Source organism: Macaca nemestrina, chromosome 2, assembly GCF_043159975.1.
Source record: "Macaca nemestrina isolate mMacNem1 chromosome 2, mMacNem.hap1, whole genome shotgun sequence".
NCBI classification, from domain to species: Eukaryota; Metazoa; Chordata; class Mammalia; order Primates; family Cercopithecidae; genus Macaca; species Macaca nemestrina.
In genome coordinates, this window is record NC_092126.1 from 157547813 (window position 1) to 157660073 (window position 112261).

Consider the following 112261-nt stretch of genomic DNA (forward strand, 5'->3'; position numbering starts at 1 on the left):
CCATACCAAGGCATGCCAGGGAGCAAGCTACTTCCCTGGGCCCCTGCATGCCAACCTGCTGTCGGCTGCTGCAGTGGGAAGTGACAGCTGACTCCCACGGGGCTCACAGCGGAATTGGGGTAGCTGGCCACAGCTGCAGTCGCCATGGATGGAACAGTGTGGCTTCTGATGTGCCTAGTACCATCTTCTTTTTCAGAAGGCAAGGATGTATAGTCCAGTTAGAAATGTTTTCATCAAAATGATTAAAAGAGAAACCAATTGGCCATGATGAGTATAGGGTTCAGTTGCCTTAACAGTTGGTGGTGAGAAAGGCTCAGGCCCTGTAGTGCAGCATTAGGGTCCTCTCCCTGGGCAGCCCCTGCTCCCTGCAAACCCAGGGTCCCTGGGAACTGTATGCTTTCCTTGCTGGCAAGCCCAGGTCAGGGAGGGAGGGCCCGGCTGAGTGGTGCACTCTCCCGTTCCAGTTTTCCCAGAGTAGACAACCACACAGGGGCCTGTGGGCCGGACTTGACCTGCAGTTATGTTTTATTTTTATATTTTTTAGAAACTGGGTCTTGCTCTGTCACTGGAGCAAGGCTGGAGTGCAGTGGTGTAATCATGGCTCACTGTAGCCTTGAACTCCTGGGCTGAAGTGATCCTCCTGCCTCAGCCTCCCAAGTAGCTGGGACCACAGGAGCACAGCACCACACTCAGACTGCAGTTGTGTTTTGTTTGGTCTGTCCTGTTTTTAAAAAACTTGACTTTGTCACCAATGTTTACAAATTGGGAGAAATCCAAAGCTTATTTTTTGAAAATCAAGATATAAGGTGACACCATGCTCTCACTACCTCTGTGGCAGCGATCTGCTGGGGGCCCCTCTGGGCTGGCCTAGCTCTCTACACTTGGCCACAGTCCCTTCCAATCCCTACAGACCCCACGGTGAGGCAGAGTGTGCGTGCTGTTTGTCCCTTGGCATGAGCTTCTATGTTTCCGGTGCCCATCTGTCTCCCACATTTGTGTGACTTCTATGACCTCTGCTGGGATTTGAACTTGTGACCTTTGACAAAGAGATGATCTTTTGCTCCCCGTGAACCCCATCCCCACTCCCATCAAAATTTGGGAATCGTGGACACTTCTGTTAGCAATCTCAAGATCCACGTGATGCCTTTTAGCCCAAAAGAGGTGCTGGACATCCAGCGATACCTGGGTTGGTGGGATTTCTCCCCAGACACAAATAAATCTGAATGTGCATGCGTGTGTCATCTGTGTCCCTTCCCTTGGCTTCTCCAAATTCCTTTCCACACAGCCTGGAGAGTGCAGGTCTGAGTGGCCAAGGCGCAAGCTCTGTGGTCCTTGTAATTTGGGGGACTCCTTTGAGACTACCAAGTTCAAGTCTCTGCCTGAGTCCCACTGAATGACAACATTGAGCTGACTCGAGCCCTCCTGGTGAAGTGGTGCGTCTGACCCTCGCCAGGAGTCCTGTTGCTACTTTCAGGGTGTCTCAGCAGAGGGCATTAGAAACAACCGAGTATCAGATTTGAGCTTTGGTTGGGTGGGGGAGTCTTAGGAAGCGGGGATTTGCCTGGATTGGCTCTTACCAGAAATCGAGTCAACACCACGACTAGGTTTCTGACTAAATCCTATATATAGAGAGGGGGGCACACAGACAGACAGGCTGTCAGGGGTACAAAAGCGGCAGTCGCTCACGTTAGCTGAGAGAGGGGGTGCTGGGTGTCTTGTAAATGGCACAGCAAGTGACCTCGCTTTACCTGGGTGGAGACACATCATGACGTGGCCTTGCTTTGTCTCATGTCATTGTGTCTCAGTGACCTTGGCCTAGGTTGGTTTTCTGCGTGATGGTTCAAGTCTTACAGAACTGAGTGGCCCAGCTTTAGCCCCCGACCAGTTTCTGGATGGCAGGGGCTGCCCTTTTTCTTTCTCAGTCCTCTTCATTTTACAGATGAGGAAACTGAGGCACAGAGTTGTGATAGTTTAAAGATGGCTGCAAATTATTTCCAGTACCTCCCATTGAGAGGTGGAGTACAAATTCCCCTTGCCTGGGTCTGCAATGTCTTATGACTTACTTTGATCACGAGAATGTGGCATCATCAATGCTGTGCAACTTCTGGGTCTGGGTCCTAAGAGAGGGCTGCTGGAGTTCTAGCAACATACCCTCTGAGAGGCCAGTGGCCATGCTGGGGCACCTGGTGAGCTGTGTGAAAGACCAGGACAGCAGCAGCCTCCAGACCCTGCCTTACAGCAGTGACAGACCTAGTGGCGGCCTGCACTGTCCAGTGTGGTAACTGCAGGCTGTACACAGTGTGTTCAGTATTTGACATAGTATCTGACACAGAGAGGAACTGAACTCTAAAATTTGATTTTTTAATCTATGTAAATCAAATTTGATTATATTTAATATAAATGTACAGTAAGGAATCTCTTAATGAGCACTTAATGAATACTTTCTGAGAAATGCATTAATAGATAATTCCATCATCGTATGCATGTCATAGAGTATCCTTTCACAAACCTAGATGGCACAGCCTACCACACACCTAGGCTATGTGGGATAGCCTACTGCTCCTAGGCTATACACCTGCACAGCATGGTACCATGCTAAATATGCCAGGTAACTGTAACACAACAGTAAGTGTTGTGTCTCTAAACATAGATAAATATAGAAAAGGTACAGTAAAAATAAGCTATTTACATAAAATATAAAGAAATGGTACACCCGTATAGGGCACTTTACCATGAAAGGAGCTTGCAGGACTGGGAAGTGCTCTGAGTGAGTCACTGAGTGAGTGGTGAGCGAATGTGAAGGCCTCGGGCATGACCGCACTACCGTAGACTTTATAGACACCGGACACTTAGGCTACACTACATTTATTTTAAAATATTTCTTTTTCTTCAAGTTGGGCATGATGGCATATGCCTGTAGTCCAGTTAATTGGGAGGCTGACCTGGAAGGACTGCTTGAGGCCAATTGGAGGCTGAGTTATGACTGCACCTGTGAAGAGCCACCACACTTCAGCCTCAGCAACATAGGGATGGACTTGCTGGCTCATGTGGAGATTATGTTTAGCTTTCTGCAGAACTGCCAAACTGTTTTCCACACCGCACCATTATACATTCCCACCAGCAATATGTGAGGGTTCCAATTTTTCTATATCCTGTTTTTTTTTTTTTTTTTTTTTTTGAGACGGAGTCTCGCTCTGTCGCCCAGGCTGGAGTGCAGTGGCCAGATCTCAGCTCACTGCAAGCTCCGCCTCCCGGGTTCACGCCATTCTCCTGCCTCAGCCTCCCGAGTAGCTGGGACTACAGGCGCCCGCCACTTCGCCCGGCTAAGTTTTTGTATTTTTTAGTAGAGACGGGGTTTCACTGGGTTAGCCAGGATGGTCTCGATCTCCTGACCTCGTAATCCGCCCGTCTCGGCCTCCCAAAGTGCTGGGATTACAGGCTTGAGCCACCACGCCCGGCCCTATATCCTGTTTTTTAAAAAATTACCGCTATTTTAGTAGGTGTGAAGTTGTATCTTACTGTGTTTTGATTTGCATTTCCCTAATGATTCATGATGTTGAGCCTCTTTTTATTTGCTTATTGGCTGTTTGTATTATCTTCTTTGGAGAAATGTGTCTATTCAAACCTTTGCCTTTTAAAAAAGTGGACTATTTGTCTTCTTGTTGAGTTAAAAGAGTTCTTTATATATTCCAGATAGTAGATCCTTATCAGATACACGATTTGCACACTCTTCTCCCATTCTGAGTTGTCTTTTCACTGTTTTATTGGTGTCCTTTTACCTGAGTAAGTTTTTAATTTTGATGAAGTCCAAGTTATCTATTTTTCTTTCTTATGCTTTCAATATTATATCTAAGAAACTATTCCCTAATACAGGGTCACATAGATTTACACCTATTTTTCTTCAAATAGTTTTATGCTTTACATGTAGGCTTTTGCTCTATTTTGAGTTAATTTTTGCCTCTGATGAGAGATACAGGTCCAAATTGGTTCTTTTGCATGTGGAGATCCAGTTGTCCCAGTGCCGCCATTGTTGAAATGACTATTCTTTCCTCCACTGAATGGTCTAGGAACAATATGCTTTTGGCATAAACTGATATATTTAATGGATGTATCCTATTCTTTTTAATATTATAATTTGTGTTGCTTCTAAAAAATACTCTTAATAATAAAGCATTCATGTATTTAATAAATATGCATCAACAGTCTTCCTGGGCACACACCGTGAATAGGACACAGTTCCTGGGCTCCAGCAGACTACATTCCAGAGGGGGAGAGGCAGTGAAGGAGCAGGGAAGGAACACACAAAACAGCGGGTGATGAGAGCTCTAAGAGCAAACAGATCAGACAGAGGTGGGAATACGGGACTGGGTAAGCATGTGCTTTGGATCAGAAGGGCCGCAGAGTCCTCCCGGAGGAATCAGAATCAGCTGCGCCAAGTCTCTGAGGCTGGAACCAGCTTGGCCTGCTGGATGAACTGGGAAAAAGAGGTGGGGTACGGGGGAAGGGTGGGGGGCAGCAGGAGAGTGGCGGGAAGTGAGGGAAACAGGTCGGGGAGGGTAGACTAGCAAGGCCATAGGCGCCTTCGGGAGTAAGGTGGGGGTGAGCATAATTTGATGTGCAATTTTTAGATCATAAAACCGTGCCCCATGGACGGGAGCGAGTGGAGCGGAGGGAGACCGATGACCAGCTAGTAGTTATTTTTCAAGTACCCAGGAATAAAGTGCGGGTTTGGATCTGAGTGGTGGTGAGGTTGAAGTGGAGGAGTCCAGATTGAATGTGGAGGTGCACGGTGAGGTGGGAGAGGGCAAGGAACGGAAACAGTAAGTAATTCAGCTGTTGCAGAGTGAGGTTGTGTCAAGTTTAGTAGGAAATACAGTTGGAAATACAGACAGGGGTCCTACCTATCAGGGAGGCCCCGTGTGCCCAGCAAGGACCTGGGCCAAAGCAAACGAGGTCTGTGCGCCAGCGGCGGCGGGCGGGCTTGCACTTAAGTGAGCTGGGGGTAGGCATCCAGCTTGTTGGACAGGTTCGAATCCTGAATCTGCCGGCTGCCAACTGTGTGTGTGACTCAAGCTCTCCGTACCTGTTTCCTCACCCCTGGGTGACCGCGCACGCTTAATCAGCTCAGACAGGCACAGCCCCTGGGACGCGGTCAGTGCTTACGAGAGGCTGCTTGTGAAGTGTCTGAAATACTAATATGACTCGAAGTCAGACAAGCTTCGACTCCCATGCCAGCGGGAACAAGACGGAAGCGCTCACTCAGCTTTCGGAGCCTCACCCAGTCCCCAGCTGTCCCGCCCCCCGCCCTCCGCCCTCCGCCCTCCGGCCTTTACGGGGCCGGCGCTCCGCCCCCCGACCCCGCGCCCCGCCCTAGTCGGTCCCGGCGCCCCGCCCCCGCCTCTGGCGCCCCCGCAGCCCCGCCCCACGTCACGTCGGCCCAGCAGGCCTCGCGCATCGCCCGGCGGCGTCCGCGCACGCGCGGTTCCGAGCCGGACTCTACGACGGGTCTTGGCGCGGATCGCGTCCCGGGGCAGTGCACGCACACTTGGGCGGGGCGCGGGCCGCGCTGCGTCCGAAGCGGCTCCGACGCCGTCGCTGGGCCCAAGATGGACCTCCCGGCGCTGCTCCCCGCCCCGACCGCGCGCGGAGGGCAACATGGCGGCGGCCCCGGCCCGCTCCGCCGAGCCCCAGCGCCGCCCGGCCCGAGCCCCGCGCGCCGCCGCCTGCTATTGGTGCGGGGCCCCGAAGATGGCGGGCCCGGGGCGCGGCCCGGGGAGGCCTCCGGGCCGAGTCCGCCGCCCGCCGAGGACGACAGCGACGGCGACTCGTTCTTGGTGCTGCTGGAAGTGCCGCACGGCGGCGCCGCCGCCGAGGCTGCCGGATCACAGGAGGCCGAGCCTGGCTCCCGTGCCAACCCGGCGAGCCGCCCGGAGCAGGGCCCCAGCGGCCCGGCCGTCGCCCCCGGCCCTGGTGTAGCCCCGGCGGGCGCCGTCACCATCAGCAGCCAGGATCTGCTGGTGCGCCTCGACCGCGGCGTCCTCGCGCTGTCTGCGCCGCCCGGCCCCGCAAGCGCGGGCACCGCCGCGCCCCGTCGCGCGCCCCAGGCCTCCGGCCCCAGCACGCCCAGCTACCGCTGCCCCGAGCCGCAGTGCGCGCTGGCCTTCGCCAAGAAGCACCAGCTCAAGGTGCACCTGCTCACGCACGGCGGCGGTCAAGGCCGGCGGCCCTTCAAGTGCCCGCTGGAGGGCTGCGGCTGGGCCTTCACAACGTCCTACAAGCTTAAGCGGCACCTGCAGTCGCACGACAAGCTGCGGCCCTTCGGCTGTCCGGTGGGCGGCTGTGGCAAGAAGTTCACTACGGTCTATAACCTCAAGGCGCACATGAAGGGCCACGAGCAGGAGAGCCTGTTCAAGTGCGAGGTGTGCGCCGAGCGCTTCCCCACGCACGCCAAGCTCAGCTCCCACCAGCGCAGCCACTTCGAGCCCGAGCGCCCTTACAAGTGTGACTTTCCCGGTAACCGCGCGCTCGGGGGCGGGCGGGCTGCGCGGTGTTGCAGGCAGGCCCCGGGTGCCACGTCCGTCCCACAGAGGGGCCTGCCAGACCTTAGCAAGCCGGGGACGCAGGCTCTTCGGGATTTGTGTTCTAGCTCCTTCCATGTCATTCGATTTGAGATCTTGGCCCTGCCTTGCCGCAGGGATTTCGATGGCAGGTAGCGCAGATCACCACAGCTGCGCTTCCCAAAGGCGGCGGCAACAGATACCCTTAACCTGCTTGCGCTTGATGAAAGCGGCAGCGCATCTTCACAGAGTGGCACGGAGCTGTGTGTCAGGTCTTTATTTTCCTCAGTCTCTCATTTATTTATGGGGTGCACACTCCGTGCTGGAGGAGCAGAGATGAATGTGGCCAGATTCAGGACCTTAACACGCTGGGAGGATAGCCACAGGTGTGCGCACATCCTGGCTTTTTTGCCTTTTATACTTTTATTTCCGTTGAACCTCACAGTTTTGTGAAGTTTTAAAAATTAGCCGCCTGTGAAGGTTAAAAACTGTCCTCATTTTACTCATGAAGAAACAAGAGGCCGAGCCTCGTGGATAAAGTCCACTGCTGGTGGCCGGGCGCTGTAGCTCACGCCTGTAATCCCAGCACTTTGGGAGGCCGAGGCGGATGGATCACAAGGTCAGGAGATCGAGACCATTCTGGCTAACACGGTGAAACCCCGTCTCTATTAAAAGCACAAAAAATTAGCCGGGCGTGGTGGCAGGCGCCTGTAGTCCCAGCTACTCGGGAGGCTGAGGCAGGAGAATGGCATGAACCCCAGAGAGGGAGCTTGCAGTGAGCCTAGATCTCGCCACTGCACTCCAGCCTGGGCGACAGAGCCAGACTCTGTCTCAAAAACAAAAACAAAAAAAGTCCACTGCTGGTTATTTCTCCGCTGTCTCCACTGTGTGGACCTGCAGTTGTAGGGAATGTAGGACTCCAACACAGTTAATTCTTCACCAGGATGGGCAGCTTTCCCTGCTTTCACAGGGACGGGGTTCCTCCAGAAGGGCAAGAGAGGATTCCTGCCTGGAAAGGCAGAAGAATGGGGTCGGCTGGATGGCAGAGCCCAGGTGGGGATTGTGGGCTGTGGTGAGGGCCCAGGAAGAAGGACCAGTCATTCAAACCAAACTGGAATGTGTGCCTAGCATGCCCTTAACCTGTATATGCACACGGCTCTCCTTATAATGTTTTCAAACAAGAATTTTGAAAGGATGAGATGATAATTATGAACGGGTTTTATTATTTTTTCTCTCACATATGCCCGTGGACTGTCTTGTGCATTCCTCTTCAGAGAGAATGTGGCTTGAGGCCACTAGCTCAAAGCCTTTTTTAGTCATACATTCTTGGGAATCTGATGGTGGCTGTAGACCCTCTCCCTGCTAAAAAAGTTTCATTCTGTGTATGATGCTAGGAAGGTTAGGGATCCTGCCTGCTTCCAGGCATGAGGTCCCTTGAGGGTTTTGTGTTGGCTGATCCATGAGGCTTCTTGTGTTGAGATGAGATTAGATGGTTAAAAGCAGGAGCAGTACCAGTGAAGCATCATCAAAGGGCCCAGACCTCAATTTCCTGAGGGCCTGAGCCAGGGAGTGGGAATGATGAGGGTCTCTAGCAGGTGAGATTGCAGAGGGAGAACCAAAGGGTGTAATTATCTATGGGGTTGTGGGGGGTTCTTGGGAGTATTTTGGCACCAGATCGAGGCCAAAGATCAGCATTTCCTGGTTAGATGTTGCTGGGGAAAGTAGGATTCCTTGGGTTGATACTTTTGGGCAGTGCTATGCCATGTGCATCTGTGTGGCAGTTCACAGGCATGATGGTATCTTGTTAAAGTCTCCAAGAAGACCTGCGGCAAAGACCCGTGTTAAACATCCTGCAGCCTCCTATTTTCCACCCTGTTGGAGCCCTGAATGTTTCTGTTGGAGGAGAAGCATTGCTGTGGAATTGTTAAGGCTTGGCTACTTTGGCCGGGGGTTAGGATGGAGGTGAAGATTACAAAGCAGAGAACCTAAGGAAATGGCAAAAGGAAAAAGAAGCCAAATAGCAAGGGACAGGGCTGGCAGTTAGAGGGTGTCAGGGAGGAAATTTGGGTGTGTAGAGGATGCAGCATCACCCCCAAGGGGTGAAAATCCTGGCCAGTAGGATGATTTGTAACCTTTCAAAGATCAACCCTGCCAGACAAAATCTTGTTCCTTAGTATTTGATTTCTCTCATGGGGTTCTTGGGTCTCAGCCTGTGTTCAGGATCAGTACTCTGGAACTGGCCAGTAGATGGCTTTGAACAGAGGACTTTCTCTTTATCAGTTGTTCCATCTCCAAGTCGTGTTGCAGCAGGTGGCCAGCGTGTGCCTATTGGCTGCCATTAGCTGCCTTCTTGTGGTGATCACAAAGCCAACAAGCATTAATGGTCATCCCTTTTTAGAGAGTGCTTGTGAGTCATGTTTTTCCTTGTCTGCTTCAGGGTGAACAGTGTCCGGTGGGTGTGACTAGCATTAGCTATGTTGTATAATTTTTGCCACACTTTGAGCAGGGTTTGTGTTTTCCTTGTTCAGGCTGTGAGAAGACATTTATCACAGTGAGTGCCCTGTTTTCCCATAACCGAGCCCACTTCAGGGAACAAGAGCTCTTTTCCTGCTCCTTTCCTGGGTGCAGCAAGCAGTATGATAAAGCCTGTCGGCTGAAAATTCACCTGCGGAGCCATACAGGTAATGAGCTAGGGAACGCAAAGCATTTGGACCCAAGAGTTGTCTTCATCGTAGCTGTTGTAGTTGTAAATTTTATGCTGTGTACTTTTTTTCTTTTACAAGGTGAAAGACCATTTATTTGTGACTCTGACAGTTGTGGCTGGACCTTCACCAGCATGTCCAAACTTCTAAGGCACAGAAGGTAATCCTTACATTTTGGTTTGCATTATCAGCTTTGAAAATGAGTGATTTGTCAGCAGCAGAAACTAACGAATGAAATATCTGTAGACGTTTTTTAAGTTGTAAAAATAGCTCAGTGTTGATAATTTGGAAAATTCAGAAAACTGTAAAAAAAAATTGCTGAGAATCTCATCACCTGAAAATACTTTTTTCTGTGTGTACTTTTTTTTTTTTTTCCTGAGACGGAGTCTCGCTCTGTCACCCAGGCTGGAGTGCAGTGGCGCGATCTCGGCTCACTGCAAGCTCCGCCTCCCGGGTTCACGCCATTCTCCTGCCTCAGCCTCCCAAGTAGCTGGGACTACAGGCGCCTGCCACCACGCCTGGCCAATTTTTTTTTGTATTTTTAGTAGAGACGGGGTTTCACCGTGTTAGTCAGGTTGGTCTCGATCTCCTGACCTTGTGATCCCACCTCAGCCCCCCAAAGTGCTGGGATTACAGGCGTGAGCCACCACACCCGGCCCTGTATATTATTTTTTAAAAAAAAACTTAATTGGTATACTCTGTTCTTTAAAAAAAAAAATTCCAGTTTTGTTTAACTTAACATTGTAGAATAAGCTTTCTTCATGTAATTACAAGTTTTCGTGGTGGTAATGACAACCCTGGAGACTGTCTAGGTGATGCTCAGCACTTTACATGTGTGTCTTCTATCTTCACAACAACCTCAAAGCTAATGTTCTTATTCTCCCTGTTTTACAGTGAGACTCGGAGAGATTCAATGGTTTTTCTGTGCTTGCACAACTGGGCTCTGAGGATTTAATATAAAAATGTCACTTAGGAAAAGACACAGTCTTTACAAGTTGGCTTAAGAGAGTCTTTTAGCATTGCAGCTGATGCTCTGTGCACATTTCTCATGGCCCTCTGTCGCTCGGAAAGCTTGTTGATCATGAGGGTTTCTAAACAATAGAAACACCTTCATCAATACATTTGGGACTCCACCGTTCTTAAATTGAAATAGCATTAATTGTTCAATGTGTGACTCTGGGGTCTGCTTAGTCATTAAGGTAGAATTTTTAACTATGGGGTAGCTAAATTGCAAATCTTCTCACATGGATTAAAGACAGAGTAAAGATTTTCTGAAATGTACTACTGATTTTTGTAAATGTAAAGTTTGTATTTTGGTATATTTTGTAGAATTTTAAACAAAGAATCACGGTGAGTTGTATGAGGAATCACAGCTCCTTTATTTTTCTATCTGGCAGGAAACATGATGATGACCGGAGGTTTACCTGCCCTGTCGAAGGCTGTGGGAAATCGTTCACGAGAGCAGAGCATCTGAAAGGCCACAGCATAACCCACCTAGGCACAAAGCCATTCGAGTGTCCTGTGGAAGGTAGATTTTAAAACATTGCTTTGAGCAGTAAACTAAGTACCAGGCCAACATTTATCTTGTTAAGTTTCCATTGTTTGAAGGTAAATGTTAGCTGCTTAAAGACTGACTCAATATAAGTTGTGGCGTTATGTTTAGTTACCTCATTGAGTTAATTGTACTATTTTGGGAGTAGTGACTTGAGAATCAGACATGGTTTGACTCATGGCCCTGATCCTCACTAGATCTGTGGCTCTAGTTAAGTTACCTGTTTAATTTGGTGGTCATGAGGATTAGGTGAAACGTGGAAAATGCCTGTTTATCCATCTGGCGTGGAGCTCGGACTCAGTAAATTGTAGGTACTTTTGAGATCACGTTTGAATGGTCGCTCCAATCATTTTGTAATTGCATAGCAATAAAGTTAGACTGACTTTTTTTTGTTTGTTTTAATTTTTGAGACAGAGTCTTGCTTTGTCGCCTAGGCTATAGTGCAATGGCGCAATCTTGGCTCATTGCAACCTCTGCTTCCCAGGTTTAAGTGATTCTTATGCCTCAGCCTCCTGAGTAGCTAGGACTACAGGCGTGCGCCACCACGCTTGGCTGATTTTTATGTTTTTAGTAGAGACGGTTTCACCATGTTGGCCAGGCTGGTCTCAAACTCCTGACCTCAAGTGATCCACCCACTTTGGCCTCCCAAAGTGCTGGGATTACAGGTGTGAGCCACTGCACCCAACCTGACTTTTTAAAAGGGATAGTAGAGAGGTTTCTTCCTTTAAAACACTGAAGCCTTAGTTCATTTGCCAGAAATTGGCTGCGTGACCTATGCGTGCTGGCCCTACTCTAGTTCTGCAGGTGCACTGGGAGGCAGTGAGCCAGGGCATGTTGGGTGGTCATGGATTCAAAGTCTGGCTCTACTGCTCCCTAAAGTGGTGACCTCAGGCAAGCTGCTTCTTTGGGCCTTGGTTTCCTTATCTGAAAGAGAGAATATTAAAGACCCATTTAAAGCTGAGACTAGCTCTTAGAACATAGTGAACATATATACAAGCGAACGTATATACAGTTCCTTCTTCCGTCAGGGTTTCAGCTGGAGGTGCAGACAGGGGAACAGGTAACATGTAGGGTGCTGCAGGGACACAGAGGGTTTCCCCAGACTGCTCTTCGGGATGAGAATGGCCTCACAGTCAGCTGAAGAAGGGGAAAGAGCACCAGACATGTGCGTGTGGGTGTTGGGGGTGGAATGGCCTGGGAGAGCCTCTCAGGGCCACGAGTGGCAGGCTTGAGTGTTTGGGTGAGCGTATGATGTGATCATGTTTGAGTTGTGGCTCAGTCTGACTTCAGGAAGGAAAGCAGCCAAGGGTGTGGGGAGGTGGGATGGCCTGGATGGGGGCGTTAATGGTGGGAAAAGAGAAAGTGGCATCGATGGCAGAGGTGGGAGTTAGAAGTCACAATATACGGTGATGGATTTGGATTTTAGTTGAGGTCAGTGTCTCAGCTGAGTGGATTTGGAGGAAACAGAGTTTGGTTTGGACATGTTGTGTTTTTGGTACCTTTGTGCATCTAATGCACAAAGGGCAGGGGATGTGCCACTGGCGCTGAGGAGAGTAGACCAGGCAGGGAGCGAAGCAGACAGCACCCAAGTTGTCATTTAAGCCACAAAAGTGGATGAAATTCTCAAGGAAGAGTATAAATGGAGGAGAGGCAGGGTAGTGTAGTTGATCAAAAACCTGAATTCTGGAGTCACACTGCCTGGATTCGAGTCCCAAGTCTGCCTCGTAAGTAGCTCTGGGACCTTGGACAAACACTTGAAGCTCTCTGTGCCTCTTCCTCGTCTGTAAAGTGAATAAAACCTCCCAGGGTTGTTGGCGAAGGCTGGATTGGTTAGTAAGTTTAGAGCATATGGAAAACATCAGTACATATGTCAGTTTACTGTTGTTATGATTGCTGTTAGATTTTCTTAAAAAGGACCTAGGACAGAGCCCTGGGGCTGCCCCCGATTCCAGTGGAGTGGCTGGGACGGGTACTGGCAGGACCAGCAAGAGCACAGAGGGGGTGGTGCTGAGGTGAGAGGGGATGTGTGGAAGTGGGGGTCACCTTGAGTGCTAGGGCGAGCCAGGACCAGGGAAGACATGCCTCAGTGCCACCTGCGGGGTTGTCTTGGTGTGTTGATGGATGAGGTTCCGCGGGGTCACTCAGGCAGAGTCCTGCTCTGATGCCCTGAGAGGTGGCCTGAGTGGGAGACGGGGATGGTTTGTGCTGACACTTCCACCAGAGGTGACTGGGGAAAGGGGAAAGGTGGGAGTTGGCTGTGGAGGATGGGGCATTTATTTCTGTAGAGCTCTGTTTCTTCCAGCAAGTCTAGGTGTTCTGCTGGGAGAGAAAGGGGGCACTCCCCACGTGGTGTGGGCAGCATGTGGAGATGGAGTTGGAGCTAGTGGGAGGAGCCCAGGACCTCTTCTCAGCTGGACTGAGAGTTGATCATTCTTGGGGTTGGGCAATAGTTGGGACTGATGATACCATTTTTTCCACTTTGGTAGATGTTTGAACTGTTGTATAATAAAAAGTAAAAGGCAAAACTACCTTTTTTATAGTAACAGGAGGAGGAGGAAAGGACAGGACCACAGACCAGAAGTCTGTCTGAGGGCAGGCACTGGGTGGCATCATGACAGCCTCGGGGCTCTGTGTTGCTGGGGCCTGTGTCTCGTGTGTTGCTGAGCCTCGTGCTTGCCTGGCCATCCACATGAGCGCCTCACTGTCCTCTGAATGCAGCTTGCAGACAGGTCTATCAGTAATGGCTGCTTCTGCCTCTCCCTGGTTGCAGCTTGGATTTGTAAAGAATGGACACAGATCTCAATATATGGGCAGAATTTGGAAAAGCCAGCAGTTAGTACACATGGAGAAATGATTACATTCCTGGTTGTCACAGGAAATACAAACCAAAATGAAATATATTTTTGCCTATGGAATTAGCAAATACTTTAAAAAATGGAAACCCAGTGCTGGCAAGAGTGTGCAAGGGTCCTGTTGTAGTGTGGCCCTGCCATTGGGAAGGCATTTTACAGAAGATGTGCTTAGAGCCTCTGCTCTGTGACCTGTCTCTAGAAATCCGTGCTCAGGACCCCCAGCTGGGAAAGGGGGTTCCAGGGTACCCTGTGTACCATGGTGAGCAGGGCATGCGGAGGAAACTGTGCATTTGCAGGGCAAGCCTGGGCCGTCGGACCATCTCCTGTGTTTCCCAGATGGTCTTTGATGAGCCTGACCTGGAAATGAGTTTGCAGCTGTATTAGAAAATGAAAAATGTAGTTGAAAACTACATTCACAGGCAGCCAAGGCCCTTACTCATCTGGCCGTATCCTATCTTCATAGCCTCTTTCCTTAAAATATCCCTCCTCCAGGTGCTGGGCTCCAGCAGTACCGCCCCACCGTCCTGAGAAGGTGCTGCGAGTGCGTCGTTGCTCGCTCCACTTGCTTAGGTCCGTGCAGAGGCTCTGTAGACAGGTATGGCTTTATTGGGCCCTCAGCACCCCTGAGAAGCAGGTGTCATTCCCATTTCACAGAACAGAAAAAGGAGACCCGCAAAGGATAAATAATTTGTCTAAGGCCACACTGCTGGTAAGAGGTTGAACTGGAACCCAGGCTGGGGTGCCTGCACAGCTGCCCTTCATGCCCCCATACCTTGGCTGGGCAGCTTTTGCGGCAGGAGCACCATCTGCTTTGCTGCACAGTGGCCCAGTCACCTCAAATGCTGTATACTCCTGAGACCACTTTTCTGCCTTCTTGGGAGGTGTGCGGTTTCCTCTGCCGCTCGCATGCTTCAGTGTTGGCACTGACTTACTGCCCTTTATTGAAGCAGCTGGCTATTCTACTTGCCCCTGCCGGGTGCAGGTCTCTGGCCACCAAGAGCTCCACGTCTTCTCCCTGCACCCGTATGGGGCAGAGCGCCAGCGTAGTGGAAAGCCAGGGCACGGAGGGGAGGTGACTATAACTTTGAATGTGTCTTGTTTTTCCTCTGATGCCTGTGTGCAGATCAGAGTCATAAGTGGATTGGGAGTGTAAGCAAGGAGATGCCAGCTCTGGGCTCCAGGACACCCGCTCAGTCTCCCTGGGCATCCAGTGTCTCAGTGGGAAAGTGAAAGGACTGGCTTTGGTGATCTGTCGAGATAGTTTCCAGCTCTAAATATCATCCTAGGATTACATTTTTTATGGTAATAGCTTAATCGAGATGACTAGAATAAATTGTTTGCAACTGATTGTTTAAGCAGTTAATACTTAATTTGACTTAATCTTCCCAACATCTCCATGTAGTGGGTGAAGAAACAGGCACAGAGGTTGCTTAGACATAGCTGAGGTAGGACTTCAAATCTCCCTACGGGTTTCACTGTATCTCTTGCTTTTTAAAAAGTTTGCTTTTGACTTGAATTGCTTGTGATGCTACTCCTAGAGATATTTGGTTTCTGTCCTTGCCAGTAGCCAGGGTGCAAAATGCAGGTCTGGTGGTTCTGATCTGATGAGGAAGTGTCACTTGTTCCTGGTTCCTTGGTGATCCTCAGGTTTCACACTCATTACTCTTTTTGTTCCAGGATGTTGCGCAAGGTTCTCCGCTCGTAGCAGTCTGTACATTCACTCTAAGAAACATGTGCAGGATGTGGGTGCTCCGAAAAGCCGTTGCCCAGTCTCTACCTGCAACAGACTCTTCACCTCCAAGCACAGCATGAAGGCGCACATGGTCAGACAGCACAGCCGGCGCCAAGGTCTGCACTTTCCACGGCCCCCGTGGGAGCTGCTTCCCTGCAAGAAACAGGAATAGTGCCAGTGCCGTCTGTTCCTTCTTCACCTCTTGGAAGTCGTCGGGCAGTGGGGTTGTGGCCATGGTTGCCAAGCCAAGTGGCCTCTTTTGCACTTTCTCTGCCACTTTCTTGCTTTTGACCCTCTAATCCCTCCCATGTCTTTTGTTTTTTGAGACAGGGTCCCTCTGTCACCCAGGCTGGAGTGCAGTGGTGTGATCATGGCTCACTGGAACCTCAGGGTCCTGCTCAAGTGATCCTCCCACCTCAGTCTCCACAGTAGTTGAGCCCACAGGCATGCACCACCATGCCTAGCTAATTTTTGCATTTTTTATAGAGACAGGGTTTTACTATGTTGCTCAGGCTGGTTTTGAACTACTGGGCTCAAGCAGTCTGCCCACCTCAGCCTCCCAAAGTGCTGGAATTACAGGCATGAACCACCATGCCTGGCCCCTCCCGTGTCTTTGAAATGCTTTCCTGGAAGAATGTTTCACTTTGTTGACTTTCCCTAGCATATGTCCCCTAAGCCTGTGTCTCTCACTGGGACTTTTGTCCTGAATTCTGGACCTGCCCCTCCTGCATTTCCGTCTGCCTCAGCTATTCTCTCTCCAAGTAACAAAGGCCAGAGCAGAATTGTGTTTCAGGAGTGGACTGGGAGCAGTGAGGGCTGGAGAGGGCAGGGTTAGAGGGGAAAGTGACGGTGGCTGGGTGACCTGTAAGGGGAATGCTGAGTATGTGAGTGCCTGGTCATTGGGCAGCTTTGCAGCATGGGACTAGGAAACCTATCCCACTAGGCCTTCTCCACAGTGCAGGATGCAGAAGTGCCTGGCAGCTGTGGTGGCGGCCCCTCTGAGGAGCACGCACATGTGCCCTGCTCTCTAGGGCCTGGTGCGGTTATCGCTCCTCACTGGGCCTAGTTGATGGCATCCTAGCTAGCCCTAGAGTTACTTCTGCTGCTCAGTCCGTGGAAGCTGTGTGTGTCACCAACTGGGTCCTCCTGTGGACTGTGTGACCAGCAGCACCACAGGAGAGCACTGGCCTTGAGGCGCAGCTGTGTCACAGCTGCCGCATTGGCAGGGGACAGGCCTCCATGCCTCGCACAGAGTTTGATGAGGGGTTGGGCTCAGGGCAGGTCTGTGGCCTTTGCTTTCTTGTGATCCTATTTGGAAGTGGTCATGAAGCCCCTCCTTGGGATCTTGGACACTGATCTTTCACAGTTTACAGCAGTTGCCATTCAGCTTTATATTTAAATAAATTGCCCTTCTTGCTTCAGTAGTGTCTTGAGGACAGGGAATGTGTGTGCCACCTGATTCATGTTGGAGGGTGTCATCTTTGCTCACAGAGGCCCACGTGACCAGGCCCCCTTTCTCTGATAGCTCTATGAGACTACATCACTCAGGCCTCTCCCCTGTTCCGCCGTTCCCTCTCATGGCACACTTCCCCTTTCCTGACCTGGCCAATTCAGAAGTCAGCAGAAGCCCAGTGTTATACCAGATGCACTTTCCTTAAACTCTAGTGGGATGTGAGACCCTCTTCTGTAGCAGCTTGTGTATCCCAGGCTTGAATTTCTTGTGCAACAATGACTTATTTGTGTGTCATCCCCCTTCCAGCTGTCGGGTAGAAGACCAGGTGTCACCATTTCTCCTAGTGAAAAACAGGCACTAGAACACCTGGTTACTGTGGGATTATGTCATGCCCTCAGTGGGTTGTTTCAGTCCCCCTAACGGTGGTCCTGGGAGTGGGGTCCTCACTGGTGAAACCAAGATAGAAAGTACTTGCCAGGGTCACACCCGCAAGAAGGGCTGGGGCTGGGCTTTGAACTGTGGTGATCGTGACTGTTTTGCCAGATGCTCTGCTAACTAATGTTTATTTAGTGATTGTGTTAATATCTGGCCCTTGTACATGTGTGGTCTCTCTAGTAGTAAATGTTTATAGAATTAGTAAAGTGCTAAATAAGGAAATTTATTAATAAATGGGTATCATTTGCACTGAGATTATTCATGGTCTCTTCACAGGGAGCTGAATCCTCAAGAGAGTCAAGGGAGTTTTTAGAAAGTTTTGAAAAACTGACATAGTTTTCCATTTTTAATTTCGCCAAAGGATCACTACCATTTTCTTTCAAAATGCTTCATTGGTACTAAGGGATATTTATTGAAGAAGTGATGCTATATTGATGCTTTTTTTTAAGCTTTGAAGTAATATGACAACTAAAGATGATACATTCTGAATTTGATTTGCTTTTTGTCTAGAATAGATTTTTGTAGATTTGCATTATTAAAAATATAAAATATAATAGACACTCTGGCCAGGTGTTCACAGCCTGCAGGTATGAGTTTGGGGTCAGTAACAGCTGGCGTGGGAGAAATAGGATCAGAGAACTGAGAGCAGGTTTTCCTCTGGGCCAGGCGCTGGCACAGTCAGGAAGCTGCTGGGGACAGTCCTCAGGAAAGGGTGACATCAAGTCCTTATTTGGCTCTTTTGCCCAAATTAATTATTCTCCCATTTTACCATTTGTTTGATGCTTGAAGCATCCTGTGATTTGGTATAACTGGCATGTACTTGTATACAAACCCAAAACTTGCCTATGCATTGAAATTTTTTGGAAGTCATTATTCTCCCAAAGGTATGCTGATTATTTAAATTTCATAGTCATAGAATAACAAATAATCAAATATTTAAAGAGTATTATGACCAAAAATTAAGACTCCAGCTGAAGAAGGGCCTGTTAGAATCATTACATGCTGCATCAGGGCTGGGCACTGTGCTGGGAGCTGAGGGGACAGTGGTGGTCAGACAGCTCTCCACCCTCAGGAGGCTTGCAGTCCCGGTGGGGAAATGTGAGGCTGGAAATGCAGTGGTAGGGGAGGCTCTGGGAGGGAAAGCCCATCAGGAACAGCTCTGTCTAGGGGGCCCCCAGCATGCCTAGAGGTCCTGTGCATCTGCCTAGAGCTGAAGCTTCGGGTCTGTCCTGGCTTTGCCAGGCAGCCAGTTTCATTTCCTTTGTTTACCCCATATGGCTCCAGTCGGTTTTGGGGTGGCAGCTAGTTGTGGAGTGGAGCACAGAGTTTGGCAAACATGAGCTGACAAGCTGATTTTGAAAATATCCTCAGAGCACAGGCCAGCTAGCAACTGGCAGCTGAGGATGATGTGCCGTGGAAAGGTTCAGTCCTCTCGGGCAGCTCCCGTGGCACCAGGAGGGGAGAGGGCGCAGGCTTTGAAGCCAGAAAGACATGGATGCAAGTCTTACTTTGCTTCTTGCTGTTACCAGTTGGCCTGACCTTAGGAAATATTATTTAATCTCTCTCCAATTGTTCCTACTGGAGAAAGCCCTGTCAGCCTGAGGATCCAAGATGCATACATAAAGTGTCTGATGTCAGCCGGCATCGCTTCCTGTCCCTTCCTGGGGTGTGTGTCAGGTGCCCCGAGAGACTGGCCGTGGGACTCTGTCATGATAACCAAGCTTCAGGGTCTGGGAAGAGGACAGTCAGTGCTTCCTTGGGGCATCACTTGGTAACATCATGGGCATAAACAAAAGTACTCAGTCTTCAAGGTCATAAAGTAACCGGAGTGTATTCCTTTTTTTTTCAGATCTCTTACCTCAGCTAGAAGCTCCGAGTTCTCTTACTCCTAGCAGTGAACTCAGCAGCCCAGGCCAAAGCGAGCTCACGAACATGGATCTTGCTGCGCTCTTCTCTGACACACCTGCCAATGCTAGTGGTTCTGCAGGTGGGTCGGACGAGGCTCTGAACTCCGGAATCCTGACTATTGACGTCACTTCTGTGAGCTCCTCTCTGGGAGGGAACCTCCCTGCTAGTAATAGCTCCCTAGGGCCAATGGAACCCCTGGTCCTGGTGGCCCACAGTGATATTCCCCCGAGCCTGGACAGCCCTCTGGTTCTCGGGACAGCAGCCACGGTTCTGCAGCAGAGTAGCTTCAGTGTGGATGACGTGCAGACTGTGAGTGCAGGAGCATTAGGCTGTCTGGTGGCTCTGCCCATGAAGAACTTGAGTGACGACCCACTGGCTTTGACCTCCAATAGTAACTTAGCAGCACACATCACCACACCGACCTCTTCAAGCACCCCCCAAGAAAATGCCAGTGTCCCGGAACTGCTGGCTCCAATCAAGGTGGAGCCGGACTCGCCTTCTCGCCCAGGAGCAGTTGGGCAGCAGGAAGGAAGCCATGGGCTGCCCCAGTCCACGTTGTCCAGCCCAGCAGAGCATCACGGTGCCCAGGACACAGAGCTCAGTGCAGGCACCGGCAACTTCTATTTGGTATGAAGCAATCTATTCAGTCACCACCATATAGGTCACTTCTCTCATACTCAGTCTTGAGGATATTCTGGATTAATCCTTTCTATGCAGACATTTCTGGTTTACAAAAGGACGCAGCCCTGGACTACAAGTCTGGAACTGACAAGTTCTTATGACCTTGACAAATCACCTTAACCTATCTGAGCCTTAAATTCTCATTTATTTCCTACATAAGGAGATTTGGCTAAATGCTTTCTGAGGTCCTTTGGAGTCCTGTGGCTCCATGGTAATGTGCTCCTTTCCTTGAAAATTGGGGGTTTTGTAATGTTGAGATACTTTGCCTCTATGCTTCTCAGCTCATGACCAGCCATAGAAGAGGAGTCAAGACATAAGCCACCTTCAGAGGTTCAATGGAAACTTTAAAACCATACCAAACTCTTTTTTAGAACTAGAATTAACAAGAAAAGAAAAGAAAAAAAGGGAGGGGGTTTATGAGCCTTAGTTCTTGGAGGATTATAAGAGTACTCCAATTTTGAGGCTGAACAGTTAATATACTTTATATCAATTATACATTTAATATAATTTAATTTAAAATAATTTAAAGATTATTGGGAGATAGTCTGACTTTCCTGACTCAGATGGGAATGATCAGATAGGGTTTTTGGTTTTTTTTGTGGCACAGGCTAAATTTGATGGTGACATTTATATTGTTCAGAGTGTTACATCTTATTTTACAACTTTTAAAAAATGTTAAATCTTTTGAAGTAGGATCAGTTGTGAGGCACATAGTAACTGAGGCTCCATGGAGCCAGCTTTCATTTCTTTCAGTGGGAGAGGACGGTCTCTGTCTCTGCATTTCTGGTGTCTTGCTTGTTGGTGGCAGAGCTATGCTTGCCAGCCTTTGCTTAGGCAGCTATAGCAGTTGCTAAGTGTACAGGTGACTGGGCAGGGATGGGAGGTGGCCACAGTTAGAGACAAGTGTGCAGTCAGTCCCTGGTGCAAGGACTGTGTGCCTCGGTGCCTTGGGAAATGGAAGCTTCCTGGTGCAGCTGTAGCTGTGGGTGGAGGTGGAGAAGCCAGCAAGACCTCGGTCCTAACCCGTGTTCGTTTTCTTGCTAGCTGTGTGGCGTTGGGCTACCTCGCTTCTCTGAGTACAAATGGTGTGTGGTGAATGGGTCCCAGGTATGCTACGAGCTTTGAGGGCTGCTCTTTTTCTCTTCGTAGTGATAAGTGTTAAACTGTCTTTCTTTGGAAATGTTCGCAGACTTCCAACAGCTGAAGTCCTCTGAGTACTGTCTGGCACCCTCAGGAAAGTTCCTGAATTCAGTACCATCATTATTGTTTTTGCGTAAGACTTTGAGTGTAGCCCCTGCCACCAGAGCGGCCTCTGCTGTGGGTCTCTAAGGTGGGACCTGTCCCGGGCCTGCCGTACACGTGTGTGGCACAGTGTGAAAAGTGTCGCGGAGTGCCATGGTAAGGTGACCCTGGGTCACCCAGGCAAGGCTCAGTGTTTGTTTCAGAAAGCAGAGAAGTATGTAATTGATTTAAAAAGTTTCTGTGTAAAATATTTTACTATGTTTTAGACTTTGGAGGAATACACTTTGCTTCTCTGGATAAGAAAGTCACATACATTGTTCGAGCTCCAAGTTTGTTCGGCCCTCGCCGCAAGTGGACGTAGCATTTGGCCCTTTGTGTGCCTTGCTGGCGACTCTGGTTATGGGAGCTCGGATATGTCCCAGAAGCAGGCTTATGGCACTTCTCTAGCTCCCTTGCTACCCTTCCTTTGTGTCTAGATAAGTGACTGATACGCTTTTCTTTGGTCTCAGGAAAGTGGGGGCTCAGCAAGAACTGATTACCGAGCCATTCAACTAGCCAAGGAAAAAAAGCAGAGAGGAGCGGGGAGCAATGCAGGTGAGGCCGTGTGTGCTGCAGCCCTGATGAGCGAGGGCCTGAGGGTTCTCTGTCACTATTACTGGCAGAAGAAACACACAGCAGGTGTTTCTGTGCTCTTGGTTTTACTTTTCTGTTCAGAATACCCTTTTTATCAACTCCTTAGTTTTATTTGAACTTAAGGGAAAAAATTAGTAACAAAATTCCCAGCATCAGTATGAACCTATTTTATTTGCCTAAACAAGCTTTGTGAAAGTTAAGGGTTCAAACACCAGTGTCAGTTACCTGGAAGGCTACTAAGGTAAATAAGCAAAGCAGGCCAGGTGTCAGGAAAGCAGAGATTGTGCCTGGTGCTGAATGGCCTTGGGGCCTGATCTTGGCATGGCAGAGACCTGGGGACTGCCACTGTCCCCAGGTACATGTACATGGAACCAAACTGTGTGTCCTGTGGCATTGTCAGAGTTTTGTTGAAATCTTATTTGAAAATGTTAGCAACTTATTTGTATTTTTAAAGACCAAACAAGAGCTGGTAACCTATGTGGCCTCAAGCATCTGTCCTTCCTGAAAGTGGAATAGTGGGATGTAGTGCTTAATGGAAACTGCTAAATCTTTTTCTAAAAAGTAACAGTGGATTTTTAAAATGTATTGTTTTTTGTGTATTTCATTTGTCCTTTGTATTTATCTAAAAGGGTTGATACGATTTTATATCTTGCTCTCTATTCCTAATAGTATCATGACTGACTTCTTATTTAAAATAAATAACAATTGCCGATTTTCTGTTAATCAGTTTTCTTCAAGCCAGTGTTTCCCTGTAATGTTGTATGCATCAGTGTGGATTGTGACTTAGGAAGAAACACCTCCACGGTTCACCAAGTACCAGAATGGAACTTGCAGAGATAATAGAAGGAAGTGTGGTGGTGAAATTTGTAGAAAGAGTTGACCATAGACCAAGTAAAGTTCATGAAGGAAAGCGGATGCCTTTATTGAACCCGATAGATAATATTGAAGGAAAAAGAGACAAACATTCAAGTATATACCACGTGTCCTATTTCTTATATTGCTTTGGAGTACTATCTATAAAGGAGATTTGATGTTTTCATTACTGTTTTTGTAAATATTTCAGCGTTATCTTTAAAAAGTTAAGGACATTGGCCAGGTGCGGTGGCTCATACCTGTAATCCCAGCACTTTGGGAGGCTGAGGCGGTGGATCACCTGAGGTCAGGAGTTCGAGACCAGCCTGGCCAACATGGTGAAACACTGTCTCTACTAAAAACACAAAAAAATTAGCCAGGAGTGGTGGCGCATGTCTGTAATCCTAGCTACTTGGGAGGCTGAGGCAGGAGAATCGCTCAAACCTGGGAGGTGGAGGTGGCAGTGAGCCGAGATTGTACCACTGCACTCCAGCCTGGGTGACAGAAAACAAGACTTCATTTCCAAAAAAAAAAAAAAAAGTAAGGACATTAAAAAAAATTATAGTCACCTACTGTTGCCAATTCTTTAAAAATTAACAGTATTTTCTTAATGTCAGTATCTAGCAAATGTTCAAATTTTCAGTTGTCCCAGATGCCTCAAATGTTTTGTGTAACTGTTTGTTGGAATTAGAATCCAGTGGGGTTCATATGTCACTACTGGTTGATACATCATCTCTTGACTCTGTTTGACAGCTGTAGGGTTCTCTGCTATCTCTTGTCTGGTTTTTGTTGAAGGAACTGATTGTTCTTTCGAGTGTGGCAGTCTGGACCTTAATGATCACATCACTGTTTTAACACGTTCCTTCCTTTTTTTTCTTTTTCTGTGAATTAGTAGTTATGTCTAGTGGTTAGATCTGGTTGGTTGATAAAACTCTGCTGCAGGTGGGGGTGGGTTCTCGCTGGAGGCCCCCAGCCTTTGGCGGGCTGTCTGTCTGTACTGCTGGCAACCATTGTGACCAGTTACTGGATCCACTTATTCCTTAGGGGTTACTCTAAACGGTGGCACTCTAAATCTGTCATTTCTTTCTTTCTTATAGCTGGGACATGTCTATAAAGAGCAGCTTCTCATTTTTTTACCCTGAGGTGCAGTTAATGATGTTTGAATCTGTTTGAGTTTCTTAGCGTTCTACAGTGATGGTCAGAGTATTTTAATGCACTCATTGGTTTAAATACTTCATAGACTTCTAAGGGAAATTGAAACCTGGTACCTGCTAGGTCTCCTTGTGTGAGTGCAGCAGGAGAATGTCGTCGTGAGGGTGAGGCTGCTGCCACTGCCACCCACATCCTTGAAAAGCCCCTCCGGGTGCCTCAGCCAGTGGAGGAAGGCCACTGTCTCTTTTCCAAAACCTGCAGGGCACCGTTGTCTTCCTGCGCCCGTGTGTCTGCTGTGGTTTTAGACCCCTGCCCCCCCTCAGCATGGGGGGATGCCCGCCTCCCCTCAAAACAGCATCCTGCATACTCATGCTGCATTTATCACAGCTGAGAGTCCTCTGTGGCCGCAGTCCTGGGAGCTGAACGGCAGACTTGATGTGGATATGACCAGGCTCCCCCAGTGCCCTTCCCTGTTCCAGGCCGCATGTGCATTTAATTGTCACCCCTCCCCATCTCCTCTGGTCTGGGTGAGGGCCTTGGCCCTCCCTTGTCATGGTGCTTTCAAAGAGGGTGGGCCTATCACTTTGGACTGTCCTCCCTGTGGGCCTGCCTGATATCTTCTGGAGATGAGACCTGGGCTGGGGTTGCTAGAGACGGGGGCGAGGTGCCCTCCCCCACACATCCTCCCTGGGCTATGCTGTCTACATGTCAGGTATGTAAACCTGGATCCCTGGTTAGGGTGGTAGCTGCTAGGTTTCTTCACCATCAACTTCCTGGTTTTCCTTTTGTAATTAACTATCTTGCAGTGGATGCTTTGAGACTGTGTGTGGAGCTTGGGGCTCCCTAAGACCATCTTCACTTCTGATACCAACTGCAAGCTTGGGGGTCCTCAAGACCACCCTTAGGTAATTGTCTAGAAGGACTCATGGAGCTGACTGATAGCTGTTGTACTCACAGCTAACGCTTATTGCAGCAAAAGGACACAAATTAAAGCCAGCTGAGGGAAAAGGGGCCCAGGCAGGGCTCATGAGAGTTCCTAGTGTGACACTTCAAGTGTCCTCCCATGGAGGTGTGAACAGTGCCAACTTCTCCCAGCAAGTGACAGCACACACAGGTACTATTGCCCCCCAAGGAAGCCCACCTGAGACTCGCAACAAATCTGGAGTTTTGTTGAGTCTCAGTTGTGTGGACTTGCTGGCCTTACTCTCCAGCCCTCCAGAGGCTGAGCTGGCGCTATGTGCCTGAGGCCTCCACCATGGGTTAGCACAGACTGTGGAAGTGGCCCAGTGCGCCCAGTTAGACAGACATTCTTACCAGACAGGGCATTCCAAGGGCCTAGAGATCTCCCAGGAGCCGGGGCCAGAGGCCAGGCCTCTCTGGGCAGGGTTAACCCTTTGCCTTGCAGTGCAAGTGCCCTGTTTCTCTTTAAGCTTTCCTCTCACGTAACACTCAGCGGGGGCTTTTGCCTGTGGGGTTCTAATGGTGATTTTCCATTTCCCTTATTTTTGTATACTTATTTATTAGAATTTTGTAAGGAAGAGCTGTCTCTTCTCCCTCATTTACTTATTCAGTTATGCAGTATGGATTCAATGATACTGATTGGCGATCTCCGCTCACTGCAAGCTCTGCCTCCCGGGTTTACACCATTCTGCCTCAGACTCCCGAGTAGCTGGGACTACAGACGCACATTGCCACGCCTGGCTAATTTTGTTTTTGTATTTTTAGTAGAGACGGAGTTTCATCGTATTAGCCAGGACGGTCTCGATCTCCTGACCTTGTGATCCGCCCGCCTTGGCCTCCCAAAGTGCTGGGATTACAGGCGTGAGCCACCGTGCCCGGCCTCAACGGTATTGATTCTTTAGGCTGTAGTCAATATTGGATTATGATTAATATTATCACCATTTATTTTGTTGCTCCAGTTGTTCCAGCTGTGGACAATCCTTCAGTTGGATTCTTGTGCCTCATCAGCATTCTCCATCCTAGCTTTTTGTTTTGAGCACTTCCTTCCTTCCTAGCACCAGCAGGCTCTTGTATTATCCCTGTCCCTGCCCTGGAGTCAACTCCTCCTCCAGAGAGCCCTGGTTTCTTTTGTTAGAGGGTGGTATTTAGAATGCAGACACTAGGTGTACTTACTGTTACTGGGGTGTTGTTACACTAGGGTTTCAGTGGTCAGTGCTGGTGTTTATGTTAACCCACGCTGTGCTTTGGATTCAGGCTATTTCAAATTTTAGATGATATGGTACATATATTATGTATTCATACCACTAGTTACTACATTGGTACTTTTCAGCAAAATATATCTAAGTGGAATCAAATAAGACTGTAAATTGCTTTACATCAGTTCAGGTCAGTTATGTTGCTAAATTACTTTTGGCATTAAGTTCAGGGGAAAAAAATGGGGTTGGGACTTTTTGGGTTTCAGGATTTGTGATTGAGAGACTGTGGACCTGTAATAAGTTCAAGAATGAGCAGTTTCTGTGTAATAGGACTGTTAATGGAATCAGGTCATTTAGAAACAGTCAAGACTCTGCTGTTGTGAATGTGGTTAGGAGCCAGTGCACACCTCAGTTCTTAGGAAATGTGCAGTCTGAGCAATAGCATCTGAAATTCAAGACTGTTCCCATTGTGTTGCTGTTGAGTGTAGAAAATAAAATATGCCAATTTCTTTATCTCGAGTATTGAGATTCTCCCCTTAGAATAAAACAATAATTTTTCTCTCAGTGTAAAACTGTCAAGTTTTATTCTTGAAACGAATAGCAAAGTTAAGCTTAAAAAAAAGCGTAAACAGCTTCAGAACTATAAATGGGTATGTATACCTCTCTGCTGTCTAAGGGGCAGAGAAGGGAAAGAAGATGTGGTGCTTGTCAGAGACAGCAGCAAGACACATGGTGACAGAAAACCAAGGGTATCCTGTGTCACAGTGAAATGTAATGAGGGCAGCTCTCCTGCCAAGAGACAAAGATTGAATACATCGGAAGCACACTCTCCGCTGTGTGTTGTCTAGGAGAGTTGCACCCTGTATGGAAATATTTGGGAAGGTTAAGATTAAGACAGGGTAAAATAAAACAAAGGCAAATCACAAAGCAAGGGCTAATGTTAATATGAAAAGTGTAGAATTCGAGGAGAAAGCATGGGGACAAAGAAGATTTTTCCTCTTTTTGGTTGCTATTCATGTGTAGCCTACAACAGAACTGTAAGACCCACAGACATTTATATGAATATTTATTGGAAAACATATACTATCAAACAATATAATGTAAAAGCCGATAGAAATCTAGGATAATTGAATGTATAGAAACTAGCAGTTTGAAAGTGATTAGTTCATTATCTGCTGATCAAGCAGAAAAAAATAAGCATATGAAAGATGTTTATAATGGGATTAATAAAGTTGATTTAATGGATCCTACTCCATGACTGTGGAATATTTGTAGAAATTAAACGGAACAAATTAGGGCATCAGGAAAACTATACAAGTCTTTACAAAAAAAAGTATATATAGTACTGCCTATATATACACATAATATATAGTACTGCCTATATATGCCTATATATATGTATATATGCGTGTATATATGTATATGTGTATATGTATATATGTGTATACACATACATATACGTATACAGATGCATACACATGCATATGTATATGTATACACGTATGTATATGCATACACATGTACATATATGCACATACATACACATATGCACATGTACATATGTGTATATGTGAGTGTGCATGTATACATATATACATGTTTGCATATGTACATATATGTATGTGCATGTGTATGTGTGCATATATGTATATATGTGCATGTGTGTGCATATGTGTATTACAGATGTGTATATGTGTAGGAATGTATATATGTGTATGTGTACATATATGTATATGTGTACATATGTACATGTATAGGCAGTACTATGTTTTCTGATCATAATATGTTAAATTAGTAAAAATTACTTGGAAAACAAAAGAAAACCTCTAGACAATTGGGTGAAAGAAGAAATAAAAGCGAGGCTGGGCGTGGTGGCTCATGCCTGTAATCCCAGCTCCGCTACTCAGGAGGCTGAGGCAGAATAATCACTTGAACCCGGGAGGCAGAGGTTGCAGTCAGCCAAGATCGCACCGTTGCACTCCAGCCTGGGCAACGAGAGTGAAAGTCCGTCGCCAAATAAATAAATAAATAAAAGTTAATTACAAATACAGGAAAATGGATAGGCCATGTGTTTATAAGTTTGAACTCTTGAGCCAGCGACTTCTCTGCACATTCAGCTTTCTCCTTTGTGAAATGGTAATAGAAGCATGCTGCACTTAGGATTCTTGTGGATTACACGTGAGGGTCTTAGAAACACTTGACGTTGAAGCCAACTATTATGTATTACTGTATATGGAATACAAGGGATGTGGCCAAAACTAGATTCAAGTTTGTGCCTCAGATGTCTTCCTGTCAGAACAGAGTCAAATCCAGATTTTGATGCTTAAATGTGACAGCTTATTCAGATTTAGAAAAACTTTGGTATGGGCCAAAGAAAACATATCCCTAAGGGCATACAGCCCCTAGGCCATCATTTTCCATTTCTGTCTGAGCAATTAAAAAAAAAAAAAGCGTCAAGTAAATTCCACAAATTCTTTGGAATACATAGAGGTAAATAGATATCATGTTAACTGTATGATAATAAGTTAGAATACTTGCAACAAAATGCAGAGTTTTCTAGAAAAACAAGTAATCATTCAGAAATAAGAATATGAATAGTTCATTAACAGTTATTCCCCTTTGTGGAATTTGTACAGTAAATGCTGCTCCAAAGCTCTGTGGAAAACAGAAGCTTCCCATGAAAAATCTGACAAGGATATCTCTCAGAAAGAGAGCTGTAATCCCAGCACTGTGGGAGGCTGAGGTGGTAGTATTGCTTGAGGCCGGGAGTTCAAGACCAGCCTGGGCAACGTAGTAAGACCCCCATCTCTAAAATAATAATAATAATAATTAGCCAAGTGTGGTGGTGCAAACCTGTGGTCCCAATTACTGGGGAGGCTGAGGGGGGAGAATCACTTGAGCCCAGGAGATGGAGGTTGTAGTGAGCTAGGGTCTACCACTGCACTCCAGCCTGGGTGACAGTAAGACCTTGTCTCAAAAAAAAAAAAAAGAAAAGCTATAGATTGGTGACTCCTACAAAGATAGATGGAAATGTTCTAAATAAAACACACTTAGGATCTGGCAATATGTATATTTAATGTACTATTCTAACCAAATAGAGCTTAATCAGATAGCTTGAGAATGATTTAATGTTAGGAAGTCTGTTAATTGCATTATCTCAATAATCGGTGAAGAACTTTATTATTTTCTCAACAAATCCTGTATTTGATTTACAAAATTGATATTCATTACTATACTGGTGGGACTAGGAATGTAATAAAAGATTATGTGCCCAAACCAACAGCCAACATCATGCTTAATGGTGGGTTATCAGAGGCGTTCTGTCCACACACCTAGGAGTTAGACAGGAATTGCGTGTATTCCCGTTGTTACCCTTGGTGTTGGATGTTGTTTGAAGGTTCTTGCCATTGAAATAAACCAAGAAAAAGTAATAAGATAGAACTGCAGGAAGGAGACAAATAACAGCTTACTGATGATTTGACTACTTATTGGAAAACTCAACTATCAGAAAAATTAGTAAAACAGAACATATTTAAGTGCCAGTTAGAAAATAAATGTCTACTATCCAGAGCTTCCTGCATAGCCAAGTAGCCAGCTAGGAAATGCAGTGGGAGAAGAGATCTCATTCACACAGCAACAGAAATCATAACAGCCAGGAGGAGATGTCACCAGTGGACAGGAGGTGAAGGGAGGGATGACAAGATCAACTGCTCTCAGCTAGGGTGATCCCTTGCCTTGGATGAGTCAGGCACACGGTGGTGAACAGCACAGACACCCTGCTAGAAGTCTGGTAGCAGGACTGGGTGAAAAGCACCTCATAATCAGGAAACCAAATGATAAATGTCATGAAGAAAGACAACCAGGAGGAGTCTGTGGAACTTTGTAGTTTTAAATAGTGGGGATAGGGAGGGTCTCCAAGGAGGCAACACCCAGCAGGGGCAAGAAAGGAGCCATGGAATGTGTCTGGGGAAACACTTTTCTGGGCCAAGGGAGCCAACAGTCCTGACCATGACCCGTCAGAGGCAAAGCCAGGAGGCCGTTATGGAGGCGGACCTCGCCGAGGGAGCATTTTAGAAGGGCCAGAGCTTGCTGAAGGCGCCTGGGTCCTTGTCAGACTCCAGCTTTCCCTCAGTCAGATGGGGAAGCAGAGGATGTGATTAGGAAAATGTCGTGATAGTTTGAAGAGGGCCGTTTCTGCTGCCATTTTGAAAATAAACTTACTTGGGGGAATGGGAGGTTTCAGGGAGAGCAGTTGGAAGCCTGAGTGCTCACCTAGCAGGAACGAGAGTGGCGATGGCAGTGGGGAGGAGTGCTCGGGCTCCTGCACCTATCCTGATGGCAGAGCCCATAGGCTTAGCTGACAGACGTGGGATGAAGGAAAGGGAAGCCTCTTTTGCTCTTCCCACAGCATTGCAGTGCAATTTCATGCAGAAGTCCAAGCAGGTTTCAGGACAGTTGTGTAAGAAGCTATGGACAAGAATGTCTAAGAAAATGGAAAATGGCATAGAGGATTTGCACTGTAGCTAAGACTTCATGCAAGGCCATGGCAGCTGAAAGCATGTTCTGGGGCTGGGGCTGCATGGCAGAGCCAGGAGCCCAGGATCCAGCACACCGGGCACTGACCTGGTACCTGGTCATCTTTGCATGTGGAAAGGTGGCATTTCCAGTTATTGACGGGTGAATGCTGGCCTTTTAGGGAAAAAATATATTAGAATTCCATACAGAATAGAGAATGAAGATGAGAGGTTAAAGGTTTTTCTAAGGCATGAAGAGCCGTGGGGGCAGCCTGCACTTGTTCTGTTTGTCCTATGTCCTTCACATGCAGTAACTGTTCACACCTCACAAAAACCCTATGAGGTGGAGACCTGCCATCAACCCTTCCTGCACGGGTGCCACCGAGGCCCTGAGGTTAAATCATTTCCCAGAGTGTGTCAGCAGAGGCACAGCCGCAGAGACGTGTCTGCACAGAGAGCTTTCCACATCACCAGCAACAGCGTGAGATCATTGTGCAGAAGGTCATAAGGAGTTGGGCAATGAGCAAGATGCAGCCGGTTGGTGCTCACAAGGACACTGGTAGATCTAACTGAGGGCCAGGTCGGCTGGGCCTTCCTGGGTGACAGGAGCCCAGTGCTGGCCTTGGTGCACACAGCGTGTCCTTGTGCTTTCTCAGGAGAGCTTCAGTGGGGACACACTGTGATGTTTCTGGAGGGTCATTTGGTGGTGTGTTCAGGAGCCAAAAAATATGCCTAATATTCAGTCTTACAATTACATTTTATGAATTTATCTCAAGGAAATCCCAGGGATCTGTGTGAAGCTGCACATGCTGCTGCTGCTCAGGGCGGGACTGTTTAAATATTTGTAACTCAAATGTCCAGAAGAACTGCACACTCTGTGCATGTTTTTAGTACGTTCGTATTTGTAAGAAAAAGTGGGTGTGCTGAGAGACAAATTTGTGTGTACATTTACCTGGAAACAAGCAGTAGTACACATATGCGTGCATGAAGTGGTGTTTTCCTGAGTGTTAAGTTGTGAATGTTTTGTTATGATCATTTCTACTTTTTGTATTGGAAAATACTTTGTGTAATTAAAACGTGAAGATGGAGCTGCCATCAAAATGGTGAGCAATAGAGCACTGTTCCTCCTGGGGTGGCCTGGTGGGCCTGAGGAACTCATGGGGTGATGAGAAGTGGCCTCGAGTCCTTTCTTTCCAGGGAACTGTGGGGACGAGAGCTAGAGGGAGGAGGCAGGTTAAGTATGTGCCCGCCTCTCTGTGACTGGCGCACTGTTGTGGCCACCCCGGGACCCCCTGAACCTGGTGCAGTGCTGGCTTGCTGGCCCCAGCCTAGGGAGTGGGCCCCTGCGGGCGGAGGGTGAGGTGGCTGTGCTGGCACTGCAGCTCAGGCATGCACATGCTAGAGTATTCCAATGGGTGATCAGGTTGGATGGAGCCTTGAAATTAAGTCAGTGATCAAATTTTTATAATCTTTTTGTTTCGCTTTAAAACAAAAATCTTCGCACACCTAGTCCAAGTTTTCTTCCCTTTCTTCCCGTTGCTACCATGATGAAAGCAGAAGGGACCACCCTGCAGGGAGAGCAGCAGGAAGGGAGGTGCGGGCAGGGGCCCTGGGTCAGCAGGAGCAGTCAGCCTGGAGGTGCACCCCCATTTATTCCTCATTCTGGAAGAGATTTCTAGTCACATGCGTGTGGCTGCTGTGCCATGTGTATCATGAGGTGCCCAGGTGGGTTTGGATTTGGATGAGGGCATCTTTGAGGATGCAGGGGCTTTGTCATACCTTGTGGGCCCCATGTACACCCCTGGGGCAGATGTGGCCTATAACAGGGGAGGGTGCATGGGTCTCTCAGTTGGAGAGGAAAGCAGATTACAGACTTGTCAAAGTGGGAGCTGTCTGCTCTTGTGTTTTCTTTAGGGGCAGGAGGATTTTGCCCAGCAGTCCATCATAGCTCCCTCTACACCACTGACCCTTACGTGTCCAAGGTCGGAGCCGTGGCAGGTCAAGGGTGAGCGAGGTGCAGTTGCCTGTGAGCAGCTGTGGAGGGGCCTTTCCTGTTTACACTTCCTGTGAGGGTCTCAGACCCCTTGCAGGCTCTGGACATCGCTTCCTAGAGGGGCCTGGGCTCCTTTTGTCCTGTGAGTAAAGCTTCAGTTTTGATGGCTGTCGCAGGGAGAGCTAGAAAGGTGCTTGGTGGCAGTTAACTTCCTGCCACAGAACTGGGTGTGACCCCACTGCTGGAGAATGGGCTGCAAGCCAGGTTTCCCACACTTGCATGAGTGAGCGCCATGGCCCTTCTCCACAGAGCGTCCTGCTGTCACTTTGGTTTCTGTTAACTTTTACGCCTTTCTTGTTTCTTACTCTACTTTCCTGCCTGGAGCACACAGCCCTGGCTCCCTTTCCATCTGCATGGCAGACACCTGGCCTCTGTAGGTCCAGCTCATTCCGTGTCCCCTTTCGGTTGTCCCTATGTCGCTGTCAGCTGACTGAGGGTGAAGGTCGGCCTTGGCAGCCCAGTGGGAAGTCCCTTGACTCCTGTCCCTCAGTGGCAGGTGTCCAGCCTTTGGGAAGAGGAAGCTTCTATTTAACAAATAAATGGAATCGACTTTGCCACACACAGCCAGAACAATGATTGTAGAGCCAGCCTGCTGAGAGAGTCAAAGCGTCAGTCGTAGGGTCAGGACCGCCAGGTGAGGTGTGGCTCCACCTGCAGTAGCCTGGGGCAGGTTGCCTGGCCTCTGGCTTTAGCATCCCCTTCTGCGAAATGGGGAAAGTGATGGGACCTGGCTTTGTAGGGTGCTTGTGAGGACCTACGGGGGTTCTGGCAAAATACTTGGCCCAGGGCTGACTAAAAGATTCAGAGATGCTGGGCGTGGTGGCACACACCTGTGCTCAAGAGGCCAAGGTGGGAGGATCACTTGAGCCCAGGAATTCAGGTCCAGCCTGGACAACATAGTGAGACCTTATCTCTTAATAAAAAAAGTAAAAGCTTTGGTAATAGTTTTAAACATATATTTTGTTCATTACATCTCCTTCTGTACATTCAACATTTTGTCGGAACAAAGTAAAGCAAAGAGTGGCAGGGCTTTGTATGTATGTGGTTTCAGAGCTGCTGACCTCTAGGATGGGATCCCACTACATTTACTCTTCTGAGGCCTCTGGAGCTGGCTTTGGCTGCCCTGTGCCACGCCCTGCGTTATGTGCAGTGCCTGTGGACCTGCCCTGCTTGCATGCTGCCCCGTCCCACCCCCCGCCCGGGCAGTTCCTGCTCCTCCTGCCATGTGGATGCTGGCCGTTGCTGTCTGACTCACATCCTTGGAGATGCTGACCCAGGCTCCTCTCAGCACTTCCAGCTAGGTTTGGCAGTGGGAACATTAGGGGGATACTAGAGGGTGTGTGGCAGGAGGCAGGGCATCACTTGCTCTGCTTCCGTGGGAGTTTCATGGCGATGGCTGTCTGCCCCCATGGCTGTGGCCCCAGTTCTTTCTGGGTGGCCCCTGCTGTAGTTCTGCTATGCGCTGTCCCTATTCTGGACTCTGGTGACACCACCCCTTCCCTAGTCCCTCCGGCCCTAGGGGTGGCAGCCCCACGACGTGCTGGTCTCTGGTGCTTGCTTCTTAGTGCATGGCTGTGCCATGCCCTGATGCCTGCCCTGGATGCCTGTGTGGAATGCCCAGAGTGTTCTCGGCAGGGTCCCCGCTGTGATCAGCTCCTCAAGGGTGGTACCTGTGTCACAGACACTTTGGGGTCCTGTCAGTGGCCTCTCGAGGCTCCCAGGGTACCCTGCACTTTCTCATCCCTCGTTGCTCATCCATTGTGGGTTTGTCTGTGTGCTGCAAAATGCACAGCTGTATTGAGTGCACCAGCCAGCAGCTGAGAGCTCCATGTGCAGGGCCACCATTGTGGCCGAGCACCTGCCGCGCAGTGGAGGGGCAGTACACACTTGTTGAGTGGATGATGAAACTTGGGCAGACCTCAAGTAAAAGCTATTAAATTCAATGTATAAAGCTAACATACCCTGGTTCTAAAACGTGACAAAGGTGTGATAACTAATGAACGCATACGGTATGCCCTGCACAGTTCTAAGCCTAGCACGTCTACATCTGTTACCCCATTAGTCCTTGCAACAATCCTATGAGGTGTAGGTCCTTGTGTCCCCACTTTTCTGAATGAGGAAGCTGAGGCAGGGAGAGTTTAGCCAGGGCTGCATAGCTGGTGAGGGCAGGGGTAGGGGCAGGATGGAACCCAAGGCCGGCTGCCCTCAGAGCCGTTACTCAGCCTGTTGGCCACGTGGTATGCAGGAACACTGTGTCTCACTTCCAGCAGGTGAAGCAGGCATGGGAATCCCAAGTGAAGTGCCAGCACATGGACAGCGGGCGAGGGTGATGTAAGGTGAGGCAGCCCGTCAGCATGATTTGCCACAGCAAATGCTACAGGAGATGTGCAGGGTCCCCAGAGGCGGAACAGGGCAGTTGATGACATTCATCACCTGCTGCTGATTTGAAAACATCATAAATACGAATCAACTAGGAACCCAGAAGATTTCCCTAATACTAGAGAGCAGCCAGCTGTCAGTGGCATTTTCAGTGGAGAGATGCTGGCTGCATTCCCCACAAAGCTGGAGGAATAGTAAACCAAACCAGCTGCGCAATCTATTTGACACTTTTATGGAAGTCTTTATTTTTAAAGAAATAGATAATCAAATAGAAAGGAGAGAATGATGATTACTTAATGACAAAGTCATTGTCAGGCTTAGAAAACCCAGGGGAATCAACTCAAGCAATTAGAAATAAGAAGGATCAATAGATAGCTAATTGCACAGTACACATTTGTATATATAAAATGAATAGCTTTTCAAATAAGAGTAATTGTGAAAAACTGACCTCATTCGTAATGACAGTAAAAGTAATAAAATATGCCAGGCTCACTCATGACAAGTGTGCTCCGAATGGGTAAGGTCCTATGTAGGGTCTGCCAGCTGGAGATGCCCAATTCTTGTTCACTTACACACTTTATTCATTTCCTTTAAAATCCTGAGTAACTTAAACACCTGTCCACTTTAAGTTCATCTGGGAAGGTAGCTTGGCAAGAATACCCATGAAGGCTGTGAGAGAGGAGGAGGCAGTCGGCGACTCAGGGCCTGCCAGATGCCCTGGAGGAGAGAGTGCCCCTGCGGAACAAGGGACCTGTTGTGTGAGCAGCACATCCCTAAGCAAAGGGTGAGCGCTCAGCACAAGCAGGGCTGGTCATGTGGGTTTACTCTGGAAAAGATCAGTGTGGGTTCCTTACGTTTTCTCGCCTGTAGCTTCACCACCCAAGAAAAACTACTTGCAGTGTTTCAGTGTTAAACATTTCCCTACACAAATGACTTGTTTTTGAAAAAATGATAAACATTTTTATCTGCTTTTTGTTCTTAATCTGAATATATTTCCTTGTGGATAAGTATATTAACATATTATCTCTTTCTAAGAGCTATGCTGAACTAACCCTGTCAGGGACTGAGTGACTTAAGCCCCAGTGCCCTCTGATCTCCCACCCTTGGGAGAATTGGGAAAATAGTCACTTACTTCCTGTTCTAGTGAGGATCTCAGTAGAGGAAGCTTACATGACCCTCTGTGGTTATCAGAGGGGGAGGACCTGAGCTTCGTCTGTGCAGATCCTTTTTCTGGGCACTTGGCTGGCTCTGAACTCTGTCCTGTGGCGGCCACTGCGGTGCTCCTGGTGTGGGGATGGCATGCTGTTTGAGCCAGGCCCAGTGCTGTTGACCTCACCTAATTCTCGTCATGGCACGGCAAGGTGAAAGCAGTGTGGCAATCTCCATTCACCGCAGATCCATGGAAGCTGAGTCACATGGCTGGATCGTCCAGCTCCCAAGCCCGGGCCCTTGACTGCTTTGTGTTTACCTTCATACCCAGATAGGACTCTTCCCTAGAGTCTCCTTCCTTGCTTCCCAGGAGGTTGCTTGGTATTGGGTTTATACTGTTCCTCTCCCCACTCCTACAAGTTCTCTAGCACAAAAAAGCATTTTGGATAACGATTGAAAATATTGAAGCAAAATTTAGTTCAGTGTTGTTACCTTGTTCTATAAGGGTTTGCGGTTGTCCATAGTGAGAAAGGAATTTGATTTTTCTTGTGATTGTTTATTAATTAAATTGGTCATGTTGCATTTGATGCCATGGCGCCCTTTACTAGTGAGGACGCAGAGCTGCATGGACATTCTGAGGACGTGGTGTGGACCCCATTTGTTTGCTCTGGCATGTCTTTAAGCATCCCTAGATAAACATACTTGCTTAGTTAACCCAGGAAGTTTATGATTAACTTTCAGCCATCTTAAATGTTCACGACATAATACCAGGCTTCGGGGTGTACCGTCAGGGGTTCTGACCCTACCCAGGCCTGGGGGACAGCTCAGCGACTGGGGCTTGGCCCCTCCTCCCCTGGCTGCCCTGTTATCTCGCAGCCGTTGGCCTGGACCCCTGCATCCTTTCCAGGCTCGTCTTCCAGGTGCAGTCCTTGCTGGAACGGACTCCCTGAGAAGGGGTGTCCAAGCTCATCTGCGGCAGGTTCTCCCCCTCACCCACAGCTGCCCTTCTGCTTGCCAAAAAACGGGGAGGCTGTAACTCTCCACCAGACTTCTACCGCAGTGTGTTGCCTTGGAGTGCACACAAAACAGGATATCCTTCCAGAGCACCAAACCCAGGGGCAGGTCCAAATACTGGTTTCAGAGAAGCATCCTGTAGAGTAATACTGACATCAGAACTTTGATGAGCTGGGCTCGCCAGCTTACCCTTCCTGTGCAGAGATGTGTCTAGGGGTGGATGCTGAGCTGTTCTGCTTGAGGTACATCAGAGAGGGGCCATGGGGCATGGATGGACATCTCTCGTAGAAAGTCCTCACCTTTGCCAGCCCTCTGCTGTTGTCAAAGAATGCATTACTTTTAAGGAAAGAGCCCTATGTATGTATAAGCATGAGCAGTTCTTTTCAACTGTTGACTTTTTATCCCTAGACGAGTTGTTAGCTGGGAAGAAAAACACCTTCTGATGCTAAAACAGTACGAATTAGTGGTGGTGTTTCTTCTCAGTGTAAGACTACCTGAGACACCAAATTAAATGTGTGGATCGAAAAGAGAAATTCCTGTGATTTTTTTTCATGTTGTATGCTAATACAGAAGTTAAAACCAATTTAGCTTGTCATGAGATATTCTAGTTATAGCCTATCTTTTTCCCTGTTGTAAAAGTAATACAAGTAAATTATGTTAATAAAGATAGAAAAATTTTAGTTACTAACTGGTTTAAGTTAGTACACTGGGAAAGTGTAACCATGTCTAGCGACATTAGTGGAATTATTTCTGATTTTGCACATAATTCTGAATTTTCCCATGATTCGAATGGCACATACATGCTTGCACACATTTTGCAAAGGAATATTAGGATTTGGTCACATCTCTTGCTTTATAGGTAACTTAGTGGCCTACATATATGGCATTGAATCATGATAAATGGCTCAGTTTTATCTTGTTTGGGTTATAAAACTTGATAATAAATATTTGATATATATCATTTAAATCTTGCCTGCTTTTAAAAGTAATCTGGAGAGATACACTATTCACTGCCTTCCTTAATTTATTCTACAGTGGTTTTCATAATATTTCTTTTTTTTTTTTTTTTGAGATGGAGTCTCGCTGTGTTGCCCAGGCTGGAGTGCAGTGGCACGATCTCAGCTCACTGCAAGCTCCGTCTCCTGGGTTCTTGCCATTCTCCTGCTTCAGCCTCCCGAGTAGCTGGGACTACAGGCGCCCGCCACCACGCCTGGCTAATTTTTTGTATTTTTAGTAGAGACGGGGTTTCACCGTGTTAGCCAGGATGGTCTCGATCTTCTGACTTCGTAATCTGCCTGCCTCGGTCTCCCAAAGTGCTGGGATTACAGGCGTGAGCCACCGTACCTGGCCTAGACTAACAACTCTTAACATGCTTAGACATGATACTGACCACACCAACTATGCTAGCAGTACTTAGCATTGACACTACCTGTATTAACTATGCTAAAATATTAAGAAACCATACTGACTGTACTAACTACACTGAAAGGTTAAGCAACCATACTCACCATGCTAACTATGTTAAAATACTAAGCAATGATACTGACTGTACATTTATGCTAAGATGCTAAGCAACACTACTGTTGCTTGTGTCTGATTACCATACCATCTGGCAAAAAAATGTATGAGGTTTTTACATTTTTAAAATCAAAATCCTGGTGTTTTTTTTGTTTGTATGGTTGGTTGTTTCAACCTCTTAACTCTTGGTTTTTTCTGTTGAGTGATTTTACGTCTCTTGGCTGTGCAGAATGACGATTAATGGAAAGGCTGTCTTCCCCGTAGACCTCGGTGAGGGCGGACCTGACTTGTAGATTGTAGATTGGGTGTGCTCGTTTTTATATTTCATTTTAGGCGCCTCACAGTCTACTCAGAGAAAAATAAAAGAAGGCAAAATGAGTCCTCCCCATTTCCACGCAAGCCAGAGCAGTTGGTTGTGTGGGAGCCTTGTGGTGCCCAGCGGAGGACGGCCAGGACCAGCTCCACCTGCTGGGGTGCAGTGCGGGGCGCAGGGCGTCCAGGTCCAGCTGGTGCAGGTGAGAGCTGGCGAGTCACACAGGCCAGCTGTAGGTGGGGTGGGAGGGTCACACAGGTCTGAGAAGTGTGCAGCATGCCGCAACCCCTGCCCGTCGCAGCACCACCTGCCTGTCGCTTGCCCATCCTCCCCTGTAGACTGCCCCAAGTCCTGTCTCCTCACAGCCCAGCTCCTCCCTTTTTCCCAGCCTGTCCTGCTGCATCTGCTTAAGCTCTGGGTGTTGCTGGGACCGTGCTTCCACTTCCTGACCCTGTCTGTGCACGGCCCTGCGTCTAGCCCCAGTGCAGCCTGCCTCCCTGCCCGAGGCCCCCAGGGCTGTTTTGCAGCAGGGTGAGATCTGTTTGAGGCCACCCTGCCCTTCTTCTGCAGGGCTGGGGCAAAGGGGCTCTGCAGGCCGCCTCAGCCACCCCATTTCTAGGGCGGCCTGCTTGTGGTGGACTAGCAGCCTTTCTATGCTGAAGGTGGTGGGGGTCTTTTCAGTGTTGTTCTATTTTCTTTCCTATGAAACGGAGCCCCTCCAGGGCAGGCCCAGGCCCCTCCCAGCCTGTCTGGGCCACAGTACCTGCAGCTGTGGCCAGTTTCCAGGGTTTTGAGGACACCCGCTCCAGCAGCCCTGAGCACACCTGCATCTTCAGTCTCAGTTTGAGGGGCTGGAATGGGGAGGGAAGATGATTTGGAAGGATTTGGGGAGAGAAGAGATATACAAGCCAGGGCTGTCTGGGTTTGGCCCAGGTGTGTGCCCCCTTCACCACTCCACTCTGTAGATTCCCTGTGGCAGAGCATGCGATTGCAGGCCCCACGGAAGTGCGGAGGGTGGAGCTGACGCTGGCTCTGAGTTGGGAAACAGGCACGCTGTGGGTTCATAGTCCTGGGAGAGGCTTAGCAAGGAAACAGGACCAGGCCTGGGGCTCAGAGAGGCAAGAGGAGGGATGGCCTGGGCAGAGGTGGGCTGGGAAGGGGGCAGGGAGGAGGCTGCAGGCAGCTGGGGGTGGCCCTGTGCTGATTGGAAGCTAGCAGTGAGCATCAGGTGGGGGCTGAAGCTTGTCTTAGGGATGGGCAAGAAGAGCACTGGTCCTTTCTTTCCAGCTTCTGAAGAGATAAGAACTCTCCAGGAGCAGGAGCAGTGGAGGGGGAGAACCGTCCAAGGAAACAGTGCCTCAACTGGCAGGGCAGAGGTACAGAGGCAGGACCAGAGGCTTGGCAATAGGAGACGGTAGGGAAGCTGGCGCCGCTGGCAGAAGAGGAGCAAGTAGGGGGTATACTTTTAAGAGATGCCTGATTAAACCTGGGTTTGAGTTCTTTTTCTGTCCCTTACTAGCTAGTGTAGTTCTGGTTACTTAAGCACTCCAGGCCTCAGTTTTGTCATCTCTGAAATGGGAACAGTAGTGCAGTCCTTGACACACAGGAGCTTCTCAAGCAGAAGGAATGAGAGGTACAGGGCAGCAGCACCAGGAGCTCTGCTTCGGGATGTGAATGGCCATGGGTGGACATGCAGGTGCAGGACAGGTGAAGTGTGGGACAGATGAAGTTTCTAGCCTGGACTGTGAGGGGCCTGACAGCCTCCCCTCCCAGGAGCCCCTCCACCTGCCCTGGTCCTTCCAGCTGGCCTGTAGGCAAGCTGGGGCATGCAGGGAAGCCCCTCTCTGGGGCCCGAGGATTTGCTGGAGAGCACTGTGGGTACTCGAGGTTGGTGGGGGTGCAGGGGTTGCCCGGGCACCCACAAGGAGTTGAGGAGCGTGCCTTAGGAGGGAAATCGGTATTTGGGCTGACTGAGGGGAGGAGCTGGACAGCAGAAGGTTCCAGGCCCAGCAAAAGCTGCTGGGATCAAGGTGAGAGAATAAGCACCAGGTGGGAACAGGTAGTACCCAGACCCCATAAACAATTCCTGCTGGGTCCTCAGGCCTCCCTTGGAATACAGAGGGTGGGCTGGTTCTGCCACGCATTGCAGTTGGAGGAGACTTCTCGGGTGAGGCGAGGACTGTTGCTGCACTCACAGACATGTGACAGGCCTTTCTGTGTTGCCTCCCCAGGATGACCCCTCCGGCGAAGGTGTCCTGCCCTCAACCCGCGGCCCAGCCGCCTTCCTCCCCTTCCTCACTGTGGACCTGCCCGTCTACGTCCTCCAGGTCTGGATGGCTTACTGCCCTTTGTTTTTCTTATTGAGACTCACAGAGCCTTCTACTTCTGGAAGGCTGGCTTCACAGCTGCAGGCTGGTCACTGAGGCCGCGTGGCTTGGGAGGCTCAGCGGGTTGGTTGCCAGGATGTCTTGCTGCCTTCTGGAGAAGGTGGGTGAGTGGAGCTCAGATCTGCAGGACACTGCAGCTCCTGCTGGTAAACAAAGCAGGAGAAGTTAATACGCTCTTGAAAGTGCTGTGCCTAGGAATTCCAGTTACTGCTCTGGGAAGAGGGCTGGCCAGGGCCCAGCCTGTGGGAGAATAGACTCAGATGAATTCAGTATAGTTTGCTTACATGGTTAAGCTAAGGATGGGTGGCAGTGAATGATTCAGAGTTTGATATGAAATACCGAAAGTGTATAGCTTACCACATTTCTAACAATTTGCCTTACATGTTTATATATTTACAATAAGCCATGCAAATTGTGTTTTAGTTTTTTTTTGCAAATTGGGCTACTCAGCATTTTCCTCTCAATGAGAACCAAACTTGGACAGAAGCACTGGTGGGAGCAGAGGGCCGGGCAGCACCCGGGCTGCAGAGGGGTGAACTGGAGGGCGGTTTGGCAGCATGGATCAGAGAACTTCAGAAGTGTCTGCTCCATGTGCCTGGCAGCCCCCTCCTGGGACTGCTCCTGAAAAAAAAAAGTAGTGGAATAATCACCGTAGCCCGGAGTCGAATGGTGCAGCAGCAGAAACACTTCTAACACGAGGAGACAGGCTAGATGGGGCCTCCATAGCCCTGGGCCACAACTGGTCAGCTGTGAGGGCGCAGGCAGACACCTAATACCTGGGAGAGTGCCTTAGGAGGGACCGCATGAGAAGTGGGGAGAAAGGGTTGCAGAAGTAAAGATGATTTTGTTTCTGTAAAAAGGCATGCGGGTGTGTGAACATGTGAGGTATACGTCAGTGTGCAGACAGAACAATCTTGAAAAATCTACAGTACAGTATTGAGTTCATTTTTCCATCAAAGAACGTGTGTTTAGAATAAGGGGAGCCTGTAGTTTTGATTAAGAGAAGTCAGGTATCTCACCACAAGCCCGGTCAGTTGCCTGCTGTGTGGAGCCACAGGATCCCTCTGCTTCCCCTCTCTCCTCCCTCCTCATGACAATGCTTGGTTTTGCAGGAGGTGCTCCCCTCATCTGGAGGCCCTTCTGGACCGGAGGCCACCCAGTTCCCAGGAAGCACTATCAACCTGCAGGACCTGCAGTGATGGCAGCCTCGGCCTGGGCAGGCCCAAGGCCACGGTCTAGGACTCACCTTCCCTGAGAGTCAGATGACATGAGCCTGGGGAGACCTCATTTGGTTTCCATTCAGAAGACCAGCATAGCCCTTTTGAGACTTTTGGGTACATTTATCAAAATGTTTTCCTTTTGTTTTACCAGGAACGAGTTCGGGCTGTACTCTTTGAAACTGCCTTTGTGAGCAAAGTGCTTTGGCAAGACAAGGGTCTCCTTCAGCAGGGCTGGGTGCACAACAGCCCCTTTCCCCGTGTCCCATTGATCTGAGCTGTGTAGCACTTGTTGCATTACAAGGAAAAAGACTTCTGCAGGAAATAGGGTAGAGAAGAGGCTCTCTAGTCAGATGCAACTTGATCTGTGGCAAAACCAAGTGGGGTCTTTCAGCTTCAGTGTGTGAGCATCCCAGCACCTGGGATGGGGTTTGTGGGAAAGTTGGTTTTGCCACACTGTAGGACCCAGGAGGTCCCATTGCCACAGTGAAGCCAAATTCTAGCCCAAGTCTGGTAGAGCAGTTGGGCAGCTAGTTTTTTGGGGAGAATGATGTGGTGGGACAGAGGACCTCAGTGGCCTATTACAGTGCCCTCTTTCCCAGACTAAATTCATAGCTGAGAGCTTGGGGGTATAGTAGAGTTAAAATTTTAAGTAATTTTCTAAATTCTGTATTTGGGTATTAATGTCTAAATGGTAATTTGATAATAGTTTATAAAGTGATGTTTTGAATACCATAAATTACGTGTAGGACTGTGATGGTGCATTTATGTTTTATTATTGAGGTTGATGTGCACATAATACGTCAATGTATATTTTTATAGAGTGAGGTCTGTCTTGCAAAAGGAGACAACATGATCACCTTGCCTTTGTTTATTTGTAAGTCTGTTAACTTAGCAATAACACAGGGTCACTCCTAAACGATTTTTTTTTTTTTTTTTTGCCTTGTGCCTTTTGAACTGTGTGTTCATTCAGAGGCTGTTTTGGTTCCCAGACTGAATCATTCAAACTGCCATGTTTGTTTCTTGAATTTGGGGGTGACACCAAGTTTGAGTGAGTCCTCCCTTTGTCTTGTCCCACTCCGAGGTGCTGTCCCCAGGTGCTGTTCCACATGGAAGAATCCACACCCATCAGCAAGTGGGTCTTCTCCACAGACCACTGCTCTGTCACCAGCTAAAGCCAAGGAGAGAACTTGCCCACCTGGGAGACTCTTCAGCCCCAAGGTGGCCCAGAGTCCTCCTCCTCCATGGGAGGCTTTTGGCCACTATGGGGGGTGGAGCCGCACCCACCCCATCTCTATCGGGGAGCAGGGTCTGCCCCCAGGAATGCCCTCTTGGCCTCTACTTTTCTCCCATGTGCCTCTCTGGGAACGCCACCATGAAGTGGCTGGGACTGGCACCCAGCATTCTGGACCCTGAGGTTCCCTGCCGGTGACGGGCCCAACTCCTAGTGCAAATGAATGAAAGTTTGCCTCTAGTCATGCACTGAAGGTTTTTCACCTTGGCTTAATTCGAGTAGCTGCATATATGGCGTTCAGCCCGTTGTTTCTCCTTTAGTTGGTAGCGATGGCCCTGCCATATACCCAGCTGCCTGCTTGCATTTCTTTGGTCTTTGCACAGAGGCTGATCTCACACTACACTCAGCGTGAAATTAGCTTTTGTCTCATAGAGCAGCTATTTTAGATGAGAACCAAGGTGTCATGCTCTTGCCCTCAAGCATCTGCTTAGGGTTAGATGATGAACCAGGGGGATGCTGAGATTTGGCAATGGTGGCTGCGTCCTTAAACAGGCCTTCAAGACTCCAAAAAGACATGAATTTATTCAGGTGAGGAAGGGAGCACACAGGAGGCAGAGAAGACTCAGTTGGGCCATTCAAGACCCAGCCCAGACTCTGCCAACATCTTTGCTAAGCCTTCAGCTAGAACAGCTATGGTCTGCGAAGATTACGTAAAGAAAAATAGCAGCTCCTCCTTCTCCTTGTCCATCAGTGTGTGCTCAGACTCTTGTTTGATCCTGTGGACTGGGGGTTGTGAGCGGCATACCAATGTCCTGCCTCTCTGTAGGGGAAACAAGCCCAGTAAGCCGTATGCCCATGTACCCCTGCCCCTGGTGCAGGGAGAGGCCCAGCAGCTCCAGTCAGCTCCAGCCCACTCTGGGCAGCCCTGCAGGCTGAGGACTGGAGTTAACTCTGAAATAACTGGGGATGTGAGTCTGCCTGGCATTTATCAAGTCTGGTCCCTGGATCACCACCTCTTAAATGTGGGAGCAGGGGGACCCGCTTCCTGTTGCCAGGGTCAGAAGGCAGGAAAGGCGGAGGCCTTGGGACACAGCAGTAGGGGGACCCCAGTGACAGGCAGTGAGCAGGGCTTGGGGTCTGGCCGGAGTGTGGGTAGGGTGGTGGGACCCTGTTCCTGAGCAGAGTGTACCTGGCTGGGGTGGGTGGGCATGGCTGAACCAGTCTCAGCCTGGCATGGGCCATGAGCTGGCAGCCTGGGGAAGAGCCCCCTGCAGGAAGCAGGTCCTGGGAGAGCCTTGCTCTGAAGGCAGGCTGTCTCCCTCAGAGCCTCAGTGAATGCCTTCAGAGTGGGGGCATTGGGGGCTTGGGCTGCAGGACCTCAGCTGCCATGCTGTCTTGGGACCCCCTCCAGCAGAGACCCCCGGGGCGACCCTGCCTACCTTCTTCTTGATCTCAGCCTGGGCACGCACCCGGGCCCGCTGCAGACGCTCCTCCTGTAGGATCTTTTGCATCTGGAGCTTCTCTTCTCGAAGTCTGGGCAGCAAGAAATGACGTTGAAAACTGGGGGGACCTGGGAGTTGTTGTGTAATCTCCACACGGAGTCCCCAGGCCAGGCCGTGTCCTCCCTCAAGAAAACTCCCAGCTCCTCTTCACCTCTTTTGCCAGGTCAAGGCCTCAATACCTATCCACAGCCAAAGCACCACTGCTTCTGGCCAAGGTGGGCTAGGCGCACAGGAGGACAGCCAGGGCCCTGCTATTCCAAGGCTCTGGCTCTGGCCTCCTGCAAGGGCTGATCTAAGGTTCATCCAGCAGACCTCTCCCAGAGGCACATTTCCCTGAATCTACACCCATGGCCTGATCTGTGCACCTGTGGCCTCCCTTGCCACCGTGAAGGTCCAGCATCCCCCTGGAGCAAGAGTCCTGTCTCCGTCTTGTGTATACTCTCAGTCATCAAAGCCTTGTCTGGTACCCACTCCAAGCAGGGCACCAGGGACCCAGAGGAGAAGCCCCTGTGCTTGTGGGGGATGGATGGATGTTTGCAGATTGTGCTGTCTCAGGGCCCTGCACGGGGTGGATGAACCAGGCTGCCCACAGGCCAGGGAAGCCATGACCTCCATCTACCTTGGGTCCAGGCTGGTGTCCCGACAGATGACAAGCTGCCGCCCATCTGCCCCCCTGCACTCCCCTCCGAGCTGAAACTCCCAAGGCTCTCTGAGCCTCTGCACTTCGTCTTCCACTCCAGCAACACTGCTGTAGCCATGCCTTCCCTCTCGGGTGCTGGCAGCTGCCCTTGCCCTCAGCCTCCAGCCCCTCCAGTCCAGCCCCAGAGGGAAGAATCTAACCACGCCCTACCTGGCCATGTTTGCCCCACTGCTTAAAGCCCTCCACTGCTATTCCATGTCTTTGAGGCTGGCCATGATAGCCACACTCTAACTGAGCTCCACCTCTTCTGTCTTCTAGACGTTGTCCCTCCCTGAGCCTCCTGGCCACATCGAGTCACTGTCCTTTGCTCTAGGGAGCTTTCCCTAACCACCCCCTAGTTGAGTGTGATACCCCTCTAGATCCCCCCAAGACCTGGGCTTTTGTCTCATAGCATGGAGCATGAGGGGCCTGTCTCCTGGGAGCGCTTTGAGGGCAGGGCCTATACATGCCCTCTGCCCTCAGGGCCAGTCTGGACACAGCAGCTGGCAGGGAGGGCCTAGAGCTCACCTGATGCGCCGCTCCTTCTCCTTTGCCCTCTCGGCCTGCTCGATCTTGACCTGGGGCACGCGCTCCAGGTTTTCTAGCAGCTCATCCAGCTGGTGCTCAATGATGGTCAGCATCTGCACGGTGCCCAGGTTGGCCTCCTGCTGGGTGCCGACGCAGTTCCGATACACGTCCAGCACCTTCCAGTTCAGGCTCTCTAGCAGCTTATCCTGTGGAGTCAGCAGCTTCCAGCAAAGTGCTGGCAGGCCGAAACCCACCCCCATGCTAGTGCCTTCAGCGGTGGCCTACTGACCTCCCAGGGTGGGGGCCTCCCACTGCTTGGCACACACTGGTAGCTCTGAGAACATAGGCTGAAACAGAACTTGGGAATCTGGCTTGTCTTGGCCAGAGCAGCCTATCCCCTGGGCCCCCTGGAGTCAGCCAGATCCCTGGTTCCAGCCCCTCCCCTAGTTGCCTTTGGTACACCAACAGGGCCCAGTCCCCTCCTCCAGGGAGCCCTGTACCCCGAGCACCCCACAGGGCCATGTCTTCTCTGAGACTGTTCTGACACTTAGAAAACAGGTAACAGTGCCTCCACGTGGGCTGTATGAGGAGAGAGAAGCAGCAGGCAGGCAGCTCAGCCCAGCCTGGGCACAGCTAGTGCCCATGGACTCTGGCTGTATCAGAGGAGTGCTTTCTTGCTCATGGCTGCGTCCCACACCCTTGGCCCAGTGCCTGGCACACAGCAGGCACTTGACAGTAGGAAGCCGCCCCATGCCCAGGGTGGCCCCAGGTGTGCTGTCAGGTTGGGAGCGGGCTGAGCCCTTGGCTGGGTCCTGGCTTCTGCTCAGAACACCACTGGCTTTCTCTTGTCTCCGAATTCTCTCACCCTTTCAGACTGGCTTGGGGACACGCCTCTTCCCCGCCTTCAGGATCACCTTGCCAGGCACAATTTATGTGTTTAAGAAGCAGACACATTTGTTGAATAAAAGAATGAAGCAATGAATGAGGCATGGGGGCAACCAAGCTGGCTGGCACAGGCATCGATACATGTGGTGGCTCCTGGAGGCAGGCAGGGCAAGGGCAGCTGCAGGGCACTTACCCAGGCCTTGCCCTCCATCTTCCCAAGGCCTGTCAGGGCTCCTCCAGTGGGTGCCCAAGGGTCCCTCCTTCCCCTGGGCCTCTGGCCACCTTGATCCCCAGCCTACCTGCTGATCACCCTTGTACTCGCCGAAGTGGAAGACTCGGGCTTTGAGCTCCAGCTCAGCTGCTGTGTCCTCCTCCTTGGTGATGGACATCATCATCGTGCTGACCCACTGCTTCAGCTGGTTGACCTCCCTGTCCCTGGAGGAGGGAGAAACCGGCAGGGCATCAGTCACTCAGCGTAGCCCTGGGCACATCGCTTCTCTGAGCCTGACCGTCTGTACAGTGCTTTGCCCCTACCAGCTGTCCTGAGGGCTGAAGGATCATGGGTGCCAAGTCTCTGCATGCCCAGGGGGTCAGAAATGCTGGCAGAATGTAGGGGAAAACTTAAAATATTTAACAGTCAACATTAAAGAAAATAAACAGCTTCTTTGAGGCATAATTCACAGACAATAAAATTAGCATAACCATAATAAAGTATACAAGTCAGTAGTTTTTTTGTATATTCAAGGAGTTTACACAACCATCACCATAATCTAATTTTAGAACATTTTCATCACCCCATGCCCATTAACAGTCACTCCTCATTGTCTCCTCTATCCTTTGGTCTTTTTTTTTTTTTTTTTTTTTTTTTTTTTTTTTTTTTTTGAGACGGAGTCTCTCTCTGTCGCCCAGGCTGGAGTGCAGTGGCTGGATCTCAGCTCACTGCAAGCTCCGCCTCCCGGGTTCACGCCATTCTCCTGCCTCAGCCTCCCGAGTAGCCGGGACTACAGGCGCCGGCCACCACGCCCGGCTAGTTTTTTTGTATTTTTTAGTAGAGACGGGGTTTCACCGTGTTAGCCAGGATGGTCTTGATCTCCTGACCTCGTGATCCGCCCGTCTCGGCCTCCCAAAGTGCTGGGATTACAGGCTTGAGCCACTGCGCCCGGCCTATCCTTTGGTCTTAAGCCACCATTAATCTAACTTTGTGTCTACCCTGAACACTTCATAAAAATGGAGTCACACAACATGCTTTCTTTTGTGACTGGCTGCTTTCACCCAGTATATTTTCAAGGTCCATCCATGTTGCAGCATGTGTCAGCACTTCATTTCTTTTTGTGACTGAGTAATCTTCCATTGCATACGTAGGCCACACTTTGTTGATCCATTCATCCATTGATGGGCATTTGGGTTGTTTCCACCTTTTGGCTCTTGGGAATATTGCTGCTATGAACATTCACGTACAGGTTTTTGTGAGGACATGTTCTCAGTTCTCTCGAATATGTATCTAGGAGTAGAATTTCAACATTCACCTTTCAAGTGAAATAAGAAACAGATGCACAAGGGACATGCTGCTCAGAGTTGGGCCTCAGACCAACTTGGGCATCACCTGAAATGCAGAGTCTTAGACCTTGACCCACACCTATTGAATCAGAAACTTCATTTTAAGATCCCTGGGGGATTCAAGTGCACATAAAGTCTAAGAAGCACTTCACTATAGGGAACGTGATCTGGTTTCTTCAACAAATGGATGGCAAGGGGGAAAACAGAAAGGAAACCTATAGATTGATTTTATAGATAGAAGAATTTAATGATACAACCAGAGGAATAGCATCAGCAAGATGGTGGAGTAGGGGGTCCTCAGCTCTTGTCCCCCCACAGAAACACTAATTTGACAACCATCCATGGATGAAAATGTCTTTGTCAGAGCTCCAGAATTCAAGGGAGAGGTTATAGCACCCAGTTTATGCACCCAGTGGTGCATAAAAACAGAGAAAAGCCATAGAGAGTGAGAGAACAATTTCACTCTGCCTATGTCACCTCTCTCCCAGGCCATGGCAGTGCTGAAAGACATCTCACTGGCCTGCAGTTTCTCATGTTGGGGGAAGGAGAAAGCAAGGTGGAACCCCAGGTTTCCATGCATTTTGGGGTACTTCCCAAGAGGCCCGTTTCTGTCTCATCTCTGCCAGAGCCCTGGTGTAACTGTCATGGATGGGTCACCTAGGGGGGCAGCTAGGAACAAATAAAAGGCACAGGGCCTGATAGCACCCAATGTGCAGACCTCACCTGTCTGTAGACCCACCACAGCACGCCCCACCCACCTTGGACCCTGGCAGTAGGCCCTGCCCACAGACCCCACCAGCCAGCACATGGAGAATCTCTGGCTGAGCTGTCTGGCTTTCTCCTTTGGCTTTCCCTGCTGAAGCCAGTCCTTAATGACTGAAAGAAGCAACTCCTTCAAATGTGCAGATAGCAATGCAAGGCCACAAGAATCATGAAAAATCAGGGAAACATGACACCACAAAAGGAACCTGATAAGTCTCCAGTTATTGACCCTCAAGAAATAAAGATCTACAATCTGCCTGAAAAAGAATTCAAAACAATTGTCTTATAGACTCCCAGTGAACTGTAAGACAACATAGATAGGCAACTAAACAAAATCAGAAAAACTGTAAGTTCAACAAAGAAATAGAAACCATAAAAAAAACCCAGAAATTATTGAGCTAAGAATGCAATGACTGAACTAAAAATTTCAATAGAGAGCTGTAACAGCAGACTAGATCAAGCGTAAGAAAGAATCAGGGAACTCAGAGATAAGTCATATGAAATTAGCGAGTTAGAGGAGCAAAAGGGCAAAAAAATGAAAAAGAGAAAAAAGCTTATGGGACTTACAGATATCATCAACTGAAACAGTATATGCATTATAAGAGTTCAAGGAGAAGGAGAGAGAGAAAGGGCAAAGTATTTTTTAATTTTATTTTTATTGATACATAATAGATGTATATATTTTTGGAGTACCTGTGGTAATACATTCATATAATTTGTAAAGATCAAATCCGTGTAATTGAGATATCCATCACTTTAAATATTTGTCTTTCTACTAAAAACATTCGAATTATTCTAGCTATTTTGAAGTATACAATAGATTACTTTAGACTACAGTCATGCTACTAATGTATCAAACACTAAATCTTATTTCTTCTATCCAACTTTATATTTGTACCCAATAATCAAGAGAACTTAAATAATGGCTGAAATGTTCCCATGTCTGGAGAGGGAAATGGATATCCAGATTCATGAAGCCTAAAGATTCCCAAGTAAGTAGAACCTAAGAGATCTACTTTGGGGACATATTATAATTAAATTATCAAGAGTCAAAGATAAAAAGATTTTGATAGCAAGAGAAAAGTGACTTGTCATCTACAACAGAACTGCTATAAGATTATCAGTATATTTCGCAGCAGAAGTCTTGCAGGTCAGGAGAAAATGGGTGGATATATTTAAAGTACTGAAAGAAAAAAATGGCTAAAAGGTATACTATATGCAGCAAAACTATCCTTTAAAAATAAAGAAGAGATAAAGACTTTCCCAAACAAAACCTGAATGAGGTGGTCACCCACGGTACTTACCTTAGAGAAGTGCTAAAGAGAGTTCTACAAGTTGAAACAAAAAGTTACTAAATAGCAACACAAAAGCATGCAGAAGTATACATCTCACTGGTAAAGGTAACATCACAAAAAATGGTTACATTCAGAGGTTTTTGTATGCAATTGAAGTAAATTTGTTATCAGCTTGAAACAGACTATTATAAGATGCTCAGTGTAAGTCTCATGAAAGTAACTACAAAAAAAACCTATAGTAGATACATAAGAAGATAAAAAGAATCAAAGCAGATCACTGAAAAAAAAAAAAAAAAAAAACCCAAAAGAAAGACAGCAGAAGAGGAGGAACAAGAGAGCTATGAAACAGACAGAAAAAATGAACAAAATGGCAACAGTAATATCAGACAAAATAGACTTTAAGTCAAAAACTGTCACAAGAGGCAGAGAAAAGAAGATTCACATAAAGTCAGAAATTAAAGAAGAGACATTACAGTTGATGCACAGAAAGAAAAAGGAACATAAGGAACTATTAGACAATCCAGAAAAAAAAAAAAAAAAACAGATAAATTCCTAGAAACGTACAACCTACCAAGACTGAATCAAGAAGAAATAGTCTTAACAGATCAATAACAAATAGGGAGATTGACGTAGTAATCAAAACACTCCTAACAAATAAAAGCACAGGACCTCATGGTGTCATGGGTGACTTCTACCAAACATTTAAGGAATTAACAGTAATCCTTTCCTTTTTTTTTTTTTTTTTTTTTTTTGAGGCGGAGTCTCACTCTGTCGCCCAGGCTGGAGTGCAGTGGCCAGATCTCGGCTCACTGCAAGCTCCGCCTCCCGGGTTCACGCCATTCTCCTGCCTCAGCCTCCCGTGTAGCTGGGACTACAGGCGCCCGCCACCACACCCGGCTAAGTTTTTGTATTTTTAGTAGAGATGGGGTTTCACCGTGTTAGCCAGGATGGTCTCAATCTCCTGACCTTGTGATCCGCCCGCCTTGTCCTCCCAAAGTGTTGGGATTATAGGCGTGAGCCACCATGCCCGGCCTTTGGTTTGTTGTTGTTGTTGTTGTTGTTGTTGTTGTTGTTTTTGACAGAGACTCACTCTGTCACCCAGGCTGGAGTGCAGTGGCACAATCTTGGCTCACTGCAGCCTCCGCCTCCCGGATTCAAGCAATTCTCCTGCTTTAGTCTCCCAAGTAGCTGGGACAACAGGCACGCACAATCACACCTGGCTCATTTTTTGTGTGTTTAGTAAAGACGGTTTCACCATGTTGGCCAGGCTGGTCTCGAACTCCTGACCTCAGATGATCCACCCACCTCGACCTCCCAAAGTGCTGGGATTACAGGTGTGAGCCACTGCACCCAGCCAGCAATCCTTTCTAAACTCTTCCCAGAAATGGAAGAGGAGGGAACATTTCCAAGCTCATTCTATGAAGCCAGCATCACCTTGATAACAAAGCCAGACAAAGACACCACCAGAAAAGAAAACTTAGGCCAATATCCCCTATGAACATAGATACAAAAATCCTCCCAAAACTATCAGGCAGAATTCAACAGTGCATTAAAAGGATCAAACACACGTCACCCTCACACATGCATAGCCTCTCCCACTATCAACATCCCCCTCCAGAGTGGCACATTTGATACAATCGATGAACCTACCTGGACACATTATTATCACCCACAGTCCGGACTTTACATGGAGGTTCCCTCTTGGTACTGTATATTCTATGGGTTTGGACAAATGTATTATATAATGATACATATCCACCACTATAGCATCATACACAGTATTTTCATTGCCCTGCAAATGCCTTGTGCTTTCCCTCTCTTCATCCCTCTCTCCCCCTAAGACCCTGGTAACCACTGATTCTTTTAGTTTCTCCACAGTTATGCCTTCTCCAGAATGTCATAAAGTTGGAATCATACAGTATATAGCCTTTCCAGGCTGAGTTCTTTCACTTAGTAATATGCATTTAAGGTTCTTCCATGTCTTGTCATGACCTGATAGCTCATTTCCTTTTAGCACTGAAAAATATTCCATTTTCTGGATGTACCACAGTTTAATGATTAATACTGTCTGGATCTGTGTCCCTGCCCAAACCTCATGTTCAAATGTAATCCCCAGTGCTGGAGGTGGGGCCTGATGGGAGGTGATTGGATTATGGAGCAGTTTCTCGTGAATGGTTTAGCACCATCCCTTTGGTACTGTTCTGATAGGAGTGACTTCTCATGAGATCTGGCTGTTTAGAAGTGTGTGGCACCTCCCCACTCTCACTCTCTTACTGCTGCTCCAGCCATGTAATATGGGCCTTCACCTTCTGCTATGACTGTAAGTTCCCTGAGGCCTCTCCAGAAGCTGAGCAGCTGCCAGCATCATGCTTCCTGTACATCATCATATAGCCAGGAGTCACAAATTAAAACAAAATACCACTACACATCTATTGGAATGGCCAGATCCAAAACACTAACAACACCTAATGCTGGCAAGGATTTGAAGCAAGAGGAAGTCTCATTCATTGCTAGTGGGAATGCAAAGTGGTACAGACACCTTGGAAGACAGTTTGTCAATTTCTTACAAAACTAAACATACTTGTACTATATGATCCAGAAATTGTGCTTCCCGGTATTTACCCAAATGAGTTGAAAACCTGCATCCACACACACACAAACATCTGCACATGGATGAGCCATACAGACATGGCGCTGAGGGAAAGAGACCAGACACCAATGAAAACCTACTATACTATTATTATCTTGACGTTCTAGAACCAGCTACTTTGGTTATCCGTTGCTCCACAATAGGTTACACATAACATGCATTTATTACCTCAGAGTGTACAGTACTTACGTGGGTTAATTGCTAGGCCCTCTATTCTATTCCAATGATCTATTTCACTATTCTTTCACCAGTACACACACCATTTTCATTACTGTAGTTTTAGTAAGTCTTGAGGTTGGGTAGTGTCAGTCACCCAGTTTTCTTGTTCATCTTCAGCGCTGTGTTGGCTATTCTGGGTATTTTGACTCTTCATATAAACTCCAGAATCAGTTTGTCAGTAACTACAAAGTAACTTCTTGGATTTTCACTGAGATTGCATTGAAGCAAAAGATCAAGTGGGAAGAATGACATCTTGACAATATTGAGCCTTCCTATCCCTGAACATGGAATATCTCTCTATTTATTCTCCTTTGATTCATCAGAGTTTTACGGCTTTCCTCATATAGATCTTGTATGTTTTGTTAGATTTATATTTAAGTACTTCATTTCAGAGGGTGCTAATGTAAATGGTATTATGTGTTTAATTTCGAAGTCCACTTGCGCATTACTGGTATATGAGAAAGCCACTGACTTTTGTTTGTTAATCTTATATCCTGCAACCTTGCTTCTTGCTGTAACAGCTTATTAGTTCCAAGAGCTTTTTGTTTTTATTATTCATTTATTTATTTATTGAGATGGAGTCTTCCTCTGTTGCCAGGAGGCTGCAGTGCAGTGGTGCGATCTCAGCTCACTGCAACCTCCGCCTCCTGGGTTCAAGTGATTCTCCTGCCTCAGCCTCCCAAGTAGCTGGGATTACAGGCACACGCCACCACTCCCAGTTAATTTTTTGTATTTTAGTAGAGACGGGTTTTCACCGTGTTGGCCAAGATGGTCTCGATCTCCTGACCTCGTGGTCTGCCTGCCTCGGCCTCCCAAAGTGCTGGGATTACAGGCATGAGCCATGACACGCAGCCTTTTTTTTTTTTTTTTTTTTTAAGACAGGGTCTCAGTGTGTCACCCAGGCTGGAGTACAGTGGCATGATCATGGCTCACTGCACTCCTGGGCTCAAGTGATCCTTGCACCTCAGCCTCCCAAGTAGCTAGGACTTCAGGTGTGTGCCACCATGCCTAGCTAAGTTTTTAATTTTTTCTAGCAATATGGTCTCACTATGTTGCCCAGTCTGGTCTCGATCTCCTGGCCTCAAGTGATCCTCCTGCCTTGGCCTGCCAAAGTGCTGAAATTATAGGCATGAGCCACTGCGCTTGGCCATCAGGAGCTTTTTGTTGATTGCTTTGAATTTTCTACATAGACATTCATGTCACCTGTGAACAAGGACAGTTTTATTTCTTCCTCCCAATCTATATACATTTTTTTTTGTCTTATTACATTAACTAAGACTTCCAGTACAATGCTGAAAAGCAGTAGTGAGAGAAGACATCTCTGCCTTATTTCTCATCTCATGAGAAAGCTTTTAGTGTTTTTTTTTTTTCATTAGGTAACATATTAGCTGTAGGATTTTTGTGTTCTTTATCAAATTGAGGAAATTCCCTTCTATTCCACATTTTCTGAAAGCTTTTATTATGAATGGGTATTGGATTGTGTTCAGTGCTATTTATATCATGTGACTTTTCTTATTTAACATGTGGATATGACAGATTACGTTAATTTTTGAATGTTGAACCAGCCCTGCATACCTAGGATAAATCCCATTTGGTTGTGGTGTATACTTCTTTTCATATACTGTTGGATTCAATTTGCTAATATTTTGTTGAGGATTTTTGCATCTATGTTGAGGATATTGGTGGCTGCTTTTCCTTTCTTGTAATGCCTTTGTCTAGTTTTGGTATTAGGGTGATACTGGCTTCATAGAATGGATGAGGAAGTACTCCCTCTGCTCTTATCTTCTGAAAAGTGATTGTAGAGAATTGGTGTAATTTATTCCTTAGATGAAATTCTTCCTTTGTAGAATTCACTAGCAAACCCATCTGGGCCTGGGGCTTTCCCTTTTGGAAAGCTATTAATTATTGATTTAATTTATTTAATGGATATAGGCCTATTATGATTGTCTATTTGTTTTATATATTTTTAAGACTGTATTTTGATTTTTTTCTGAGAAAAGATTGCTGAGTTCATGGAAGTTAAATACACACGGGCTGCGACTCCCCTGGAAACAAAGTGTGGGTGCTCTCAGGGATGGCTTGGCTGGCTGAAGACCAGTTTTGGGATGTTACATCCAGCATTCTGCTATGAGGTTTACGTTTGCATGTGCGTGTTGGAGGAGGAACCTGTCTTCTTGCCCAATTAAGCTGGGAGCCTGCCCACCTCTCCCTAGCTCGTCTTCCTCTGTGTCTGTCACCTCCCAGCATTCCAGGATACATAGTCTTGCCTGAGGCTGAGGGTTTCACATCATTCTGGGGACTCTTTGCCACACCTCACCAATGGGACATGGGTGCTCAGGAGCATGGTTCCCCTATGGGACACTTAAGCCTCAATGGGCCCCCACCTCAGCGCCTTTGCACCCACTGTTCCTGCTGCCTGGGACCCTCTTTGCCCAGCCTCTGTGTGGATGGCTTTCCTCCCACTCCTCAGGAAGTTTTCTGACAACTCCTAGAAGCCTTCCCTGCCCCTCCCATCTGCTGTCACCCTCCATTTTAGCCCTCTTTCTCAAGTTGCTTTATTTTCCTCCTAGAACACATCAGTATTCACAAGTCACATCTGTGGACCTGTTTGTTGTATCTGCTGCCATTAAGGTCAGCTGCATGAGGGCAGGGCCTTGCTTTATCCTTGCAGAGCTTAGACCCAGGCCTGACCCAGAATGGATGCACAGGCAGTATGTGGGGAGTGAGCAGAGGATTCCCTGCTCTGGACATGCCTCACCAGTGCCTCAAGCTGACCCTGCCCTGCCCAGTTCTTCTGGAGGCAGGTGTCCTGCAGTAGACTGAGTGGCCACACCCAGCAGGAGGGACCATAATAACCTCAGGTGGGCTTCAGGTGAGAGCTGGGCAGCCACCTGACTTCTTCTGCTGCCTCTCTGGTTGGAACTGGGAGGCCAGGATTTTCCCAAGGCCCTAGCCACTTTGCCATGCTGGACAAGCTGTGTTTTCGGCCTGTCCCCAGAAGCCCAGTCCTGGGTGACCAGATGGCCCTCACCCATCCCTGCCCATCTCAGCCCCACTTGGCCCCAGCTTGCAGGATGGCATGACTCACCACGCCCATGTCCTCCTGCTCAGGGCTGCACCCACTCCCGTCCCCGTTACGCTGCTGAACAACAGTGGGGGACACACTTCACAGCAGCCCACAGGTGGCTTGGCCTTCCCCAGTTCTATGCCGTGAACACCTACTCTGGTCTACGAAATATGAAGCAGCAGCAGCTTCCAGGCCCTTCTGAGCAAATGACTGCTTTGGGCGCCTGTGTGAAGTATGTTAGTGCTGCCAGGAACTGGGGGGTCAGGGTCGCTGTGGACCTCCAGCCACTCCAAGGGCCCCCCAGGAGCTTGGCGGCAGCAGAAGGAGCCTAGGGTGGAAGCTCCTTGGAAAGGCCTGGCTCTAGCCATGGGCTGCTTCAGGGTGGGCACAGGTGCCTGGGCCCTGCCCACCCCCAGCTCCAGCACCCTCTCTCCAGGATCCGGCCCACAAACGGAGCTTCACATGGAGCTTTTCAGACAATCTGGACCAGGCCAGGGCCGTGGACAGGGGTGGGGGCTGTTCTGCCAACTCGGCTCCCAGTGCAGAGGGATCCCAGGATGAGAGTGGCAGGGACCCCCCGCCGGCCACCGCGCGGCACCTACATGCGGATCTGCGTGTGTTTCAGGGTGCGGCTCAGCTCCTCCAGGGTCTCCTCCATCTCCTGCCTGTTCTGGATCAGCGACAGGTTCTGCTCCTCCAGCTCTCGGAAGACATCCAGGAGCTGCTGGGGCTCCGTGAAGTACAGCTGTGGTTCCTGCAACCCACAGGTTTTGGCAGGGACTGGCCAGGGACAGAGCCAGAGGGGCAGGGATAGGGGCACGGCAAGGGAGGGGCGACTTCTGAATTCTAGTACAGCACTGGGCCATTCACCTCCCCATCGCTGTCGGTGTCCTCCTGCGTGAGGGGGATGGGAGAGTTCGACCTGCAAAGAGATGGCAGGGTCGGGACTCTGGGACCAGCCTGAGCAGACAGGAGCCCGGGGAGGGGCACAGAGGTCTTGAAGGCATTGTCAGCATCCCCATCCCTCCTCTCCCAGCTGCCCACAAGTTGCCCAGAGGGCAGCACCAGCTTCCTCACAGTCCCCAGCTGCCACACTGCAGCCAGGGGATAGTTTCAATCCACTCATTTTCCCAAGGCCCTAGCCACTTTGACATGCAGGACAAGCCATGTTCCAGACCTGTCCCCCGAGGCCCCAGTCCTGGGTGGCCAAATGGCCCTCACCCTTCCCAGCCCCACTGCACTTAGAAGAAAACCCTCTCTCCTCCTGGGGACTGCCAGGCGGCCCTCCCAGCACTCACCTTGCCTCCCCTGCCCCAGCCCCTCTGCCCGCCCGGTCAGGTCCCCTCTCTCCGGGTGCTGCCCTACCCCAGGCCTCTGCACCTGCAGCTCCGCTGGCTGCTGGGGCTGTCCCTCCTCCCCCACCATTGTTTACTGAGCGCCACCTTTGAGGCCTTTCCTGCCCTGCCTCTCCCATCTAGGGTCAGTCTTGGCCCCTGTCCTTGGGGTCCCACTCACAGCAATAGAGGGACTCTCAGGGCTGCCTTCAGGTGATCCTGAGTGCCCAGGGGCAAGGTCTTTCTGGACCAGTGGAGAGGAGTTGGGCACAAGCTGTGTGAGCTTTAAACGCTCAATGTGGGCCCCAGAAGGCCCCACTGGATGGGGACCCACCTCCACCGACTTCCAAACCTGCCCTCCCAGCCTGCTCCAGCCTGGGCCTCACCTAGGATCTGCAGGTCCTGCTGGCTGAGGTGGGGGGGCTGCGTTGGCTCGCCCCAGGCACCTCAGGGACCTGAGCTTGGGCTTGGAGATGCCACCCCCTAGCCCCCAGAAACAGGCATCAGGGCAAGGTCCTGTGGAACTCTGAAGGCAGATCCAGGAGGGCTTCCCAAGAGAGGCTGTGATACCAACTACAGCACTTGCCAGACCCACGCCTCACACTGCACACCGATGCCCATTTTACAGATGAGGGAGCTGGCTGCCTGCAGGGCACTGCTGGCCCATACGATGCCTTTCTGAGACTCCACCCTCCAGATGGATGTAGCCTGGATCAGGGAGCCTGACCTGGCAGTTGGTGGGGGTGGGCTGGACTTCAGCTCCCACGTGCCCTCTTGGCTGAGTGAGTGCCTTGTATAGTTCACAACCTGCCCAGCTGTACTCAGTGGCCCTGGTCACCTGGCTAATAGACGGAGGGGCTAGGAGATTGAAACCCAGTATAGTGTGGTCCCTGACTCTGTTCTCAAGTCTCCCAAGTCAGGGCCTGTCTGGTAGGGGTCAGTCCATGGCTGAGGGGGGCCCTAGGCGGAGCAGGCTGCACTGCATACATTAGAACCTCTGCTCCTCAACACAGAACTGGAAATGCAGGGTGTCATGGCAGGCAGTATTAACACCAGCCTGTGCATGGCCCAGCAGCACGCCCCAGTGGTGGCTGGTCTTCCCCACAAGGCATGGCTGCGCTGGGCAGAGAAGAAAGCCAGCTTGGGTCCTCTTCCAGCTGGAGAAGCATCAGTTTGGGCCATGGGAGGCTGATGTTGGGGCCACCCATCTGGGTGTGGAGTTCAGGAACAGGCAGTCGTGGAGAGGGGAAGACAGAGGGTGGAGGGCAGAAGGGCTGAGCAGCAGATAAAGACCCTGTGGAGGAGAGTGGGTCGCCACAGACACAGGGCCAGGGCAGGGGTGTAGGGAGCAGCCCCGAGCCCTACAGTGCCCACTTTTCTCCATCCCCGCTTCTGCCACCCTTATCCAAGCCAATAAAAATCATCAGCTTCCAGAAGAAAACACAGGAGAATATTTTAGTGACTATGATGTTGGCAAATATTTCTTAAGCAGGGCCCCAAATTCACCAATCATAAAATTACAGATTGGTAAATTTGACTTCACTAAAATTAAGAATTCCTGTTCTTCAAAATACAGTATTAAACAGAAATAAGGTGACTGGGCGCAGTGGCTCACACCTGTAATCCCAGCACTTTGGGAGGCTGAGGCGGGAGAGTCACCTGAGGTCAGGAGTTTGAGACCAGCCTTCCCAACAGGGCGAAACCCTGTCTCTACTAAAAATACAAAAAATTAGCCGGGCGTGGTGACACATGCCTGTAATGCCAGCCACTCAGGAGGCTGAGGCAGGAGAATCGCTTGAACCCGGGGAGTGGAGGTTGTGGTGAGCCGAGATCACGCCACTGCACTCCAGCCTGAGCAACAAGAGCGAAACTCCATCTCTAAATAAATAAATAAATAAATAAGAAATAAGGCAAGACACAAACTGGAAGAAGATATGTGTACCACACTTACCACACCAGGCTGGTCCCCAGAATACATAGAGAACCAATAGGTAACCATAAGAACGAGGCCAATAATCCAACAAAAATGTACAGAAATCGGATACTTCACAAAAAAATGACATCTGAACAGCCAGTAAGTATGAAATGTATCCAGATGTGTCATCAGGAAAATGTCCTGAAAATCGTATGGTCCTGAAGACCACTTCACCCATGTAGTGACCATGACTTTGATGTTCTGTGTTTTGTTGCTTTTGACACCTGTGGCCTTGCCAAGCCTGGAGGGACCACCTCTCTCAGGGCTGACCAGTCCACGGAGACAGGAAATGACTCACCCTGGCCTCCGAGCTTGCCCTCAGCTCACCTTTCAAATGCAAACCACCCAATCCACTGTCTACACCCCAGCCAGACCCTCTATCGGACTTTCACACTCAGGACCTATCCCCCCAGGGCCAGGACCAGACAACCAGGGGCAGGCCTTTGTCCAAGAGCCCCGAAATTATTCCAGAACAAATCAGCCCTACACCTGCTCACCACCTCAACCTGAATTCCCATGGGAACCACAATGGAAACTCCTGCCCTAGGGCCCTACTCCCTCTGCCTCCTGGCCGAGCTGGGACTTCCCAGTGTGGCCCTTCGTGGAGTAGGGACTGTGAGTAACATACTTTCTTTTCTGTGGCACTCAGACCTGACTACACGTGGGTGCCACAAGGGAGGGCTCCCTGCTAGGCCCCAGCCCCACCCACCCACCGGAGTCCACTCACCCTCTGGAGTTGCCACCGCTAGACTCGCTGGGCTGGCTGCCTTGCTGGGGGCTGCTCAGATAAGACAGGCTCCGCCCCAGCCGCAGAAACCTCCAGGGCTTCTTTGTGCCCTGACCCTCTGGAGAAAGCAGAGGAATGGTTTCTGAACCCTGTGCAGGGCGGAGCCGGGCTCCTCAGGCTGGGGGCGGCAGCTCACCTTTGGCCCACACAGAGCTCGCCTTGCCCTTGATCCCTGGTCCTGCAGGAAGCAAAGGGGGGGTCCCGATGGCCTCAGCTGCAGCCAAGCTTCAGTGATGCCACGTGGCCCAGATGCCTGCAGGTAACCTGCCAGCTGGGCTCAGGGTCTCAGTGGGCCACTGGCAGAGCCCACATGGGAACCCACATTCTCTTTTCTGCTACCTTTGTCCCCTGGTGTGGAGTTAACACTGCCATCTTTGGAAGCCTCGGAGATCTCCTTGGCGTTTTTGAGAAACAAGTGTTTCTTTTCCTGTTCTTCAAGCCACTCCTTGGGCGACAGCTTGTATAGGAAATCCTTGTAGACCTTGTAATGCTGCAGAGTGTCTTCAAATCTGGAGATCTCACTACATCGGGGTGGGGTGGGGTGGGGGGTGGGAAAGAGGAGGTCAGCCTCTGCCACAGTGAGGTCCCCATGCCGGGGTCACACCTCCATCCTGGCCAAGTCTGTGTGGGCTCCTTGTTTTCCTTGAGAAAAGGTGCAGGAATGCCACATGCTGGAAGATGGGCACCTACCCTGCAACAAGCAGAGTCACAGCCTTTTGTGACTTGCAAGTTCCTCTCCACCCTGGAGACCGCACCTCTCTCAGGCTGTAGCTGGGCAAGCCTTTGAGCCAAACTGCCTGCCTCCAAGTGGAAGCTTTGGGAGTCACTGAATCTCTCTTGGTCTCACTCCCCCTTGTCTATAAATGGGCAACCGCCTTATGGAAGCACTGAGTCCCTGGGAGGTAAAGCCATGAGGTTCACATGGCGCTAGGCTCCCTTTGGCCAGGCAAAATGACTGAGGGACCAGGAGGTGGGCCAGTCAATGGCCAGCATGCCCTCTGACCTCACCTTTTGATATTAACAATCTGGGTGGTGAGGTCCCGGATTTCAAGGATCTTCTCTATCTTGGCTTTGGTCTCCTTCTCAGCCCTAGGAGTTGGGCGTGGGGGAGGAGGGATGGGGGCAGGGGGCCAGTGGCAGCCTATTAAAGAGGGGTGAGCCCACCACCCACAGGCCCCAGGGTTGTGCCCGGCTCTGGACAGGGCTGGAGAGCCACAGAGTTAATCCTTTTGCCTGTAGTATCCCCTGCCCTTGGCTCCCGACCAGCCCTGGTGCTTCCAGAAGTGTTGTAGGGGCTGGGGGCAGAGGCTGGGTGAGGGGATGGATGAGTGGGTGTGCACAGGCTCAGGGACAATGGGGGTTCGGCATTGCCCAGCCAGCCCCTCGGGCCTGCAGGCTCACGCTTTCATGGCCTGCACGGAGCTGCAGTCGTTCTCCCTGAGGAACTCGTCGAACAAGGCGGCATCCTTCGCCAGGGACTTCTCGGCCTGCTGCAGCCTGGCCTCCTCTTTGGTCGCCAGTGTCTCCAGCCGCTGGATCTCTCTCCGTTTGCAATCCAGGGTATACTGAGGGCCAGTAGAGTGGGGTCATGGTGCCTGGCCCAGGCCAGGCCCTGCTGGCATCCCTCGAGCTGGGGGCTGCGGGACCTACCTGGAGGAGGAACATTTGCCGCTTCTGCTTAAGGTAGCCACTCATGTTCTCAGGCTCCACATTCTTTTCTGCTGGAAGAAGAGGGAGATGAGCAGGAGCGGGAAGCCCAGGCTGAGGAGGGGCCTGGCAGGTCTGCAGAGAAGCCTTCCGCTGGCTGCTGGGCACTGCTTTGCGTCCACGCCCAGGTGATTACCGGGACCATGGAAGGGAGTGTTCTTGTCCTGTCTCCACAAAGAGAGAAGGCTCTGCCTGAAATGTTACATTCTCCATGGCCAGAGTCTGGCCAGGTGGGAAGTCCTTACTGTGTCTGACTTGCGCCTCTCTTAAGTTTTTCCCACACATAGCTACCTGTGATGGAGTTATATTAGATCTATGAATTAGGCACAGTCAGAAATAATAACGACTCATAAAAATAGAACAATTATAACAATATGCTGTAATAAAAGTTAGGCAAGTTGTCTCTTTCGCAAAATATCTTACTGTATTGTACTCACCTACTTTCAGCTCCGGCAACTGATGCCAAGGAAAGAGAAACCAAGGATAAGGTGGGGAACTATCCTATTAGGATTGAAAAGCTTTTAGGCTTGCAGTCCTGGAATAGAGCTTTGGGACCCCCCTGGAGGGGCCAAACACAGAAAAGGCGGGCCTTTCCAAAGCACTTCCCATCTGTGCAAGACAAGTGGCACCGAGGTTCCAAGCGCCCCATGCGCTGCGGATGTGGGGCGCCACTGGCCCAGGTTCCCCCGCGCCGGAGGGGACGCACCTTTGGTCAAGGTGAGCTTCCATGTATTGTAGTCGCGGAAGGCGCGCAGATGGTCTGCCTCGGTGCGCGCCTCCAGGTCCTCCTGCTTATCCTCCAGCTGCAGCTGCCGTCGCAAGCTGGTGTGCTTAGCCAACACTTTGGAGGAGTAGGTCATCTTCTCGTGCACTCGCATCGTCTTCTGCTGCTGCCGCTCCTGGGGGCGTCGGGCCAAGTCGGGCGGGGCCCAGGCTCCCCACCCGCGTCCACTTCTAGGGGCGCGCGGGCCTGAGGCCCGGGACGCGGGTTTGCGCGCGAGCGCGGGAGGATGCCCGTGGAGCTACGCAGCGCGGGGACACGGGGGCCTGAACACAGCAGCCCCGGGCTGACAGCCAAGCAGGCAGGGCAACTGCTGGGGAGGCCAATTGCCCCTGAGAAGGGCGCCAGTCAGGGTCCCCTGGTCAAACACAGGCTGCCCGGTCGAATGAGTACTCCAGACCCACAGAGGGGACACGCTCACCCGAAAAGATGATGTCTCATTTTATCCGAAATCCACATTTAAGTGAGAGTCGTATATTTTGATGACCAGCCCAGGGCAGGGAACCTAGAGGCTCTGGGGTTCCCGAAAACTATGGCTGTGTAGTGGGTGTAGCCTAGCTGGAAGGTCACCGTTGGTGGCCATCTCCACCTGCTCTCCACCCCACTCCAGCTCCTGTGTGGCCTGGGGGTGGCTTCGAGCCAGCCCTCCCTTGGGAAAAAACCCTCGGAGGAGGGGGAAGGCTGGACTCACCTCCCCACATCCCCACCCTGCCCTGTGTCCCTTTTGCCATCCGGTTCTCACGGTAGGGATATCCCCTGCCAGCTCCACACCCTCTCCCACTTTTTTGCACCGGCCCGGGAGTCTCTTCATATGGACTTTCTAGGGTCACTTCTGTTTCCTGCTGGGACCTACCAGGTAAACAAATGGCATCTAAGAACCCAGGCAAATGGGTCCAGCCTGAGGCCCCTGGAGTGCACGTCCCCATCACTGCAGTCAGGAAAATGTCACCTACTAGATCCTCAGGGTACAAGGTGGCCTTTAGAAGACATTGGGCAGCTGACTGAGGGCAGGGCCAGACTGAGGGGGACCCTGTCGGGAGTGGGAGGTGGTGGCGGTGAGTGTCAGACCCTGCTGGGTGGGGAAGGGTATAAGTGGGAGAACCTGCTGGGTAGGGGAGGTTGTGAGTGGGGTACCCTGCTGGATGGGGGAGGGTATGGTTTGGTGACCCTGTTGGGTCGGTGAGGTTGCGGTTCGTTGACCCTATTGCGTGGGTGAATATGGCGTTTGGTGACCCTGTTTGGTGTGGAGGAGAGAGTGTGTTGGATGAGACTCTTAGTGGAAGGCGGGGGAGGTCCTGAGCTAGGGCTGGGCTTGAGTGTAGAGGAAAACCGAGTGCCTCATTGGAGAAGATACAGTAGGGTAGCCAAGGCGTGGGTCAGAGAATCTCTGGGTCTCAGTCAGTCTAGGAATCACAGCCCACAGGCTCAGCCCTGGTTTCTGATGTGGAGGCCTGGGCAGGCTGAAGCCTGTGCATCTCCACCCATGCCCTGCAGATGCCAGTGTAGCTGTTGCTGCCTTGGGAACCACGGCTGTGAGGAATCCCTGAGACGCTGAGCCCTGAGTCAGGGGGAGGTGGATGGAGGCTGTGGGGCAGCCCAGGTGCGACCCTGGGAAGGCTGCCATGCCTGGCACGTGGGGCAGGGCTAGGTGCCCAAGGCAGTAAGAGTGGGCTGTCCCCACTCCAGGCTCATAGCTCTCAGGGCTGGGAAAGCAAGAGGACAGGCTGGGGTGAAGATGGGGCAAGAGTGGGGTCGGTGCTGGTCCAGGGACCCTAGGCACCTGGGGGAGCATGTGTATGCGTGCCATGGGTGACTCTGTGTGCGGATCTGACCTGCAGGAGTCCAGCCAGAGGAAGGGCACAAGGCCTGAGCATAGGGGGTGCCTGTGGGATGGGAGAGGGCCTGTGAGGGCTGAGCTGGGCCTTGGAGGACCCAGAGAGTATCAGGAGGGGATGGTGTTTCATGTAGGTGGCATTGGAAGTGGAGGTGAGGTGGCTGAGGCTGTTGCCACGGCAGCCCAAGAAGTCTATCTGACTGAGACCCAAGAAAAGTGGTGACAGACAGGGGAAGACGGGTGGGACACTGTGAGTCCTGAGAGCCAAGGAGAGTTTCCAGCTGATTTTGTAGGAAGTGGTGAGCCATTGACTATTCTGGAATGAGAAGGACCTGAGGAAAGTGCTCCTCCGAGAAGGGCAATGTGGCCACTCCAGGAAGCAGTGGGAGCAGGGAAGCTCCTGGCGGTGCTGGCGTCTGTCCTGGATACTCACGGAGAGAGCCTTATTCCGCTCCTGATCTCTGAGCAAGAAGAAATCCACATCCCCAGACAAGTGGAAAGGATTCGCTGAAGGGTCAGGACCATGCTCTGGAAAGGGAGACACCTCGCTGGAAAGGCGAGCCAGCTCTTCCAGGCGGTGGTCTGTGTCTCCGGGACCCCACTGCCCACCCAGCCCAGCATGGAAAAGCATGAGTGAGTGGGAAGGTTCTCCTGGATCCAGCTGTGCTTAAAGTCCAACCCTGGACCTTCCAGCTCCATAAAGGCACCTCTGTAGTTTAACCTGGTTTAAGTTGGGCTTCTGTCCCTGGCGCCTGAAAGAGAGCTGGTGAGCACAGCCTTGTCTCACACATCTGCCTTCAGTCAGCCCTCACTGCAGGCCTCTGGAGTCTCCCTTATGGAGGAGGGAGGCTGAGCCTGCTGTTTGTCAGTGATGGGCCTGGTGACCAGGGTCTGCTGACACTGAACTCACAGCCCTTGCTGTGGGCCTCCAGGTGAACTTGCATCTGTCTTTTCAGGCCTCTCTGTCCTCCCAGAGAAGGCCAAGAACAAAGTACTTCAGACCTGGGGAGGGACCAGAGGCCCAGAGAGGGGCTTGTGAAGGTTTGCTTTGCAGGGTGGACTCTCGTCCCGCTCATAATTCTACACACTGACTGCAATTCGGAGATGGAGCTGATTCCAGCGGCCTCCCTGTGAGCCTCAGGCAGCCAAGAAGTCAGGTGGAGAGGGTAAACTGAGCACCTGGGCTGCCTTCCCCGCCAGCCCAACACCAACCCCCCAGAAACGTTAGAAAACAAATGTAAAACTCCAGTACGGCTCTGGAAGGCAGGGAGGGTGGCTCTGGTGTCACAGAAGTTGTTAGGAAGCTCTGGGAGAGGGCAGGCAGATGGGATGGGGTGAGGAGGTGCAGCCTGGCACAGCTGCCGGGACAAGGGCATGGAGAACAGTGTGAGGCTCCAAGGCTCTGGGTGGCAGACACTGGGACACAGGCAGCTGGTGGAGGAACTGCCAGGCACTTGCTTCACCTTCCCAATCTGCACTTGCTCTTGCTCCCTGCTCCTGTCCAGCAACTCAACCAGGGCAGAGGTGTTTGCCCTCAATTAGGAATCGTGGGACCTGGTGCTTGATCACAGGGGCAGAGAAGTAAAATTCTTTATGCTCCCAAACTGGCGATGAGCACATATGGGTGGCCCATCCCATGTCCCCATCACAAAAGCAAATGATAGCTAGGAAGCACCCAGCACTTGCCATGGGCCAGACTGGGGACTTTCCATGATTTAATGTTCCTGACCGCCCAAGGAGGTGGAAATTGTGGTTACTCCCATTTTACTTCTGAGGAACTGAGGCTTGGAGCAGTCAGATACTCTGCCAAGGTCCCATAACTGTAAGTAGCTATGGGGAGACTGGCTTAAGAAGTCAGGCACTGCACCTGCAGTCTGGTGACTTGGGAGTGGTCAGAATTCATGTGAAGATGATTGACGTGTTTAGGTGAAGATGAGCCCGCCCCAAAAATAGCAGTCATTTGAGGCGAATCATTCCAAAAATGCAGAGTTGGTTGAATGTTTTTAAGCCAATCAATGTAATACCTTCCATTAACAGAATAAAACAGGAAATGATACAATCATTTCAAGAGATGGAGTAAAATTATTTGATAAAATTCAAAGCTTATTTTTGAATAAAACTCTTAGCAACTAGGAATAGAAGGGAACCCCCAAATCTGATAAAGGGTATTATGCTTTTGCTGAGTAACAGCCCCCAAAGATGCCCGTGTCCTAATCCCCAAACCTGTGATAGTGTCACCTTCTGTGGCGAAAGGGCCTTTGCAGATGTGATTGAGCTAAGGATCCTGAGGTGTCCTGGCGTGTCCGGGTGGGCCCAGTGTAACCACGGGGGTCCTTGTAATTGGGAGGCAGGAGGGTTGGGGCAGAACGAGGAGTGCAGGAAGAGAAGCCAAGGTGGAGTAATGTGATAGAAACACACGGAAATAAATAATCTGCTCTTGAATGACATCTGGGTTAACAAGGAAATCAAAATGGAAATTTAAAAATTCTTTGAATTGAATGATAATAATGAGATAAGTTATCAAAACCTCCGGGACACAGAAAAACAGTCCCAAGAGGAAAGTTCATAGTGTTAAATGCCTGCGTCAGAAAGTCTGAGAGAGCACAAATTGACAACCTCATGTCACACCTCAAGGAACTAGAGAAACAAGAACAAACTAAATCCAAACCCAGCAGAAAAGAAATAGCAAATATCAGACCAGAACTAAATGAAATGGAAACAAAGGAAATACAAAGGATAAATGAAACAAAAACCTGGTTCTTTGAAGAAAATGAAATTGGTTTAGACCACTTGCCAGATTAACCAAGAGAAGAAGAGAGAAGATCCAAATAAACTCAATTAGAAATGAAACTGGAGATATTCATCCACCACCACAGAAATACAAAAGATCATTCGAGATTACTACGAACGTGTACGTGCACAAACAGAAAACCTAGAGGAAACTGGTAAATTCCTGGAAACATACAACTCTCCTAGATTAAATCAGGAAGAAATAGAAACCGTGAACAGACCAGTAACTAGTAGTGAGATTGAATCCGTAATTTAAAAATTGCCAACAAAAAAAAAGCCCAAAAGCAGACGGATTCACAGCTGAATTCTACCAGACATTCAAAGAAAGATTGGTACCAATCCTACTAAAACTATTCCAAAATATTGAGAAAGAAGAGATGCTCATAGAATCAAACCAGTATCACCCTGATACCAAAACCAGGAAAGGACAACAAAACAAAACAAAACAAAAAACTACAGATCAATTTCCCTGACGAACATAGATGCAAAAAATCCTCAACAAAACATTAGCTAACTGAATCCAACAGCACATCAGAAATATAATTCATCATGATCAAGTGGGTTCCATCCCAGGGATGTGGACGTGGTTCAGCATACACAAGTCAATATATGTGATACATCACATAAACAGAATTAAAAACAAAAACTACATGATCATATCAAAAGATGCAGAAAAAGCATTAGACAATATTCAGCATCCCTTTATGATAAAAACTCTCAACAAACTGTGCTGCTACCTTTGAAGACAGAGTGAGAGGCTTGAGCCAAGCGATGCGGGCGGCCACGCCTAGAGGTTGGAAAAGGCAGGAAGATGGGTTTTTCTCCCAGCCTCCAGGAGGAAGGCAGCCCTGCCAATGCTTTGGTTTAGTCCTACAGGACTTCTGACTTCCAGAACTGTAAGATGAGCTATTTGTGCTGTTCTAAGCCTTTGAGTTTGTGGTGATTTGTCACAGCAGCAATAAGAAATAAATACAGATATCTACAAGAAACCTTCAGATGAGATACTGAATGTCCCTCCACCCATGTAGGATCAGACCAGGAGCAAGGCAAGGATGCCTGGTCTTGACATTGCTATTCTGCATTAAAATGAGGGTCCTCACTGGGGGAGTGATTCAAGAAAAAGGAATAAAAAGGTTGGACATGGTGGCTCATGCCTGGAATGCCAGCACTTTGGGAGGCTGAGTGGGAGGATCACTTGAACCCAGGAGGTTGAGGCTGCAGTGAGCCGAGATGGCACCACTGCACTCCAGCCTGGGTGGCAGAGTGAGACCCTGTTTCAAAAAGAAAAAAAGAAAGGCAGAGAAGGTATAAGGATCACAAAGGAAGAGAAAATAATGCCATTCAAGGTGGCATGATTGTTTAGTAGAAAACCCAAAGGAATCTACAAATGAAATGGTTACAATTAGGTCAATTAAGATGTGGTTTGTAGGTCTTATTGTGAAAGTAAAACAAAAAGTTGTAGAAGACACAATCAGAGGATATCATGACCTTGGGGGTCACTAAAGAGTTTTAAAATAAGACACTAAAAGCCATAACGAAGAAACGATTGAGCTACATGAAACTGAACTACACTAAAATTAGGAACTTTTTTTTTTTTTGAGATGGCGTCTTGTTCTTTTGCCCAGGCTGGAGTGCAGTAGCATGATCTTGGCCCACTGCAACCTCCGTCTCCTGAGTTCAAGCAATTCTCCTGTCTCAGCCTCCTGAGTAGCTGGGACTACAGGTGCCCACCACCACACCCAGCTAATTTTTATAGTTTTAGTAGAGATGAGGTTTCATCGTATTGTTCAGGCTGATCTCAAACTCCTGATCCTAGGTAATCCACCTGCTTCAGCCTCCCAAAGTTCTGGGATTACAGGGGTGAGCCACTGTGCCCAGCCAGGAACTTTTTATTGGTGCCTTTTAGCACTGCACAGAGAGTAAAAGGCAGTTCCAGGAGTGGGAGAATATATCTGTCATCCTTAGAACTAGCAAGTGACTTCTACCCAGTAAAGAGCTCCGATAAGTCATTAAAATAAACAGGCAGTGCAACAGACAAGTGGGCAGAAGATGGAAACAGGTACGTCCCAACACAGAATCATCAAATGACCCAGAACCATGTGAAAAGGGAATGGCCCTCCCGGGTTACCAGGAAATATGAGATACTAACATATACCCAGAGGACAAAGTCATATTAAAAGGATCAACAGTGTCCCAAGTTGGAGAGGACACAGAGCAACTGGAAGTCGTATGCCTGTTGGTGGGACTGGGAATTGGTACAGTCCCTCTGGAAAACTTCATTTATCCACTAAAGTTAAACACACAACCAGCAATTCCACTCTTGGATGTGTACCCAGGAGATGCAAGTGCTTATGTCCCCAAAGTGACATGTACAAGACTTCATAGCAGCATTATTTGTAAAAACTGGAAACAACCCAAATGTTCACCAGCAATAGAAAGAATAAATGCTTGGCATATGCACAGAAGGGACTCTGGCTAGGTGCAGCAATGTGGATGCCTCTCACAGACCGGATATTGAGCGAAAGCTGAAACTGAAAGGCTAGAGAGTGTGTGATTCCATTTACAGGAGGCTGGAGAGGAGAGCCAGTGGTTTGGTGGGGATAGCTGAAGAGTGGCTGTCTCTCCGGGAAGGATAATTTCTGGGGAGATGGAAATGGTCTAGATCTTCATAGGGTGGAGGAAACACATTGTACACATTTGTCAAAACTCACAAACTGGGCCAGGTGCTGTAGCTCATGCCTATAATCCTAGCACTTTGGGAGGCCGAGGCCAAAGCACTAATTGAGCCCAGGAGTTTGAGACCAGCCAAAGCAATATGGTGAAACCCTGTCTACAAAAAATACATAAATGAGCCAGGTGTGGTGGTGCGCACCTGTTGTCCCAGCTACCCGGCAGGCTGAAGCAGGAGGATCGCTTGAACCCAGGAGGTTGAGGCTGCAGTGAGCTGTGATCGAACCACTGCACCACAGCCTGGGTGACAGTGAGACCGTGTCTCAAAAAAAAAACCAAAGGGATAGATGGGTGACTGGGTGAATGGCTGCCGTGATAGTTTGTGCGGAGGGTCAGGTGCTCACCCCCAGGGCTCTCTCCCTCCCGTGCCTCTGCATCCACAGCAGATGCAGGTGCTCCCTCTGCCCATGAGAAGAGCCCGGTGACCAAGGGGAGCCAGGATCTAGTCAAGCACCTGGGGCTAATGTCCAAGGGCAGGAAGGATGGGCACAGAGAAGCAGTCCCAGTGCCAGCATCAGGAAGCAGACACACAAATGCAGAATGGGGACACTGGGCCCTGCTGCAGGAGAGGCGACACCACTGCTCAACAAGTCAAAGGCCCGAGAGTGATGGGATGGGCCAGGGAATGGGCTGCTAGATTCACAGAGACTGAAGGAGCTCAGGTCTCCTTTGAATCCTGATTAGAATGAATCTTCTACAGAAGATGTTTCTGAGATAACTGGGTCAGTCTGACCGTGGGTTGGGCTGGTTCACTTTGTCAGGTGTGGTGATGGTGCTTGGGTTTGTGCGGAACACCCCTATTGTTGAGAAGTGCACACTGAGGTGGATGAAATGACATGTCTGGATTTTACTTTAAAATATCCTGGCAAAGAAAAAGAGGGAAAGGACAGAGGAAGCAAATGGGCACATTTGAGTCAGTGGCAGAACCTGGTGGTGGGCCTGTGAGGCTCGCTGGCTCCAATCTCTACATCTGGACATGTTTGAATTTTCATTTTATAATTCCATAATAATAAAAGAGAGGAAATGTGGTGGGGAGAGGGGTGGGAGCCTGGGCCATGGAGCACAGGCTGGGAGAAACGCTCACATCTGCAGACCTCAGCGGAAGGACCAGACTGGTCTGTTAGCCCAGGGGCAGAGTGGGAGACAGCAGGGAGTCCAGGCAAGGGAGGTCGGAGCCACAGTGCAGGAGGTGGCGATGCCCTGTGCAGGGCTACCAGGGTGAGGTACATGCAGCTAGCTAGCTGCCTGCCCTCCTTCCTCCTAACGGTGGCAGCAGTGTGCCCTCCTTGTAGATCCTGATGGCCACATGGCAAATTTAGCTGCTGGAATGTGGGAAGACATTGCTGCTTGGGACTTTGGGGAAGAATCCTTTCCCCTAGAAGGCTAAGTTGGCTGGAGGGTAGTTTTGCCCTTCCCTTTGTTCCTTTCTCTGCCTGGAATCAGATGTGCTGAGGCTGGAGCTGCAGCAGCCATTTTGTGAGCATGAGACAATCTTGTGGTTGAAAGCCCTAATTCCTTTCTGGTGGAGCAGAGAGACTTGGGGACTTGGTCACCTGAAAGGTTTTATGGAACGGCTGTTTATGGAGCCTCAGGAAAGCCTGCACTCCCTCCCACATTTCTCATTAATAGAGGGAGCAATAAGTCTTACTTTGTTTACGTGCCTGTTATTTCAAGTCTCTGTAATCCAATTCCTAATGGAAAGAGAAGCATTTCCTTCTGCCCTTAGCTCTCAAGACCTGGTCTGAGGGGGTCTGGGGGCAGAGGGAGAGGAGTTGCCTCCTGCCAACTTGGACTTTAGCCTCCCAGCTTGAAGGTTACCTTTGGGTTTTTTTGCCTGTTTCTTTGGGTTCTCTTCAGCGCTTGAGGAAGAGCTGATGTTCATGGATTCCAGGCTGTTCTCTGAGGAGACACAAAAGTGAGGGCCGCAGCAGTGACTCCCCTGGCCCATGAGAACTGTGAACACAGCCTGAGGTGGGGAATGTCTCAGACACACAAGGGTTCAGCGTCAGCTCCCTCCCCTGTGAGACTGAGGGCTTTAGGTCCCAGATGATCACACTGACTTTGCTGGGAAGTTGTGAGAATTGTGCAAGAAAATAGCCTGGGAATTCCCTAGCACCTGTGCCTGGTGCACAGATGTTTTGTGCCTCCCCTTTCCCATCCTTCAGTGTGTGCCTTAAGAGTAGCAGTGCAAGGCTGTTTTACAGATGGACATACTGGGACCCAGGGAGGACAATGACCCCAAGCCTCTGACCCTGGCTTGGCCAGTGCCTTGCCTCCCAGGGGCTTCCTGCAGGACTTGGATGGAGGACCCTAAGACCCCACCTCCTCAGGGAGCTCCCACCCCTATCCCACTGTGAGGAGTGGCCCTTCTGACCAAGCTAGGAAACTGGAGTTGTGCTGCCTGGAAGCTACAGCCGATTTTCTCCCCAAGGCCAGCAAGTCTCCTCCCCGTCCGGGGTGGGCTCCCCAGCACCCTGCTTCTTCAGGTGACTACTCAGGTGTTACTGCTGGGTCCCCAATGCCTTGCAGTTCTCTTCAACCAATACCCATAGGGAAGGAGGCATGTGGCCTGACACCTCCTCCATTACCACCCAGGAATCCTCTGTAGCTTGGAGATCCTGGTCATTGCCTGAGGGACAGGGACTGCCAGAACATGGTCTCTGGTGGGCTGCTCAGGGTGCCAGTCCTCCTGGGGTGGGATGGGGGAGGGGCTGTGTGGTCCCCGAGTGAAACAGTGAGCAGGAAGACAGGGTTTCTCTTGAGGTGGGGCTCTGATACCAAGGCCCAGGCCCTGAGCAGATGGTCATGGGGTGAGGGAAGAGTGAGGAAGATGGCGGGAGTCTTGTGGGACAGGTGGGAAGGCCAGGCCTAGGCTGAAACTCAGAGGGCTTCAGGGCCACGCAGAATCCATAATGTATAGTCGGGGAGGCAGAGGCGGTTGGGAGGCGTGAGGCTGGGGAGAACTCAGGGGCTCGGCTGCTGAACCATGATTGTCCTCTAACTCTCTTAGTAGGCATGTGGTTAGATTTCCAGGTAGAATTTAATTAACCATATCATATACATCAGAAGATACCACTGTTATTTAAATAGACCAAAACCCAAACCACACAAACCAAAAGGCTATTAGAAATGAAAAAGCAACAGATCTAGATGAGGTCCCAGTTACTAGGGAGGCTGAGGGGGAGGATCCCTTGAGCCCAGGAGGTTGAGGCTGCAGTGAACCATGATCATGCCACTGCACTCCAGCCTAGGTGACAGGGTGAGACCCTGTCTCTAAAACAAGAAAGAATGAAAGAGCAATGCACATATATAGCACATATTTCAAACAACACAGGTTTGATGTATTGATATGATGAAATAGCCTCACCTGAAGCTTTTGATACCTATATATTTTATTTTATTTTATTTTATTTTATTTTATTTTATTTTATTTTATTTTTGAGATGGCGCCTTGCTCTGTTGTCCAGACTGGAGTGCAGTAGCACGATCTCAGCTCACTGCAACCTCCACCTCCCAGGTTCAAGCGATTCTTCTGCCTCAGCCTCCCAAGTAGCTGGGACTACAGGTGTGCACCACCACGCCCAGCTTATTTTTGTATTTTTTGTAGATACGGGGTTTCACTATGTTGGCCAGGTTGGTCTCAAACTCCTGACCTCAGGTGATCCACCTGCCTTGGCCTCCCAAAGTTCTGGGATTATAGGTGTGAGCCACTGTGCCCGGCCAAGATTTTTGCAGATCTGACTAGAAGTATTTTATGCACTGTTTTTTTACCTGTTTCTTTGACAAAAGAACATACACTTATATGCCCTTGCTTTTTCACTAAAAAACTCACCTGCTTACACACAAAAACGGAAATGAACCTTATGGACATTACACTTAGTGAAACAAGCCAGCCCCAAAGGACAAATGCTGTATGCTGCCACTCACAGGAGGTCCCTAGAGCATTCAGAGACTAAGTAGAACAGTGGTCACCAGGGCTAGGGGAGGGGGAATGGGGAGCTAGTGTTCAGTGGGGATGGAGGTTCAGTCTGGCCATGAGAAGAGTTCTGAGATGGAGGGTGGTGATGGTCGCACAGCAATGTGAATGTGCTCAATGCCACTGAACCATACATTTAAATATAGTTAAGATGGTCAATGTTATGTGTATTTTATCACAATTTTAAGACTTGAAAGAAAGATCATCTGTGGCTGGGTGCAGTGGCTCATGCCTGTAATCCCAGTGGGAAGGCTGAGGTGGGTGGATCATAAGGTCAGGAGATTGAGACCATCCTGGCCAATATAGTGAAACCATGTCTCTATTAAAAATACAAAAATTAGCCGGGCATGGTGGTGTGCGCCTGTAGTTCCAGCTACTTGGGCTGAGGCAGGAGAATTGCTTGAACCCAGGAGGTGGAGGTTGCAGTGAGCCGAGATCGTGCCACTGCACTCCAGCCTGGGTGACACAGCAAGACTCTGTTTCAAAAAAAAAAAAAAAAAAAGCTGGGCATGGTGGCTCATGCCTGTAACCCCAGCACTTTGGGAGGCCAAGGCGGGTGGATCACAAGGTCAGGAATTTGAGACCAGCCTGACCAACATGGTGAAACCCCGTCTCTACTAAAAATACAAAAATAAGCCAGGCATGGTGGTGCATGCCTATAATCCCAAATACTCGGGAAGCTGAGGCAGGAGAATCACTTGAACCCGGGAGGTGGAGGTTGCAGTGAGTCGAGATCGCGCCACTGCACTCCAGCCTGGGTGACAGTGAGAGACTCTGTCCCCCCCCAAAAAAAAAAAGAAAAAAAGAAAATTCATCTGTTCACACACAAGTCTCATCCATACTTAGCCAAGTCCCTCGGAGGACCCTGGGGTTTTTTTTTCTAACATCTTTTGCAATTTCCGAATTTTTGTAATGGTTACTCTTATAAAATAAAATTTCAGAATGCTCTAAATTTATTAGGCCAAGGAGGAAGTTAAGCCCTGGCACCTGACGTACATAACCTGTTTGCAGTTCTGCTTCTTAGGGAGTAACCCTCCTCCGGAGGTTGCAGTGAGTCGAGATTGCACCACTGCACTCCAGCCTGGGCGACAGAGCGAGACCATCTCAGAAACAAAACCTCATTGTTCCTGCTCTGTGAATGACCGGGAGACCGGACACCAGAACTCCCGCTTCCAATCACTAGACTTTGTTACAGATTAACTGCCTCTTTATTGTCCCATACCTAATTCAGAGCAGATGGCACCCAGGACCCCATGACAGTTGCATCTGCAGTGTGGAATGATAAATATACCTGTCCAGAGAGAAAAGGATCCCTTAGCAAGTCAGATCCTTGTAATGTGCATGCAGCCTTCCATAGAAGGATGCTGAAATTCTGCTAAACTTCCCAAAGCTTTGTCTAGATAAACAATCTTAAACTTCTATACTTTGGAACATGGGCTTTCATTCTCTGGATCTCTGATTACTGGTGACCTGTCCTCAACTTTGTGCTTGGAGAAACTCTAAACCTGATTCTGACTCTTTTGGTTATTTTAGCTTGATACTTTCCCATCACCAACTTTAGTGGGACTGCTTTCCCTACACCGGAAACTGTCACTCTAACAGGTCACAAAGGGCATCTCAGCTTTCATTTGCCTTTCTTAATTCGGAAGAAACTGTGTGTCTTTTCGGATGTTAATTATCCATCTTCTTGCCTCATTCTGTGAGTATCCTTTGCCCATTTCTCTACTGAAGTGTTCTAGTTTCTAGATGATTCTTGAAAACCTTCATCTATTATATTGATGGACACTGGCTCATTTGTCAGATATGCTGAAAATAATTCTCCTTCAGGCAATTTGACTTTATCATTCATTTTCCTTGTATGAAAATTAAACTTTCACTTAAAGAAATGCTTTGGGGTTTAGTGTCTTGTTTAGAAAGGCATTCTGCCACTGAAGTTTAAATATTTTTTAGAAAATTATTGTGTTTTCTTCTAGTATTTTAACATGATTTAATTTTTTAACTTAAAAAGTCTCTATTAAGGTATAAGTCTACTTTTATAATAATTCAGGAGAAATAGGAAAAGAATGAACTGGTTGTGAAACTTTCTCATAAAAAAGGATAAAATAGGCCAGGTGCGGTGGTTCACGCCTGTAATCCCAGCACCTTGGGAGGCCGAGGCAGGCAGATTACTTGAGGCCAGGAGTCCAACAACAGCCTGGCCAATACAGCAAAACCCCATCTGTACTAAAAATACAATAATTAGCCAGGCATGATGGTGCACCTGTAATCCCAGCTACACTGGAGGCTGAGGCAGGAAGATCACTTGAACCGGTGAGGTGGAGATTGCAGTGAGCCGAGATTGCACCACTGCACTCCTGCCTGGGTGACAGAGTGAGACCCTGTCTCAGAAGAAAAAAAAAAAGATAAAATACACTTGACTGGGCACTCCATTCATGTGACATGAGTTCTGAACATCGGAAGGTCCCTGTATCGTCTATCCATCAGAGTCTTTTGGGCTGTGTCCTGGGCCATTCTCTCTCCTTTCCTCCTAGACGCCTCACCAGTGCCCATGGCTTCAGTTCCGGCCCCAGCGGATTTGCTGATGCCCTCATGTTTCCACCCACTCTCCTGACCTCTGGGCCTCCATCCACAGTAGCCTCTTCAGAGTCTCGGCTGGGAGTTTCCCACCGGACACTGACACCCACACATCGCCAACTGAGCTCCTGGCCTTCCCCCTCCTGCGGAACCTGCTCCACCCCTGGCCTTGGCCATCTCAGCAAACAGCACTGTGATGCACAGGTGTCACTGAGGAGACAAGGCATCCCCAACGCCCTCTTCTCCCTCATTCCATACCTTATCTCAGTCAGTCTCCAGATCCCACAGACTCTTTCCTGAGGAGCACTGGACCCAGCCACCCCTGCCACCTGCACCCTATTTGCTGGTTCTCTGTGATTGCCCTTACCTGGACTCCCACAGCAAGTCTGGACTGCACCCCCCACCCCCGACCCCCTAGGCAGTAAACTCCTGGAGGGCAGGCATATTAACCATGCCTTTTACCTTCTCAGTTAGATGCTTTGACCTCTGGGGCCTTCCTGAGCTTAGAGGACCTTCCCTTCCCTCCCCTCGCCCTAGGATTAGCCAATCCCTGGAGATAGAAAATGACTTGCCCAGAGCACACCTTTCAAATGCAAACCACCCAATCCAGAGCCCACATTCCCAGCCAAAGCCTCTATCAGTCTTTCACTCTCAAGACCACTGATCCCTGCCCTCTCCCCCCAGAGCCAGCACCAGACAACCAGGGGCAGCCCTGTGCCCTAGAACCCCAAAACTATTCTTGCAAATCAGTCCTATACCTGCTCCCTCACCTGCTTCCTTCCTGTGATTCCATAGTGGAGGCTCCTGACCACATCCCCCTCTCCCTCAGCTTCCTGCCTGACCCTGCAGCTTCCCCCACACAGCCCTGCGTGGTGCACCCTCTCTGTCCTAGGGATCTATGAGTAAGCAGCCATTTATCCAGTGGCAGTCATCTCCTGCTCTTTTGGCCTCACCACACTGAGCAATAATAAAACCTGTGTTTTAAACCAGCAGGAGCCATGTCTGTCCCATCCCTCACCACTCTCAGGACTGGGTTAGTGATGGTGCCAGACAGTGGCCAGGTCTCCTCGGAGTGCCCACCAGGGGCTGCAGAGCAGCGCTTGGGCACAGTGATGGAAGAACTCTGGCCGTCTCTGGGCTGGGACACAGGGTGATGCGTGCTCACTCAGCATCCGCCCAGCCACAGCTGTGGGCACTTTCTCAGGGTCAGGTGTGGCTGGGGATGCCGCCCTGAAGGAGGTGCCATGCCTGCCTTCCTGGAGTCCACCTTCTGGACAGGCAACAAGCAAACAAAATAAAGAGAAGTGAGAGATATTCCAGTGGCTGTGGCAACCAGGTAGCCCACGGAGGACGCACCATCAGAGCAGAGCCCCAAGGGGAGTGTGGTGACATCGTGGGGTCATGGAGGCAAAGGCTGCAGGCAGACCTGAAGAGGAGCCACTGGGGCCAGCATGGCTGGTGGGGTGTGACACTGGGGAGCACAGGGATGAGGCCATTGGGAGCCACAGAAGGACCAGGGTTTGGCAGGGATGCTCTCCACAGAATTGGGCCACATCTCATCCCCATTCACAGGTCAGTGTCCTCCCCTGCAGCTGGGCACAGCCACACCTCCCTCCATCCCCTCCTCCTCCCACCTGCTGCTCCCTCTCCCGGGACACTCTCTCCATCATTCCCCATCTCTGCTGAAATGTCACCTCCTCCAGGAAGCCTTCCTGATCCCCCTGTCTAAATGCTCCCCACCACAATCACTGAATCAGCCTCCTATTTCAGCACTGCTGGGAACCATCCTATTTAGGTGTTTACTTCACTTATTTAATACATTTTAAGAACATATTTTTTGATTGCAGTAACATACATACTATATATATAATATATATGTATGATTTGCCATTTTATGACATTAAAACCTTTTTAGTATGGTAACATATATATAATATAAAATTTGCTATTTTAATTGGTTTTAGGTGTACAACTCAATAGAATTAATTACATTCACAATGTTGTACAACCACAACCAATACCTATTTCAAAAACTTTTCATCACCCCAAACTGAAACTCTGTGTGCATTAAACAACTCCCCATCCTCCCCTCCCCAGCCCTGGTGGCCTCCATTCCACCTTCTGTCTCTATGACTCTAACTGCTCCACTCACTTATATGAGCGGAATCATACAGTATTTGTCTTTTCGTGTCTGGCTAATTTTACCCAGTATAAGGTTTCCCAGGCTCATTTGTGTTGTAGCATGTATCAGAATTCCCTTCCCTTTTGAGGCTGAATAGCGCTCCTCTGCACGGATGGACCACATTTTCTGTATCTGTTCCTCCACCAATGGATACTCAGGCAGCTTCCACCACTTGGCTCTTGTGAAAAATGCTGCTGTGAACATGCGTGTGCTAATAGCTGAATTCCTGCTTTCCGTTCTTTTAGGTACATATCTAGCAGTAGAATTGCTGGATCACATGTTAATAATGTTTACATTTTTGAGGAACTGCCTATTTTTCTCAGTGGCTGAATCATTTTACACTTTCACCAACATGTAAAAGGGTTTCATTTTCTCCACATCCTCGCCAACACCTGTTATTTTTGTTTTTATTTTTTGATACTAGCCATCCTAATGGGTGTGAGGTTAGGTCTCATTTTGGTTTTGATTCGCATTCCCTTAATGACTGATGATGTTGAGTATCTTTTCTCCTGCTTGTAGGTCATTTACATATCATCTTTTGAGAATTATCATTCAAGTCCTTTGCCCAGTTTTGAATTGGGTTGTTTGCTTTTTGTTGTTGTTGTTGAGTGTTAGGATTTCTTTCTATATTCTTGATATTAATCATTTGTCAAAGATTTCTAAATGTGAGCTAATCTCAGATAAAAGTCTAGCTCTCTCGAGGGTGGAGGGGGTGGGGAAGGACAGCCCTTGACCAACAGGGCCAGGAGGTTGCTTTAGCCTGTGGAGTTGGAACAATGGTCAGCCACTGAGTGGGCCCCTCAGAAGCAAGCCATGGTCAGCAATCAAGCACACAGCCTGATTTTTGGAGGACAAGATCCTTATTTCCCACCCTGGCACCAGCAAGCTGTACCAAGAATGCAGGCCACCTTCTCCCTGCTGCCTGCTGCAGGCTGGAGGCTGGTACAGCCGCTCCAGAAAATGCTAAAAATTCATTAAAATGTCCCAGCCTCCTCATCAAGATCTTCCCTGCAAGCTGCAAGCATTTCACTAAACTCCAGAGTTTCAGAATAGTTGCTTCTGATAATTCACACCAGCACAATTGTTTCAGGGGAGGGATTTCTGGAGCTTCCTACTCTGCCACGACGCCATGACGTCACCCCTGTTGTCAATGAGTTGCTTGCTCCATTTCCTTTATGGGCTGTTCATTGCTGGTGAACAGAGACAAACTGGTTTTTCTGTGTTGGTCTTGTAACCTGCAACTTTGCTGAGTTCATTCATTTACTCTAGTAACTTTCTTGTGGATTCTTTGAGATTTTCTATATATAGGATTGTGTCATCTGTGAATAGTTTTACTACCTCCTTTTCAATCTGGATGTTTTACTTCTTTTTTTCTTTTTCTTGCCTAATGACCCTGGCTAGATCTTCCAGTGCAATGTTGAACAGTAGTGGTGAACGTGGGCTTCACTGTTTTGCTACTGATCTTAGAGGGAGAGCTTGTAGGCTAACAGGTTTTGACTGAGGCCTGTGATGTGCCAGGCTCTGGGGGCACAAATGCCGCTGCTGGATGGGAGCGAGACAGTAAGCAACATAAGTGAGGAAGGGTCAAGAGGCCAGAGGGTAGAACGTGTCACTGAGAAAATGAAACAGGGAACAGCAATGAGGGACGTAGGGTAGGTGGGGCACTGCGTTTTACCTTGTTTAGGGGAGGCCCCCCTGTGGAGCTGACATCTAAGTGAGCTCCTGTGGGGCATGAGGGAGGCAGTCCCAGGAAAATCCGGAAGAGCATTCCCTGTGGAGGACACAGCAGCGCTAAGATACTGAGTGGGAGTGAAGCAGGCCTGGCCTGGCCAGGGCTGCAGGAATGGATGGAGCCAGTGAAGGTGAGAGCTGTTTGCTGCACTCTCCTAAATGCTCAGAGAGCAGGCGCCCCCGTCTCATGGTCCTCTGTGCCCCAGCCCAGCACAGTGCCTGACACATGGTAGGTGCTCCATAAATATTAGTGAAATGACTGTGGGTCCCTGCGTGGCCTGATGCGGGCTGCATGTGTGGACGGCCCACTCTGCCCACCAGGCCACCAGGCCAGGCTTCAGATGTCCCAAGATGAAGGTTAGATTACTGAAGACCATGTTTCTCCACACTGCCACATTAAACTCCTGCCTCCAGCCCTTCGCATCCCTCATAGCCAGAACTGGCAGGGGGACGGCCTGGCCATCTGGGTTTAACAACCTCTCTAGATCCCATGCCCTTCCTGAATGCTCCCATTGTGGGGGACGTGGACTTGAGAAGCAGCAGCAGGAGCCTGCAGGGCATCCTGATCTGATGCGTGTGAGCACGGCTCCTTCAGCAGGGCCAAGCCTCTCCCAACCCGCTCCTCCTGGAGTCTTGTACCTGGAGCCTGGTGTCTTGGGAAATATATTTGGCTGCTCAAGGAACAAACTCCCCACAGTGAGGCACAGGCAGGGTTCTGGCCCAGAGGGACCAGCTGCAGGCCCCTCTCCTGGAACTGGCCCCTCACTGGGCTGGGAGCTGAGGGTACAGGGCCAGAGCTCTGGGCACTCCTGCAGCCCCCACCACTCCCCCCCACCGGCGGGGAGGCCTGTGGTCCACTCTGGCTTTCCCTGACTCTTCAGCCTGGCCAGGGTTTCCATCAGGTGCCCTCCATCCTCTGCTTCAGGGGCGAGGCCTTGCTCAAGGTCTCAAGAGAGGCTGTGGCCAAACCAGCCCCTCTGCTGGCTTTTATCACAAAAGTCGTAAAGCTAGACACTGAACAGTCTCCCTCTTAAATCCTTCCCGTCATCTGGGCAGAGGCCAATAGTCCTCCTGGGCCACAGGCCCTACCCAGTTGGCCCATGTTGGCCTCCTGTCTCTCCCTTGAACACGCCACGCCCTCTCCCACCTCAGGGCCTTTGGGCCTGGCTGGCCACCTAATGCCCTTTCCCCACTTGCCCTCCAGGCCCCTGCCCTGGGCCCTCTGGCTAAGGCTGGGGTCCTATCTGTACTTGGCTCAGCATCCCCAAACCTCTCACCCCAGGTGGCTCAGTGTCATTCTGCCCTACATTTGTCCCAGCTCCTGCAGCTGACCCCAGGACACAGAGCTCAGCAGTCTTCCAGACTGGACCCCCTGGCCAGGTCCCCTGCACTGCCCATGCCAAACTCCCTGACCCACCCAAATCTGAGACCCCCGGCCCTGGGTGCCAATCCTGGCTCTGCCTGTCTGGCATGGTTTTCTCACAAATGCACAGGCCCCCAATCAATCTCGAGGGACTACCAATGCCACAGGGTCACAGGGTACCCCAGGTAGGCACTCCCCCTCATACCAATAAACAAATTAATATAGTTTACATGTCTTTCAACTGTCTTGTGGTAGCATAATTATCTGCATTGTTTTATGGGCATACTGAGAGTTAATTTGTTATCTATAAACATTTTAAAGCCATTTTTTTTAAAACCCTATTCCAGCCTTTTTTCATTTTAAAATTTACTCTGGAGCAAAAAAAGAGAAAGAGAGCATGTGCATGCATAAGTGTAATGGTGGAGGTCACTGTTTATAGCAGCACACTTTCTGAAACAAGCTAATCACCCATATGAACAGGGAATTGGTTAATAAATTATGATAGAGCCATACTGAAAGATTACTATTCTGCTCAAAAGCACAAAAAGTATAAGGGAATTCTTGATGTATTGATAAGGAACAGTCTCCACAATGTATGGGTTAATTTTAAAAATTAAGGTGCAGACAGGGTTTTCATTGTGTGGTCTCTGGGTAAGAAAAGAACAAACCCCATCTACACACATTTCCTGTACGTGCACTGAGCTGGTAGCCTAGAAGAGACAGGTGACACTGGCTACCTCTAAGGAGAGGGCACTGGGTGCCTTTGACAGGGTGGGAGGGGCTTTTCACAATGAGGGGCTTTTACACACTTTTGAATTTCGAACCACGAAATACTCTGCCTGGTCAAAACCAAATTAAATTCCAACAGAAAAGCTGAAGGGCCCCAGGTGGGCCTGGGCAGCCTCCCTCAGCGCCACCCTGTGTGAGATCCTGGCAAATGCATGCAATTCCCCAGGGCAGGCAAGTTCCATCCAGGGAATAGTGCCAGCTGACCACCGCCTTGGAGCCCAGCCTGGCATTTGTGGTCAGAGGGGTGCTGAGAGAAGCTCACCTTCACGGTGACACCTTCCTCATGGTCTGTTGTGGGTTGAATTGTGTCATCCCAATTCATATGTTGAAGTCCCAACCCCCACTGTCTCAGAATGTGACCTTGTTTGGAAATAAGGTCTTTGCAGCTGTAATTCACTAAGCTGAGGCCATTCTGGAGCAGGGTGGGCCTCCAATCCAACGTGATGGGGTCCCTGTAAAACGGGGAAATTTGGACACAGACACGCACAGGCAGAATACCACCTGGGCAGGAAGGCTGAGATGGGAGTGATGCTTCTACAAGCCAAAGAGCACCAAGGATTGCCTGCAAAGCAGCGGAAGCCGGGAGAGAGGCCTGGAATGGGTTCTCGGTCAGAGCCCTCACAGGGACCTGGCCTTGTGGGCACTTGATCTCAGACATCCAGCCCCCAGAGCTTGAGAAAACAAATGTCTGTGGCTTCAGCCCCCCAGTTTGTGGTGGTGCTTTGTTACAGCAGCTGCAGGGAACCGACATGCATTGTCTCAAGGGAAATGGGCAGATCTATGACTCCTGCCTAGTGCTTGGTTTACAGCCACCTTAACCTGTGAGGGAGCTGGAAAGGTTCCGAGGCTGCCCCTGACCTCTGAGAGTGCCCACCCTGGCCCAGTACTTACTGTCATTGGTCATGTTCTTGGAGACTATATTGGACAGTGTCTCAGACATCTTGGCTAAGGCCCAAGAGGTTGATGCAAGGCTTCTCCTCTTCTAAAGGAGATCCTCACCTGGGGAGTGACACAGTGCTTAAGTCTGGTGGTCCCTAAGCCCAGAGCTCCCTTCCCCTGGGTGGCTGACAGCCACCGGCATTTGTTGAGGGCTCGCCGTATGGGGACACCTGCCTGCTCCCTGCCTCTCCCACCCGAGGGTCCACTTTTCTCTCCTGGACCTGGCTCTAGCTGCCTACTTTTTCTGTGCTTAGAACACATCAGTCTTGGCCTCGAGGATTTGCATTTTCGGCCTCCTCAGCCAAAAAAATATTCTCCCATACCCAGATGGGGGTGGTGGGTTCCCCTCTCTTCAATTCCGAGCTCAAATGTCACCTCTTTAGAGAGACCTCTCACCATCCCATCCAAAGTGGTTTCTTCCTCCCCACCCCGGTGTGGCCTTTATTTTCTTCTGTGCAATTCCCACTATCTGATTATCACTTGAAAAATCTGTTCATTGTCTCTTTCCCCCTAAAATGTGAGCTCCATGAGAACAGGGGGTCTTTTCTGCTCATCCAAGCTCCTGACATACCCTTGGCACGCCTTAACTTCATCCGTTGAATGAATTTTCATTTTTGCAGGGGAGGAAGCAGAGATTCAGCGAGGTGTCCAAAGTCACAGTCAGGAGGGGCTGCCTCTGGAAGGGGCCCAGGGCTCTAGGCTTGTGCCATTCCCGCCGCATTCCTGCTACATCCCCCTTTTGGGTGAGCCTGGGGTTCGCAGGGTCTCCTCCTAACACCTGCGCTCTGCCAGGCCCCGGGCCACACAGCAAGGTGCACAGGGATGGTAGGACAGATGGGGTGGGTGGTAGGACAGATGGGGTGGATGGTAATGGTTGTGTTTCAAGCAAGTGTCATGCGAGCAGAGGGCTGGGAGCCTTGCAAGGCGCCTTGCAAGGGGCGCGTGAGAGGTCCGCTCCCGGCCACGCGCGCCCCTCGGGCCCTGGTTTCGCACCTCTGCCGCCGCCCCACGCGCCCTCACGGACCCCGCGCGCCCTGCCTACCCCGGCCCCGCGCGCACCCACCGGCCCCAACTGCCCGGGCTCACTCCGAAGCCTCCGCGCTGCAGTTCTCAGCTCCAGGAGCAGGGCTCTTGGGTTTACGTCTCCAAGGCAACCATTCTTCAGGCTGGTTGTGACGCCACAAAGGCCGCGGAGGCTGGGCGCGTGAGGGCTGGGCCTGCGGGCCGCTGGACAGGCAGGGCGCGGGGCACAGCTGCCGGGTCCGAGCTCCCGGGACGATGTCCACCCTGACGCCGCCAGGACAGCGCCTGGCCCAAGCCCGGGGCCTGGTGAACGCGGGTTTCTTCCTCTGAGGTTCATTCATCACTCTGCACTTGGGCCGGCTCCTTTCTTTCATCCTGATTGATTTATTCACCACGTGCCAAGTGCTGAAGAGGGCGCCCAGAATGGATGCTTTTGGAACAAAAATAGCCCTGGTTCTTTCCTGGGGAGGGATCGCACTTTCTCGAGGGGCATCAAAAAACTCGTTAGAAAAGCAAGTTTTCAGTCCTCACCCCAGAATCAGAAACTCGGGGTGGAGCCCAGCAATCTGTGTCCTGACAAGTCCACGCGATACCCCAGTGCTGGCTAGGGTTGGAAAGCCACTGCTCTACCGAGCGAGCTAGACCCATCATAGTGGGACAAGCAAGAGGATGAGGCCATGCAGACCAGGGCAAGTTTTGGGTGTCCAGATCCACCAGCTGCTTGCAGCCAGGGGCACCTGGGTGTCTGGTCCCCCGGCTCAGGGATCCTGCCTCCCCACAAAAAGCAGCAGCAGGAGACCCCTCTTTGAGTTCTGAACATATTCCTAGATTTTCCCAGTATCTATGGGGATTGAGAGATTGACAAAGGCTACTTGGAGCTGAGAGCACAGTCAGGGACTCATCTTTTTGGGGACATTTACGGGTTTCTGGAGGGACTCTGGAGCAGTCTGCAGCCCAGCAATGTAGTCCCAGTGAGGATCCCAGCTGTGCCAGGCTCTGCCTAAGGCCGGTGTAGTGGGTGGGAAGACCACATCCACAACAGGAACTCCACTGGAGCTAGGGGTGGGAGTGAGGGGGAGCTAGCAAGATGGAAGGAGCAGGGATCCCTGAATCTTTGCTGGTAGAATAGTGTCCCAACTTGCAGTATCCACAGTGGGCGTTGCACAAGGGAGGAAGAACGTGGTATTGTGTTAAGCCACATAAGTGATTTGTGCATGTGCACATATGTGCACGTGTAGTGTGTGTGTGTGCATGTGTGCACGTGTGTGTTTGTTACAGCTGCTAGTGTCAAATATGCTGAAAGACAAGTAGTCCCTTTACCCTTAGGAGAGAGGCTCTTTACACAGACATTCAAAGACCTCAATGACCCGGCCCCAGCCTAGCTCTGCAGCCTTATCTCCCTACAAACCATCAAAGCAGAACAAAAAGCTGTGCCTCCGATTTAGGTTTCAGCAGACCACAAGAAGCACTTCATGAACTGGTGACTCAAGTAGAAAAGCAAGTGTTTTTGAAATGGTTTATCTAAACACAAGGTGTTCTAATGAGGCTTTTAGGAAGCTAGAACATAAGTGACCCAAAGAGAACAAAGGTACCCAGGCTCCTGCCCATTCATTGTTCTCAACAGATCCGTTTATGAACTGTCGTGAATCTCCCCATGAACCCTACAGAGTGTTTTCTATGTGCCAGTTGCTGGTCCACGTGCTTGACACCAATCCACCCATTTCACCCATATGATCACCCTACCTTTGCATGAGTTGCCGTGTGGACAGAGCAGGGACACAATGAGGCAGTGGATTGCAGCTCTGCTCTTACCTAGAACACACTGCCTCTTGCCAGGAATCGTCCTACCATTTTATGCAGTTATCCCAGACAGTGATGCACAAGCTTTGGGGAAAAAAAAACCCCACAAGTCCAAAGGTGTATTTCATAATAAAGGCAAGTTCTCTAGTCAGTTTGTGTGTTCTGGCCTTTGTTTTTGCTCTTGGTAGCTTACAAGGTTAGAAAGAAAACCACCTAGAAAACGTGACCTGATTTGGAACTTTTAGTCTTAGCCTAACAGATCTAATTAAAAATACCATTTGCTGATTGAAAGCTAATTTTTAAAATCAGGTGGGTGATTGGTGGAGCGATGGCGGCTGGCTGGCTGTGTGGTGAATTATAGTGGCCTGTGAGCCAGCCAGCCCAGGCAGCGGGCATGTGGGTGTCTGCTTCAAAAGTCTTCCAACATTTCTGTATGTTTGAAGCTTGAAAATGTTCATAATCGAACACTTTGGGAAAGCTAACAGTCTTCTTAAAGGAGAAATTTGTATTTCTGATTTCGTATTTTCCTCCTCAAACAAGGTATATCAGTCTGGGCCCTTGGGAATAAACAACAGAAAGCAACTATAGCCAGCTAAAGGAGAAAAGGACATGGGGGTGCCCCCAGACTCTATAGGACAACAGGGAATCAGGCTGGGAGATGTTGTAGCCTGGAGCGGAGCCCAAAGCCATGGCAGGCGCATTCCGGCAGAGACCATGCTGTGATCTGAAGTCGGCTTTGTACTCCTGACTGGCAGGCAGCACCTGGATCACCTGCTTGCACCTTGGGCCTTCCACACAAGATCTCTGGCTTCTGTCGTGGGAGGAGGGACTCAGAAACCAGGGGGATCAAGGGTTGTCCTGTACCCAGACAGGGTATTCAGAGGTCTACCAGAATGACAAAGCCTGAGAGAGCAGCTCGTGTTTCTTTTCTGCAGCACCTGGTCTCACTGTTGTTCCAGCACAGCAGGCCAGGGAGAATTGGAGGGTCACCTTCAAGGTAAAATGCCTTAGATGCCCAGATCTCTCACTTGTGGGTTTTCCTTTTGCTGAGAGGTGGTAGGATATGGAGAATGACAGCCATGTCTACCATGCTTCATGGTGAGTCAAGGGCTTTCCACGGGGAGGACAGTGATATGAGCTCTTTGCACTACTTACACTGCCCTAGGATCCCCTGCATGGGTTGTGACCGGCAGGACTTTGTCTACTGTGTTTCAGGGGAAAGCTGCAAAGTCCTTAAAGAGTGTCTGAAGCCCCATCCCCCCTCCCTCTCTGGGCATGTGTCCCTACCCAGTGCCAGGTGCTCTAGCTTGGCATGCTTTTTATATTTTGTGAGCAATCACATTAATCAGATTGCTTTCCTGCCAGCTCAGATGGACAGATAATGTGATTGGAGTCTGGAAAAAAACAGGGATGACTTTTGGCATCCACATCCCAGGCATATCACATTTGACCACAGTGTCAGAGAAACAGTGCTAGTGGAATAAAAAAAAAAAAAAAAGGTCTTGGAGCCCAGAGTAAGACTAGGCTCATATGTGGTCACAAGAGACCACATATCCTATGGAGGCGCCTAGATGGAATTGGGGAAACAGGCAAATGGGCAGTGGTGGCTAATGGAGATGGGATTTTGCTCTTTAGGGTGATGAAAATGTTCTAAAATTAGACTATGATGAACATTAGATTTACTCTGAATATAGTAAATGCACTTTAAATTGGTGAAGTTTAGACATGTAAATTATATCTCAATAAATATGTTCAAAAGGAGAAGAAGAAAGGGGTCCACATTGGCCAGTGCTCTTGAGTGGCCAAGCGAGAGGGACTGAAGAGTGTTCATTGGATTTGCCAACAAATCGGTTGACCTTGGTGTGAGCAGTTTCGGTGTCTTCTGGGGGACTGAGATGGATGGGTGATGAGGAAGAGGAGAAAGTGCCCTGGACAGCACTTTCGAGGGTCCTGGCAGTGGCTCCATCTTGCTCTCTTATGGGTGTGCAGACCCACAGTGGGACTGGGGAAATGACCCTGGTCTTCCCCGCAGCTCTGGTGGAGGCTAGGTCATTAAAGCCAGACCCCCAGTTCAGAGGGCAGGATGCTGGGGCATGCAGCATGGGGGGTGAGAAAGGTGCATGGCACTGGCCTGGGTCCCAGATGTGCTCCTGGGCATGGTCTCCACAGGCGGTGGGGGAGGGGGGTGCAGGTCCCAGGTGGTTAGGGGACTGTGGTCAACCGGGAAGAGGGGCTGAGACTAGACCAGGTTGTGGGCATAGAGGAAATGAAAGAGACACACACACAGAGGGAGAGGGTGTATGGAGGCAGAAGGCAAGCTGGAGGGACAATGGTGCTGAGGAGGCTGGGATGGGATCCAGACACAGGAGGAAGGGCAGGAGATGTGAGCATTAGGTGTGCTCCCCAGGAGGGTGTGATTTAGCCCAGGAGCCCAGGGAAGGTCATCTTTACACTAGTTTCAGACATCATTTAGGTTGTATTTTGCTTCAAGAAACAGAAAGCTTCACCAGAAATGACTTACAAGGAAATTTCTCATGAAAAGCTCCTCAGTACACCTCTCCTCATATCTTAGCCAAAAAACTGCATGTCTAAACCAATCGCTGCCAGGGGTGGAAGCTGGGGACTCTGTGGGAGGCCCCATCCCGGGGCCATAGGGCGGGTGCCTGGACGGCATCCGTTGTGTTAGGAAGGGGATGGGGTGATCTGAATGGATTCTGGCTTGGTCAGAGCACCCACTCCATGACATCCCCACCCAGGTGTCTGCAAGCCCTGAGGCAGGCAGCTCGCTCTGGGTTCCCCCCTCATCTAGCCCAGGAGCGCCGCTCTTCCGCGGATGCCTGGGGAAACCCCATATGTGCACATACACCGAAAACTCTATCTGCGAGGCGGGATTATGGCTGATTATTTTTTTCCTATTGCTCGCTCTCATTTTTCTTTACGATGAAGTTGTAGACATGTATTACTTCTATAATAACAAAACAGTGAAAAGTAGAAGAAATCGCTGGGGGCACCGTGACTCCCGGGTGATGCCCACGCTCTGTCGCGCTGCTGACGAGGACTTTCGGGTCTGACCTCTCCTCCCGGGGCTCTTCGGTGCCCTCCGCCTGGAGCCCACTTAGTTTCCAGGACTTTCCCTCTGCCAAGCCCCTGCTAAGGGCCTCGACCTTGTCCTCCTCCCATCTCTTCCCCAGTTAGTCTTTCCATCTCAGCCCCAACCCCACCACCCCTGCGCCCAAGTGTGGGCTGATATGTCCTCTTTGTGCCCCCAGAGCCATGGTCACTTCACGAGGACCTCTGCTGATGTCTCCTCTGCTATCTTGGAGGTCCCAGACGGCAGCCTCCTGAGTAGCTGGGACTATAGGCGCCCGCCACCGCGTCCAGTTAATTTTTGTATTTTTAATAGAGACTGGGTTTAACCATATTGGCCAGGCTGGTCTTGTCCTGTGACACTCTGACCGCAACCCGGAGCACCCGGAAGGTGTTCATTAGATAGTTTGTTAAATGAGTCAATGGACAGTGGATGGGGAATGGAGTGGAGAGTGGACGGGAGGATAAGTTGTTTCCATGAAAGGATGAAATTCCTGTGGAGGGAGTGGACAGTGCATATCTGTCTGAGCCACGCGCAGATGAGTGCGTGGGTGGACCAGGCGCGGACTGCGGGGAGCCTGTGGGTGGGCGGGGCGAGGACGGCAGGACGCTGTGGGTGGGTGGACGACGTAAAGGAGGCTGGTGGCCGAGGCTATGCGCAGATGACGCGCGCGGCAGGAAGAGCTGGGCGGTAGGGGGCAGACGGGCGAACTGGCTGCGCGCTGTCCGCATCCGCCACGGCGTGGCGCCCTGCACCGGCCAGTGCGCTGGTCGGCGAATGCCCTTTCTGCCCAGAAGGGACTTACAAAAGAGGAACCTTTTGTCCCAGGCGGCGGTGAAAGGTTCCCGGTGACGCAGGCTTGTAAACAAGTTGAAAACTGGCCCTGGTCAGGCGTCAAGACGACCGCGCAGACAGCGCTGCCGCGACCTGGGCTCGCTCGCCCGCTGCGAGTCCCCACAGTTCCTAGCTCGCAGGCGGGGCGCCAAAGGGGCCAAAGACCCCTCCCCAGGCCCCAGTGTCCCTTCCATGAGTTGCTACAGGAATCCACAGAGATATTTTGGGCAGGACCTCCAAGCCTACAGAGCCCCTCTGCCAAAATGCTAACACATTTTTTTTTTTTTTTTTTTTTTTTGGCAGAGTCTCGCTCTGTCCCCAGACTGGAGTGCAACCTGTGCCTCCCAGGTTCAAGCGATTCGCCAGCCTCAGCCTCCTGAGTAGCTGGGACTATAGGCGCCCGCCACCGTGTCCAGTTAATTTTTGTATTTTTAATAGAGACTGGGTTTAACCATATTGGTCAGGCTGGTCTTGAACTCCTGACCTCAGGTGATCCGCCTGCCTTGGCCTCCCAAAGTGCTGGGATTACAGGCTTGAGCCACCACGCCTGGACCACCCTTACACTTCTAACCCTGCCTGATTTCAAACCTTCAGCCTGATTTTATGCATAATTGAGTTTTGTTTTGTTTTGTTTGAGACAGGATCTTGCTCTGTGGCTCAGGCTGGAGTGCAGTAGTGTGATCTTGGCTCACTGAAGCTTTAACCTCCATGACTCAAGCGATTTTCCTACCTCAGCCTCCTGAGTAGCCACAACAGGCATGCCACCACACCTGGCTAATTTTTGTATTTTTTTCTGTAGAGACAGGATCTTGCTATGTTGTCCAGGCTGGTCTTGAATTCCTGAGCTCAAGCGATCCTCTCACCTTGGCAAGTCCCAAAGGGCTGGGATTACAGGAGTGCCCCCCACCCCACAACCACATCCGACTTCAAATCCAGCCCCACCCTAGCCTTGGCTTCATCAGATCCAAATTTATTCCAAATCCTGACTCAGGCTCACATTTTGAACCCAATCTTCCCCAAACCCTAACCCAAGGTGTCCACCCCAACTCTAATAAGGTCTTTAGTGTAAAACCCATTACTAACTGGATGCTAATTAGAGCACCTGGTAAACTTATAACAACATACTTTTCTTTTTTTTTTCTTTTGGAGACGAGTCTCTCTCTGTCGCCCAGGCTGGAGTGCAGTGGCCCCATCTCAGCTCACTGCAAGCTCCGCCTCCCGGGTTCACGCCATTCTCCTACCTCAGCCTCCCAAGTAGCTGGGACTACAAGTGCCCGTCACTTTGCCTGGCTAATCTTATTTTGTATTTTTTTGGTAGAGATGGGGTTTCACCATGTTAGCCAGGATGGTCTTGATCTCCTGACCTCATGATCCACCCACCTCAGCCTCCTAAAGTGCTGGGATTACAGGTGACAGCCACTGCGCCCGGCCTATAGCAACAAGCTTTCACCCAACCCCAATGTGAACCAACTGCAAACCCAAACATAGACTCTCCAAAATGCTGTTTGCAAAAATAGACAAGAAATGCACGAATACATTGTGGATGTAAAAAATCCCAATGATACAACAATGAAGGTGGTAAAAGCTGGACGTTCCCCTTTATGAGCCGCCACGTCCCCCTCCATGTATATATTCTTCAACAGCAACTTTCTTGGCTTTTCTTACTGGCGAACCTTCATGGAATGGAATCATTTGCCCTTACTCTCCAGGGACTGGCTGCTTCTGCTCAGGGTTGTGAAATCCATCCACACTGATGCCTGTGCCTGGGGCTGATCCTTCATTATTGCTGCATAGTAGGATTGCATTGTACCAATACAGCAAAATTTATTTGTTCCTTTTACTGTTGATGACATTGGCTTGTGTCCAGTTTTTTCCGTTTTAAAAACAATGCTTCTAAAACCAATTGTGTACATGTCTCCTGATGCACAGAAAGAAGGATTTTTCTTGGGCACACACTCTTGAGTGGACCTGCTGGGTCATCAGAGGTACACGTGTTCAGTGTTACTAGATAACGCCATCCTGTCTTCCAAACTGGTTGTACCTATTATACTCCACCAGCAGGTACTTGTATCTGCTTCCTTGCCAACACTCTGTATTGCCAAGCCTTTTAATTTTTACCAGTCTTTTGGGAGAGTCCTATCTCATCGTGGCTTTAATTTGCATGTCCCTGTTGACAATAAGGCCAAACATCTTCCCACCTGCTTATTGGCTTTCAGCTTTCCTCTTTTTTGAAATGTCTCTTGAAGTCTTGTGCACTTCCTGTTAGGTTATTTGTCTTTGCCCTACTAATTTGCAAGAGTGCCTTATGTCCTGCGGATACTTGTCCTTTGTCAGATACATATCTTCATTTTCCAAAAACCTTATCGATTTCCCCTTTATAGTTTGGTCTTTAATTCACTTGAAAATTACTTTTGTGCACAGTGTGAGGCAGAAGCTTAATTTCACTTTTTCTCCATTAGGATAAGCAATTGCCTATCATATATAAAAAAGTTTATTCTGGGGCCAGGTGCTGTAGTTCATGCCTGTAATCCCAGCACTTTGGGAGGCTGAGGTGGGTGGATCACTTGAAGCCAGGAGTTTGTGACCAGCCTGGCCAACATGGCAAAACCCCATCTCTACAAAAAATACAGAAATTAGTCAGGCGTGGCAGCACATGCCTGTAATCCCAGCTACTTAGGAGGCTGAGGCACGAGGATCGCTTGAATCCAAAAGGTGGAGGTTGCAGTAAGCCAAGATTGCACCACTGCACTCCAGCTTGGGCAACAGAGTGAGATTCCATCTCAAAAAATGGTGCCATATATTAAGCATCTATGGATACATAGGTCTGTGTCTGGGTCCTATTTTATTTGATTGTCATCGTCATCTGTTCTTTTCTGTATATTATTGTCACTGATCCTCACAACCTCTGTGGATATCATTTTCTTTTTCTTTCTCTTTTTCTTTTTCTTTTTTGATGAGGGGCACAGAGTTTTGCTCTTGTTGCCCAGGTTGAAGATTGCACAATGGCGCAATCTTGGCTCACTGCAACCTCCACTTCTTGGGTTCAAGGGATTCTCCTGCCTCAGCCTCCAGAGTAGCTGGGATTACAGGCACCTGCCACCACATCTGGCTGATTCTTGTATTTTTAGTAGAGATGAGGTTTCACTATGTTGGCCAGACTGATCTTGAACTCCTGACCTCAGGTGATCCACCTGCCTCGGCCTCTCAAAGTGCTGGGATTACAGGTTTGAGCCACCGCACCTGGCCAGATGTAATTTTCTAACAAACAAACACACAGAGAATTCCATCAGTGCCATAAATGTGTATGTTTTCCTGCAGATCTCCCTCCTGCACCTGCCCGCCCTCCTTGTGTTAGATTCATGCAAGGAAGTATCTTTTGCTTCCTTGACTTACTTTTATATTTTAGTGGATCATTCTTTGAGTAACTTTCTGAAAGAGAATTGCAGGAGGTAAACTTTAGAGAAGTGTCATGTCTAGAAGTTCTCCTGCTTGACAGATTAGCTGGGTACAGGATTCTAGTTTGGAATAAGTTTGTCCCTGGAATGTTGAAGGTATTTTGTAGCTGTTTGTGACAGATAGTGTTTTCCACAAATAGCCAAAGCAGTACGTCCAGTCCTGCATGCTCTTTCAGAAACTTTTTACTCTCCATTAGGACACAGAGACTGTTTCCCATGCCCTTGATCCTGGGTGGGTCTTTGGAACTGCCTCGACACACAGAAGGTGGCAGAAGGGAGGCTGCATGACTTTTTCTTTTCTTTTTTATTTTTTATTATACTTTCAGTTCTAGGGTACATGTGCACAACGTGCAGGTTTGATACATAGGTATGCATGTGCCATGTTGGTTTGCTGCACCCATCAACTCATCATTTACATTAGGTATTTCTCCTAATGCTATCCCTCCCTCAGTCCCCCAGCCCCTGACAGGCCCCAGTGTGTGATGTTCCCCGCCCTGTGTCCAAGTGATCTCATTGTTCAATTCCCACCTATGAGTGAGAACATGTGGTATTTGGTTTTCTGTCCTTGTGATAGTTTGCTGAGAATGATGGTTTCCAGCTTCATCCATGCACCTGCAAAGGGCATGAACTCATCTTTTTTTTTTTTATGGCTGCATAGTATTCCATGGTGTATATGTGCCATATTTTCTTAATCCAGTCTATCATTGATGGACATTTGGGTTGGTTCCAAGTCTTTGCTATTGTAAATAGTGCCACAATAAACATACATGTGCATGTGTCCTTACAGTAGCATGATTTATAATCCTTTGGGTATATACCCAGTAATGGGATTGCTGGGTCAAAAGGTAACTACCTTAAGGAATTGCCACACTGTCTTCCACAATGGTTGAACTATTTTACACTCCCACCAACAGTGTAAAAGCGTTCCTATCTCTCCACATCCTCTCCAGAATCTGTTGTTTCCTGACTTTTTAATGATTGCCAGTCTTACTGGTGTGAGATGATATCTCATTGTGATTTTGATTTGCATTTCTCTGATGGCCAGTGATGATGAGCATTTTTTCATGCATCTGTTGGCTGCATAGATGTCTTCTTTAGAGAAGTGTCTGTTCATATCCTTTGCCCACTTTTTGACGGGGTTGTTTGTTTTTGTCTTGTAAATTTGTTTAAGTTCTTTGTAGATTCTGGATATTAGCCCTTTGTCATATGAGTACATTGCAAAAATTTTCTCCCATTCTGTAGGTTGCCTGTTCACTCTGATGGTAGTTTCTTTTGCTGTGTGGAAGCTTTTTAGTTTAATTAGATCCTATTTGTCTATTTTGGCTTTTGTTGCCATTGCTTTTGGTGTTTTAGTCATGAAGTCTTTGCCCATGCCTATGTGCTGAATGGTATTGCCCAGGTTTTCTTCTAGGGTTTTTATGGTTTTAGGTCTAACATGTAAGCCTTTAATCCATCTTGAATTAATTTTTGTATAAGGTGTAAGGAAGGGATCCAGTTTCAGCTTTCTACATATGGCTAGCCTGCTTTCCAGCACTATTTATTAAATAGGGAATCCTTTCCCCGTTTCTTGTTTTTGTCAGGTTTGTCAAAGATCAGATCGTTGTAGATGTGTAGTGTTATTTCTGAGGCTTCTGTTCTGTTCCATTGGTCTATGTATCTGTTTTGGTACCAGTACCATGCTGTTTTGGTTACTGTAGCCTTGTAGTATAGTTTGAAGTCAGGTAGCGTGATGCCTCCTGCTTTGTTCTTTTTGCTTAGGACTGTCTTGGCTATATGGGCTCTTTTTTGGTTCCATATGAACTTTAAAGTAGTTTTTTCCAATTCTGTGAAGAAAGTCATTGGTAGCTTGATGGGGATGGCATTGAATCTATAAATTACTTTGGGCAATATGGCCATTTTCATGATATTGATTCTTCCTATCCATGAGCATGGAATATTCTTCCATTTGTTTGTGTCCTGTTTTATTTTGTTGAGCAGTGGTTTGTAGTTCTCCTTAAAGAGGTCCTTCACATCCCTTGTAAGTTGGATTCCTAGGTATTTCATTCTCTTTGTAGCAATTGTGAATGGGAGTTCACTCATGATATGGCTCTCTGTTTGTCTGTTAATGGTGTATAGGAATGCTTGTGATTGCTTATCAGCTTAAGGAGATTTTGGGCTGAGACGATGGAGTTTTCTAAATATACAATCATGTCATCTGCAAACAGGGACAATTTGACTTCCTCATTTCCTAATTGAATACCCTTTATTTCTTTCTCCTGCCTGATTGCCCTGGCCAGAACTTCCAACACTATGTTGAATAGGAGTGGTGAGAGAGGGCATCCTTGTCTTGTGCCAGTTTTCAAAGGGAATGCTTCCAGTTTTTGCCCATTCATGTGCCCATGATATTGGCTGGGGGTTAGTCATAAATAGCTCTTATTATTTGAGATACGTTCCATCAATACCTAGTTTATTGAGAGTTTTTAGCATGAAGGCTGTTGAATTTTGTCAAAGGCCTTTTCTGCATCTATTGAGATAATCATGTGGTTTTTGTTGTTGGTTCTGTTTATGTGATGGATTATGTTTATTGATTTGTGTATATGAACCAGCCTTGCATCCCAGGGATGAAGTCAACTTGATCATGGTGGATAAGCTTTTTGATGTGTTGCTGGATTTGGTTTGCCAGTATTTTATTGAGGATTTTCCCATCAATGTTTCATCAGGGATATTGACCTAAAATTGTCTTTTTTTGTTGCGTCTCTGCCAGGCTTTAGTATCAAGATGATGCTGGCCTCATAAAATGAGTTAGGGAGGATTCCCTCTTTTTCTATTGATTGGAGTAGTTTCAGAAGTAATGGTACCAGCTCGTCTTTGTATCTCTGGTAGAATTTGGCTGTGAATCCATCTGGTCCTGGACTTTTTTGGGTTGGTAGGCTATTAATTATTGCCTCAATTTCAGAGAGGCTACATGACTTTCAAGGCTAGACCATAAAAGGTGATATGACTTCCTCCTGGTGTTCTCTTGGGAATCTTGACCTTGGAAACCAGCCTCCGTGGAGTAAGGAAGCCCTGGCCACATGGAGGGGCCATGTGTGGTGTCCTGGCTAAAAACCCCAGCTAAGGTCTCAGCCCACAATCAGCATCGATTCCCAGACATGTGAGTGAGCAATCTCTTAGGTAATGTCAGCCCCCAGACTTCGCATCACCTCAGCTGATGCTGAGCAAAGCAGAAATCTACTATCCCCTCCCAGCCCCATGCAATTGGAAGTTTTTTGAGCAAAATAAACGTTGTCATTGTTTTAGCTACTAAGTTCTGGCATCTTTGTTATGCAGCCAGCGTGACTGGGACTCCCCTCTCTATGCCAGCTACTGGATAACTAGACTGTGGGGAAATGGGGTGGTGAGTAGGCTATTCCCTGCATCTAAGGAGATCAGAATGGATTCACTACAACTTAAGTACACTTGTGACGGCCAGGTGCAGTGGCTCACGCCTATAGTCCCAGCACATCGGAGCATTGCTTGAGGCCAGGAGTTTGAGGCTGCAGTGAGCTATCATCACACCACTTTACTCCAGCCCGAGCAACAGAGTGAGACCCTGTCTCAAACAACAAATAAATAAATACACTTTCAGGACAAAGTAACAAATGTCAGAAACCATGGTTGTTTATTTTTGTTTTAATTTTAAATTCTGCAAAATTTTACAAGGCCCCTTGTAAGGGGGCAAGACAAAGCAAGACAGAGTTGAAGACAAAGCAAGACAGAGCACATGGTTCCCTATGTCTCTTGCCTGTGTCACTATATTCTTTAAAAGAAAATGACCCTAGTCCTTGCCTTTTTTCTCACATAACATCTGATGAGCTTAGTGATTATGCCTCTGTCATCTATAACCAGATATACTCTTGCACCCAAACTCTGATGTGACTGCACGTAGTGCACCCTCACCACCTGGATATAAGCCGTGCACAGAATCACTGTGCAGAAATGGCCTGACAGAGCCTTTCAAAAGGGCTGCTCCCAGCTACAGGCCTCAGTCTATAGTCCTCAGTAAGGCTTCTATATAAAACTGACTTTAATTCTCTAAAAGCTTGACTTTTTTTTAAGTAGATACACTTAAAAATAATATAAAAGAGTGAGTGACTCCACGTTCCCCAGTGCCTTAATATTTGTTCCAGTTTCCATCCGGACACTTTAGATAGCCCTGAGCTCGCTGGTGGGCTCTCCCGAAAGGTAGAGGGAGGGATGGTGATGGTTTCAACCTGGCTCACCCAGCCCACGAGGAGGAATTGGTTAGTGATGTGGGGTGACAAGAAGTTGGAGAACACTGCCCAGCAACGCTTTTGCCTGGGCTGACCCTCGGAGCTGCGCTGTGGGGCATGTCCTGTGCACGGTTCTCGTCTGCCGGCGCCGAGCCCAGCCACCCAACAGGCTGTGAGCACAGATAGTTTTTTCCTCCTCAGCCCAGAAGAGAGTGAGAACTTGGGAACGCTTGTGGAGCTGAGCTAGAGAGCCATGTTCCTAAGACTTGAGGTGGCAGAGTTCAGATCTGATAAGAAATTGCCGGACCCTGGATACATCCAGCTTAGTGAACCCAGAAATGCAGTTGCCCTGTGCAGTCCCTGCCACCCCCGGGGAAGCCAGAAAGGTCCGTCCCTTGGAGAGGAGTGTGGCTGCTGTGAAGGGGACTCTGGCCAGCCCAGGACCAGTGTGCAAAGGCCCTCGGGTCCAAAATGAGTTGCCGCTCACCTGCTGGGTGCTTCTCTACCCTGACCCTGAGGCAGAGTGAGGTGGGCAGGTGCTTGAGCTGCAAGAGGAGGCTTTGGGAGAACCACAGGGGACAAGGGGCCCGCCAGGGGCTGCAGCCGCCTGGGTGGTGGAGCGTTCTATTTTACAGAGTGGCCACGGGGTCTCCCGGGCACAGGGACCTGAAGGAGGACAGGGCATGGGTCAGCCACTGCCTGGGAGAAGAGGATGCCGGGCAGAGAGCCAGTGAGAGGGCGAGCCCTGACCCAGAGCGGGGCCGAGGGACCGGGCAGGGTCAGTGTGCTTGGTGCAGAGCCAGCAAAGGTAGTGTGGTGGGCAGCCCGGAGCCCACAGGGTCGCTGGCCACTGCCATGATCCTCACTCCCCAGGGAAAGGGAGAACACTCAGGGGCAGGATCTCACTCATAGTGTTTTTGTTTTGTTTTGTTATTTTTGTTTTCTCTGGGAGAGGGTCTGTCTCTGTGACCCAGGCTGGTTTTGCAGTGATGTGATCACAACTCACTGCAGCCTCAAACTCCTGCACTCAAGTGATCCTCCTATCTCAGCCTCCAGAGTACCTGGGACTAGAGGCACATGCCACCATGCAACTGGTTAATTAAGAAATTAAGAAATTTTTTTTAGTGATGAGGTCTTGCTATGTTACCCAGGCTGGTCTCAAACTCCTAGCCTCAAGTAATCCTCCTGCCTCAGCCTCCTAAAGTGCTGGAATTCCAGCCGCGAGCCACTGTGCCTGGCCTCACTCGTAGTTTTGAAGGGTCACTGTGGCTGCTGGATTGAGAAGAGACAGGAAAGCAGGGTAAACACAGGGAGCTAACTTGATGCAGGGAGCATCATGTGCCTGGTGGAAGGCGACTGTAATGGTCTAGGAGAAGGGTGACAGTGACCTGAAGCAGAGAGGGGGGCTATAGAGGTGAGGGAAAGTGACCAAAGCCTGGCTATGTTGTGAATGATTTGCTAGATGCAGTTTATAAGACAGAAGAGTCAACAAGGACCCAGTAATGATTTTGGCCCTAGCACCTGAAAGGACAGAGCTGCCTAGGAGGGACCAGAGCCCTGGGCTCTGGATAGTTCTTGTTTCCTGGCCTGTGACCCTATTTGTTACTCAGTACGGCTTCATCTGACCCATGCATCCCACCCTGAACTAACATACCCTGCATGTTGCAAGGGCTAGGTGTTGGTGAAAAAGATGACTCAGATGAAGATCTTCAGTTCAGTCAGTTCCTCACTGAGCAAACATTCATGGAGCTCCTGCTATGTGCCAGGCACGGTAGTAGGGGCTGGGATATGACAGTGAGCAGAGATATGGCCTCTGCCCCCAGGGAACTTACAGCCCGGCAGGGGAGCGAGATGGTAATCAGGCAGAGAAATGAAGAGGTGAGTGAGAAAAGGGCTTCTCTACATAGGAGACCCTGCACGCTGGGCTGCTGGCTGCACATTCTCCCCTCACAGAGGGAGCATGAGGAAACAAAATGGGACTTACCTAAAGGAAGCTCAGAGACGGCCTTCTAAAGAGCAGCTGTTGAAGGTGAAGTCTAGAAGCCAATTAAAGAGCTGGCCTGGCAAGATCTGGGTGCAGCAAACTCTAGAAGGGAAGGTGCAAGAGTGACAGCCCAGTAGTAGGGAAGGCCTTGGCAAACCTGAAGAACAACAGGAAGGAGTCAGTCAAGATTTGCTCTGGAAGAAAACACTTGAAAATATGGCGCTTAAAACAACCACCATTGATTTTGCTCATGATTCTGCGGATCGGCAATTTGGGCTGACCTCTGCTGAGCCGTTGTCCTGCCGGGCTGGGCCTGGCCCACGTGTCTGAGGTCAGTCACCAGTCGGCAGAGCTGAGTGGCCTTGGAGAGCCTTAGTTGGCATGGCCTGTCTCTGTTCTGCATGGTCTCTCCTCCCCCACGGGTTTGTCACACACAGCTGGGCAGGGTTCTTAGGTGTGAAGGTAGAAGCGGCAAAGCCTCGAGACCCAGGTTCAGAGGGGTTCAACATAGCTTCTGCCACAAGCTGTGGACCAAAGCAAGTCACAGGTCAGCCCACATCCAGGGGGATGGAAGACTCCATGTCTGCATAGGAGGAGCTGCACAGAATTAAGGACAGACCGCATCTTCCCTGGCCCATGGGGCTGGAGCAGAGTAAGAGGAAGGATGTGGTGACAGCAGGGGTCCCTACCACTGGGCTGTCATTCTTGTTCCTTCCCTTCTAGAGCCTTGGTCACCCTGATCCTGCCAGGCCAGCTTTTTTTTTTGGTAACAGAGTCTTGCTCTGTCACCTAGGCTGGAGTGCAGTGGCGCAATCTCAGCTCACTGCAACCTCTGCTACCTGGGTTCAAGCGATTCTCCTGACTCAGCCTCCTGAGTAGCTGGGATTACAGGTGTATAACACCTCACCCGGCTAATTTTTGTATTTTTAATAGAGATGGGGTTCTGCCACATTGGCCAGGCTGGTCTCGAACTCCTGATCTCAGGTGATCCACCCATCTCACCCTCCCAAAGTCTTGGGATTACAGGCATGAGCCACTGCACCCAGCCCACAAGGCCAGCTCTTTATTGGCTTTTAGACTTCACCTTCAGTGGCTGCTCTTTAGAAGGCCTTCTCGCCATTGAGGTCACAGTGAGGAGTCTGTATGTTTCCACATGCAATGGAAAACCACTGAATGGGGAAAGATGACTTAATTAACATTACAAAAATCCAAGCAAATTGGAGAGGACAACAGTAGATATGGAAGCCACTGCTCTGTGGTCCGGTTGAGGAGGAGAGGACTGGGACGAAGATGGAGGCACTAGGGAGGGAAGTGGTAAAGGAGAATTTGCAGGAGAAGGCCATGCATCAGGCATGGGGTCGGGATGTGAGAGTGCTAGAGATGAAGTCCCGGGTTTCTGGACTCCAGAGTCCCCTATGCAAACAACTGGGAGCCTGGCTTCAAGATCTGCACCAGCCTTTGCCACTCATCCCCAGTGTTGGAGTCTGCACCCGCTTAGGCCCAGAAGCCAAGGGGTGCTGTTTGCCTGAGTGTGGTGGGGATATGGACACAGCATGGACTCAGCCTGGGCGTCTGCAAATGTGTGAGTGAGGCCTTAGTAGCCCTGAATGTGTCCAGGGCAGGAAGGGAAGGGCAGTAGACTCCATTTTACTGTTGGCCTGGGTTCCATAAATATTAGGGGTGAGGCTGCTGGGGTGGGAGAGTGCCTGAGAGATACCCATGTGGAGGTAGCAGACAGGTGGCTGGATCCGTGATTGGAATTCAGAGGGCAGATCCTGGCAGGAGTCAGAAATTTGGAAGTCGCTACCCAACAGATAGAATAAAAGCCACAAACACTGATGAAGTCATTTGGGAAAGGCATACCTCAGGGCATGATATAGTGCCTGGCACACAGGTGTTTATCCGAGAAATGATTCAATGAGAGCAAAGAAAAATAACTTCTTTCTCTGCTAGGAACACATGTGCTGCATGAGTCAGAAGCAAGTATCAGAAGATGATGGATCTCATTACTTAGTGACAGAAAAGAAGGCCTCAAACCCATTGCACATGGGTAGGGAGGATGAAAAGAAACACGCACAGAGTTAAGCCACAGCACTGGGAAAAATGATGGATTTGTGTACATGGGAGATGAACTTGACAAAGACTCCAGATGCACCAGGAGTGGAATATGAACGGGAAGGATGGCCCTCCAGACAGCTAGCAGAGGACTTCCCCTTTAGGGCAAAACACATGGTTGAAATTTACCAACTAAGATCCCATAGGGGAGTGAAGAAGCCGGCTGGGGCTTAGAGAGCACCCTCCTCTGAACTGAGGAAAATGAACATGAAAGCTCAGCAGCAGCCACAGCTGGGGCATTGTTACAGATCTCAGAGAAAAACGCCAACCCTCAGAAGCTTCCTGGCAGAAAATAAAAGTTACTTTCAAAGATGCAAGCTTCAGATTTACAGCCTCAGAGGGACCGGAACCCTCGGGGAAAAAGAACAAGACAGATGGATTTCGCGTTTCACAGCAGCAGAGGGGCAGGTTCCCAGTCGGCAGAGCACGTCTAGGGTTTGCAGCAGGAGGCCGTGTCCTGCTAGCCGTGCCCTGCCAGGAGGATTTCTGGCAGTTTGCTCTTCTATTCTGCAGATGAGGAAACAGAGGCCCAGAGAGGTCCAGGCCCAAGAAGGCTGCACGCCGGACAGCCTCTGAGCAGGCCTCTGTGGCTGGGGCTTCCACCTCTGCTTCCTCTGCTTCCTAGGAGGCCACTGTCCTCCCGGAGGCCCTTGATGCAGCTCCACTGCTATGGCCACTCCTGCCTGTCACAACTCCTCCCGGCCCTGGGGCCCAGGCCTCCCCAGCCCCTGTCAGGCCATCCCATCTGCAGCCCTGCCTCTTCGGCTCAGTCAGACCACCTCTGGCCCCTGCTGGGGGAATGGCGGGGCTAAGGCACCTCCCTGAGCACGTGGTGCCCAAGCCGTCCCTTGCCCCCCACCACACCTGCGAGGCAGCCCTATCATGGCCCCAACTCCCACAAGGTGAAATGAAGACGTGGGGAGGCCCAGGGACCTGCGGGAGCCCACACTGCCAGGAGAAGTGCAGTTGGGATCACCCAAAGTTAGACTGGTGTGGACCTCTCGCCCCTCTGATGGCCCCTCCTGGATCCAGGGCCCACTGTTCTCTTTTCTCTACAAACATCCTCCCACAGGGCAGGGTTTGTGCTTTTCTGTCTGAAAAGTGTGGCTTTTTTTTTTTTTTTTTGAGACAGAGTCTCCCTCTGTCACCCAGGCTGGAGTGCAGAGGCACGATCTCAGCGCACTGCAAGCTCCGCCTCCTGGGTTCACGCCATTCTCCTGCCTCAGCCTCCCGATTAGCTGGGACGACAGGTGCCCGCCACCACACCGGGCTAATTTTTTGTATTTTTAGTAGAGATGGGGTTTCCCCGTGTTAGCCAGGGCATTCTCAATCTCCTGACCTCGTGATCCGCCTGCCTCGGCCTCCCAAAGTGCTGGGATTACAGGCATGAGCCACCGCGCCCGGCCAAAATGTGGCTCTTTAAGGGCCTGGGCTCTGACTTCAGACTACTTGGGTTTGAATCCTGGCTCTGTCGTCTTCTAGCTGTGTGGCCCAGGATGAGTTACTCACCCTCTCTGTGCCTCCATATCCTTCTCTATAAAACAGGACAATGAATGTGCCTGTTTTACAGCGCTGGGCAAGCATTAAATGAGTTATTACTGGGGAAGCACTTGGAACAGAGCTTGGCCTGGCTGAGCAGCCCATCCCAGGCAGGATCCTGTTAAATTCGCACCATGGCTGTCACTTGCCTCAGACACCCTTGCCCCAGTTACAGAAAGAGTCTCCAGCCGGTCTCTGGCTTCTGCCTTATCCGCCCCGACCCCACACCCAGATTCTGTTTTTGGTGGGCCAAGAGGGAGAGATCCTTGAAAACATGTTAGACTAGGTCATCTCTCTGCTCAAAACCCTCCAACGACTCAAACTCACTCAGCATCACATCCCCCGCAGGCTCTCTGGCTTCACTCTCTCTTCATTCTCTCTGAGCCACTTCTGCCACACCAGCCTCCTCCTGACTCTCAGTTACACCAGGCGTGCTGCCTCAGGACCCTTGCATGGCCTGTCTTACTCTACCTCCAAGACTTCAGTCACCTTCTCAATGAGGCCTGCTCTCACTGGCCTGCTCCACATTGCGGCCCATGGCTCTAGCCTGACACCCCCAGCACTGCCACCTCTCCATGATCACTTCTTGTCTCTCCCTCTGACACTCCCTGTCACTTACTGCCTGAGTCTATTGCTTGCTTTCTGCCTTCCCCTAACAGAATATAAGCTTCCTGAAAGCAGAAGTCATCGTCCATGGTGTTCATGGACGTGACCCAAATGCCCGACGAGAGCTGGCACATGACCGTGACTCTGCATGAAGATTGACTGAACTAGGAATTTCAGAATTAGCTGAGTGTCTCCTGCAAATGCAGATTCCTGGGTCCCTGGCTCTACCTGTCTGGGAGTGAGACTCAAGACTGTCTTGTTAACCTTCCTGCCAATCTGCCAGTTGAATTTGATACAGTTACACATTCTCGAGTCATCACATGGAAAGAGTCCCATTCCCGAATGCAGAGACCACAGACCACATCTGACTTCTGAGGCTCTCTAGCCCATCAAGTCCCTGAATTTTTTTGGCCTCTCCAACAGTGGCAAAATGCCCAATGCTGTATGAGAGGCATTTTCTTTTGCAAGAAGTGGCCAGAGGCATGGAGCAAAAGTCCCAGCCAGGACCAGGACCAGATAAAGGCCCATTTCCAGGTGGCTGAAGAGGTCAAGGCCTTGAGGAACGAGGATGGCCTGGAGACTGGTGGGGGGAGGTGGCCGATGACTCCCAGGCAGGATGATCCACAGGCCTGGGCAGGCCCAGAGAACAGCTGGTGACCCTGAGCAGAGTAGGGGGCCTGGCTCACAGGGGTGACCACCCCACAGGAGGAGGCAGAGCTGGTGCAGGGCTGCTGGCACGTCCTGGCACTACAGGAGGAAAGGGGCTAGAGGTTCAGCATGGCTCCGCCCCTGTGGTGCTCACATCAGGACTCAGCACTGTAGGATAACACGTTGAGCCAGGGGAGGCAGAAGCCAGAGGGAGAGGGAGAGATTGTAGGTCGGGGGTGCTGAGTTGGGGCAGTGGGTGCAGGGCACTGGGTGCAGATGTCGAAGAGAAGCCAAGACCCCTGCCCACAAACACAGCAACTTCTCAAGGCACTAAAAGGTTGTAACCTGAATTCAGAAACTTATTCTCCGTCCCAAGCCTGAAAAGAGAGTGGACACCACTTCCCTTGTACCCGCAGTGAGCTCTGCTGTGCTCTTTCCTTTCCTTTTCTATTTTATTCTTGTCTTCGTTGATTTTCTTGACAGTGCTGACTACACTTTCCTAAATGTGCAGCCGGAAACAGCCCTGGCATGGCCAGTGACGTGTAGGGACTGTGTGAGGTCCAGACCCGGCCCCTTCCCAGAGGCCTTTCCTTGAGTACGCAGGGCAGGGAGAGACGAGTGTCCAGGTCTTCCTCCTCCCTGCAGGATCTGGCTAGTGGCCTGACCCAGTGGGCCACCCTGGGCTGGGCTCTGCCTCTAAGTTTTTCCTTTGTCTTTAGAATATTTGGGCACAACTTCCCCACTCTTTTGGTAACACACCCAGGAGGCCCTGGCATGGATGGAACAGCTGGGAAAATATTCCAGCCTGGGCAAAGGGCACTGTCTGAACCCCCCCAGATGCCCCTGACTCCCAGGGACTGAAGTCACTAGCCCTCCTTGGTGACCCTGGGCTTCTCATGGCCAGTAACAGAGGGGACACCTCTGCCCCATCCCTCTGTGGCACCTGTGCCCTCCCGCGGTTAGATACTGTGAACGTCTCTCACCCTCGGGTCTCTGTTGGAACCCGCTGGGTCCAGGCCTGTCTGCCTGAAACCTGGTCTCTCTCCACTCCACCCTGCCTCTCTCCAGCACAGTTTAACACCTTCTGCTCTTCAGAGTTACCAAAGACAGGTGAAACAAAACCTGTTTCTCAACCATGTCCAATGCACCTAGTCCTGAGGTTCTGTCTCCAAAATATGTGCTCAAGGCCATTTGCATCTCCATGGCCACCACTGGTGTAAAGCCCCCACTCCCTCAACTCACATCTGTCTCCTGTACTGCTCAGCTCCCTGTGCTGCCCTGTCCTGGCCCCCACAGTGTCCTGAGGCTGACCTCTAGGACAGGACACACTGACTTCTGGTTTGGTTTCATCAGTAGGAGGCACCAGCACACTGGGGTAGGGGCAGCAGAAAGAGCTCAGGGCACCTGGCTGCCTCCTCCCCTGCCTGGGCGAGGTTCCAGCAGTGCCTGTCGGGTGGCTCCTGTGCGTCCACCTACTGGCCCTGCCCACAGCTTCTCCAGGCCTCTGGGTAGGGTGGGAGCCTCCACTCCTGGGAGCTGCACTATCTAATCTGCCTGCCTCTGTCACGAGCTCTGGCATGACATTTATTCTGTTCAGCTTGCTTGAGTGCGCTGGCTTCTCCTCGGCGGGCACCGACTGATACATCCTGACAGCCCTTGTTTTCTTTTAAATTGTGGTAAAATATACATAACATAAAATTACTGTCTTCATCATTTTTTGAGCGTACAGTCCAGTGCATTAAGCACATTCACATTGTTATGCAAACATTACCACCATCCATCCCCAGAACTTTTTCGTCTTGTAAAACTAAAACTCTGTCCCATTAAACGCAGACTCCCCCAAAGCTTGGTGACCACCATTCCACTCTCTGTCTCTGTGAACCTGATTGCTCTAGGGACCTCGTATAAGAGGAATCATACAGAACTTGTCATTCCATGCCTGGCTTGTTTCCCTCAGCACCATGTCCTCAAGGTTCATCTGTGCCATGCATATGACAGATTTCCTTCCTCTCTAAGGCTGGTCACGTTCCATGATGTGGATAGAGCACATTTGGCTTCTTCATCCGTTGATGGACGCTCGGGCTTCCACCTTTTGGCTACTGTGAGCCACACCGTGATGTGCATGGGTGCGCCCAGCTGCAATTTTGTGCATGGCAGCAAAGGAATCTTTCAGATCAAGTCTTTCTCTTGCTTAAACACATCAGTGGATTCCCGGTGCTCTGAGAATACAGACAAAAAATCTTTTTTATGGTCTACAGCCGTGTTTTTGAGTTTCCAGTTGCAGCCCCTCTGTGGATCAGGATTGTCAGCTGCATGGCTGCACCCTCGCTTCATGGAAGGAGGGCAGAGGTGCATGGAAGGGAGCAAGCAGCTGTGCCCCTGGGGCTCACACCAACAGGAGCCGGCGAGCACAACGGTGTGATGCTTGCATTGCTGGAAGACACGCGCAGGTTGAGCCAGGTGATTGCTCACTGTGGGCGTGTCCTGCTTGTTTTGACTCAGGCCCTCCTCACAGCTCCCATAGCTCCCACTCATCTCCCACATCTGCTGCTCTCAGTTTCAGCATCCTGCAGAGCCTCCAGCGTGCTGGCACTTCCCCACTCCCAGCCCTTGCCTCCGCATGGCTCACCCTTCCCTGGATCTTCTCAAGACAGCTCCTTCTCAGCTCCAGCAGGACCTCTGCGGAGAGGCCCTCCCTGTGCAGCCCACCTGAAGCAGCTTCCCTTTGCCTCCCTGCTTGTCTGGTTGGAATGTTCACAAAGACAAAGGCCGTGCTGTGCTCCCTGCTCTTGGGCCGGGCCCAGGCTGGGCTGGCATGCCGTGGGCCTCCACAAAGAGCTGTCCTAGCACTTAGCACCACTGGGACTTCTCCAGTCTCTGCATGGAGCCCCTGTATATCCCACACTGGAATACAAGCTCCCAGAAGGTAGGTCCCGCCTCTGTGTGAACGCTGTGTCCCCAGAACCGTACCAGGCACACAGTAGGTACTCAATGAATGCCTGTTGGGTGAATAAGTGTATGAACTGCATCTGTAGCCAGGAACAGGGGGATGTCAGGGAAAAGCACCCCCAGGAAGTTGCGTGCTCTGCACTCTGGGCTGGGGGCTGGAATCCAGGAGCAGGTATGGTTGGGGACAGCTGAGGGTCCCTGGGTCTCAGGCTTACAGGCTCCTTGCCAGCCCTCTGCTCTGGTGTGCCTGGCCTGGCTCCTCGGTCTCCCCAGGCAGCCCTGACAGCTTGCAGGGTCCACCAAGGCCCCACCTGACAACTGCGGCTCGGCTGCCCCCGAAGCAGAAAGTATAGATGCTGTGAGAGCCTGGCCCTGCCTCTACACCCTGTGGCTATGTCACTGAAGTCCCTCTGTGCTCTTGGCTTCTCTCAGCTTCTTCCCTAGAACTCAAGCAGCAAAGCCTCATGTGAGGACTGAAGGAGACAGTGGCTTTGCAATCGACCAGGTGCAGTTTGATATCACGGATAATGAATTGTCTCCAGGTATGGGGAGAGCAGGTACTGACCTGGCTCTTGGGGAGGCATAGAGCCCCTCATCCCGTGGTGGCTCCTCCATTACTAGGGACAACAGTGGTGCCTGGAATCCCAGCCATAGGACCTCCGCACCTGGTATGTTCTCCTGGGTCCTCCTGTAAACAGCAAAGGTCTCCAAGCAGGCCTGTGCAGAGAGGCTCAGCCTTGGGCGGCGAATGGTCTTTCTCTTCTTGCAGGTGGGGACGGTGTAAAGGTCTCACACATTGTGGGGAAGGTACTGAGGGAGGACGGGACTGGCCTGATCATGGCTTTAGACACAACTGAGATCTGACCTCGGCACATGCCCATCAGAATAAATTAAAGCTGCATGAAAGAGGCTGATGATAGCATTAAACCGTGACAGTCCCAGAAGTCATGTGAACATGACTGTGTAACATAAGTGAAAATGTGACTAGATACACAATCTTGAAGCAGACAGGTGTTCTAAATAGAACACCAAAGGCAGAATCCATAACTATATTTGGCAATACAACAAATTCTGCAACTCCAGAACGATGGCTGACCACAGATCCAGGCAGAGTGTGAGGGTCCTTCCCATGCAAGCAGATTGTGCACCTCAGCAAGGAAATGGGCAAGCCTCCTCTAGGAAGCACAGGCCTGAACAAGCCCTGTAAAAGGAAAGCCCGTCAGCCTGTCCAATATTTCAATAGTATGAACTAACCTTCAACTTCATCAGTTATCAAAGAGATGCAAATGAATACAATGACACTTTTTTACCTGTCATACTGACAAAAATTGACAGAAAAATGTGTCAGTTTTTACAAAGCGAGGCCACCCAGTGGTGACAATGACCATGAGGACAGGGAACTACTGATGCAGGGGTCTGCATGAATGTAAGGTTTAAAGGGCAACAGGGTGACAAATATCACCCCTAGAACATGTGATGCTCAAATCCCACTTTCAAATTCTCTTTAAGAGATAGTAGGATCAATATACAAAGACATATGCCCTAGGCCAATTGTTGCAGTTTTGCATATGAGAGTAAAAAATTGGAAATAATATACATGTTCTTCAAGCACAGATTGGCTAAATCAATTATGAAGCATCTACCTCTAAGGATCACTAGACAACCTTTAAAAGTGATTGATATTAATGTATCATTATTGCCACAGAAAAAATATAGAAATGATATAACAATATATTGTTCTGTTTTTAAAAGGTCCTGGAAGCAACCCAAGTGTCCTTCAATGAGTGACTGGATAAACAAAATGTGGTCTGTCCATACAGTGGCATATGATTCAGCTTTAACAAGGGAAGAAATTCTGACACATGCTACAACATGGGTGAACCTTGTGAACATTACCCTAAGTGAAATTAACCAGATACAAAAGGACAAATACTAAATGATTCCCCTTATATGAGGTATCTAGAGCAGTCAAATTCATAGAGACAGAAAGTACAATGGTGGTTGCCAGTGGCTGGGGGAGGGGGAATGGGGACTGGTTTAATGGGGACAGAGTTTCAGTTTTGCAAGATGAAAAGGTTCTGGAGATTGGTTGTGCAACAATGTGAATATAATTAGCCCTACTGTACACTTAGAAATGGTTAAGATGGTAAATTTTTTTAATGTGTCTTTAACCATAATCTTTTTTTTTTTTTTTTTTTTGAGATGGAGTCTTGCTCTGTCACCCAGGCTGGAGTGCAGTGGCGCGATATCGGCTCACCACAAGCTCCGCCTCCCGGGTTCGCACCATTCTCCTGCCTCAGCCTCCCCAGTAGCTGGGACTACAGGCCCCCACCACCATGCCTGTCTAAATTTTTGTATTTTTTTTTAGTAGAGACGGGGTTTCATTGTGTTAGCCAGGATGGTCTCAATCTCCTGACCTTATGATCCTCCCGCCTCAGCCTCCCAAAGTGCTGGGATTGCAGGCATGAGCCACCGTGCCAGGCCTTTAACTATAATTTTTTAAAAAGCCTCCAAAGCAGTATGTATGATGTGTTCCCATTTTTGTCATATAGCAAGAAAATATTAATAATAATGTGGTTATCAATAATTGTTTCCTTCTTATACTTGTCTATATATTCTGATAGTTTGGTCAGTGAGAAAATTTATAGAAAAACTACTGCCAAATAATATACTAAGTTGCACAATCAAAACAAACATAAAGCAAACCGTATTTTTTTCTGGTTATAAAAGTAATACATGTTCATTGTGAAAAATCTGAAAAAGTAAAATATGTAATGCTAAAAAGACAGAGCACTTGTCATCCCTCTATTCAACATAAATATTTGAAAAATCATTAACTTAAATATTTCTATATTGATTTCTTTCTAATTTTTTCTATGAATACATTTTCCTTGCATAATCATATTTAGAATAATTCCTATACAGAGTTTTAACTTTAATCAAGTAGTCTTAAACACCTGATTTAAATAGATAAATGATGTTCCACTGCATGCATGGGACATGGTTTATGACCAGTTTTCCTTTTGTTGGTCACTAACCAGTTTCCATTTTTTTCTCAACGGCAAGTCATGTTGGAAAAGACAAGTTTGTGCATAAATCTGACTGCAAATCTGAATTTCTTTGAATCAGTTTCTGAGCATAGACTTATTGGCTCAGGGTTCTAGTGCAGGGTTGTTTTCTGGAAATGTACCTATTTCTTTCCAACAGTGTTATAACTCTAGAATATCCCTATCAATTGGATGAAAATAATATCTTGTTTGCATTTGTGTTTCTTTGATCAATGGTGAGGTTGAACATTTCCCAGTGCAAGGACTGGCTGTTGGCATGCTCTGTCTTCACTCTACTCCGGCTGGTGTTGTCCTGACTGTGTGGAAGTGCCTGGAATCGGGCTGGGTGGGTGGTGCCATCTCATTGCCCTCTGAGGCCCCTCCTTGTGTGTGAAGCTTCCCCTTTATGTGCTGAGCCGTGACCCCTTGGTTCCTTTTGGGCAGCTTGGAGCAGAGTGACAGCTGGTGACCCCAGTCTGCTGGGCTTACGGGACAGGCACCTTGGGGAAAAGGGATGGGAACTTCAGGCCCAAGGTTGGCCTGAAAAACATGTGTTAAACTTTGAGGACTTTAACCAGGCAGGAGTGATTCATTAACTCCCTGTCACCCATCAATGCCCG

General features: G+C 49.5%; 2 protein-coding genes and 1 long non-coding RNA gene across 8 annotated transcripts; 2 read left to right on the plus strand and 1 right to left on the minus strand.

Moving 5' to 3' along the window:
* The first annotated feature begins 5493 nt into the window (after nucleotides 1-5493).
* On the plus strand, nucleotides 5494-43208 carry LOC105470234 (ZXD family zinc finger C). The gene is made up of 10 exons (XM_011722026.3): nucleotides 5494-6513; nucleotides 9086-9238; nucleotides 9341-9419; nucleotides 10657-10787; nucleotides 15341-15511; nucleotides 19133-19818; nucleotides 21624-21708; nucleotides 38868-39049; nucleotides 41079-41174; nucleotides 42347-43208. The coding sequence occupies exons 1-10, from the start codon at nucleotides 5607-5609 to the stop codon at nucleotides 42431-42433; spliced, it is 2577 nt and encodes an 858-aa protein (XP_011720328.2). The 5' UTR covers nucleotides 5494-5606; the 3' UTR covers nucleotides 42434-43208.
* Nucleotides 43209-44248: 1040 nt separating this feature from the next.
* LOC105470233 (cilia and flagella associated protein 100) lies at nucleotides 44249-85782 on the minus strand. Of its 6 annotated transcripts, none has more exons than XM_011722019.3 (18): nucleotides 85385-85782; nucleotides 84893-84997; nucleotides 84274-84381; nucleotides 72586-72666; nucleotides 65681-65775; nucleotides 63339-63531; nucleotides 62576-62646; nucleotides 62327-62490; nucleotides 61934-62014; nucleotides 61265-61446; nucleotides 61062-61103; nucleotides 60866-60983; nucleotides 57700-57751; nucleotides 57432-57583; nucleotides 47579-47714; nucleotides 46395-46600; nucleotides 45125-45218; nucleotides 44249-44505 (listed from the first exon to the last, which is right to left on the minus strand). In XM_011722019.3, the coding sequence occupies exons 3-18, from the start codon at nucleotides 84320-84322 to the stop codon at nucleotides 44392-44394; spliced, it is 1830 nt and encodes a 609-aa protein (XP_011720321.2). In that variant the 5' UTR covers nucleotides 84323-84381; nucleotides 84893-84997; nucleotides 85385-85782; the 3' UTR covers nucleotides 44249-44391. The 6 variants fall into 6 exon arrangements, with proteins under 6 accessions (XP_011720321.2, XP_070948420.1, XP_011720322.2 ...); XM_071092319.1 differs by having other exon boundaries at nucleotides 85364-85388; XM_011722020.3 differs by lacking the exon at nucleotides 84893-84997.
* Nucleotides 46597-47585, plus strand: LOC105470232 (uncharacterized). Its single transcript, XR_011620291.1, has one exon. It is a non-coding gene; the product is annotated as an uncharacterized lncRNA (long non-coding RNA).
* Nucleotides 85783-112261: the final 26479 nt, after the last annotated feature.

Excerpts from the sequence above, each read along its gene's own strand:
- LOC105470234 (XM_011722026.3), top strand. The coding sequence starts at position 5,607 with ATGGACCTCCCGGCGCTGCTCCCCGCCCCGACCGCGCGCGGAGGGCAA. Across the intron at positions 21,709-38,867 it reads AGGAGCGGGGAGCAATGCAG|GCGCCTCACAGTCTACTCAG; the intron begins GTGAGGCCGTGT and ends ATTTCATTTTAG. Across the intron at positions 41,175-42,346 it reads TGCCCGTCTACGTCCTCCAG|GAGGTGCTCCCCTCATCTGG; the intron begins GTCTGGATGGCT and ends TTGGTTTTGCAG.
- LOC105470233 (XM_011722020.3), bottom strand. The coding sequence starts at position 84,322 with ATGTCTGAGACACTGTCCAATATAGTCTCCAAGAACATGACCAATGAC. Across the intron at positions 60,984-61,061 it reads GAGCTCTGTGTGGGCCAAAG|AGGGTCAGGGCACAAAGAAG; the intron begins GTGAGCTGCCGC and ends TGCTTTCTCCAG. Across the intron at positions 45,219-46,394 it reads GAGAAGGAGCGGCGCATCAG|ACTTCGAGAAGAGAAGCTCC; the intron begins GTGAGCTCTAGG and ends CTTGCTGCCCAG.